Here is a 144,179-nt window from a genome sequence, read left to right as displayed (position 1 = left end):
TTTCTCCACTTTTTCTCCTCTTATGCTCCACTTTTTCTCCACTTTTTCTCCACTTTTTTCTCCACTTTTTCTCCTCTTATGCTCCACTTTTTCTCCACTTTTTCTCCACTTTTTCTCCACTTTTTTCTCCACTTTTTCTCCTCTTATGCTCCACTTTTTCTCCACTTTTTCTCCTCTTAATCTCCACTTTTTCTCCACTTTTTCTCCACTTTTTCTCCACTTTTTCTCCTCTTATGCTCCACTTTTTCTCCACTTTTTTCTCCACTTTTTCTCCTCTTATGCTCCACTTTTTCTCCACTTTTTCTCCACTTTTTCTCCACTTTTTATCCACTTTTTCTCCTCTTATGCTCCACTTTTTCTCCACTTTTTTCTCCACTTTTTCTCCTCTTATGCTCCACTTTTTCTCCATTTTTTCTCCACTTTTTCTCCACTTTTTCTCCTCTTATGCTCCACTTTTTCTCCACTTTTTTTCCACTTTTTCTCCTCTTATGCTCCACTTTTTCTCCACTTTTTCTCCACTTTTTCTCCTCTTATGCTCCACTTTTTCTCCACTTTTTTCTCCACTTTTTCTCCTCTTATGCTCCACTTTTTCTCCACTTTTTCTCCTCTTAATCTCCACTTTTTCTCCACTTTTTCTCTTATGCTCCACTTTTTCTCCACTTTTTCTCCTCTTATGCTCCACTTTTTCTCCACTTTTTCTCCACTTTTTTCTCCACTTTTTCTCCTCTTATGCTCTACTTTTTCTCCACTTTTTCTCCACTTATTCTCCACTTTTTCTCCACTTTTTCTCCTCTTATGCTCCACTTTTTCTCCACTTTTTTCTCCACTTTTTCTCCTCTTATGCTCCACTTTTTCTCCATTTTTTCTCCACTTTTTCTCCACTTTTTCTCCTCTTATGCTCCACTTTTTCTCCACTTTTTCTCCACTTTTTCTCCTCTTATGCTCCACTTTTTCTCCACTTTTTCTCCACTTTTTCTCCTCTTATGCTCCACTTTTTCTCCACTTTTTCTCCTCTTATGCTCCACTTTTTCTCCACTTTCTCTCCACTTTTTCTCCTCTTATGCTCCACTTTTTCTCCACTTTTTCTCCACTTTTTTCTCCACTTTTTCTCCTCTTATGCTCCACTTTTTCTCCACTTTTTCTCCTCTTAATCTCCACTTTTTCTCCACTTTTTCTCCACTTTTTCTCCACTTTTTCTCCTCTTATGCTCCACTTTTTCTCCACTTTTTCTCCTCTTATGCTCCACTTTTTCTCCACTTTCTCTCCACTTTTTCTCCTCTTATGCTCCACTTTTTCTCCACTTTTTCTCCACTTTTTTCTCCACTTTTTCTCCTCTTATGCTCCACTTTTTCTCCACTTTTTCTCCTCTTAATCTCCACTTTTTCTCCACTTTTTCTCCACTTTTTCTCCACTTTTTCTCCTCTTATGCTCCACTTTTTCTCCACTTTTTCTCCTCTTATGCTCCACTTTTTCTCCACTTTCTCTCCACTTTTTCTCCTCTTATGCTCCACTTTTTCTCCACTTTTTCTCCACTTTTTTCTCCACTTTTTCTCCTCTTATGCTCCACTTTTTCTCCACTTTTTCTCCACTTTTTTCTCCACTTTTTCTCCTCTTATGCTCCACTTTTTCTCCACTTTTTCTCCACTTTTTTCTCCACTTTTTCTCCTCTTATGCTCCACTTTTTCTCCACTTTTTCTCCTCTTAATCTCCACTTTTTCTCCACTTTTTCTCCACTTTTTCTCCTCTTATGCTCCACTTTTTCTCCACTTTTTCTCCACTTTTTTCTCCACTTTTTCTCCTCTTATGCTCCACTTTTTCTCCACTTTTTCTCCACTTTTTCTCCACTTTTTCTCCACTTTTTCTCCTCTTATGCTCCATTTTTTCTCCACTTTTTTCTCCACTTTTTCTCCTCTTATGCTCCACTTTTTCTCCATTTTTTCTCCACTTTTTCTCCACTTTTTCTCCTCTTATGCTCCACTTTTTCTCCACTTTTTCTCCACTTTTTCCTCCTCTTATGCTCCACTTTTTCTCCACTTTTTCTCCACTTTTTCTCCTCTTATGCTCCACTTTTTCTCCACTTTTTTCTCCACTTTTTCTCCTCTTATGCTCCACTTTTTCTCCACTTTTTCTCCTCTTAATCTCCACTTTTTCTCCACTTTTTCTCCACTTTTTCTCTTATGCTCCACTTTTTCTCCACTTTTTCTCCTCTTATGCTCCACTTTTTCTCCACTTTTTCTCCACTTTTTTCTCCACTTTTTCTCCTCTTATGCTCTACTTTTTCTCCACTTTTTCTCCACTTTTTCTCCACTTTTTCTCCACTCTTTCTCCTCTTATGCTCCACTTTTTCTCCACTTTTTTCTCCACTTTTTCTCCTCTTATGCTCCACTTTTTCTCCATTTTTTCTCCACTTTTTCTCCACTTTTTCTCCTCTTATGCTCCACTTTTTCTCCACTTTTTCTCCTCTTATGCTCCACTTTTTCTCCACTTTTTCTCCACTTTTTCTCCTCTTATGCTCCACTTTTTCTCCACTTTTTCTCCTCTTATGCTCCACTTTTTCTCCACTTTCTCTCCACTTTTTCTCCTCTTATGCTCCACTTTTTCTCCACTTTTTCTCCACTTTTTTCTCCACTTTTTCTCCTCTTATGCTCCACTTTTTCTCCACTTTTTCTCCACTTTTTTCTCCACTTTTTCTCCTCTTATGCTCCACTTTTTCTCCACTTTTTCTCCACTTTTTCTCCACTTTTTTCTCCACTTTTTCTCCTCTTATGCTCCACTTTTTCTCCACTTTTTCTCCTCTTAATCTCCACTTTTTCTCCACTTTTTCTCCACTTTTTCTCCTCTTATGCTCCACTTTTTCTCCACTTTTTCTCCTCTTATGCTCCACTTTTTCTCCACTTTCTCTCCACTTTTTCTCCTCTTATGCTCCACTTTTTCTCCACTTTTTCTCCACTTTTTTCTCCACTTCTTCTCCTCTTATGCTCCACTTTTTCTCCACTTTCTCTCCACTTTTTCTCCTCTTATGCTCCACTTTTTCTCCATTTTTTCTCCACTTTTTCTCCACTTTTTCTCCTCTTATGCTCCACTTTTTCTCCACTTTTTCTCCACTTTTTCTCCACTTTTTTCTCCACTTTTTCTCCTCTTATGCTCCACTTTTTCTCCACTTTTTCTCCACTTTTTTCTCCACTTTTTCTCCCCTCTGCTCCACTTTTTCTCCACTTTTTCTCCTCTTAATCTCCACTTTTTCTCCACTTTTTCTCCACTTTTTCTCCTCTTATGCTCCACTTTTTCTCCACTTTTTCTCCACTTTTTCTCCTCTTATGCTCCACTTTTTCTCCACTTTTTCTCCACTTTTTTCTCCACTTTTTCTCCTCTTATGCTCCACTTTTTGTCCACTTTTTTCTCCACTTTTTCTCCTCTTATGCTTCACTTTTTCTCCATTTTTTCTCCACTTTTTCTCCACTTTTTCTCCTCTTATACTCCACTTTTTCTCCACTTTTTCTCCTCTTATGCTCCACTTTTTCTCCACTTTTTCTCCTCTTATGCTCCACTTTTTCTCCACTTTCTCTCCACTTTTTCTCCTCTTATGCTCCACTTTTTCTCCACTTTTTCTCCACTTTTTTCTCCACTTTTTCTCCTCTTATGCTCCACTTTTTCTCCACTTTTTCTCCACTTTTTTCTCCACTTTTTCTCCTCTTATGCTCCACTTTTTCTCCACTTTTTCTCCACTTTTTCTCCACTTTTTTCTCCACTTTTTCTCCTCTTATGCTCCACTTTTTCTCCACTTTTTCTCCTCTTAATCTCCACTTTTTCTCCACTTTTTCTCCACTTTTTCTCCTCTTATGCTCCACTTTTTCTCCACTTTTTCTCCACTTTTTCTCCTCTTAATCTCCACTTTTTCTCCACTTTTTCTCCACTTTTTCTCCTCTTATGCTCCACTTTTTCTCCACTTTTTCTCCACTTTTTTCTCCACTTTTTCTCCTCTTATGCTCCACTTTTTCTCCCACTTTTTCTCCACTTTTTCTCCACTTTTTCTCCTCTTATGCTCCACTTTTTCTCCACTTTTTCTCCTCTTAATCTCCACTTTTTCTCCACTTTTTCTCCACTTTTTCTCCACTTTTTCTCCTCTTATGCTCCACTTTTTCTCCACTTTTTCTCCTCTTATGCTCCACTTTTTCTCCACTTTCTCTCCACTTTTTCTCCTCTTATGCTCCACTTTTTCTCCACTTTTTCTCCACTTTTTTCTCCACTTTTTCTCCTCTTATGCTCCACTTTTTCTCCACTTTTTCTCCACTTTTTTCTCCACTTTTTCTCCTCTTATGCTCCACTTTTTCTCCACTTTTTCTCCACTTTTTTCTCCACTTTTTCTCCTCTTATGCTCCACTTTTTCTCCACTTTTTCTCCTCTCTAATCTCCACTTTTTCTCCACTTTTTCTCCACTTTTTCTCCTCTTATGCTCCACTTTTTCTCCACTTTTTCTCCACTTTTTCTCCACTTTTTCTCCTCTTATGCTCCACTTTTTCTCCACTTTTTCTCCACTTTTTCTCCACTTTTTCTCCACTTTTTCTCCTCTTATGCTCCATTTTTTCTCCACTTTTTTCTCCACTTTTTCTCCTCTTATGCTCCACTTTTTCTCCATTTTTTCTCCACTTTTTCTCCACTTTTTCTCCTCTTATGCTCCACTTTTTCTCCACTTTTTCTCCACTTTTTCCTCCTCTTATGCTCCACTTTTTCTCCACTTTTTCTCCACTTTTTCTCCTCTTATGCTCCACTTTTTCTCCACTTTTTTCTCCACTTTTTCTCCTCTTATGCTCCACTTTTTCTCCACTTTTTCTCCTCTTAATCTCCACTTTTTCTCCACTTTTTCTCCACTTTTTCTCTTATGCTCCACTTTTTCTCCACTTTTTCTCCTCTTATGCTCCACTTTTTCTCCACTTTTTCTCCACTTTTTTCTCCACTTTTTCTCCTCTTATGCTCTACTTTTTCTCCACTTTTTCTCCACTTTTTCTCCACTTTTTCTCCACTCTTTCTCCTCTTATGCTCCACTTTTTCTCCACTTTTTTCTCCACTTTTTCTCCTCTTATGCTCCACTTTTTCTCCATTTTTTCTCCACTTTTTCTCCACTTTTTCTCCTCTTATGCTCCACTTTTTCTCCACTTTTTCTCCTCTTATGCTCCACTTTTTCTCCACTTTTTCTCCACTTTTTCTCCTCTTATGCTCCACTTTTTCTCCACTTTTTCTCCTCTTATGCTCCACTTTTTCTCCACTTTCTCTCCACTTTTTCTCCTCTTATGCTCCACTTTTTCTCCACTTTTTCTCCACTTTTTTCTCCACTTTTTCTCCTCTTATGCTCCACTTTTTCTCCACTTTTTCTCCACTTTTTTCTCCACTTTTTCTCCTCTTATGCTCCACTTTTTCTCCACTTTTTCTCCACTTTTTCTCCACTTTTTTCTCCACTTTTTCTCCTCTTATGCTCCACTTTTTCTCCACTTTTTCTCCTCTTAATCTCCACTTTTTCTCCACTTTTTCTCCACTTTTTCTCCTCTTATGCTCCACTTTTTCTCCACTTTTTCTCCTCTTATGCTCCACTTTTTCTCCACTTTCTCTCCACTTTTTCTCCTCTTATGCTCCACTTTTTCTCCACTTTTTCTCCACTTTTTCTCCACTTCTTCTCCTCTTATGCTCCACTTTTTCTCCACTTTTCTCTCCACTTTTTCTCCTCTTATGCTCCACTTTTTCTCCATTTTTTCTCCACTTTTTCTCCACTTTTTCTCCTCTTATGCTCCACTTTTTCTCCACTTTTTCTCCACTTTTTCTCCACTTTTTTCTCCACTTTTTCTCCTCTTATGCTCCACTTTTTCTCCACTTTTTCTCCACTTTTTTCTCCACTTTTTCTCCCTCTGCTCCACTTTTTCTCCACTTTTTCTCCTCTTATCTCCACTTTTCTCCACTTTTTCTCCACTTTTTCTCCTCTTATGCTCCACTTTTTCTCCACTTTTTCTCCACTTTTTCTCCTCTTATGCTCCACTTTTTCTCCACTTTTTCTCCACTTTTTTCTCCACTTTTTCTCCTCTTATGCTCCACTTTTTGTCCACTTTTTTCTCCACTTTTTCTCCTCTTATGCTTCACTTTTTCTCCATTTTTTCTCCACTTTTTCTCCACTTTTTCTCCTCTTATACTCCACTTTTTCTCCACTTTTTCTCCTCTTATGCTCCACTTTTTCTCCACTTTTTCTCCTCTTATGCTCCACTTTTTCTCCACTTTCTCTCCACTTTTTCTCCTCTTATGCTCCACTTTTTCTCCACTTTTTCTCCACTTTTTTCTCCACTTTTTCTCCTCTTATGCTCCACTTTTTCTCCACTTTTTCTCCACTTTTTTCTCCACTTTTTCTCCTCTTGCTCCACTTTTTCTCCACTTTTTCTCCACTTTTTCTCCACTTTTTTCTCCACTTTTTCTCCTCTTATGCTCCACTTTTTCTCCACTTTTTCTCCTCTTAATCTCCACTTTTTCTCCACTTTTTCTCCACTTTTTCTCCTCTTATGCTCCACTTTTTCTCCACTTTTTCTCCACTTTTTCTCCTCTTAATCTCCACTTTTTCTCCACTTTTTCTCCACTTTTTCTCCTCTTATGCTCCACTTTTTCTCCACTTTTTCTCCACTTTTTTCTCCACTTTTTCTCCTCTTATGCTCCACTTTTTCTCCACTTTTTCTCCTCTTATGCTCCACTTTTTCTCCACTTTTTCTCCTCTTATGCTCCACTTTTTCTCCACTTTTTCTCCACTTTTTTCTCCACTTTTTCTCCTCTTATGCTCCACTTTTTCTCCACTTTTTCTCCACTTTTTCTCCACTTTTTCTCCTCTTATGCTCCACTTTTTCTCCACTTTTTTCTCCACTTTTTCTCCTCTTATGCTCCACTTTTTCTCCACTTTTTCTCCACTTTTTTCTCCACTTTTTCTCCTCTTTTGCTCCACTTTTTCTCCACTTTTTCTCCTCTAATCTCCACTTTTTCTCCACTTTTTCTCCACTTTTTCTCCTCTTATGCTCCACTTTTTCTCCACTTTTTCTCCTCTTATGCTCCACTTTTTTCTCCACTTTTCTCTCCACTTTTTCTCCTCTTATGCTCCACTTTTTCTCCACTTTTTCTCCACTTTTTTCTCCACTTTTTCTCCTCTTATGCTCCACTTTTTCTCCACTTTTTCTCCACTTTTTCTCCACTTTTTCTCCTCTTATGCTCCACTTTTTCTCCACTTTTTTCTCCACTTTTTCTCCTCTTATGCTCCACTTTTTCTCCACTTTTTCTCCTCTTAATCTCCACTTTTTCTCCACTTTTTCTCCACTTTTTCTCCTCTTATGCTCCACTTTTTCTCCACTTTTTCTCCACTTTTTCTCCTCTTATGCTCCACTTTTTCTCCACTTTTTCTCCACTTTTTTCTCCACTTTTTCCTCCTCTTATGCTCCACTTTTTCTCCACTTTTTTCTCCACTTTTTCTCCTCTTATGCTCCACTTTTTCTCCATTTTTTCTCCACTTTTTCTCCACTTTTTCTCCTCTTATGCTCCACTTTTTCTCCACTTTTTCTCCTCATGCTCCACTTTTTCTCCACTTTCTCTCCACTTTTTCTCCTCTTATGCTCCACTTTTTCTCCACTTTTTCTCCACTTTTTTCTCCACTTTTTCTCCTCTTATGCTCCACTTTTTCTCCACTTTTTCTCCACTTTTTTCTCCACTTTTTCTCCTCTTATGCTCCACTTTTTCTCCACTTTTTCTCCACTTTTTCTCCACTTTTTTTCTCCACTTTTTCTCCTCTTATGCTCCACTTTTTCTCCACTTTTTCTCCACTTTTTCTCCTCTTATGCTCCACTTTTTCTCCACTTTTTCTCCACTTTTTTCTCCACTTTTTCTCCTCTTATGCTCCACTTTTTCTCCACTTTTTCTCCACTTTTTCTCCACTTTTTCTCCTCTTATGCTCCACTTTTTCTCCACTTTTTTCTCCACTTTTTCTCCTCTTATGCTCCACTTTTTCTCCATTTTTTCTCCACTTTTTCTCCACTTTTTCTCCTCTTATGCTCCACTTTTTCTCCACTTTTTCTCCACTTTTTCTCCTCTTATGCTCCACTTTTTCTCCACTTTTTCTCCTCTTATGCTCCACTTTTTTCCACTTTCTCTCCACTTTTTCTCCTCTTATGCTCCACTTTTTCTCCACTTTTTCTCCACTTTTTTCTCCACTTTTTCTCCTCTTATGCTCCACTTTTTCTCCACTTTTTCTCCACTTTTTTCTCCACTTTTTCTCCTCTTATGCTCCACTTTTTCTCCACTTTTTTCTCCACTTTTTCTCCTCTTATGCTCCACTTTTTCTCCACTTTTTCTCCTCTTAATCTCCACTTTTTCTCCACTTTTTCTCCACTTTTTCTCCTCTTATGCTCCACTTTTTCTCCACTTTTTCTCCACTTTTTCTCCTCTTATGCTCCACTTTTTCTCCACTTTTTCTCCACTTTTTTCTCCATTTTTCCTCCTCTTATGCTCCACTTTTTCTCCACTTTTTTCTCCACTTTTTCTCCTCTTATGCTCCACTTTTTCTCCATTTTTTCTCCACTTTTTCTCCACTTTTTCTCCTCTTATGCTCCACTTTTTCTCCACTTTTTCTCCTCTTATGCTCCACTTTTTCTCCACTTTCTCTCCACTTTTTCTCCTCTTATGCTCCACTTTTTCTCCACTTTTTCTCCACTTTTTTCTCCACTTTTTCTCCTCTTATGCTCCACTTTTTCTCCACTTTTTCTCCACTTTTTTCTCCACTTTTTCTCCTCTTATGCTCCACTTTTTCTCCACTTTTTCTCCACTTTTTCTCCACTTTTTTTCTCCACTTTTTCTCCTCTTATGCTCCACTTTTTCTCCACTTTTTCTCCACTTTTTCTCCTCTTATGCTCCACTTTTTCTCCACTTTTTCTCCACTTTTTTCTCCACTTTTTCTCCTCTTATGCTCCACTTTTTCTCCACTTTTTCTCCACTTTTTCTCCACTTTTTCTCCTCTTATGCTCCACTTTTTCTCCACTTTTTTCTCCACTTTTTCTCCTCTTATGCTCCACTTTTTCTCCATTTTTTCTCCACTTTTTCTCCACTTTTTCTCCTCTTATGCTCCACTTTTTCTCCACTTTTTCTCCTCTTATGCTCCACTTTTTCTCCACTTTTTCTCCTCTTATGCTCCACTTTTTCTCCACTTTTTCTCCTCTTATGCTCCACTTTTTCTCCACTTTCTCTCCACTTTTTCTCCTCTTATGCTCCACTTTTTCTCCACTTTTTCTCCACTTTTTTCTCCACTTTTTCTCCTCTTATGCTCCACTTTTTCTCCACTTTTTCTCCACTTTTTTCTCCACTTTTTCTCCTCTTATGCTCCACTTTTTCTCCACTTTTTCTCCACTTTTTCTCCACTTTTTTCTCCACTTTTTCTCCTCTTATGCTCCACTTTTTCTCCACTTTTTCTCCTCTTAATCTCCACTTTTTCTCCACTTTTTCTCCACTTTTTCTCCACTTTTTCTCCTCTTTTTCTCCACTTTTTCTCCTCTTATGCTCCACTTTTTCTCCACTTTTTCTCCTCTTATGCTCCACTTTTTCTCCACTTTCTCTCCACTTTTTCTCCTCTTATGCTCCACTTTTTCTCCACTTTTTCTCCACTGTTTTCTCCACTTTTTCTCCTCTTATGCTCCACTTTTTCTCCACTTTTTCTCCACTTTTTTCTCCACTTTTTCTCCTCTTATGCTCCACTTTTTCTCCACTTTTTCTCCACTTTTTTCTCCACTTTTTCTCCTCTTATGCTCCACTTTTTCTCCACTTTCTCTCCTCTTAATCTCCACTTTTTCTCCACTTTTTCTCCACTTTTTCTCCACTTTTTCTCCACTTTTTCTCCTCTTATGCTCCACTTTTTCTCCACTTTTTCGCCACTTTTTCTCCTCTTATGCTCCACTTTTTCTCCACTTTTTCTCCACTTTTTTCTCCACTTTTTCTCCTCTTATGCTCCACTTTTTCTCCACTTTTTCTCCACTTTTTCTCCACTTTTTCTCCACTTTTTCTCCTCTTATGCTCCACTTTTTCTCCACTTTTTTCTCCACTTTTTCTCCTCTTATGCTCCACTTTTTCTCCATTTTTTCTCCACTTTTTCTCCACTTTTTCTCCTCTTATGCTCCACTTTTTCTCCACTTTTTTTCCACTTTTTCTCCTCTTATGCTCCACTTTTTCTCCACTTTTTCTCCTCTTATGCTCCACTTTTTCTCCACTTTTTTCTCCACTTTTTCTCCTCTTATGCTCCACTTTTTCTCCACTTTTTCTCCTCTTAATCTCCACTTTTTCTCCACTTTTTCTCCACTTTTTCTCTTATGCTCCACTTTTTCTCCACTTTTTCTCCTCTTATGCTCCACTTTTTCTCCACTTTTTCTCCACTTTTTTCTCCACTTTTTCTCCTCTTATGCTCTACTTTTTCTCCACTTTTTCTCCACTTTTTCTCCACTTTTTCTCCTCTTATGCTCCACTTTTTCTCCACTTTTTTCTCCACTTTTTCTCCTCTTATGCTCCACTTTTTCTCCATTTTTTCTCCACTTTTTCTCCACTTTTTCTCCTCTTATGCTCCACTTTTTCTCCACTTTTTCTCCACTTTTTCTCCTCTTATGCTCCACTTTTTCTCCACTTTTTTCTCCACTTTTTCTCCTCTTATGCTCCACTTTTTCTCCACTTTTTCTCCTCTTAATCTCCACTTTTTCTCCACTTTTTCTCCACTTTTTCTCCTCTTATGCTCCACTTTTTCTCCACTTTTTCTCCACTTTTTCTCCTCTTATGCTCCACTTTTTCTCCACTTTTTCTCCACTTTTTTCTCCATTTTTCCTCCTCTTATGCTCCACTTTTTCTCCACTTTTTTCTCCACTTTTTCTCCTCTTATGCTCCACTTTTTCTCCATTTTTTCTCCACTTTTTCTCCACTTTTTCTCCTCTTATGCTCCACTTTTTCTCCACTTTTTCTCCTCTTATGCTCCACTTTTTCTCCACTTTCTCTCCACTTTTTCTCCTCTTATGCTCCACTTTTTCTCCACTTTTTCTCCACTTTTTTCTCCACTTTTTCTCCTCTTATGCTCCACTTTTTCTCCACTTTTTCTCCACTTTTTTCTCCACTTTTTCTCCTCTTATGCTCCACTTTTTCTCCACTTTTTCTCCACTTTTTCTCCACTTTTTTTCTCCACTTTTTCTCCTCTTATGCTCCACTTTTTCTCCACTTTTTCTCCACTTTTTCTCCTCTTATGCTCCACTTTTTCTCCACTTTTTCTCCACTTTTTTCTCCACTTTTTCTCCTCTTATGCTCCACTTTTTCTCCACTTTTTCTCCACTTTTTCTCCACTTTTTCTCCTCTTATGCTCCACTTTTTCTCCACTTTTTTCTCCACTTTTTCTCCTCTTATGCTCCACTTTTTCTCCATTTTTTCTCCACTTTTTCTCCACTTTTTCTCCTCTTATGCTCCACTTTTTCTCCACTTTTTCTCCTCTTATGCTCCACTTTTTCTCCACTTTTTCTCCTCTTATGCTCCACTTTTTCTCCACTTTTTCTCCTCTTATGCTCCACTTTTTCTCCACTTTCTCTCCACTTTTTCTCCTCTTATGCTCCACTTTTTCTCCACTTTTTCTCCACTTTTTTCTCCACTTTTTCTCCTCTTATGCTCCACTTTTTCTCCACTTTTTCTCCACTTTTTTCTCCACTTTTTCTCCTCTTATGCTCCACTTTTTCTCCACTTTTTCTCCACTTTTTCTCCACTTTTTTCTCCACTTTTTCTCCTCTTATGCTCCACTTTTTCTCCACTTTTTCTCCTCTTAATCTCCACTTTTTCTCCACTTTTTCTCCACTTTTTCTCCTCTTTTTCTCCACTTTTTCTCCTCTTATGCTCCACTTTTTCTCCACTTTTTCTCCTCTTATGCTCCACTTTTTCTCCACTTTCTCTCCACTTTTTCTCCTCTTATGCTCCACTTTTTCTCCACTTTTTCTCCACTGTTTTCTCCACTTTTTCTCCTCTTATGCTCCACTTTTTCTCCACTTTTTCTCCACTTTTTTCTCCACTTTTTCTCCTCTTATGCTCCACTTTTTCTCCACTTTTTCTCCACTTTTTTCTCCACTTTTTCTCCTCTTATGCTCCACTTTTTCTCCACTTTTTCTCCTCTTAATCTCCACTTTTTCTCCACTTTTTCTCCACTTTTTCTCCACTTTTTCTCCACTTTTTCTCCTCTTATGCTCCACTTTTTCTCCACTTTTTCGCCACTTTTTCTCCTCTTATGCTCCACTTTTTCTCCACTTTTTCTCCACTTTTTTCTCCACTTTTTCTCCTCTTATGCTCCACTTTTTCTCCACTTTTTCTCCACTTTTTCTCCACTTTTTCTCCACTTTTTCTCCTCTTATGCTCCACTTTTTCTCCACTTTTTTCTCCACTTTTTCTCCTCTTATGCTCCACTTTTTCTCCATTTTTTCTCCACTTTTTCTCCACTTTTTCTCCTCTTATGCTCCACTTTTTCTCCACTTTTTTTCCACTTTTTCTCCTCTTATGCTCCACTTTTTCTCCACTTTTTCTCCACTTTTTCTCCTCTTATGCTCCACTTTTTCTCCACTTTTTTCTCCACTTTTTCTCCTCTTATGCTCCACTTTTTCTCCACTTTTTCTCCTCTTAATCTCCACTTTTTCTCCACTTTTTCTCCACTTTTTCTCTTATGCTCCACTTTTTCTCCACTTTTTCTCCTCTTATGCTCCACTTTTTCTCCACTTTTTCTCCACTTTTTTCTCCACTTTTTCTCCTCTTATGCTCTACTTTTTCTCCACTTTTTCTCCACTTTTTCTCCACTTTTTCTCCTCTTATGCTCCACTTTTTCTCCACTTTTTTCTCCACTTTTTCTCCTCTTATGCTCCACTTTTTCTCCATTTTTTCTCCACTTTTTCTCCACTTTTTCTCCTCTTATGCTCCACTTTTTCTCCACTTTTTCTCCACTTTTTCTCCTCTTATGCTCCACTTTTTCTCCACTTTTTCTCCACTTTTTCTCCTCTTATGCTCCACTTTTTCTCCACTTTTTCTCCTCTTATGCTCCACTTTTTCTCCACTTTCTCTCCACTTTTTCTCCTCTTATGCTCCACTTTTTCTCCACTTTTTCTCCACTTTTTCTCCACTTTTTCTCCTCTTATGCTCCACTTTTTCTCCACTTTTTCTCCACTTTTTTCTCCACTTTTTCTCCTCTTATGCTCCACTTTTTCTCCACTTTTTCTCCACTTTTTCTCCACTTTTTTCTCCACTTTTTCTCCTCTTATGCTCCACTTTTTCTCCACTTTTTCTCCTCTTAATCTCCACTTTTTCTCCACTTTTTCTCCACTTTTTCTCCACTTTTTCTCCTCTTATGCTCCACTTTTTCTCCACGTTTTCTCCTCTTATGCTCCACTTTTTCTCCACTTTCTCTCCACTTTTTCTCCTCTTATGCTCCACTTTTTCTCCACTTTTTCTCCACTTTTTTCTCCACTTTTTCTCCTCTTATGCTCCACTTTTTCTCCACTTTTTCTCCACTTTTTTCTCCACTTTTTCTCCTCTTATGCTCCACTTTTTCTCCACTTTTTCTCCACTTTTTCTCCACTTTTTTCTCCACTTTTTCTCCTCTTATGCTCCACTTTTTCTCCACTTTTTCTCCTCTTAATCTCCACTTTTTCTCCACTTTTTCTCCACTTTTTCTCCACTTTTTCTCCTCTTATGCTCCACTTTTTCTCCACTTTTTCTCCACTTTTTCTCCTCTTATGCTCCACTTTTTCTCCACTTTTTCTCCACTTTTTCTCCACTTTTTATCCACTTTTTCTCCTCTTATGCTCCACTTTTTCTCCACTTTTTTCTCCACTTTTTCTCCTCTTATGCTCCACTTTTTCTCCATTTTTTCTCCACTTTTTCTCCACTTTTTCTCCTCTTATGCTCCACTTTTTCTCCACTTTTTTCTCCACTTTTTCTCCTCTTATGCTCCACTTTTTCTCCACTTTTTCTCCACTTTTTCTCCTCTTATGCTCCACTTTTTCTCCACTTTTTTCTCCACTTTTTCTCCTCTTATGCTCCACTTTTTCTCCACTTTTTCTCCTCTTAATCTCCACTTTTTCTCCACTTTTTCTCTTATGCTCCACTTTTTCTCCACTTTTTCTCCTCTTATGCTCCACTTTTTCTCCACTTTTTCTCTTATGCTCCACTTTTTCTCCACTTTTTCTCCACTTTTTTCTCCACTTTTTCTCCTCTTATGCTCCACTTTTTCTCCACTTTTTCTCCTCTTATGCTCCACTTTTTCTCCACTTTTTTCTCCTCTTATGCTCCACTTTTTCTCCACTTTTCTCCACTTTTTTCTCCACTTTTTCTCCTCTTATGCTCCACTTTTTCTCCACTTTTTCTCCACTTTTTCTCCACTTTTTCTCCTCTTATGCTCCACTTTTTCTCCACTTTTTTCTCCACTTTTTCTCCTCTTATGCTCCACTTTTTCTCCACTTTTTCTCCACTTTTTTCTCCACTTTTTCTCCTCTTATGCTCCACTTTTTCTCCACTTTTTCTCCTCTTAATCTCCACTTTTTCTCCACTTTTTCTCCACTTTTTCTCCACTTTTTCTCCTCTTATGCTCCACTTTTTCTCCACTTTTTCTCCTCTTATGCTCCACTTTTTTCCACTTTCTCTCCACTTTTTCTCCTCTTATGCTCCACTTTTTCTCCACTTTTTCTCCACTTTTTTCTCCACTTTTTCTCCTCTTATGCTCCACTTTTTCTCCACTTTTTCTCCACTTTTTTCTCCACTTTTTCTCCTCTTATGCTCCACTTTTTCTCCACTTTTTTCTCCACTTTTTCTCCTCTTATGCTCCACTTTTTCTCCACTTTATCTCCTCTTAATCTCCACTTTTTCTCCACTTTTTCTCCACTTTTTCTCCTCTTATGCTCCACTTTTTCTCCACTTTTTCTCCACTTTTTCTCCTCTTATGCTCCACTTTTTCTCCACTTTTTCTCCACTTTTTTCTCCACTTTTCCTCCTCTTATGCTCCACTTTTTCTCCACTTTTTTCTCCACTTTTTCTCCTCTTATGCTTCACTTTTTCTCCATTTTTTCTCCACTTTTTCTCCACTTTTTCTCCTCTTATGCTCCACTTTTTCTCCACTTTTTCTCCTCTTATGCTCCACTTTTTCTCCACTTTCTCTCCACTTTTTCTCCTCTTATGCTCCACTTTTTCTCCACTTTTTCTCCACTTTTTTCTCCACTTTTTCTCCTCTTATGCTCCACTTTTTCTCCACTTTTTCTCCACTTTTTTCTCCACTTTTTCTCCTCTTATGCTCCACTTTTTCTCCACTTTTTCTCCACTTTTTCTCCACTTTTTTTCTCCACTTTTTCTCCTCTTATGCTCCACTTTTTCTCCACTTTTTCCTCCTCTTAATCTCCACTTTTTTCTCCACTTTTTCTCCACTTTTTCTCCTCTTATGCTCCACTTTTTCTCCACTTTTTCTCCACTTTTTCTCCTCTTAATCTCCACTTTTTCTCCACTTTTTCTCCACTTTTTCTCCTCTTATGCTCCACTTTTTCTCCACTTTTTCTCCACTTTTTTCTCCACTTTTTTCTTCTCTTATGCTCCACTTTTTCTCCACTTTTTCTCCACTTTTTCTCCACTTTTTCTCCACTTTTTCTCCTCTTATGCTCCACTTTTTCTCCACTTTTTTCTCCACTTTTTCTCCTCTTATGCTCCACTTTTCTCTTTATTTTTTCTCCACTTTTTTCTCCACTTTTTTCTCCTCTTATGCTCCACTTTTTCTCCACTTTTTCTCCACTTTTTCTCCTCTTATGCTCCACTTTTTCTCCACTTTTTCTCCTCTTATGCTCCACTTTTTTCTCCACTTTTTCTCCTCTTATGCTCCACTTTTTCTCCACTTTCTCTCCACTTTTTCTCCTCTTATGCTCCACTTTTTCTCCACTTTTTCTCCACTTTTTTCTCCACTTTTTCTCCTCTTATGCTCCACTCTTTTCTCCACTTTTTCTCCACTTTTTTCTCCACTTTTTCTCCTCTTATGCTCCACTTTTTCTCCACTTTTTCTCCGACTTTTTCTCCACTTTTTTCTCCACTTTTTCTCCTCTTATGCTCCACTTTTTCTCCACTTTTTCTCTCTTAATCTCCACTTTTTCTCCACTTTTTCTCCACTTTTTCTCCACTTTTTCTCCTCTTTTTCTCCACTTTTTCTCCTCTTATGCTCCACTTTTTCTCCACTTTTTCTCCTCTTATGCTCCACTTTTTCTCCACTTTCTCTCCACTTTTTCTCCTCTTTTGCTCCACTTTTTCCCCACTTTTTCTCCACTGTTTTCTCCACTTTTTCTCCTCTTATGCTCCACTTTTTCTCCACTTTTTCTCCACTTTTTTCTCCACTTTTTCTCCTCTTATGCTCCACTTTTTCTCCACTTTTTCTCCACTTTTTCTCCACTTTTTCTCCTCTTATGCTCCACTTTTTCTCCACTTTTTCTCCTCTTAATCTCCACTTTTTCTCCACTTTTTCTCCACTTTTTCTCCACTTTTTCTCCTCTTATGCTCCACTTTTTCTCCACTTTTTCTCCACTTTTTCTCCTCTTATGCTCCACTTTTTCTCCACTTTTTCTCCACTTTTTTTCTCCACTTTTTTCTCCTCTTATGCTCCACTTTTTCTCCACTTTTTCTCCACTTTTTCTCCACTTTTTCTCCACTTTTTCTCCTCTTATGCTCCACTTTTTCTCCACTTTTTCTCCACTTTTTCTCCTCTTATGCTCCACTTTTTCTCCATTTTTTCTCCACTTTTTCTCCACTTTTTCTCCTCTTATGCTCCACTTTTTCTCCACTTTTTTTCCACTTTTTCTCCTCTTATGCTACACTTTTTCTCCACTTTTCTCCACTTTTTCTCCTCTTATGCTCCACTTTTTCTCCACTTTTTTCTCCACTTTTTCTCCTCTATGCTCCACTTTTTCTCCTCTTAATCTCCACTTTTTCTCCACTTTTTCTCCACTTTTTCTCTCTTATTCTCCACTTTTTCTCCACTTTTTCTCCTCTTATGCTCCACTTTTTCTCCACTTTTTTCTCCACTTTTTTCTCCACTTTTTCTCCTCTTATGCTCTACTTTTTTCTCCACTTTTTCTCCACTTTTTCTCCACTTTTTCTCCTCTTATGCTCCACTTTTTCTCCACTTTTTTCTCCACTTTTTCTCCTCTTATGCTCCACTTTTTCTCCACTTTTTTCTCCACTTTTTCTCCACTTTTTCTCCTCTATGCTCCACAATTTTCCCCCACTTTTTCTCCACTTTTTCTCCTCTTATGCTCCACTTTTTCTCCACTTTTTCTCCACTTTTTCTCCTCTTATGCTCCACTTTTTCTCCACTTTTTCTCCTCTTAATCTCCACTTTTTCTCCACTTTTTCTCCACTTTTTCTCTTATGCTCCACTTTTCTCCACTTTTTCTCCTCTTATGCTCCACTTTTTCTCCACTTTTTCTCCACTTTTTTCTCCACTTTTTCTCCTCTTATGCTCTACTTTTTCTCCACTTTTTTCTCCACTTTTTCTCCACTTTTTCTCCTCTTATGCTCCACTTTTTCTCCACTTTTTTCTCCACTTTTTCTCCTCTTATGCTCTCACTTTTTCTCCATTTTTTCTCCACTTTTTCTCCACTTTTTCTCCTCTTATGCTCCACTTTTCTCCACTTTTTCTCCACTTTTTCTCCTCTTATGCTCCACTTTTTCTCCACTTTTTCTCCACTTTTTCTCCTCTTATGCTCCACTTTTTCTCCACTTTTTCTCCTCTTAGCTCCACTTTTCTCCACTTTCTCTCCACTTTTTCTCCTCTTATGCTCCCACTTTTTTCTTCTCAACTTTTTTCTCCTCTTATGCTCCACTTTTTCTCCACTTTCTCTCCACTTTTTCTCCTCTTATGCTCCACTTTTTCTCCACTTTTTCTCCACTTTTTCTCCACTTTTTCTCCTCTTATGCTCCACTTTTTCTCCACTTTTTCTCCACTTTTTCTCCACTTTTTCTCCTCTTATGCTCCACTTTTTCTCCACTTTTTCTCCACTTTTTCTCCACTTTTTTCTCCACTTTTTCTCCTCTTATGCTCCACTTTTTCTCCACTTTTTCTCCTCTTAATCTCCACTTTTTCTCCACTTTTTCTCCACTTTTTCTCCACTTTTTCTCCTCTTATGCTCCACTTTTTTCTCCACTTTTTCTCCTCTTATGCTCCACTTTTTCTCCACTTTCTCTCCACTTTTTCTCCACTTATGCTCCACTTTTTCTCCACTTTTTCTCCACTTTTTTCTCCACTTTTTCTCCTCTTAATGCTCACTTTTTCTCCACTTTTTCTCCACTTTTTTCTCCACTTTTTCTCCTCTTATGCTCCACTTTTTCTCCACTTTTTCTCCACTTTTTCTCCACTTTTTTCTCCACTTTTTCTCCTCTTATGCTCCCACTTTTTCTCCACTTTTTCTCCTCTTAATCTCCACTTTTTCTCCACTTTTTCTCCACTTTTTCTCCACTTTTTCTCCTCTTATGCTCCACTTTTTCTCCACTTTTTTCTCCACTTTTTCTCCTCTTATGCTCCACTTTTTCTCCACTTTTTCTCCACTTTTTATCCACTTTTTCTCCTCTTATGCTCCACTTTTTCTCCACTTTTTTCTCCACTTTTTCTTTTCTTATGCTCCACTTTTTCTCCATTTTTTCTCCACTTTTTCTCCACTTTTTCTCCTCTTATGCTCCACTTTTTCTCCACTTTTTTTCCACTTTTTCTCCTCTTATGCTCCACTTTTTCTCCACTTTTTCTCCTCTTATGCTCCACTTTTTCTCCACTTTTTTCTCCACTTTTTCTCCTCTTATGCTCCACTTTTTCTCCACTTTTTCTCCTCTTAATCTCCACTTTTTCTCCACTTTTTCTCCCTTATGCTCCACTTTTTCTCCACTTTTTCTCCTCTTATGCTCCACTTTTTCTCACTTTTCTCTCCACTTTTTCTCCACTTTTTTCTCCACTTTTTCTCCTCTTATGCTCTACTTTTTCTCCACTTTTTCTCCATTTTTTCTCCACTTTTTCTCCACTTTTTCTCCTCTTATGCTCCACTTTTTCTCCACTTTTTCTCCACTTTTTCTCCTCTTATGCTCCACTTTTTCTCCACTTTTTCTCCACTTTTTCTCCTCTTATGCTCCACTTTTTCTCCACTTTTTCTCCTCTTATGCTCCACTTTTTCTCCACTTTCTCTCCACTTTTTCTCCTCTTATGCTCCACTTTTTCTCCACTTTTTCTCCACTTTTTTCTCCACTTTTTCTCCTCTTATGCTCCACTTTTTCTCCACTTTTTCTCCACTTTTTTCTCCACTTTTTCTCCTCTTATGCTCCACTTTTTCTCCACTTTTTCTCCACTTTTTCTCCACTTTTTTCTCCACTTTTTCTCCTCTTATGCTCCACTTTTTCTCCACTTTTTCTCCTCTTAATCTCCACTTTTTCTCCACTTTTTCTCCACTTTTTCTCCACTTTTTCTCCTCTTATGCTCCACTTTTTCTCCACTTTTTCTCCTCTTATGCTCCACTTTTTCTCCACTTTCTCTCCACTTTTTCTCCTCTTATGCTCCACTTTTTCTCCACTTTTTCTCCACTTTTTTCTCCACTTTTTCTCCTCTTATGCTCCACTTTTTCTCCACTTTTTCTCCTCTTAATCTCCACTTTTTCTCCACTTTTTCTCCACTTTTTCTCCACTTTTTCTCCTCTTATGCTCCACTTTTTCTCCACTTTTTCTCCTCTTATGCTCCACTTTTTCTCCACTTTCTCTCCACTTTTTCTCCTCTTATGCTCCACTTTTTCTCCACTTTTTCTCCACTTTTTTCTCCACTTTTTCTCCTCTTATGCTCCACTTTTTCTCCACTTTTTCTCCACTTTTTTCTCCACTTTTTCTCCTCTTATGCTCCACTTTTTCTCCACTTTTTCTCCACTTTTTTATCCACTTTTTCTCCTCTTATGCTCCACTTTTTCTCCACTTTTTCTCCTCTTAATCTCCACTTTTTCTCCACTTTTTCTCCACTTTTTCTCCTCTTATGCTCCACTTTTTCTCCACTTTTTCTCCACTTTTTCTCCTCTTATGCTCCACTTTTTCTCCACTTTTTCTCCACTTTTTTCTCCACTTTTTCTCCTCTTATGCTCCACTTTTTCTCCACTTTTTCTCCACTTTTTTCTCCACTTTTTCTCCTCTTATGCTCCACTTTTTCTCCACTTTTTCTCCACTTTTTCTCCACTTTTTCTCCACTTTTTCTCCTCTTATGCTCCATTTTTTCTCCACTTTTTTCTCCACTTTTTCTCCTCTTATGCTCCACTTTTTCTCCATTTTTTCTCCACTTTTTCTCCACTTTTTCTCCTCTTATGCTCCACTTTTTCTCCACTTTTTCTCCACTTTTTCCTCCTCTTATGCTCCACTTTTTCTCCACTTTTTCTCCACTTTTTCTCCTCTTATGCTCCACTTTTTCTCCACTTTTTTCTCCACTTTTTCTCCTCTTATGCTCCACTTTTTCTCCACTTTTTCTCCTCTTATTCTCCACTTTTTCTCCACTTTTTCTCCACTTTTTCCCTATGCTCCACTTTTTCTCCACTTTTTCTCCTCTTATGCTCCACTTTTTCTCCACTTTTTCTCCACTTTTTTCCTCCACTTTTTCTCCTCTTATGCTCTACTTTTTCTCCACTTTTTCTCCACTTTTTCTCCACTTTTTCTCCACTCTTTCTCCTCTTATGCTCCTTCCCACTTTTTCTCCACTTTTCTTTCTCCACTTTTTCTCCTCTTATGCTCCACTTTTTCTCCATTTCTTTCTCCACTTTTTCTCCACTTTTTCTCCTCTTATGCTCCACTTTTTCTCCACTTTTTCTCCTCTTATGCTCCACTTTTTCTCCACTTTTTCTCCACTTTTTCTCCTCTTATGCTCCACTTTTTCTCCACTTTTTCTCCTCTTATGCTCCACTTTTTCTCCACTTTCTCTCACTTTTTCTCCTCTTATGCTCCACTTTTTCTCCACTTTTTCTCCACTTTTTTCTCCACTTTTTCTCCTCTTATGCTCCACTTTTTCTCCACTTTTTCTCCACTTTTTTCTCCACTTTTTCTCCTCTTATGCTCCACTTTTTCTCCACTTTTTCTCCACTTTTTCTCCACTTTTTTCTCCACTTTTTCTCCTCTTATGCTCCACTTTTTCTCCACTTTTTCTCCTCTTATCTCCACTTTTTCTTCACTTTTTCTCCACTTTTTCTCCACTTTTTCTCCTCTTATGCTCCACTTTTTCTCCACTTTTTCTCCTCTTATGCTCCACTTTTTCTCCACTTTCTCTCCACTTTTTCTCCTCTTATGCTCCACTTTTTCTCCACTTTTTCTCCACTTTTTTCTCCACTTTTTCTCCTCTTATGCTCCACTTTTTCTCCACTTTCTCTCACTTTTTCTCCTCTTATGCTCCACTTTTTCTCCATTTTTTCTCCACTTTTTCTCCACTGTTTCTCCTCTTATGCTCCACTTTTTCTCCACTTTTTCTCCACTTTTTCTCCTCTTATGCTCCACTTTTTCTCCACTTTTTCTCCACTTTTTCTCCTCTTATGCTCCACTTTTTCTCCACTTTTTCTCCTCTTATGCTCCACTTTTTCTCCACTTTCTCTCCACTTTTTCTCCTCTTATGCTCCACTTTTTCTCCACTTTTTCTCCACTTTTTTCTCCACTTTTTCTCCTCTTATGCTCCACTTTTTCTCCACTTTTTTCTCCACTTTTTCTCCTCTTATGCTCCACTTTTTCTCCACTTTTTCTCCACTTTTTCTCCACTTTTTTCTCCACTTTTTCTCCTCTTATGCTCCACTTTTTCTCCACTTTTTCTCCTCTTAATCTCCACTTTTTCTCCACTTTTTCTCCACTTTTTCTCCACTTTTTCTCCACTTTTTCTCCTCTTATGCTCCACTTTTTCTCCACTTTTTCTCCACTTTTTCTCCTCTTATGCTCCACTTTTTCTCCACTTTTTTCTCCACTTTTTCTCCTCTTATGCTCCACTTTTTCTCCACTTTTTCTCCTCTTAATCTCCACTTTTTCTCCACTTTTTCTCCACTTTTTCCCTTATGCTCCACTTTTTCTCCACTTTTTCTCCTCTTATGCTCCACTTTTTCTCCACTTTTTCTCCACTTTTTTCTCCACTTTTTCTCCTCTTATGCTCTACTTTTTCTCCACTTTTTCTCCACTTTTTCTCCACTTTTTCTCCACTCTTTCTCCTCTTATGCTCCACTTTTTCTCCACTTTTTTCTCCACTTTTTCTCCTCTTATGCTCCACTTTTTCTCCATTTTTTCTCCACTTTTTCTCCACTTTTTCTCCTCTTATGCTCCACTTTTTCTCCACTTTTTCTCCTCTTATGCTCCACTTTTTCTCCACTTTTTCTCCACTTTTTCTCCTCTTATGCTCCACTTTTTCTCCACTTTTTCTCCTCTTATGCTCCACTTTTTCTCCACTTTCTCTCCACTTTTTCTCCTCTTATGCTCCACTTTTTCTCCACTTTTTCTCCACTTTTTTCTCCACTTTTTCTCCTCTTATGCTCCACTTTTTCTCCACTTTTTCTCCACTTTTTTCTCCACTTTTTCTCCTCTTATGCTCCACTTTTTCTCCACTTTTTCTCCACTTTTTCTCCACTTTTTTCTCCACTTTTTCTCCTCTTATGCTCCACTTTTTCTCCACTTTTTCTCCTCTTAATCTCCACTTTTTCTTCACTTTTTCTCCACTTTTTCTCCACTTTTTCTCCTCTTATGCTCCACTTTTTCTCCACTTTTTCTCCTCTTATGCTCCACTTTTTCTCCACTTTCTCTCCACTTTTTCTCCTCTTATGCTCCACTTTTTCTCCACTTTTTCTCCACTTTTTTCTCCACTTTTTCTCCTCTTATGCTCCACTTTTTCTCCACTTTCTCTCCACTTTTTCTCCTCTTATGCTCCACTTTTTCTCCATTTTTTCTCCACTTTTTCTCCACTTTTTCTCCTCTTATGCTCCACTTTTTCTCCACTTTTTCTCCACTTTTTCTCCTCTTATGCTCCACTTTTTCTCCACTTTTTCTCCACTTTTTCTCCTCTTATGCTCCACTTTTTCTCCACTTTTTCTCCTCTTATGCTCCACTTTTTCTCCACTTTCTCTCCACTTTTTCTCCTCTTATGCTCCACTTTTTCTCCACTTTTTCTCCACTTTTTTCTCCACTTTTTCTCCTCTTATGCTCCACTTTTTCTCCACTTTTTTCTCCACTTTTTCTCCTCTTATGCTCCACTTTTTCTCCACTTTTTCTCCACTTTTTCTCCACTTTTTCTCCACTTTTTCTCCTCTTATGCTCCACTTTTTCTCCACTTTTTCTCCTCTTAATCTCCACTTTTTCTCCACTTTTTCTCCACTTTTTCTCCACTTTTTCTCCACTTTTTCTCCTCTTATGCTCCACTTTTTCTCCACTTTTTCTCCACTTTTTCTCCTCTTATGCTCCACTTTTTCTCCACTTTTTCTCCACTTTTTTCTCCACTTTTTCTCCTCTTATGCTCCACTTTTTCTCCACTTTTTCTCCACTTTTTCTCCACTTTTTCTACTCTTATGCTCCACTTTTTCTCCACTTTTTTCTCCACTTTTTCTCCTCTTATGCTCCACTTTTTCTCCACTTTTTCTCCACTTTTTCTCCACTTTTTCTCCTCTTATGCTCCACTTTTTCTCCACTTTTTCCTCCACTTTTTCTCCACTTTTTCTCCACTTTTTCTCCACTTTTTCTCCACTTTTTCTCCACTTTTTCTCCACTTTTTCTCCTCTTATGCTCCACTTTTTCTCCACTTTTTCTCCACTTTTTCTCCACTTTTTCTCCACTTTTTCTCCTCTTATGCTCCACTTTTTCTCCACTTTTTTCTCCACTTTTTCTCCTCTTATGCTCCACTTTTTCTCCATTTTTTCTCCACTTTTTCTCCACTTTTTCTCCTCTTATGCTCCACTTTTTCTCCACTTTTTCCTCCACTTTTTCTCCACTTTTTTCTCCACTTTTTCTCCACTTTTTCTCCACTTTTTCTCCACTTTTTCTCCACTTTTTCTCCTCTTATGCTCCACTTTTTCTCCACTTTTTCTCCTCTTATGCTCCACTTTTTCTCCACTTTTTCTCCACTTTTTCTCCTCTTATGCTCCACTTTTTCTCCACTTTTTTCTCCACTTTTTCTCCTCTTATGCTCCACTTTTTCTCCACTTTTTCTCCACTTTTTCTCCTCTTATGCTCCACTTTTTCTCCACTTTTTCTCCACTTTTTCTCCTCTTATGCTCCACTTTTTCTCCACTTTTTCTCCTCTTATGCTCCACTTTTTCTCCACTTTCTCTCCACTTTTTCTCCTCTTATGCTCCACTTTTTCTCCACTTTTTCTCCACTTTTTTCTCCACTTTTCTCCTCTTATGCTCCACTTTTTCTCCACTTTTTCTCCACTTTTTTCTCCACTTTTTCTCCTCTTATGCTCCACTTTTTCTCCACTTTTTCTCCACTTTTTCTCCACTTTTTTCTCCACTTTTTCTCCTCTTATGCTCCACTTTTTCTCCACTTTTTCTCCTCTTAATCTCCACTTTTTCTCCACTTTTTCTCCACTTTTTCTCCACTTTTTCTCCTCTTATGCTCCACTTTTTCTCCACTTTTTCTCCTCTTATGCTCAACTTTTTCTCCACTTTCTCTCCACTTTTTCTCCTCTTATGCTCCACTTTTTGTCCACTTTTTCTCCACTTTTTTTCTCCACTTTTTCTCCTCTTATGCTCCACTTTTTCTCCACTTTTTCTCCTCTTATGCTCCACTTTTTCTCCATTTTTTCTCCACTTTTTCTCCACTTTTTCTCCTCTTATGCTCCACTTTTTCTCCACTTTTTCTCCACTTTTTCTCCTCTTATGCTCCACTTTTTCTCCACTTTTTCTCCACTTTTTCTCCTCTATGCTCCACTTTTTCTCCACTTTTTCTCCTCTTATGCTCCACTTTTTCTCCACTTTCTCTCCACTTTTTCTCCTCTTATGCTCCACTTTTTGTCCACTTTTTCTCCACTTTTTTCTCCACTTTTTCTCCTCTTATGCTCCAATTTTTCTCCACTTTTTCTCCACTTTTTTCTCCACTTTTTCTCCTCTTATGCTCCACTTTTTCTCCACTTTTTCTCCACTTTTTCTCCACTTTTTTCTCCACTTTTTCTCCTCTTATGCTCCACTTTTTCTCCACTTTTTCTCCTCTTAATCTCGACTTTTTCTCCACTTTTTCTCCACTTTTTCTCCACTTTTTCTCATCTTATGCTCCACTTTTTCTCCACTTTTTCTCCACTTTTTCTCCTCTTATGCTCCACTTTTTCTCCACTTTTTCTCCACTTTTTTCTCCACTTTTTCTCCTCTTATGCTCCACTTTTTCTCCACTTTTTCTCCACTTTTTCTCCACTTTTTCTCCTCTTATGCTCCACTTTTTCTCCACTTTTTTCTCCACTTTTTCTCCTCTTATGCTCCACTTTTTCTCCATTTTTTCTCCACTTTTTCTCCACTTTTTCTCCTCTTATGCTCCACTTTTTCTCCACTTTTTCTCCACTTTTTCTCCACTTTTTTCTCCACTTTTTCTCCTCTTATGCTCCACTTTTTCTCCACTTTTTCTCCTCTTAATCTCCACTTTTTCTCCACTTTTTCTCCACTTTTTCTCCACTTTTTCTCCTCTTATGCTCCACTTTTTCTCCACTTTTTCTCCTCTTATGCTCCACTTTTTCTCCACTTTCTCTCCACTTTTTCTCCTCTTATGCTCCACTTTTTCTCCACTTTTTCTCCACTTTTTTCTCCACTTTTTCTCCTCTTATGCTCCACTTTTTCTCCACTTTTTCTCCACTTTTTCTCCTCTTATGCTCCACTTTTTCTCCACTTTTTCTCCACTTTTTCTCCACTTTTTTCTCCACTTTTTCTCCTCTTATGCTCCACTTTTTCTCCACTTTTTCTCCTCTTAATCTCCACTTTTTCTCCACTTTTTCTCCACTTTTTCTCCACTTTTTCTCCTCTTATGCTCCACTTTTTCTCCACTTTTTCTCCTCTTATGCTCCACTTTTTCTCCACTTTTTCTCCTCTTATGCTCCACTTTTTCTCCACTTTTTCTCCACTTTTTTCTCCACTTTTTCTCCTCTTATGCTCCACTTTTTCTCCACTTTTTCTCCACTTTTTTCTCCACTTTTTCTCCTCTTATGCTCCACTTTTTCTCCACTTTTTCTCCACTTTTTTCTCCACTTTTTCTCCTCTTATGCTCCACTTTTTCTCCACTTTTTCTCCTCTTAATCTCCACTTTTTCTCCACTTTTTCTCCACTTTTTCTCCTCTTATGCTCCACTTTTTCTCCACTTTTTCTCCTCTTATGCTCCACTTTTTCTCCACTTTTTCTCCACTTTTTTCTCCACTTTTTCTCCTCTTATGCTCCACTTTTTCTCCACTTTTTCTCCACTTTTTCTCCACTTTTTCTCCACTTTTTCTCCTCTTATGCTCCACTTTTTCTCCACTTTTTTCTCCACTTTTTCTCCTCTTATGCTCCACTTTTTCTAAATTTTTTCTCCACTTTTTCTCCACTTTTTCTCCTCTTATGCTCCACTTTTTCTCCACTTTTTCTCCACTTTTTCTCCTCTTATGCTCCACTTTTTCAACACTTTTTCTCCACTTTTTCTCCTCTTATGCTCCACTTTTTCTCCACTTTTTTCTCTACTTTTTCTCCTCTTATGCTACACTTTTTCTCCACTTTTTCTCCTCTTAATCTCCACTTTTTCTCCACTTTTTCTCCACTTTTTCTCCTCTTATGCTCCACTTTTTCTCCACTTTTTCTCCTCTTATGCTCCACTTTTTCTCCACTTTTTCTCCACTTTTTTCTCCACTTTTTCTCCTCTTATGCTCTACTTTTTCTCCACTTTTTCTCCACTTTTTCTCCACTTTTTCTCCTCTTATGCTCCACTTTTTCTCCACTTTTTTCTCCACTTTTTCTCCTCTTATGCTCCACTTTTTCTCCATTTTTTCTCCACTTTTTCTCCACTTTTTCTCCTCTTATGCTCCACTTTTTCTCCACTTTTTCTCCACTTTTTCTCCTCTTATGCTCCACTTTTTCTCCACTTTTTCTCCACTTTTTCTCCTCTTATGCTCCACTTTTTCTCCACTTTTTCTCCTCTTATGCTCCACTTTTTCTCCACTTTCTCTCCACTTTTTCTCCTCTTATGCTCCACTTTTTCTCCACTTTTTCTCCACTTTTTTCTCCACTTTTTCTCCTCTTATGCTCCACTTTTTCTATACTTTTTCTCCACTTTTTTCTCCACTTTTTCTCCTCTTATGCTCCACTTTTTCTCCACTTTTTCTCCACTTTTTCTCCACTTTTTTCTCCACTTTTTCTCCTCTTATGCTCCACTTTTTCTCCACTTTTTCTCCTCTTAATCTCCACTTTTTCTCCACTTTTTCTCCTCTTATGCTCCACTTTTTCTCCACTTTTTCTCCACTTTTTCTCCTCTTATGCTCCACTTTTTCTCCACTTTCTCTCCACTTTTTCTCCTCTTATGCTCCACTTTTTCTCCACTTTTTCTCCACTTTTTTCTCCACTTTTTCTCCTCTTATGCTCCAATTTTTCTCCACTTTTTCTCCACTTTTTTCTCCACTTTTTCTCCTCTTATGCTCCACTTTTTCTCCACTTTTTCTCCACTTTTTCTCCACTTTTTTCTCCACTTTTTCTCCTCTTATGCTCCACTTTTTCTCCACTTTTTCTCCTCTTAATCTCGACTTTTTCTCCACTTTTTCTCCACTTTTTCTCCTCTTATGCTCCACTTTTTCTCCACTTTTTCTCCACTTTTTCTCCTCTTATGCTCCACTTTTTCTCCACTTTTTCTCCACTTTTTTCTCCACTTTTTCTCCTCTTATGCTCCACTTTTTCTCCACTTTTTCTACACTTTTTCTCCACTTTTTCTCCACTTTTTCTCCTCTTATGCTCCATATTTTCTCCACTTTTTTCTCCACTTTTTCTCCTCTTATGCTCCACTTTTTCTCCATTTTTTCTCCACTTTTTCTCCACTTTTTCTCCTCTTATGCTCCACTTTTTCTCCACTTTTTCTCCACTTTTTCTCCACTTTTTTCTCCACTTTTTCTCCTCTTATGCTCCACTTTTTCTCCACTTTTTCTCCTCTTAATCTCCACTTTTTCTCCACTTTTTCTCCACTTTTTCTCCACTTTTTCTCCTCTTATGCTCCACTTTTTCTCCACTTTTTCTCCTCTTATGCTCCACTTTTTCTCCACTTTCTCTCCACTTTTTCTCCTCTTATGCTCCACTTTTTCTCCACTTTTTCTCCACTTTTTTCTCCACTTTTTCTCCTCTTATGCTCCACTTTTTCTCCACTTTTTCTCCACTTTTTTCTCCACTTTTTCTCCTCTTATGCTCCACTTTTTCTCCACTTTTTCTCCACTTTTTCTCCACTTTTTTCTCCACTTTTTCTCCTCTTATGCTCCACTTTTTCTCCACTTTTTCTCCTCTTAATCTCCACTTTTTCTCCACTTTTTCTCCACTTTTTCTCCACTTTTTCTCCTCTTATGCTCCACTTTTTCTCCACTTTTTCTCCTCTTATGCTCCACTTTTTCTCCACTTTTTCTCCTCTTATGCTCCACTTTTTCTCCACTTTTTCTCCACTTTTTTCTCCACTTTTTCTCCTCTTATGCTCCACTTTTTCCCCACTTTTTCTCCACTTTTTTCTCCACTTTTTCTCCTCTTATGCTCCACTTTTTCTCCACTTTTTCTCCACTTTTTTCTCCACTTTTTCTCCTCTTATGCTCCACTTTTTCTCCACTTTTTCTCCTCTTAATCTCCACTTTTTCTCCACTTTTTCTCCACTTTTTCTCCTCTTATGCTCCACTTTTTCTCCACTTTTTCTCCACTTTTTCTCCTCTTATGCTCCACTTTTTCTCCACTTTTTCTCCACTTTTTTCTCCACTTTTTCTCCTCTTATGCTCCACTTTTTCTCCACTTTTTCTCCACTTTTTCTCCACTTTTTCTCCACTTTTTCTCCTCTTATGCTCCACTTTTTCTCCACTTTTTTCTCCACTTTTTCTCCTCTTATGCTCCACTTTTTCTAAATTTTTTCTCCACTTTTTCTCCACTTTTTCTCCTCTTATGCTCCACTTTTTCTCCACTTTTTCTCCACTTTTTCTCCTCTTATGCTCCACTTTTTCAACACTTTTTCTCCACTTTTTCTCCTCTTATGCTCCACTTTTTCTCCACTTTTTTCTCCACTTTTTCTCCTCTTATGCTCCACTTTTTCTCCACTTTTTCTCCTCTTAATCTCCACTTTTTCTCCACTTTTTCTCCACTTTTTCTCCACTTTTTCTCCTCTTATGCTCCACTTTTTCTCCACTTTTTCTCCTCTTATGCTCCACTTTTTCTCCACTTTTTCTCCTCTTATGCTCCACTTTTTCTCCACTTTTTCTCCACTTTTTCTCCACTTTTTCTCCTCTTATGCTCCACTTTTTCTCCACTTTTTCTCCACTTTTTTCTCCACTTTTTCTCCTCTTATGCTCCACTTTTTCTCCACTTTTTCTCCACTTTTTTCTCCACTTTTTCTCCTCTTATGCTCCACTTTTTCTCCACTTTTTCTCCTCTTAATCTCCACTTTTTCTCCACTTTTTCTCCACTTTTTCTCCTCTTATGCTCCACTTTTTCTCCACTTTTTCTCCACTTTTTCTCCTCTTATGCTCCACTTTTTCTCCACTTTTTCTCCACTTTTTTCTCCACTTTTTCTCCTCTTATGCTCCACTTTTTCTCCACTTTTTCTCCACTTTTTCTCCACTTTTTCTCCACTTTTTCTCCTCTTATGCTCCACTTTTTCTCCACTTTTTTCTCCACTTTTTCTCCTCTTATGCTCCACTTTTTCTAAATTTTTTCTCCACTTTTTCTCCACTTTTTCTCCTCTTATGCTCCACTTTTTCTCCACTTTTTCTCCACTTTTTCTCCTCTTATGCTCCACTTTTTCAACACTTTTTCTCCACTTTTTCTCCTCTTATGCTCCACTTTTTCTCCACTTTTTTCTCCACTTTTTCTCCTCTTATGCTCCACTTTTTCTCCACTTTTTCTCCTCTTAATCTCCACTTTTTCTCCACTTTTTCTCCACTTTTTCTCCTCTTATGCTCCACTTTTTCTCCACTTTTTCTCCACTTTTTCTCCTCTTATGCTCCACTTTTTCTCCACTTTTTCTCCACTTTTTTCTCCACTTTTTCTCCTCTTATGCTCTACTTTTTCTCCACTTTTTCTCCACTTTTTCTCCACTTTTTCTCCTCTTATGCTCCACTTTTTCTCCACTTTTTTCTCCACTTTTTCTCCTCTTATGCTCCACTTTTTCTCCATTTTTTCTCCACTTTTTCTCCACTTTTTCTCCTCTTATGCTCCACTTTTTCTCCACTTTTTCTCCACTTTTTCTCCTCTTATGCTCCACTTTTTCTCCACTTTTTCTCCACTTTTTCTCCTCTTATGCTCCACTTTTTCTCCACTTTTTCTCCTCTTATGCTCCACTTTTTCTCCACTTTCTCTCCACTTTTTCTCCTCTTATGCTCCACTTTTTCTCCACTTTTTCTCCACTTTTTTCTCCACTTTTTCTCCTCTTATGCTCCACTTTTTCTATACTTTTTCTCCACTTTTTTCTCCACTTTTTCGCCTCTTATGCTCCACTTTTTCTCCACTTTTTCTCCACTTTTTTCTCCACTTTTTCTCCTCTTATGCTCCACTTTTTCTCCACTTTTTCTCCTCTTAATCTCCACTTTTTCTCCACTTTTTCTCCACTTTTTCTCCACTTTTTCTCCTCTTATGCTCCACTTTTTCTCCACTTTTTCTCCTCTTATGCTCCACTTTTTCTCCACTTTCTCTCCACTTTTTCTCCTCTTATGCTCCACTTTTTATCCACTTTTTCTCCACTTTTTTCTCCACTTTTTCTCCTCTTATGCTCCACTTTTTCTCCACTTTCTCTCCACTTTTTCTCCTCTTATGCTCCACTTTTTCTCCATTTTTTTTCCACTTTTTCTCCACTTTTTCTCCTCTTATGCTCCACTTTTTCTCCACTTTTTCTCCACTTTTTCTCCTCTTATGCTCCACTTTTTCTCCACTTTTTCTCCACTTTTTCTCCTCTTATGCTCCACTTTTTCTCCACTTTTTTCTCCACTTTTTCTCCTCTTATGCTCCACTTTTTCTCCACTTTTTCTCCTCTTAATCTCCACTTTTTCTCCACTTTTTCTCCACTTTTTCTCCTCTTATGCTCCACTTTTTCTCCACTTTTTCTCCACTTTTTCTCCTCTTATGCTCCACTTTTTCTCCACTTTTTCTCCACTTTTTTCTCCACTTTTTCTCCTCTTATGCTCTACTTTTTCTCCACTTTTTCTCCACTTTTTCTCCACTTTTTCTCCTCTTATGCTCCACTTTTTCTCCACTTTTTTCTCCACTTTTTCTCCTCTTATGCTCCACTTTTTCTCCATTTTTTCTCCATTTTTTCTCCACTTTTTCTCCACTTTTTCTCCTCTTATGCTCCACTTTTTCTCCTCTTATGCTCCACTTTTTCTCCACTTTTTCTCCACTTTTTCTCCTCTTATGCTCCACTTTTTCTCCACTTTTTTCTCCACTTTTTCTCCTCTTATGCTCCACTTTTTCTCCACTTTTTCTCCTCTTAATCTCCACTTTTTCTCCACTTTTTCTCCACTTTTTCTCCTCTTATGCTCCACTTTTTCTCCACTTTTTCTCCACTTTTTCTCCTCTTATGCTCCACTTTTTCTCCACTTTTTCTCCACTTTTTTCTCCACTTTTTCTCCTCTTATGCTCTACTTTTTCTCAACTTTTTCTCCACTTTTTCTCCTCTTATGCTCCACTTTTTCTCCACTTTTTTCTCCACTTTTTCTCCTCTTATGCTCCACTTTTTCTCCATTTTTTCTCCACTTTTTCTCCACTTTTTCTTCTCTTATGCTCCACTTTTTCTCCACTTTTTCTCCACTTTTTCTCCTCTTATGCTCCACTTTTTCTCCACTTTTTCTCCACTTTTTCTCCTCTTATGCTCCACTTTTTCTCCACTTTTTCTCCTCTTATGCTCCACTTTTTCTCCACTTTCTCTCCACTTTTTCTCCTCTTATGCTCCACTTTTTCTCCACTTTTTTCTCCACTTTTTCTCCTCTTATGCTCCACTTTTTCTCCATTTTTTCTCCACTTTTTCTCCACTTTTTCTCCTCTTATGCTCCACTTTTTCTCCACTTTTTCTCCACTTTTTCTCCTCTTATGCTCCACTTTTTCTCCACTTTTTCTCCACTTTTTCTCCTCTTATGCTCCACTTTTTCTCCACTTTTTCTCCTCTTATGCTCCACTTTTTCTCCACTTTCTCTCCACTTTTTCTCCTCTTATGTTCCACTTTTTCTCCACTTTTTCTCCACTTTTTTCTCCACTTTTTCTCCTCTTATGCTCCACTTTTTCTATACTTTTTCTCCACTTTTTTCTCCACTTTTTCGCCTCTTATGCTCCACTTTTTCTCCACTTTTTCTCCACTTTTTTCTCCACTTTTTCTCCTCTTATGCTCCACTTTTTCTCCACTTTTTCTCCTCTTAATCTCCACTTTTTCTCCACTTTTTCTCCACTTTTTCTCCACTTTTTCTCCTCTTATGCTCCACTTTTTCTCCACTTTTTCTCCTCTTATGCTCCACTTTTTCTCCACTTTCTCTCCACTTTTTCTCCTCTTATGCTCCACTTTTTATCCACTTTTTCTCCACTTTTTTCTCCACTTTTTCTCCTCTTATGCTCCACTTTTTCTCCACTTTCTCTCCACTTTTTCTCCTCTTATGCTCCACTTTTTCTCCATTTTTTTTCCACTTTTTCTCCACTTTTTCTCCTCTTATGCTCCACTTTTTCTCCACTTTTTCTCCACTTTTTCTCCTCTTATGCTCCACTTTTTCTCCACTTTTTCTCCACTTTTTCTCCTCTTATGCTCCACTTTTTCTCCACTTTTTTCTCCACTTTTTCTCCTCTTATGCTCCACTTTTTCTCCACTTTTTCTCCTCTTAATCTCCACTTTTTCTCCACTTTTTCTCCACTTTTTCTCCTCTTATGCTCCACTTTTTCTCCACTTTTTCTCCACTTTTTCTCCTCTTATGCTCCACTTTTTCTCCACTTTTTCTCCACTTTTTTCTCCACTTTTTCTCCTCTTATGCTCTACTTTTTCTCCACTTTTTCTCCACTTTTTCTCCACTTTTTCTCCTCTTATGCTCCACTTTTTCTCCACTTTTTTCTCCACTTTTTCTCCTCTTATGCTCCACTTTTTCTCCATTTTTTCTCCATTTTTTCTCCACTTTTTCTCCACTTTTTCTCCTCTTATGCTCCACTTTTTCTCCTCTTATGCTCCACTTTTTCTCCACTTTTTCTCCACTTTTTCTCCTCTTATGCTCCACTTTTTCTCCACTTTTTTCTCCACTTTTTCTCCTCTTATGCTCCACTTTTTCTCCACTTTTTCTCCTCTTAATCTCCACTTTTTCTCCACTTTTTCTCCACTTTTTCTCCTCTTATGCTCCACTTTTTCTCCACTTTTTCTCCACTTTTTCTCCTCTTATGCTCCACTTTTTCTCCACTTTTTCTCCACTTTTTTCTCCACTTTTTCTCCTCTTATGCTCTACTTTTTCTCAACTTTTTCTCCACTTTTTCTCCTCTTATGCTCCACTTTTTCTCCACTTTTTTCTCCACTTTTTCTCCTCTTATGCTCCACTTTTTCTCCATTTTTTCTCCACTTTTTCTCCACTTTTTCTTCTCTTATGCTCCACTTTTTCTCCACTTTTTCTCCACTTTTTCTCCTCTTATGCTCCACTTTTTCTCCACTTTTTCTCCACTTTTTCTCCTCTTATGCTCCACTTTTTCTCCACTTTTTCTCCTCTTATGCTCCACTTTTTCTCCACTTTCTCTCCACTTTTTCTCCTCTTATGCTCCACTTTTTCTCCACTTTTTTCTCCACTTTTCTCCTCTTATGCTCCACTTTTTCTCCACTTTTTCTCCACTTTTTTCTCCACTTTTTCTCCACTTTTTCTCCACTTTTTCTCCACTTTTTTCTCCACTTTTTCTCCTCTTATGCTCCACTTTTTCTCCACTTTTTCTCCTCTTAATCTCCACTTTTTCTCCACTTTTTCTCCACTTTTTCTCCACTTTTTCTCCTCTTATGCTCCACTTTTTCTCCACTTTTTCTCCTCTTATGCTCCACTTTTTCTCCACTTTCTCTCCACTTTTTCTCCTCTTATGCTCCACTTTTTGTCCACTTTTTCTCCACTTTTTTCTCCACTTTTTCTCCTCTTATGCTCCACTTTTTCTCCACTTTTGCTCCACTTTTTCTCCACTTTTTTCTCCACTTTTTCTCCTCTTATGCTCCACTTTTTCTCCATTTTTTCTCCACTTTTTCTCCACTTTTTCTCCTCTTATGCTCCACTTTTTCGCCACTTTTTCCTCCACTTTTTCTCCACTTTTTTCTCCACTTTTTCTCCACTTTTTCTCCACTTTTTCTCCACTTTTTCTCCTCTTATGCTCCACTTTTTCTCCACTTTTTCTCCACTTTTTCTCCACTTTTTCTCCACTTTTTCTCCTCTTATGCTCCACTTTTTCTCCACTTTTTTCTCCACTTTTTCTCCTCTTATGCTCCACTTTTTCTCCATTTTTTCTCCACTTTTTCTCCACTTTTTCTCCTCTTATGCTCCTCTTTTTCTCCACTTTTTCTCCTCTTATGCTCCACTTTTTCTCCACTTTTTCTCCACTTTTTCTCCTCTTATGCTCCACTTTTTCTCCACTTTTTTCTCCACTTTTTCTCCTCTTATGCTCCACTTTTTCTCCACTTTTTCTCCTCTTAATCTCCACTTTTTCTCCACTTTTTCTCCTCTTATGCTCCACTTTTTCTCCACTTTTTCTCCACTTTTTCTCCTCTTATGCTCTACTTTTTCTCCACTTTTTCTCCACTTTTTGTCCACTTTTTCTCCTCTTATGCTCCACTTTTTCTCCACTTTTTTCTCCACTTTTTCTCCTCTTATGCTCCACTTTTTCTCCATTTTTTCTCCACTTTTTCTCCACTTTTTCTCCTCTTATGCTCCACTTTTTCTCCACTTTTTCTCCACTTTTTCTCCTCTTATGCTCCACTTTTTCTCCACTTTTTCTCCTCTTATGCTCCACTTTTTCTCCACTTTCTCTCCACTTTTTCTCCTCTTATGCTCCACTTTTTCTCCATTTTTTCTCCACTTTTTCTCCACTTTTTCTCCTCTTATGCTCCACTTTTTCTCCACTTTTTCTCCACTTTTTCTCCACTTTTTTCTCCACTTTTTCTCCACTTTTTCTCCACTTTTTCTCCACTTTTTCTCCTCTTATGCTCCACTTTTTCTCCACTTTTTCTCCACTTTTTCTCCGTTCTTTTTCTATGGTCGGTCTACCCATTAGCTCTGCCATGCATAGTGTACCTCTACACCTACTGCACATGTTACTTTATGATTGACATCTCTTTCGTACCAGAGCTGTCTAAGTCTTCTCTGACCCCATATTTGTCATTACTATATTGTCCTTGTACTGTATTATGACATTTGTATCATGTGTTTCATTTCTTGCTGTGTTGCAATTTTTTTGCTGCATCCCAATTGTACCTCTACATTGTTCGAGTTTATGTTATTGTTCTCTCACTCTTATGTGATACTGATTATTGTCATTTTTCATGATTACATGCAGATAAGTCCAATCTGACGAAGGCTCAGGACGAAACGTCATTTGTAACTTGTTTTGGACAAAAACATATATGCTTATGAAAAAAAAAAATTTCTTAATACGGACCAATAAAGAGTGATTTTGCATTACTATCCATTGTGACTTACTGACTTAGTCTGGGAGATTTAGAGTGCCGAGGTTACTCACTAATTTTATCTATTATTACCTCTGAGCACCTATATACCAGTGAGCAGAGTTTCCTCTACAGTAGTTCTCCTTATTAGGCATGCCCTTACCTCATGAGCAGGGCATTGCAGCTTTGGTAGCAACCATTACGACATGGACTCTGCTGCTGTGGACCCGGGGAGAGTGAGTGCAGATTCATTGCACCCACACTCCTCACATGAAGGGTCCGCACTCCTAGAAAATGGTGGATACGTTCCCTGAGTGTCTCCCCCCCATATTCTAGACGGTCCAGAGTCGTCGTGGGACCCCTTTATTTTTTTTCTTACAATAAATTGGTGAAAGAGGAAATGTTTTGGGGACTGTTTTTTCAAATAAATTTCTTTTGTCGATTTTTTTTTGTTAGTACTGACAGTTTATGATGTTGGGTATCTAATAGACGCCATGACATCACAAACTGCTGGGCTTGATCTCAGGTGACTTTACAGCTAGTATCAACCCGATTTATTACCCCGTTTGCCACTGCACCAGGGCACGGGATGAGCTGGGGTGAAGCGCCAGGATTGGCGCATCTAGTGGATGCGCCACGTCTGGGGTGTCTGCGGCCTGCTATTTTTAGGCTGTGAAGGCCCAATAACTATGGACCTTCCCACCCTGAGAATACCAGACCACAGCTGTCCGCTTTACCTTGGCTGGTGATCCAATTTGGGGGGGACCCTACTTTTATTGTGTAATTATTAATATTTATAAAATAATTATAAAAAAGAGCCTGAGGGGACCTCCACATTGGATCCCCAACCACGGTAAAGCTGCCAGCTGTGGTTTTCAGGCTACAGCCGTCTGCTTTACCCTAGCTGGCTATCAAAAATGGGGGGACCCAACGTAATTTTTTTTTTTTAACTATTTTTTAAATAGAAAAAATTAATGGGCTTCCCTGTATTTTGATTGCCAACCAAGGTAACGGCAGGCAGATGGGGGTGGCAACCCATAGCTGTCTGCTTTATCTGCTGAGAATCAAAAATACCGCGGAGCGCTACGTCATTTTTTTAAAGATTTATTTTAACAGCACTGTGATGTCCAGCAATCAAAATACAGGGAAGCCCATTTTATTTTTAGTTATTTAAATAAATAATTAAAAAAAATATATATGGGCTCCCGCTGCATTTTTTGTATTGCTAGCTAAGGGTAATCCAAGCAGCTACTGGCTGCTAACCCCCACTGATTGGTATTACCTTCACTGGCAATGGAAAATCCAGGGAAGCATTTTTTATTTTTTTTGCCAAAAAACTACAAAAAAAGGACGTGAGCTTTGCCATATTTTTGTATGCTAGCCAGGTATAGCAGGCAGGTGCTGGAAGAGTTGGATACAGCGCCAGAAGATGGCGCTTCTATGAAAATGCCATTTTCTGAGGTGGCTGCAGACTGCAATTCGCAGCAGTGGGGCCCAGAAAGCTCAGGCCAACCGGTGGTGCGGATTCCAATCCCCAGCTGCCTAGTTGTACCTGGCTGGACACAAAAATGGGGCAAAGCCTACGTCATTTGTTTTCTAATTATTTCATGAAATTCATGAAATAATAAAAAAAGGGCTTCCCTTTATTTTTGGTTCCCAGCCGGGTACAAATAGGCAACTGGGGGTTGGGGGCAGCCGTACCTGCCTGCTGTACCTGGCTAGCATACAAAAATATGGCGAAGCCCACATAATTTTTTCAGGGGGCAAAAAACTTCTGCATACAGTCCTGGATGGAGTATGCTGAGCCTTGTAGTTCTGCAGCTGCTGTCTGTCTGTATGGAGAAGAGCAGACAGCAGCTGCAGAACTACAAGGCTCAGCATACTCCATCCAGGACTGTATGCAGAAGTTTTTTGCCCACCAAAAAAATGACGTGGGCTTCGCCATATTTTTGTATGCTAGCCAGGTACAGCTGGCAGCCACGGGCTGCCTCCAACCCCCAGTTGCCTATTTGTACCCGGCTGGGAACCAAAAATATAGGGAAGCCCGTTTTTTTTAATTATTTCACTTATTTCATGAAATAATTAAAAAACAAATGACGTGGGCTTCGCCCTATTTTTGTGTCCAGCCGGGTACAACTAGGCAGCTGGGGATTGGAATCCGCAGCACAGGTTAGCCCGAGGTTTGTGGGCGCCTCTGCTGCGGATTTCAGTCCGCAGCCGTCCCAGAAAATGGCGCTCTCATAGAAGCGCCATCATCTGGCGCTGTATCCAACTCTTCCAACAGCCCTGGAGCCGGGTGGCTTGTTGGGTAATCATGAGTTAATACTGGCTTTGTTTTACCAGCCAGTATTAAGCCAGAGATTCTTAATGTCAGGCACGTTTGACCCGGCCATTAAGAATCTCCAATAAAGGGTTAAAAAAAAGACACCACACAGAGAAAAAATACTTTAATAGAAATAAATACACAGACACATTAGAGACTCCATCTTTATTACCCCCTGTCAGCCCTCCACGATCCTGCTCTTCTGTCTTCTTTCTTTCTAGTGTAGTAGTAGTGACGATTGTAGTGAGGATGAGGTGCACCAGCTCATCACTTGGGGCTGGGGAACCTCCATCCTCACTTCAATGCTCACTACAATCGGGAAGCAGCGTGCAGCCTTCACTCCGTGAGTGATCACTGCTGGCTGTCAGCGGTAACAGCGGTAACGCTGACAGACGCGTTACCATAGCCACGGTGCTCCCGGAGCCGCGGTTAGCGGTGGCTTCACCGCTAACTGCGTTGCTATGGCAACGGTGATCTCCGTTAATGACCAGCTGTGTCAGCCGGTCCTTAACGGAACGGGGAGTCGACCGTGTGCTAGAGCATGTCGCCGGTACACGGCGATACACATATGTGCACCGTGTACCGGAGAGATGCACTCGCAGGTCCTACATGACGTGTCATAGTCATGTGACCAGTCTGTAGCCAATGAGATAATAGCCACGTGACTGGTCACATGGCTATTTTGACGTCATGATAGGTCCTGCATCACTGCTGGCAGTGCTGGTCACCGGGAGGATTCAGCGATCATCGGATGGAATAGCGGCAGGAGACAGAGTGCAGAAGGGATCGCGAGGACCGGTAAGTGTTATGGCAATGTTTATTAACTGTTTGTGTACATTTATAATGCATTTTTATGTGTTTGTGATTGCCTCCCATTATAGCCTATACGTTCGAGTTCGGTTCGTCGAACGTTCGACAAGCCGAACTCGAACGGGACCCCCGTTCGGCGAACCGCCTCGAGCCGAACCGGGACCAGTTCGCTCATCTCTAGTAACGACCCTCTCAAACTGATTACAAAGTTTGAGACTATTTGCTTCCAGGCAAAGACCCCCCCTTTCTTACTCATGGCATTTTGCTCACCCAGAGTACTCCAAAGAAAAGAGCTTTTGTGACCAGTTGGGAAAGAGTATCGGGCTCTACATTACCAGAACAGCAAACCAACCACATTTATAACTTTTCTGAAGGCCCCTCACATTGCATCAAAGTGTAGGAAAATTCATATTAAGGGGTCACGCACTGGTACACCACTCCAACTCAATCACACCAAAGGTATTCGAATGCATCATCTCAGTTATGGAAATGTGAAACAGAAGTGGAGACTTACCTCAACATTTAGAGGAGCTGTCTCAAACTTCGCCCCTTTTGGGATGAAATCTCGTCACTCATATCTAAACACCTGAAAAAACTTTACTTAATTTTCCTGTCAAACCTGTTAACAAACCCTTATTCAAACTTGCTTCATTTATCATAGCAGTGGGCAAACTGTTGATTCCATCAATCTGGCTCTCATCCACTGTAATCTCTGAGAAGCAAATCTTACTAAAAATGATCAATTATATCCTATTGAGTAATTGGCTGCTCTCGCTCATCACAATCTAGCCTCTTTCCGAGAGGTTTGGAAACCTTAAGTGGCATACAGATCATCCCACGACTACATCTCACATATGTCAACCGCGCCAGAGCAAGGATCCCACTCGTCTGTACCTCAGTAATCATGTCATTCCCTGGGCAAGCTTCTTGTCGGACTTCCTTCTTAGGATATTGGTCAATAGCCTTCTGAGTTGCACCCCGTCCACTTCCTTTCCTTCCCCACCCTTCTATGTTTTATGAATGTCTGAACTCTGTTTCCTAGTTAATGTTTTAAGTTGTTTTTGTTCTCTATTTACTATTTGAATGCACTTGTTTAATTGGACTTTTTTGAGCCCTAATCTCAGTTATGCAACCGCATCGATGCACCTAGGCTCCTTGCCTGATGGGAATTTTTTACAGCTCAGTTTCCCTGAACTACCCATCTAAATTATGTTTTGTGCGTTAAATGCCTGTATATATTATGTACCCCTTTGTTCTTCTTCTTGTAAAAATGTGTATGTAAGTTGTGCGTCGTACTCTTTAAATAAAACATTGAAAAGAAAAGAATTAAAAATAAATCCTGAAAGTTATGACTTAATCCAAAGACTAATGTCCCATGATATCCATCAATTCCTATGAAACCTCCTTCTGAGAACGTTCTCAGAACAAGGCTCCATAGGTTACTGCAATCCGGAATTTCTCATGAGCGATGACATCACTGTTAAATTGGTGAACTAACAATAATGTCACCACTTTTGAGAAATTCCAGGCTGCCACTGGTCGACAGTAACCTAAGGATCCTCATTCTCAGAATATTCTCAGAACAAGGTTCTATAGGAATTGATGGATGTTGTGGAACATTAAGGAATTTCTCACTTCTGACAAATGTTTTTGAGTAGCCAAGCATTAGTATCTGTCACCCATAACCTTCAGATTCAGATTTGTTCTATACTCCTTGCCACACAGAACAGTGCAACAAAGAAAATAATTTCTCCCCAGGAACCTGCAAAGACTCATCTCTACTGAAAGTACAAAACTGAGGGTGAAAACTATATGCACCAAAAAAATTGACTTACCAGTTTACTCATTACGACAATTGTTCAATGCAAACGTTGCCAGAGGTCATTAAGATGACTAATCTTTCTGCTACCCAGACACAAAACATCTAACGCACTTTAAACTTTGATTTAAGAACTCAGTCTGGCTGTTCCATTGAGGATGAAAAGCAGAGTAAAAGGTTAAATGTACCCCCAGACTAGAAGGTTTTCCAAAATTTCAATGCAAACTGGGCCTATCAATCCTACACCATATTGGAAGGAACCTCATGAAGCTTCATGAAGTTAAGTTTTTGCATTAGGGAGCGCAGGTAAGGCAATGAAGTGTTCCAGCTTGCTAAACCTATCCACCACCATTAAAATCACAATTTTTCCAGCGGACAGTGGAAGGTCGATATTGAAATCCATGGATAAATGTGCCCATATTCTATCAGGTATAGCCAAAGGTAGGAGAGATCCAAGTGGGTGAGTATGTAAAGTGAATGTGCACAAACATTACAGGTAAACACAAAGTCAAACACATCCTGATGCCACCTTGGCCACAAAAAATTATAAAAAAGGAGGTCTAAGGTTACTTTACTACCTGGGTATTCTGCTAAAACAAAATTATGATGTTCTCCTAAGAATTGAGTCACAAATTCAGTTGAACAAAAAAATTCCCTGAAGGAAAAGCAGCAGGGGCATACCCCTGAGCCATCAATTCCTCACCCTCAATGTCTGAGCTCCCAGTGGAAATGACCACTTCCACTTGTAGACTATGAACAATATTCTCAGGACTACCTACCACAGGGAAACTCTGGGACAAAGCATAAGCTTTGATGTTCTTAACCCCAATTAAAAACTGAATCTCCTGTCTGACAAATACACTCGTCAAGCTTAGCATACAGTTTATTAGTGCCTAATATCTGTAATTCCTTCCTGATATGTTTCTGATCTGTCTTAACCCTCCGTCACATACAATAGGCCTGACAGGCACATCTCTTTTACTTTCATTTCTCCTTCCTCACCAGATTGTGAGGAAATCCCCTCCCTCCAGGTAGTCTCCTGTCTCTAGCAGCTCTGTGAAACCTCATACCACAGTTGGATTGCAGAGCTTCAGGAGGACAGATATAACTGCGCTAATCTCTCAGGCTCATTGTATGTGAACACGTCACACTCAATAAGGTTGGTATTTTATGTTTTTATTCACCCCATGCTCTGCAAGTATAATTTTTCTGGGGAAACTTCAGGATCCAATTCTGATTGAATATGTGTTTAATAGTACTTAAGGTACCTTAAAATTAAGTTTGTTTCCATAAATTTTCTTTGTAGAGTTTTTTGACAGAGTCGAACTGGGGACTATTGGGCGGGAGTTTTGAAATGTTTGTATTTCAGAGTTATTAGTTTTATGTTATGTAAATGGTTTTTTTTTGCACCTGATTATGTGTAGTCTCTTTTATTACATCCCTATGATGGTCACTGATCACTTTTAGAGCACTGAAATTGCAAACATTAGATATTATAGGTATTTTTCTAGCCTGCGCCTGACAGTCACATTGTATGTGAACTCGTTAGAGCCGATATTGTATGTGACGGAGGGTTAAAATTGGGCGGGTAAAATAAAATATTGCGTTATACAACCACAAACCTGCGCACCCGATGATGTAAACTATAATTGACAAATTGGCTGGCACATTAGTCAGACCAAAAGGCATAACAAGATTTTCATTATGCCCTTCTGGAGTATTAAAAGCCATTTTCCACTCATCCCTCTCTCTGATTCTAAGCAATCTTATTAAACAAATCAGGAATCAGCAGGAGGGGATAAGGGTAATCCAATTCAACTCACAGAAATCTAAGCAGATGCAGATCCCCATCTTTTTTTTTTGCTGCCATGGGAGAAAAACAGAATATATTGTATTACTTAGGCTATGTGCACACGTTGCGTTTTGAACTGCAGCGTTTCAGTGCCAAATTGCATTCATTCTGCTTTCCCAGCAAAGTCTATGAGAAGTCCAAAAATTCAATACGCACGCTGCGTTTTTAAACACAGCGTTTTGGATGCCACAAATCGCTGTGGAAAAAAAAGCAGCATGTCACTTCTTTTGTGCATTGTAGATGCGTTCTCCACCCATTGAAATCAATGATGTGAGTCAAAACGCAATCAAATGCACTTGGACTGCATTTTTGTTGTGTTCCGCATGCTTTTTTGACAAGCAAAACGCAGGTCTTCTGTCTCTCTCTTTGGATGTCGGTCAATCTCTGTCTGTGGATGTCGGTCAATCTCCCTCTGTCTGTTGGTTGGCCTCTTTCTCTGTCAGTTGGTCGCTCTGTCTGTCTCTCTCTGTCTCTGTCAGTCTCTCTCTCTCTGTCTGTCCCTCTCTCTGTCCGTCGGTCAATCTCTCCCCCTTTCTTATACTCACCAATCCCCGATCACCAGCGCGGCGCTGCACAGCTGTCACAAGCTCCGGCGGCTTTTCCTCTTTTGAAAATGCTGGTTGCTCATTATTCAATCTCGTATTCCCTGCTTTCTCCACCCACCAACGCCTATGATTGGTTGCAGTCAGACATGCCACCACACTGAGTAACAGCTGTCTCACTGCAACCAATCACAGCCGCCGGTGGGCGGGTCTATATCGTGCAGTAAAATAAATAAATAAATAATTTAAAAAAACGACGTGCGTTCCCCCCCAATTTTCTAATACCAGCCAGGGTAAAGCCACATGGCTGAAGGCTGGTATTCTCAGGATGGGGAGCTCCACGTTATTGGGAGCCCCCCAGCCTAACAATATCAGCCAGCAGCCACCCGGAATTGCCGCATCCATTAGTTGCGACAGCCCTGGGACTCTACCCAGCTCCTTCCGAATTGCCCTGGTGCGGTGGCAATTGAGGTAATAAGGAGTTAATGGCAGCAGTCCATAGCTGCCACTAAGTCCTAGGTTAATCATGGCAGGCGTCTCCCCAAGATACCTTCAATGATTAACCTGTAAGTTAAAGAAAATAAACACATACACCCGGAAAAATCATTTATTTGGAATAAAAGACAAAAAAAATCACCCTCTTTCACCACTTTATTAACCCCCAAATACCCATTCAGGTCAGACATAATCCACACGACATCCCACGACGCTCTCAGCTCTGCTACATGAAGTTAACAGGAGCGGTCACAGACCACACCACTCTCTGTCAGCTCCACGCAGCAACTGAAGTGAGCCGCACGATCAGCGATGACGTCAGTCAGGTTACCCATGGCCACCGCTGGATCCTCCAACTGTGACAACAAGTCGCACGAGTGACTGAAATGAGCTACGCGATCAGTGATAATGTCACAGGTCAGTTGTGGTCTTGGGTGGAGGACTCTAGCTTGCCGCGGGTAGCCTGAGTGCTCACTTCAGTCACTTAGGGGATTAGCGGTCACCGGTGAGTCCTTCACGGGTGACCGCTAATCAGGACGCGACACACAGACAGAGCCGCGGTATGACAATGAAGTCTGGTGAAGTTCATCCAAGTTTATTCTCATCGCACGACTCTGTCTGCTGCCAGTGGGCATGTAACAGAGCTCAATTGCCGTGATACTGCACTGCAAAAAATGCATCCAAAATGCATGCAAAACATGCAAAATGCATGCGTTTTGGATGCATTTTTTTTTACAAACACAGTGTTTACAGTTTTGACGGTGAGTTCTTTTCTGCACTGCACAGAACGCAACATGTGCACATACCCTTAGCAAGACTCTCTGGGATATAATCTTTTATAGATTGCCTTTCACAGCCCGAGAGATTGTATAACCTGGTCTTGGGTAGGTTTGCTTTCTGGAGAAAATTAACTGGGCAATGATACACACAGTGAGGAGGAAGTTCCTGAAAATTCAAACATCCTTAAAATCCTTAAGAGAAGAGAAGATTTTGGAAGAGATGGTACAGATAATAGTATTCAGGTAATTATTCTTAAAGGAATCGCAGCACCTATTTATCTGGACCGTCAGTCAATAACAGGATTATGCACAAGCAACAAAGAAAAACCCAATATAAAAAGGGTGGGAACATCTTCAAGGACATTGCAGGAAGAGCTCCTTGTGAATAGCCCTTAAACGAATATTTATGTTATGCACAACTTGTGTAAGGGTATGTGCGCACGTTGCGTTCTGTGCAGTGTGGAAAAGAACGCACCCTCTGGCAGAGTGAACAACTGTAAACAATGCATTTTGGCAAAAAAAAACCTCATGGAAAACGCATGCGTTTTCCATGCATTCTCTTAAGGTGCGTTTTTGAATACTTTTGTCAGTGTTAATAAAGCTTGTTGAACACAGACCTTGGGAGAAAAAAAAATAAACTTGTGATGTCATTTCCTTCTTCTCCACATTCTCCACATTCTCTATTGTAGAAACAGAGTGATCTTGGCTGTAATAAAAAATGCCGCACCCCACAGGAAAGGTACACCTACGTAGGGGCACAACGAAGTCGACTGCTGATTATTCTGCTGTTATTACTTCATCCTTGTAGACACCAGGTAATTTTTTCCAAAAATGTTATAATTAGTGATGAGCGAGTACTAAAAAGCTCGGGTGCTCGAGGCTCGGGCCGAGCATCCCAAGATACTCGTGTACTCGGCCCGAGCACCGAGCCCAATGTTATCTTATGGGAGACCCGAGTATTTTTGTGAAATGACCACCGGCAGCATGTAGAAACCATAAAACTGTAAATTAAAAAAAAAAACATGCGTGTGTGTGTAAGCGTGCATATATATATATACACGCGGAGTGGAGTGCGGGAGGGGCCGTAGCCGAGCGGGGAAGTGTCGGGCTAAAGGCACGGTCATTCTGTGAGGGCCGGCCAATCACTGCAATTCCACAAGTAACAGGGCTGTGGCATTGCGGTCTGCCAGCCAATCCCTGCATGAGGGCTGGCTCTCAAAAGAGCGCCAACATGAAGACCACGAGTACAGCACGAGTATCGTGAAATTACTCGGTACCCGCCGAGTAGCCCGAGTACAGTGATACTCGTGCGAGTACCGAGTAGTAACAAGCATACTCGCTCATCACTAGTTATAATGTTTCTGTTTTCTGTGTCGTGCTCAATTAACCAATACAATATGTTGTAGGCAATGACAAAAAATATGTGGTCTTGTTATGGCACGTGAGGAGAAGGGCCCTTTCACCTTACTGTACAGCAATTTAAGGCGGTAAGCAAAAGCTAGTCTCTTTTTAGTTTTCTACATATGTATATGTCTCTGTAAAACCATATTTCTATACGTATCGCTAAAGGCTATTTTCCCTTTTTTGTTTATTTTTTTAATTTTGCTAATAACGTATCTGTTGACATATACAATCTGTATCTTAATTTTATGTAAATTAACCATTGTCAACTATATGTTTTATGCATTAATATATACGTACTTCAAATCATGAGAGGATTATCTACTCAGTGATCTCTGTAATCTCTGCTTCCAGTTGTTACTGCCTATGTTTATTTTAATTTTAATTTTTTTTAAAAGGTATCCAGACAAATTCATATCTTTCTGTCGGCTACCAATCCAAGCTTTTGATCATCTACTATCAATTGTCAAAAGTGACCTAACATACAAGGACACTGGGATGCGAAAGTCTATCTCTGCTGAGGAAAGGCTGCTCATCACCTTGGGGTAAGTTGTAATGTAATATATAAAAAACACTGTTTTTTGGTGTGTTTGTGTGTCTGCTATAGGAATCCGCATCCTCGCATGTTGAATCACGACATTTTGGCCAGACTCCCCACGTGACACAGGGAATTTCGTAGACTATGTTTTGATGGGAAATGTCAACGTCGCACTTAAATTAAATTCCAAAAAACCTGCCTCCATTAAAGTCAATATAACTGTTACACAATGCAGCCTGACCTTGGGGAGAATGCACAGCCAACACCTTTGAATGTAATGTTTTCGTGTCACATTGCAGCCAGGAAAAAAAAGACAAAGACAGACACACAGACAAAGAGATAGAGAGACACAGACAGATAGAGATGGAGACATCCAAAGTGTGGGAGTGAAACAAAAAGAAATGTCACGTGCAATGCCGTGTTCTCAACCTACTTGACATGTATAAACAAAATGGTTGATTTCAATTGCAATGTATGTAAATTTTGAAAAATGTCAAAAACTTTGTGAATACTGTAACTAATCCACTGTGTTTTTTATTTCAATATTTTTTCTTTTCTTTTACAGATTTCTGGCCACTCGAGAGAGTTTTGCATCCCTGCATCTGCAATTTTGGGTTGGTAAATCTACCATTTCCGAAATTGTAAGGTGCACATGCAACATGATCTGGCAGACATTGCAAACCATAGTGATGCCTTCCGCAACCGAGGAGACTTGGCTGCAGGTTGCAGCAGGCTTTCAGACTGTGGCCAACTTACCCAACTGCATAGGTGCCATTGATGACAAACATATTAGGGTTCAGAAGCCACCATGATCAGGATCAAATTTTTTTAATTACAAAAAATATTTTTCTGTGGTTCTCATGGCGGTGGCCGATGCCCATTACAACTTTGTGGCCATTGATGTTGGTGCTTATGGCAGTACGGGGGATTCTCGGGTGTTGAGAACATCACAGATTGGTCTGCAAATTCTTGAAGATTGCAGAACTCTCCCAGCCCCACAACCTTTGCAGGGCTCCACAGATCAAGTCCCCTCTGTGATGGTATCGGATGAGGCCTTCCCTTTACTAAAAAACCTGCTGCGCCCATATCCATGGAGGGGACTGAATGACCAGCGGAGGATTTTTTAACTCTCGGCTGAATCGTGCACGTAGATATGTGGAGTGCACCTTTGGAATCATGAGTAGTCAGTGGAGGATCTTTCACACAGCCATCCAGTTAAAACCAAACACGTTTGATGCTGTCATAAAAGCGTGCTGTGCTCTCCACAATTTTGGTCGTCAGTACACCACTGACATACTTGAAGAAGCACAGGCGCAAAGCTTTATGCCAGTATTAACCATTTCTGCTCGGCCAAGTAACTCTGGTGTCGGTGTTGTGTAGCAGGATCAGCAGAGAAGACAGGAACCCGTTTGAAAGGCAAGATGTTACAAGAATTTTGCAACAGTCAATTGAATTGGACACATTGGCCGCCCAACTTTGTGCCTACAGTACGGCATGTTCGTGTTCTTTCAAATAAAAATGTTTTGTTTTAAAGAATGATGCTATTTTTATGTAAAAACTTGAATTTTGTAAAAAACTACAATTTAAAACACACACACAAAGAAAATATTGTGTATAACAATTTATTTAATAAAATGTTTATAACTAAACAAATATGACTTTTTATTTAACATTGTAAGAAACAGAAAAATTTAAACATGAAAAAAATCTTGAGAATAGTACCCGCCCATGGCTTCCAAACCTTGAAATGGCCCTGACATTTGATGGACACTTTGGTCTACGGGTGTTTGGCTGACCTCCTGCCTCACTTGCTGGTGAAAATATGCGTTGGCAGGTCATAACACATGTGCAGCAGGATACTCTGGGTAGGGGGTTGGACGGCTTACATGTGGGCCAGCTGATGGTTGAGGTAAGGTGCCAGTTGGTGGTGTTGGCTGTCGTTTGAGGTTAAACATTTTTTCCATATTACAGACTATTTAACCTCCAGTAGGGAAGGGTCCATCTTCTTCAAAACCAGCCAGTAAACCACAAAAGGCCGTTATGCAGGCTGATTGTTTTGGTTTGTTATTTAGTAGCTGCAAACGATTTGCAATGCTCGACCCAAATGTGTCAAACTGATCCTCCTCAGAGGAATTTTTCAGTAATTGTAAGGTTTGGTTGGTTAAGGGGTCACTATTCTTTGTGTCACCCAGTGTTGTGGGGGTTTATTGGGTTTTTTTTCCGCTCGCTGGAACTCTCGGCGCACGGCAGAGACAGAACTGGCTGCAGCCGCTGAAAACCCGCTTGGGGTGGGACTGAAAGGGTATTCACTTCTTACCACCAACAAGTCTTCAGAGGCCTGGCAAGCCTGTTCAGACAACAGATCTTCACTGTCCATTGAGCGCTCCACTGCAGGCCCCTCTGGACGAGTGCTATTTTCTTCTGTCCTGTGAATACACAACAAAATGAATGTAATCATGAATTTAACAAATTGCTTGTTTGTGACTAATGTTTTTTTAACTTACAGATTTAAAGCTTTTCTGCTTCACAGAAATTGCTACTCCTCCTTATATGTGATTCGCTTATTTGATGGAGAAGCGCCACTTCGGTTGGATTCTGTTTGACATTTGTAGAACCGGTCCTTCGCTGATTTCCAACACTTGCGGACGTCTTTTTCTTTAAAAAAAAAAGAAATACATACAACACCTTTGTCAAAATATTTTTTCCCATGGTAGGAAGCATCATTGCACATTACCAATTTGAATCTGAAGACTGACATCAGCCTCATGCCACTGTGGGTAAAGCTCCCGACAGATAGAGATCCAGCTGTTTTCCCTTTTCTGTTTTTTGGGTGTACTCTGGTGAGGCCATATCCCACAAGCAAGGTATAGACTCCACTTAAAAAAATGAAAATAGGGACGGACATGATTCTAAATCATAAAAACCACGTGCTGAAAAATCATATTAAAAAAAACTAAGGGAAAACAATTAAAAGGATGGATAAATAGAAAGAAATGCATAGAAAGATGGATAAATAGAAAGAAAAGCATAGAAGGATGGATACATAGAAAGAAAAGCATAGAAGGATGGATAAACAGAAAGAAAAGCATAGAAGGATGGATAAATAGAAAGAAAAGCATATAAGGATGGATAAATAGATAGAAAGAAAAGAAAAACATAGAAGCATGGATAAATAGAAAGAAAAGAAAAGCATAAAAGGATGGATAAATACAGTCATATGAAAAAGTTTGGGCACCCCTATTAATGTTAACCTTTTTTATTTATAACATTTTGGGTTTTTGCAACAGCTATTTCAGTTTCATTTATCTAATAACTGATGGACTCAGTAATATTTCTGGATTGAAATGAGGTTTATTCTACTAACAGAAAATGTGCAATCCGCATTTAAACAAAATTTGACAGGTGCAAAAGTATGGGCACCTCAACATAAAAGGGACATTAATATTTTGTAGATCCTCCTTTTACAAAAATCACAGCCTCTAGTCGCTTCCTGTAGCTTTTAATGAGTTCCTGGATCCTGGATGAAGGTATATTTGACCATTCCTATTAACAAAACAATTCCAGTTCAGTTAAGTTTGATGGTCGCCGAGCATGGACAGCACGCTTCAAATCATCCCACAGATGTTCAATGATATTCAGGTCTGGGGACTGGGATGGCCATTCCAGAACATTGTAATTGTTCCTCTGCATTAATGCCTGAGTAGATTTGGAGCAGTATTTTGGATCATTGTCTTGCTGAAATATCCATCCCCTGCGTAACTTCAACTTCGTCACTAATTCTTGCACATTATTGTCAAGAATCTGCTGATACTGAGTTGAATCCATGCGACCCTAAACTTTAACAAGATTCCCGGTGCCGGCATTGGCCACACAGCCCCAAAGCATGATGGAACCTCCACCAAATTTTACTGTGGGTAGCAAGTGCTTTTCTTGGAATGCCGTGTTTTTTTGCCTCCATGCATAACGCCTCTTTGTATGACCAAACAACTCAATCTTTGTTTCATCAGTCCACAGGATCTTCTTCCAAAATGTAACTGGCTTGTCCAAATGTGCTTTTGCATACCTCAGACGACTCTGTTTGTGGCATGCTTGCAGAAACGGTTCATTCGCATCACTCTCCCATACAGCTTCTCCTTCTGCAACGTGCGCTGTATTGTTGACCGATGCACATTGACACCATCTGCAGCAAGATGATGCTGCAGGTCTTTGGAGGTGGTCTGTGGATTGTCTTTGACTGTTCTTACCATTCTTCTTCTCTGCCTTTCTGATATTTTTCTTGGCCTGCCACTTCTGGGCTTAACAAGAACTGTACCTGTGTTCTTCCATTTCCTTACTATGTTCCTCACAGTAGAAACTGACAGTTTAAATCTCTGAGACAACTTTTTGTATCCTTCCCCTGAACAACTATGTTGAATAATCTTGTTTTCAGATCATTTGAGAGTTGTTTTGAGGAGCCCATGATGCCACTCTTCATAGGAGATTCAAATAGGTGAACTACTTGCAAGTGGCCACCTTAAATACCTTTTCTCATGATTGGATACACCTGCCTATGAAGTTCAAAGCTCAATGAGGTTACAAAACCAATTTAGTGCTTCAGTAAGTCAGTAAAAAGTAGTTAGGAGTGTTCAAATCAAGAAATTGATAAGGGTGCCCATACTTTTGAACCGGTCAAATTTTGTTTAAATGCGGATTGCACATTTTCTGTTAGTACAATAAACCTCATTTCAATCCAGAAATATTACGCAGTCCATCAGTTATTAGATAGATTAAACTGAAATAGCTGTTATTTATGTTGTTAAACCCAAATTGTTATAAAGAAAAAAGGTTAACATTAATAGGGGTGCCAAAACTTTTTCATATGACTGTAGATGAAAAGAAAAGAAAAGCATAGAAGGAAGGATAAATAGATAGAAAGAAAAGAAAAGCATAGAAGGATGGATAAATAGATAGAAAAGAAAAGCATGGAAGGATGGATAAATAGATAGAAAGAAAAGAAAAGCATAGAAGGATGGATAAATACAAAGATGGAAAGAATAAATAGATAAGATAACTCCATGTTTTAATTATTTCATAGCACATGGCATGGCTGAAAATCAAAATGTGGCGGAGCCCCACGCCATTTTCCCCAAAAAATTGGGAAAAATATGTTTTAAAAAAATTAAACCCACTATATTAACCAGACTAATGAGCTTTGGTACATCGATCTTTAATCGGTTTTACCACTCCATGGCACTGAGAAGATTTCTCGCGAATGGCACTGAGAAGATTCCTCACGACCACACCAAAACTGCTCAAAAATCCTCTCTCTCCCAAAAAAAAAGAATTTCCTGAACTTTGCCAGGAAGTGAGGTCAACAGGAAACCTCTTGACCTCACTTCCAGGTCAAAATGCATGCGTTCTGTATGCCAAAAAAGCATGCGGAATGCAACAAAAATGCAGCCAAGTGCATTTTGGTTGCATTTTGATCCACATCATTGATTTCAATGGGTGGAGAATGCAGCTACAATGCACGAAAGAAGTGACATGCTGCTTTTTTTTTCTGCAGCGATTTGTGGTATCCAAAACACTGCATTTATAAACGCAGCGTGAGCACTGAATTTTCGGCTTTCTCATAGACTTTGCTGGGGCAGCTGAATGCATGCAGTTTGGCACTGAAATGCTGCAGTTCAAGACGCAGCATTAACGCAGGAGAAAACGCAACATGCGCACATAGCCTAAAACTCCCCTGACAAAGGGGCAGAGAAAAAAGTTAATATGGAAATGGACTTTGCCAGCATCCTACAGGAAAGACCATGGGTCCGAGCAAACCGATAATCTACCATATTAGCTCCTGTCTTACTATTCAAAAGGACAGAAATGTTCTCAGTTTTCCTACCAAAGACCTCTTCTGCATGTAAGACAAACTGAGGTACACATGCAAAAAGAAATGTATACACCCAGGTTGTAATCCTCCACACAACCTGAGGGCAGATATTTTCCACTGGCTTTTCCTGCTTGGGCCAGAAGGACAAGCCCCAATAAAGTTACTGAGTTTACCACAAAAGAAACACCCCCATGCCTTATGGTGGACTACCTGAGAATTAGACTGAGAAGACACCCTCCCTAACCACATGGGTTTATCAGTGCATACGAGCGGGACTTAACCACTGAGAAGTATCAATGCAAACGGAGTCAACACAGGTCTATCCCTGAGGCGTCTGTCAATCTGTATGGCAAGGGCAATAGTGGTCTGTAAAGATGCAGAGCATCTTTTAACCTTTCTGACTGATCCTGGCAAAAAGGACTTATTAGAGCACGGTCATTGCAGGCTGTGTCTGTAGCCCACCTACAGAACTCTGAACAAAAGTCCTGAGCGGTCCAGTCTTACTGGTGGAGTTTTCGTAGTTTTGACTCAGCAAGAGAGACATGATCAAGATGATCATAGACAAGACTCAGAGCCACAAAAAAAACCCATCTACCCACTCGAGTGACTGTGAGTTCTTAGGAAGAAGAAAAAGCCTAGGATTGAGGATCACATTGCAGGAGAGAGATAATAATCCATACCTGCTGTTTTTCCACCCAGAAGAACAAGAACTAAGGTTTAAATAAAGTGTGCATGCTTCACGGAAAACCACAAATGTATTAAGTTCCTCGGCAAACATATCTTGGGAGAGCCAATGATCCGTTTTACCCTGGTAAGCTGCTGAGAAAAACAGAACTGAGGATTACTGTTGCTGATGCAAAAACTCATACCGCAGATCTGTTAGATCTAGAGACAAAGTATGCAACTGATCAGCAAGACTGACAACAAGATTAATGTAAAAATCCTGAAAATATGTGGGTCGGCTATAACATTACCCCAAAGTGAGGATCACTTGACATGTGGTACAAGAAGATGGGTAAACCAGGGAAGATGTAAAGGAAGGACCTGATGATAGGTAGAGGGAAGAGGGTTCCCAACCTGAACTAACCGGTGGCTGATCTGAACACCTTAATGTCCCTAGACGGGTCTTTACCACCATGCACGACGACGTGTTCAGGCCCTACCTAACCCTGGACAAGCTCTACCTAGTTCACAGGCCAGTAAGGCATACATTTTACAACTAGTATAAAGAGAACATGAGGAAGGTAAACAGATACAACATAGCACTCCAATTCTTCTCAAGAAAGAGACTCCTCTGTACATGCTGGAAAGAACACCACTGCTTTCTCTAAAGAGAGCACCTTCACAGGTCAGCATAGAATAAATTATAACCGACATAGGGAGAAGTGAGGCATGCTTGCATATAGTGGAAGGGAGTGACTGCAGCTGAGATTACAACTACCTGTTTAATCACAGCAGGTTAGAAAGGAACCTTAACTCCTTCAGTACTGGATCAAATTAAATAAGCTCCAACTCAGGATAAACAACTGGCATGTAGAGATGGGCAAACCCGAACTGTAAATTTTAGAACACAATCCCGAACATGAGGTTTTCTGGGAAGCTCGTGTTACAGTTCGGGTCCAGTTCGAGTCCAGGGGCTGTAAAAAAAACCTCACATTATTAAAAACATTAAGATCATATTTACAAGTCCCGCGATGCATCCTGCAGACTCTGTTTCCTGGCCGCTTCTGCTTCCGCGTCTGATCATTGCTGTGCCCCCGGTAATTACCACTTATCCACTTATCATAGCCATGTGACCAGTCTTGTGTGAATGTTGTACAGACATTGACTTGCAGACTTGTCAAATGGCTATGACGTCATTGAAGGTCCCATTAACTGAACTTTGACTGTGCCAGTGTCCCATCGGCATCACCCGGTACAGCCGCACACTATTCCGACAGGAGCGGTATCCTGCATGTATTTCCATGCAGCTGAGCCGCTCATGTCTGGAGAGTGTCATTCCGTGCCAGGTGATGCACGTGTCATACGCAAGTGGAACTCAAGCCTCAATGTCTGCCTTCTTCTCACTCTGTATAAATGCTTGTCTGTGCAGTGATGAAACAGAGCTGCTCTACCTGTGGACTATGTCGGGCTAAGGATTTTTTTCATAATAAAGATGGAGTGTCTCAATGTTTTATTTATAATAAAAAAAAAAATGTTTTACTGTTTACTAGAAATTCCTGGTGGCCATGTCTAATATGGCGTGACACCATGAATTTCGGGCTTAGTAGCAGCTGAGAATACAAAGCTAGTATTAACCCCTTTAATACCCAGCATGCCACAGCCATCAGGACTGCTGGACGACCAGGTAGAGCGCTTGTAAATGGCGCTAAAAAACAATGCGCCATATTCAGGGGTGACTGCAGGCTGCGGTTTTAGCATGGGGGCCGAGAACGCTTGGGCCTTACCTTGTTGAGAATCTTAGCCCCAAGTTGCTTGGTTTTACCTGACTGGTAATCAAAATACGGCAGGAGCCCACACATTTTTTTTAATTATATTTTAAATAATTAAAAAAATAAACAAATAATGGGCTTCCCTATATTTTGATTGCCAGCCAAGGTGAAGTCAGGCAGATGAGGGTGGCAGCCCGTAGCCGTCCGCTTTATCTGCACTGAGAATCAAAAATACTGCAGAGTGCTCTGACCACTGCAAAATTGTCAGTTTTTCTGATTTTTTTTTCTTTATGGGTATATTTTTGAGTAAAATGTAAATTATTGTTTTATTCTACAATTTACTATTTTCAGAAAATAAATACAAAAATTATTGCTTGGAAATTCGGAGACATGTTGTCAGTAGATTATAGAATGAAAGGACAATTTACAGTTTACTCAAAAATATACCTATAAAGTGAAAAATCAGAAAAACTGACAATTTTGCAATGGTCAGAGCGAGAAGCAGAGAGAGCATTGTCAGCTCTGCTACATTGCTCTGTACAGAGTGAAAAGCAGGCTGACAGTGAGGGTATGATTCCACTTGCATCTCGTATTGCAGTAGCCCGCACAGCCTGACACTCTCAAGACAGGAGCACCTCAGCTGCATGGAAATACATGCAGCCAACCCGCTCCTGTCCGGTGATTGTGCGCCTTGCCTGGTGATGCATTAGAAAAAGAAAGGATGGCACAAATTAATTTTCACCATATTAAATACAAAAATCTTTTATTGTACACATAAGGACAACAGTGACACATATTAAAACATTTAAAAAATGAGCGAAAATATTTGTTCACATGACAACAATTAGTTCCTCCACTTGCATCAAGGAAAGTAATACAATGATTAGATCACAATATTATAGTCATGATGAAAATGTAAATAGAAAAAAAGAGCTCAAAACTGTATCACCTAATGAAAATGAGTCACACATATGTGAATTTAGCTAAAAAGGGTGTGCGATAGCAACTGCAAGGCAACTATGAGAAAAAAAGAAAGAATATATATATATATATATATATATATATATATATATATATAGTGGCTGCACATGCAATATATCTGAGGTATAACCATACAAGATATCATGAGGAAATTGTGGAATACAAAAGACCCCTATGGCATTTATAGCGTGTTGTATAAGAAATATATATGAAACGCTAGTTAAGGTGTCAAACAAGCATGTTATTAAATAACACCTATAAAGCATCTGACGCTCTCAGGACACGAGCACCTTAGCTGCATGGAAATACATGCAGCCAACCCACTCCTGTCGGGAGATTGTGCGCCGTGCCTGGTGATGCAATGCAACACTTGCACAGTGACAGTCAAGGTTCAGTTAACAGGACCTTCAATGACGTCAGCCATGTGACCAGTCTGTAAGTTAAGGTCAGTACAACATTCACACCGGACTGGTCATATTGCTATTATGTCATGGAAGGTCCTTTAGTCAGTAGAGCCTACCTGGGGGGCACAGCAATGATCGGAGCAAAAGCAGAAGCAGCCGTGAGACAGAGACTGCAGGATGCGTCGAGGGACCTGTAAGTATAATGACAATGTTTTTATTATTAACTATATTCTTTATTTTACAGCCCACCCGCCCCATCCCATAACTGTAAAGCCCGAGTTTAGTGTTCGGACGCAAGTTCGCGTTATCTCAGAACCCGAACTCAATCTTTACAAAATGTTCGGGCAAGGCTCCCGATCCCGAACAGTGGGGGGGTTTGCCCATCACTACTGGCAGGCACTAAAGAGGATCTGTGATCAACTAAACACTGTGACCTTCTGATCACAGATTACCTTGAGGTGACATCAGGCCATAACACACTCTTGATAATTTTACAATGGGGTCACTTTTGTTTTTTTTTCTGCTCTTCTGGCACTTTAGTTGCTTCGCAAATGTTGCCCGCAAGCTAATCAAGCAAAATCTGTGCTCCAAAAGCCAAATAGCACTTCTTACTTCTCAGTCTTGTTGTGTGGCCATGCAGTAGTTTCTGAAGTTATTTGGGGATAACTACATTCTAGAGGTATTGCACAATATATCGTTGGGTTCAGTTTCACCTTTTAACCCTTGTGTAACTGACAAGTTTGCAGCTAATCAAAAATTATTTTTTTACCAGTAAAATGCTATATTTCCTCATCCTGATTTTACAAAATTCTGTGAGGCACCTGTGGGTTCAAAATACTCACTTTACCCTTAGATAAATTCCCTAAACAGTGACGCTCCCAATAAGGGTTCGCTTTTGTGGGTTTCTGCTGATCTGGCACCTCGGGGGCTCGGCTAAAGGAGCCCACAATCTACCACGCAATCTGCATTCTAAAAGCCAAGTACCACTCCTTCCCATCTGATTCCTGACTTGTGCTCAAACAATAGTGTACACCCACATATGGGGTACGGCCACATTCAGTAAAAACCACAAAACAAATTGTTCTGTGGAATTTCTCCTATACCCCATGTCATTTATAAGTTTGGTGCTAAAACAGTACTTTCATGGGATAAAAATATTTTTTTGTGTTCACATCTAAATGTTATGTAGTTTTGTAAATCACCTCTTGGTTAAAAATCTCAGTACGATACTAGATGAATTCCTTGAGGGTCTAGTTTCCAAAATGGGGTCACTTTTGGGGGTTTCTGTTGTTATGGCATGTTAGTATTTCTGCAAATGTAACATGGCATCTGCAATCCATTCCAGACAAATTTACACTTCAAAAATCAAATAGCCCGACTTCCCTTCCGAGCCCTGACATGTGCCCAAACAACAGTTTTTGACCATACAAGGGGTATCATCACATTCGGGAGAAATTGCATAACAAATTATTAGGTCATTTTTCTTCTGCTGTCCATTGTGAAAATTACAAATTTGGGGCAAAAGCAACATTTTCATTAAAAAATGTGGTATTTCAGTACAAGAACTTCATTTTATCAAATTCTGTGTAGTACTTGTGGGTTTAAAATGAACTTTGTGACTACATTTGGGGTATGACCTAGCTCATAAGAAAGTGAGTAACAAACTGTGGGGTAAACTTTTTGGTGTTACCTCTTACAAAATTGTGGGGCTAAAGCAAAGTTTTGTGAAAAATATGAAAGTTTTTAATATAACAGCCTAATTTTATCAAAATCTATGTAGTACTTGTAGGTTAAATATTCTTACTATACCCCTGGATAATATCCTTGAGGAGTATAGTTTTAAAAATAGGGTCACTTGTGGAGGGTTTCTGCTATTTAGGCACCTTAGGGGCTCTGCAAATGTGACATAGTGCCCCCAATCTATTTCAGAAAAATTTGTGTATGAAAATTCAAATGGTTCTTCATATCTTCTGACTCCTCTTTTTTGTCCAAACAGAGGTTTCTGATGGTGTATCAGCAAGCTCAGGAGAAACTGGGTATCAAATTGTGTGGTCAATATTATTATGCTATCCCTTGTAAAAGTTAAAAAATTGGACCTAAAGCAACATTTTAGAGGTGAAAATATTTTTTTTTTCTTCTTCCATTTTGCATTTATTCCTGTGTAGCATCTGAAGAGTTAAACAAATTTCCTGTAGACAGTTTTCAAGTTTTTGAGGCATTATTAAAATGGTATAACTTTTGGGGAGTTTCCAATATATACAATAGGCCTCTCAAATTTCATTTATATCTGAATAGGGCCCTAAAGAAACAAATTTTGGAAATTTCTTGAAATAATGAGAATTTTCTCTTACATTTTTAACCCTTCTAATATCCTAAAAAAATAAAATGACATTTGAAAAATGATGCAGTTGTAAAGTACAAATATGGGAAATGTTATGTAATAATTATCTTGGGAGACATAAGGGTATAAAAATTAAGTTGGAAAATTGCAAAATGTTTTAAATATTAATGCAAAAAATATTTACCACTAACATAAAGAACAATATGTAAGGAAAAAACAATCTTCTAAGGATTGGTATTTGTTGAAGCACTCCAGAGTTACATAAAGTGCTCTTGGTCAGATTTCCAAATTTTATCTTGGTCATTCAGTTAAAATTGTCTTGGTCACAAAGGGGTTAAATCACATTAGATTAACAATCATTTTAATAATGTTCCTGTGTCTATATAGTTCAGATACACACTTGGGTAATGGTGCTTCCACTATTCATTTTATTGCCTTTCTTAATTTTATCGAAGGTCCATCAAATGAAATTTATACTTGATGCACAGTAGCAAAAATCTCACATAGCAACCCATGGTCAAGTGAATTAATGAAGTGGGATTGAGCTATTGAACTTGTGTGCCCACACATTCAGTCAATGCTCTGAGAAAGAATGAAAAGTACACTTGAGGAACAATTAAACTTATATAACAGTGATACTTAAAAATAACTATATTTTCAACCAAATTTTCATAATTCAATAGTGCAGTCGATTATAAGAGACTTTGTAATATACCTTGCCAGGGAAATCAGCTTAATTTCCCTTTCATCAGAAACGATTTACCCTCCACCTCTACTCCTGAATTTATCATTCACTTTTATAGAGGGGGAGGCATGAGAAGGAGAGAGAAGTAAGGAAGTGAATAGGAAAAAGCAGACAGAAAAACATCTTGCAGAGTTCTCTAAGGCCCGTTTCACACGTCAGTGAAAAACACTGACGTTCTTCGCTGACGTGTAAAACACGCACAAGTCCCTCCGTGTTCCATGATTCACGGCACACGTGGGTTGTCCATGTGCAATCCGTGATCCGTGATCCCGTGATTGCATATGGACATTACTCACCTGCCTTCACTGCTGCTGTCCATGGTGCTGAAGTCTCTGGCTCTGCAGCACCCACCGCTCTCAGCAGCTACATCCTGGTTCCTGCTCTCATGAATATTCATGAGTCAGGCAGGAGCTGCCGAAAGCAGAGGCTGCACAGCGAATCGCAGGCAAGGTAAGTTGAAAATTTTTAATATTTAATATGTCCGTGATTTTCTTGTACGTGTTTCACTGATCACACACGGATCACACCATAGTGTGGTCCGTGGGTCATCAGTGATGCCAGACAAAAACTGACATGTCTCCGTGCAGAATCACGGCCAAGGGTGCACGCTGCATGGAGACACGTTCAGTGAAAAATCACTGATGTGTGCGCAGACCCATTGATTATAATGGGTCTGCGTATATCAGTGATTCTGGTACGTAGAAAAAAAAGCACAAACATACCAGAATCACTGACGTGTGAAGGGGGCGTAAGGCTGTGTGTGCCTGTTGCCGAATTTCATGCATTTACGCTGCGTATTGCACTGCAGCGTAAATGCATGCATCCTGTGTCCCTAGCACAATCTATGAAGATTGTGCATAATCCATGTGCCCGTTGCGTTTGAGAGCGTAGCAATTTGGGTGCCAAAATTTTGTTCCAAATCACTGCGTTCTAAAAAGCAACATGTCAATTATTCTGTGCACTTGGATGCAGCTCCTGCTCTGTCTATGGGAGAGGCTGCATCCAGAGCGCATGAAATGGGATTTTTTTTCTGCAGAAACACTGCATCCATTATGCAGTGTTTCTGCAGCGATTTGAAGAGCACATGCACTGCCAAATCCCTGCAGAAATTTCTGCAAGGACACGACGCAATGTGCGCACATAGCCTAATGCTATGTGCCCACACTGCATTTATTATGCTTATTTATGCGTTTTGTGGTGTAGATTGTGCCAGCAAAGTCAATGAGAATTCTGAAGTGCTGTTCACATATTGCCTAATTTTCCCTTTCAGATTTGTTGCAGAAAATCTGTAGCACATCAATTCTTCACCATTTTTACCAGCATTTCTCTATTCCAAATGCATGAAAAATACATGGACAAAATACATACAAAACACTAATAAAACATTTCAAAAATGCACCAAAATGTAGGCAAAAATGCATGTTTTTATGTCAGGAGACACAGATTTGGTACAGAATTTACTGCAACCAAATACTTAGGGTGCGAAAAATGTTTTACCTCCCATCAGCGCTTGATCTGATCAGTAGTTTAGCTCTTCTGCATAATCTCAGTCATGTTACTGCAGCTTTTGTCTTTTTACTCTGGTCTCGACATTAGAAAAAATAAAATAAGCAAGGTTTATAATTAGGAGGTTTGACTTCTAGCAGCTCATCATACATACTACAATTTCCTAATGAAAACAACAAAAAATATCCATATAAAGGTTATATTCTGTTTCATGTGCAGGATTATACCTCAATAGCAATGAAACTAATGCTAAGGCCTCTGCCACACTCACATGAAAATCACGCACGTGCCGAGAGACACGTATTTCCCCTGCGTGTTGTGTGCAGGTAAGTACGTGTCTCTGGTATGTGCAGGCCACGTGTGTTCTACGTGTGCTATCCGCGATAGCACACGTAGAACCGGTAATTTACATACTCACGTGGTCCTTCCTGCTGTCTGCGCTGCTGTCCGTGGTGCTGATCCTCGATCTCCAGCCCTCCCGTCTCCCCTCTGCTGCTGCTGCCAGGCAGTGAAGTGAGTATTAAATGAGAATAATGAGCGGCGGTTGGCAGCAAGAGGCAGCAGCGGCAGAGACAGGAGGGCTGGAGAAGGTGAGTTAATGTTTTTTTTTTTTTTTCACTGACACGTGTGTTTTCTCCGGCGCGTGTCACATGGGACCGCATCCACACTACATCCGTGTGGTACGGGTGCGGGCCTTGTGACACCCGTGCTGCCGGAGAAAACACTGACATGTCAGCGTTAATAAAAACGCCCACACATACAAGCGCACACGGACACACGTTCCGTGTGGTTTTACGTGTGTGTGCCTGCTACAATAGGGTAGCATTGCTTAACGTGTCTCCATGCCGCCGGTACGTGTAAAAAATGACAACCACGTGCCGGCGGCACAGATGTGTGTCGCAGGCCTCAGGCTGTGTCCGCACTTTGCGTGTTCACCTGCGTTTCAGCTGCTTTTCCGCAGCGTTTTGAACTGCAGCATTTTCATGCCAAAAGGCATGCGTTTTGATTTTCAAGCAAAGTCTATGGAAAATGGTGATTTCTTGTGCGCATTTTGCAGTTCAAAACACTGTGTTTAATTTGCATAATTTTGGGCAAAAACTCTGCGTTCAAAGAAGCAGCATGCCAATTGTTTTTGCCATTTGGGCTGCGGTTTGCTAACATTGAAGTCAATGAGAAGTTGCAAAAAGCAAGCAACATCAAAATTCCAGCGTTTCACATGCTTTTTAGCTACAGAAAACTGGACTACCAAAACGCATGCGTTTATGACATCAAAATAATGGAATGATATGTTCCTTTACACACACACATAGTCTGACAATTAAATTAATGAAAAATTTTAATTTATTGATATTTAAGCCATATATAGTATAAAACCGCTATAATTATATTAAATATAACTTTTTTTCGTTATGATTTAATAAATTATATTTGTTTTATTTTTTTCCCTTTTTTCATAGTGTTTGTATGTTAAAACTTTATTTAGTAGTGTCTTTGTAATCAAAACGCATCTGACTTTAAGCAATGGAAAAGCATGTAAAAAGCGCTAAGAACGCTGCTAAAACGCGTATTTATCGCGTTTTGATGGTCAAAAGCAACTTTGGCAAAATCAATTTCTGCCAGAGGATGCATTTAGAACTGCAACTACATCGACGCAAAGTGCGAACATAGTCTTAGAGAAAGATAAAGAACACGACCTAGAGAATAAAGAAGTGAACGCAAAAGAAATAAAAAGTATACAGTTAGTTATAATATTAACAGCAAATTAAAATCAATTCCAACATACTAAGAAATTGTCTTAAATTATGGCACATATCTATGCCAGCTCATAGTTTGAGTAGATTAAGGGTTCGTGCACACTTTGCATAATTGCATACATTTACGCTGCGTATTGCACTGCAGCGTAAATGCATGCGTCCTGTGTTCACTACACAATATATATAGATTCTGCATGATACGTGCGCACGTTGCTTTTATGAACGCAGCGATTTGGGTGCTAACATTTTTACCCAAATCCGTGCATTTATAAAATGAGCATGTCAATGAATTTGTGCGCTGTGGATGCAGCTCCCACTCTGTCTATGGTGGGGGCAGCATCCATAGCGCATGAAATCGGCTTTTTTTGTACAGAAAAACTGCATCTATTACGCAGTGTTTCTGCAGCGATTTGAAGCGCACATGTGCTATCAAATCACTGCAGAATATTCAGCAGATACGTGCGCATGAGCCCTAACTCTTCTACTGCACAGACAGCCTGAAGAGTCAAGGCTTGCTTCAAAAATGTATTATATTTTATTCCAATGTGCCTTAAATTAAAAACAGTGTATAAAGCACTAGTAAAAGTACGTCCCCCTATTTTTGTTCATTAGAATATTCTCAGAAGTAAAAGTGAGTCCCATGGACAAGTTTGGCTCTGTTTGTAAATAAAATTCTCTTTTCTTATCTCCTAGAATCCTTTGGCCCTAGAAACCTGATCTTATGTTACTACGACATAAAAATGATGAACCACAGACATTATGACATAAAATAAAGGTATAAATTGTGGCTCGATGTCCTTGTCATTTCCTACATTTATATCAGCATTCTGCTTTAGAAATCACTGCAGCTGTAATCTAGTTCCCACCGTGGTTTCTCACTGAAATAACCTCAAAAGCATTAAGAGAGCAGTTAAAAAAGGCTAAGAATAATGACCGTTACATGCAGAGTAATGACATTTTATTAAACAGGTAGAAATAAGAACCATGCAGGGTTATTTTTTTACAGTTTTTAGAACATTTGTACTTTACTATTCATTTAAAGATTACAATGCTTTTAGCTGGCTGCGGTGTGTAAAATCTACAAAATACTTTCCCAGGTTTAAGCTGATTAGAGACTTAATTCTCTATTGTTATACTTTATATTTGCAAAAATGGTTTAAAATTAGAGGTTTCATGAAAAGGTTATAAATAAAATTATCAACACTGATTTAAGTTTTCAAAACTAAGGAAAAGTTAAAAAGCTACATTTGTATAATTTATGTTTTCTCCCATTCAAAATCACTTTGGGCAAACGACGCACTATGCTTAAGTGCGCTACACCATTGTCGGAGCTAAAAATGTAGCATTTTATGTTTTGTAAATATATCACAGAATGTTTTGTTCTTAAAAGACATGAGAAAAGGAGTTTGCAAAGGCCTTATGTGCAGCTTGTGAAGAAAAATAGCCCGGAGACCAAAGAGAATTTCTTTTTTGTGCTCATAAACGTGCAAGAAAGAAAATGTCTCATCTGCGGTTCTTGATAATTTCCTGGATTGGCTTGAAGATTGTGTGCAGCAGACTATTTCCTCTGTATGAAAATTTTCCAGAGAAACCTTTATCAAGTTTAGAAAAGGTTTTTTTGTTTTTTACAGAACTATAAGGATAAGGATTACAAATTATTATGTCTCTGCCTATGTCAATAAAATGTAAACCTACATTACATCCTTAAAACATGTAAAAAAAAAGATGGTAACAGCTTCTGGTAATGTGTTTAAAATATTTATTTCAGGCATAGATACTCATACATATTATTCTACAGGATAATACAATGCTGGTGCTATAGTTTGTTGTCCCTGAAGAATTCTTTCCTGGCTTTAAAATTGTGGAAATATCTTAAAGATGCATTGCATAAACTAACTCTTCAAGCAGGCAATATATATGCAAATTTTCTACTGTTCCCAGATTTTTTTATTCTATGTTCTACAAAAAAAAATAGAAAAATATATAACATTCCAAAAAATATAGCTGTTAACCCCCTTTAACGGATTATCACTGAAATCATACACATACACAGTGTTGGACTGGCTACCGGAGGAACCGCCAGTAATACCAGTCCTGGCTGCGATTACCTGGATTGAACTCCGGAACTCTCACCTGAACTCTGGAGTTCAGCCGGACCTGTCAGCAGCTGTGACATGAACTGAACCACAATTGCCATGAAATCAGTCGGCGCTCATGGTTCAGACCTGCAAACCCTGAGTTCAGTCCAGCCTGCACTCCGGTGTTCAGGTGAGAGCTCCGGAGTTCAATCCACGTAACCGCAGCCAGGACTGGTATTACTTGTTGTTCCTCTGGTAGCCAGTCCGATTCTGCACATACACATATTCCATAAATACTGTTCACTAGTGATAAGCGGGCCTGTAGATGTTTGAGTTCACCGGGCTCGATCGGACTTTACTTCACACCCTTCCCAATATTGGACATGCCCCACATGTCCTGATTGGCAATGCATTCCCAATTTTCATGACTGCAGTGATGATGATTGCTTAAAAGTGCCTGCTGTTTCTCACAGAAGGGCACCTGGCTTCATCATTGCGAGGGGTTTTACTGACCCGCAACAATGATGATCGTTGTGATTTGCTGTACAATTGTTTCAACCAATGACAACAATTTCAATGTTTCAGGCAATGAAACCTTAAAGACCAGCTATGATCAGTGCTATAACAGCACCGATCGTAAAGTGGAGCCTGACAACAGCCCAAGCACTGATTTGAGAAATGTGAAGATGACGCCCAATCATTGAGCAGAGACTCTACTTGACCTCACAGTGACCACTTTGATCTCTCTCATTCCTGCTTGGAGACATTAGGAGAGTAGGAGAGTAGTCACTGTGTTGTTCTGCTGACAGATCTGCTAAGATTTGTGGTGCCACATGCTATGTTAGCCAGTGTTATCACTACCTGTGCTGCTGCTGACTAAAAACTTAAAGAAGATCTTTTCCTGACTCCTTTTTCTTAGCTCCAATCTCTCTCTCCTCCTATTCCATTTTTCCCCCCTTTCCCCACTCTCTCTTACCCCTTCCTTAATACCCCTTTGGCCTCAAAGCACTGATCAGTACTTGATCGCTTGTCTTTTGGCAGGTTTTTTTTCCACCCCTCCATACGTACGTCGTGCACTGATCAGTGACACACATGACTGATCAGCATCCGTGTTTGCTTTTGGCCATGACTTTTTTTTCTTATTAATTCTTCTTTCCCTCTTTTGCACCATATCCGAGTGTACATCCTGCAGACATTGACCCACTGTTCAGTAACGTATATCATTATTCAGCATCCATGCTCATTTTTGTTCAGTACTGTTTTTTCCTGTCAGTTTTCCTCTCTTCTTTTGCACTATACTTGTGTATGTGTGTGTGTGTGTGGGTAGGGGGGGGGGTCTTTCTTGTTTCCTGCTCCATTATGGTTATTTCCACTGTATCCATGCGATCTGCTCCTGATGCTGTTTTTCCTATCTAATCTGGACAGTGTTGGTATTTATTGACCTTATACATGTTTACTAGGTGCAATATGTTTGTATTGGTTTGACATATGCATTTCTATTAGAGATGAGCGAACCGGTCCCGGTTCGGCTCGAGGCCGGTTCGCCGAACGGGGGTCCCGTTCGAGTTTGGTTCGTCGAACGTTCGACGAACCGAACTCGAACGTATAGGCTATAATGGGAGGCAATCACAAACACATAAAAATGCATTATAAATGTACACAAAGAGTTAATAAACATTGCCATAACACTTACCGGTCCTCGCGATCCCTTCTGCACTCTGTCTCCTGCCGCTATTCCATCCGATGATCGCTGAATCCTCCCGGTGACCTGCACTGCCAGCAGAGAAGCAGGACCTATCGTGACGTCAAAATAGCCATGTGACCAGTCACGTGGCTATTATCTCATTGGCTACAGACTGGTCACATGACTATGACACGTCATGTAGGACCTGCGAGTGCATCTCTCCGGTACACGGTGCACATATGTGTATCGCCGTGTACCGGCGACATGCTCTAGCACACGGTCGACTCCCCGTTCCGTTAGGGACCGGCTGACACAGCCGGTCATTAACGGAGATCACCGTTGCCATAGCAATGCAGTTAGCGGTGACGTCACCGCTAACCGCGGCTCCGGGAGCACCGTTGCTATGGTAACGCGTCTGTCAGCGTTACCGCTAGCAGCCAGCAGTGATCACTCACGGAGTGAAGGCTGCACGCTGCTTCCCGATTGTAGTGAGCATTGTAGTTAGGATGGAGGTTCCCCAGCCCCAAGTGATGCCCCTCACTACAATCGTCACTACTACTACACTAGAAAGAAAGAAGACAGAAGAGCAGGATCGTGGAGGGCTGACAGGGGTAATAAAGATGGAGTCTCTAATGTGTCTGTGTATTTATTTCTATTAAAGTATTTTTTCTCTGTGTGGTGTCTTTTTTTAACCCTTTATTGGAGATTCTTAATGGCCGGGTCAAACGTGCCTGACATTAAGAATCTCTGGCTTAATACTGGCTGGTAAAACAAAGCCAGTATTAACTCATGATTACCCAACAAGCCACCCGGCTCCAGGGCTGTTGGAAGAGTTGGATACAGCGCCAGATGATGGCGCTTCTATGAGAGCGCCATTTTCTGGGACGGCTGCGGACTGAAATCCGCAGCAGAGGCGCCCACAAACCTCGGGCTAACCTGTGCTGCGGATTCCAATCCCCAGCTGCCTAGTTGTACCCGGCTGGACACAAAAATAGGGCGAAGCCCACGTCATTTGTTTTTTAATTATTTCATGAAATAAGTGAAATAATTAAAAAAAACGGGCTTCCCTATATTTTTGGTTCCCAGCCGGGTACAAATAGGCAACTGGGGGTTGGAGGCAGCCCGTGGCTGCCAGCTGTACCTGGCTAGCATACAAAAATATGGCGAAGCCCACGTCATTTTTTTGGTGGGCAAAAAACTTCTGCATACAGTCCTGGATGGAGTATGCTGAGCCTTGTAGTTCTGCAGCTGCTGTCTGCTCTTCTCCATACAGACAGACAGCAGCTGCAGAACTACAAGGCTCAGCATACTCCATCCAGGACTGTATGCAGAAGTTTTTTGCCCCCTGAAAAAATTATGTGGCTTCGCCATATTTTTGTATGCTAGCCAGGTACAGCAGGCAGGTACGGCTGCCCCCAACCCCCAGTTGCCTATTTGTACCCGGCTGGGAACCAAAAATAAAGGGAAGCCCTTTTTTTATTATTTCATGAATTTCATGAAATAATTAGAAAACAAATGACGTAGGCTTTGCCCCATTTTTGTGTCCAGCCAGGTACAACTAGGCAGCTGGGATTGGAATCCGCACCACCGGTTGGCCTGAGCTTTCTGGGCCCCACTGCTGCGAATTGCAGTCTGCAGCCACCTCAGAAAATGGCATTTTCATAGAAGCGCCATCTTCTGGCGCTGTATCCAACTCTTCCAGCACCTGCCTGCTATACCTGGCTAGCATACAAAAATATGGCGAAGCTCACGTCCTTTTTTTGTAGCTTTTTGGCAAAAAAAAAAAAAAATGCTTCCCTGGATTTTCCATTGCCAGTGAAGGTAACACCAAGCAGTGGGGGTTAGCAGCCAGTAGCTGCTTGGATTACCCTTAGCTAGCAATACAAAAAATGCAGTGGGAGCTAACATATATTTTTTTTAATTATTTATTTAAATAACTAAAAATAAAATGGGCTTCCCTGTATTTTGATTGCTGGACATCACAGTGCTGTAAAAATAAATCTTTAAAAAAATGACGTAGCGCTCCGCGGTATTTTTGATTCTCAGCGCAGATAAAGCAGACAGCTATGGGTTGCCACCCCCATCTGCCTGCCGTTACCTTGGTTGGCAATCAAAATACAGGGAAGCCCATTAATTTTTTCTATTTAAAAAATAGTTAAAAAAAAAAAATTACGTTGGGTCCCCCCATTTTTGATAGCCAGCTAGGGTAAAGCAGACGGCTGTAGCCTGAAAACCACAGCTGGCAGCTTTACCGTGGTTGGGGATCCAATGTGGAGGTCCCCTCAGGCTCTTTTTTATAATTATTTTATAAATATTAATAATTACACAATAAAAGTAGGGGACCCCCCAAATTGGATCACCAGCCAAGGTAAAGCGGACAGCTGTGGTCTGGTATTCTCAGGGTGGGAAGGTCCATAGTTATTGGGCCTTCACAGCCTAAAAATAGCAGGCCGCAGGCACCTCAGACGTGGCGCATCCACTAGATGCGCCAATCCTGGCGCTTCACCCCAGCTCATCCCGTGCCCTGGTGCAGTGGCAAACGGGGTAATAAATCGGGTTGATACTAGCTGTAAAGTCACCTGAGATCAAGCCCAGCAGTTTGTGATGTCATGGCGTCTATTAGATACCCAACATCATAAACTGTCAGTACTAACAAAAACAAAAAATCGACAAAAGAAATTTATTTGAAAAAACAGTCCCCAAAACATTTCCTCTTTCACCAATTTATTGTAAGAAAAAAAATAAAGGGGTCCCACGACGACTCTGGACCGTCTAGAATATGGGGGGGAGACACTCAGGGAACGTATCCCCCATTTTCTAGGAGTGCGGACCCTTCATGTGAGGAGTGTGGGTGCAATGAATCTGCACTCACTCTCCCCGGGTCCACAGCAGCAGAGTCCGTCGTAATGGTTGCTACCAAAGCTGCAATGCCCTGCTCATGAGGTAAGGGCATGCCTAATCAGGAGAACTACTGTAGAGGAAGCTCTGCTCACTGGTATATAGGTGCTCAGAGGTAATAATAGATAAAATTAGTGAGTAACCTCGGCACTCTATATCTCCCAGACTAAGTCAGTAAGTCACAACGGATAGTAATGCAAAATCACTCTTTATTGGTCCGTATTAAGAAATTTTTTTTTTCATAAGCATATATGTTTTTGTCCAAAACAAGTTACAAATGACGTTTCGGCCTGAGCCTTCGTCAGATTGGACTTATCTGCATGTAATCATGAAAAATGACAATAATCAGTATCACATAAGAGTGAGAGAACAATAACATAAACTCGAACAATGTAGAGGTACAATTGGGATGCAGCAAAAAAATTGCAACACAGCAAGAAATGAAACACATGATACAAATGTCATAATACAGTACAAGGACAATATAGTAATGACAAATATGGGGTCAGAGTAGACTTAGACAGCTCTGGTACGAAAGAGATGTCAATCATAAAGTAACATGTGCAGTAGGTGTAGAGCTACACTATGCATGGCAGAGCTAATGGGTAGACCGACCATAGAAAAAGTAGAGAAAAAGTGGAGAAAAAGTGGAGAATAAGTGGAACATAAGAGGAGAAAAAGTGGAGAAAAAGTGGAGAAAAAAGTGGAGAAAAAGTGGAGAAAAAGTGGAGAAAAAGTGGAGAAAAAGTGGAGAAAAAGTGGAGATTAAGAGGAGAAAAAGTGGAGAAAAAAGTGGAGAAAAAGTGGAGAAAAAGTGGAGCATAAGTGGAGAAAAAGTGGAGAAAAAGTGGAGAAAAAGTGGAGCATAAGAGGAGAAAAAGTGGAGAAAAAAGTGGAGAAAACGTGGAGAAAACGTGGAGAAAAAGTGGAGAAAAAGTGGAGAAAAAGTGGAGCATAAGAGGAGAAAAAGTGGAGAAAAAGTGGAGAAAAAAGTGGAGAAAAAGTGGAGAAAAAGTGGAGTAAAAGTGGAGAAAAAGTGGAGATTAAGAGGAGAAAAAGTGGAGAAAAAGTGGAGAAAAAGTGGAGCATAAGAGGAGAAAAAGTGGAGAAAAAAGTGGAGAAAACGTGGAGAAAACGTGGAGAAAAAGTGGAGAAAAAGTGGAGAAAAAGTGGAGCATAAGAGGAGAAAAAGTGGAGAAAAAAGTGGAGAAAACGTGGAGAAAAAGTGGAGAAAAAGTGGAGAAAAAGTGGAGCATAAGAGGAGAAAAAGTGGAGATTAAGAGGAGAAAAAGTGGAGAAAAAGTGGAGAAAAAGTGGAGAAAAAGTGGAGCATAAGAGGAGAAAAAGTGGAGATTAAGAGGAGAAAAAGTGGAGAAAAAGTGGAGAAAAAGTGGAGAAAAAGTGGAGAAAAAGTGGAGCATAAGAGGAGAAAAAGTGGAGAAAAAAGTGGAGAAAAAGTGGAGAAAAAGTGGAGAAAAAGTGGAGATTAAGAGGAGAAAAAGTGGAGCATAAGAGGAGAAAAAGTGGAGAAAAAAGTGGAGAAAAAGTGGAGAAAGTGGAGAAAAAAATGGAGAAAAAGTGGAGAAAAAGTGGAGAAAAAGTGGAGAATAAGAGGAGAAAAAGTGGAGAAAAAGTGGAGAAAAAGTGGAGAATAAGAGGAGAAAAAGTGGAGAATAAGTGGAGAAAAAAATGGAGAAAAAGTGGAGAAAAAGTGGAGAGAAAGTGGAGAAAAAAATGGAGAAAAAGTGGAACACCCTTTGGTACCTTTCATGTGGCACTAAGGGGTGCTTAGCTTTGTATTTAGCCAAAAAAATGAAAAAAAAATGACATAGGGTTCCCCCTAGTTTTGTAGCCAGCTAGGGTAAAGCAGACGGCTGCAGCCTGCAGACCACAGCTGGCAACCTCACCTTGGCTGGTAATCCAAAACTGAGGGCACCCCACGCTGTTATTTTAAATTAAATAAATAATTAAAAAAAAAAACACGTAGGGGTCCCCCAAAATTGGATCACCAGCCAAGGTAAAGCAGACAGCTGGGGCCTGATATTCTCAGACTAGGGAGGTCCATGGTTATTGGAATCTCCCCAGCCTAAAAATAGCAGGCCGCAGCCGCCCCAGAAGTGGCGCATCCATTAGATGCGCCAATCCTGGTGCTTCGCCCCAGCTCATCCCGCGCCCTGGTGCGGTGGTAAACGGGGTAATATTTGGGGTTAATACCAGATGTGTAATGTCACCTGGCATCAAGCCCTGGGGTTGGTGAGGTCAGGCGTCTATCAGATACCCGACATCACCAACCCAGTCAGTAATAAAAAAAAAATAGACGACAAACACATTTTTATTTGAAAAAACACTGTTGTGGATGTGTGTGTGTGTGTGTGTTTGTGTATGTGTATGTATGTGTACATGCCGCGGGCAGGAGGGGGTGGAGCGAGCTGAGCGGGAAAGTGTGGGCTTCCTGCACATAACTAAGATAAACATCGGGTTACTAACCAAAGCGCTTTGCTTGGATACCCGATGTTTATCTTGGTTACCAGCTTGTGGCAGGCTGCCAGCGATGGCTCCTGCTCACTGTAGCTGTAAAAAGCCCTGCTTTTTGCTGCTAGAACCGTTCTCGAACGTATCTAGAACTATCGAGCTTTTAGCAAAAAGCTCGAGTTCTAGTTCGATCTCGAACAGCCCAAAAATCACTCGAGCCTAGAACTGGAGAACCACGAACCACGAACCGCGCTCAACTCTAATTTCTATCTGCTATATACAGTTAGGTCCAGAAATATTTGGACAGTGACACAATTTTCGCGAGTTGGGCTCTGCATGCCACCACATTGGATTTGAAATGAAACCTCTACAACAGAATTCAAGTGCAGATTGTAACGTTTAATTTGAAGGTTTGAACAAAAATATCTCATAGAAATTGTAGGAATTGTACACATTTCTTTACAAACACTCCACATTTTAGGAGGTCAAAAGTAATTGGACAAATAAACCAAACCCAAACAAAATATTTTTATTTTCAATATTTTGTTGCGAATCCTTTGGAGGCAATCACTGCCTTAAGTCTGGAACCCATGGACATCACCAAACGCTGGGTTTCCTCCTTCTTAATGCTTTGCCAGGCCTTTACAGCCGCAGCCTTCAGGTCTTGCTTGTTTGTGGATTTTTTCCTTTTTTTCAGCCTCAGGATGTTCTGCTTCACCTCAATTGAGAGTTCCTTAGACCGCATGTTGTCTGGTCACAGCAACAGCTTCCAAATGCAAAACCACACACCTGTAATCAACCCAGACCTTTTAACTACTTCATTGATTACAGGTTAACGAGGGAGACGCCTTCAGAGTTAATTGCAGCCCTTAGAGTCCCTTGTCCAATTACTTTTGGTCCCTTGAAAAAGAGGAGGCTATGCATTACAGAGCTATGATTCCTAAACCCTTTCTCTGGTTTGGATGTGAAAACTCTCATATTGCAGCTGGGAGTGTGCACTTTCAGCCCATATTATATATATAATTGTATTTCTGAACATGTTTTTGTAAACAGCTAAAATAACAAAACTTGTGTCACTGTCCAAATATTTCTGGACCTAACTGTATTATGTGTTGAGCTGCTATTTATATATTTTTTTTTATTTATTGTGCATTTCCCATGTGTAGTATTTTCTAGTGAGGGGGGGATTTTTTGGGGAGTTTTGCCTTATCTTATGCAATCCCCATTCTTGATTGTATGTTTATTGTGTGTTTTTAAATGTTTTTAACATGTTTCCTTGGTGTTTTTTATGTCAATAAAATTGATTATTATTTTTTGCAATATTTTCAATATTTTCTGGTGATCCAATTTATCACACACCACCTTTCCTTCTTTTTGCTTGCCTTGATCATATTGGTGTGTGTTTTTGGATTGATCCCATCTCATAGCCGTGGTGCCCTCATAAACCCTTTTTGATACACGTATATGTATCTTGCAGCCATCGAGCCACTGATCAGTGATGTAAATCAGTGTCTATGCTCAATTTTGTCCAGAATTTTATTTTTTACTGTTAAGTCCCTCCCCCGTTTGCACTATATATGCACATGAGTCCTGCAGCCACTATTTTGACACCTCATAGGCTCTGCAAATGCATCATTATTTCCCAGACTATTGCATCAAAGTCTATGCTTCAAAACATCACTCCTTCCATTTGGAGCTAGGCAGTTGTCAAAACAGTAGTTTTGCATGACCTATGGAGCATCTGTGTACTCGGGAGATATTGCCCAATTCTTGGGGTCCATTTTCTCTTGCTACCTGTTTAAAAATTAAATATTTTGGACTCAAACAACATTTTTGTGGGAAAAATCAATTTGCTTCATTTTCACAGTTCAATGTTGTAAAATTCAGTAAAGCACATGGGAATTCAAATTGTATTGTGCAATTTCTCTGTTAAATTTGTGAAAATGAAAAAATGTGGAGCAAAAAACATTTTTGTGCAAAAAAATGTGATTTTTTTTTTTATTTTTCCGCCTCAATGTTCTAAAAATCTGTGAAGCACTTGGAGGATCAAGGTCCTCACCACACATCTAGATAAATTCCATGAGGGGTCTAGTTTCCAAAATGGAGTCAATTGTAGGGGTTTCCACTGTTTAGGCACATCAGGGGCTCTCCAAACGTGACATGGTGTCCAAACGTGACATGGTGTCCGTTAATGATTCCAGCCAATTTAGCGTTTGAAAAACCAAATATCCTTTTTTCTATTCCGAGTCATCCCATGAAACCAAACAGTCGTTTTAAATCACATATAGGGTATCAGTGTATTCAGGAAAAACTGCACAACAAATTGTAAGGTTCAATTTCTTCTAGTACATTTGTAAAAATTAACAGAATTAGAGATAAAATAACATTTTTTGTGGGAAAAATTTGATTTTTTTATTTTCACATCTCAATGTTCTAAAAACCAGTGAAGCACCCTAGCATCCTCTAATGATTGCAGCCAGTTTTGAATTTAAAAAGTCAAATGGCGCTCCTTCTCTTCCGAGCCCTGCAGTGTACACAAACAGTAATTTTCCACCAAATTTGGGGTATCATTCTGTTCAGGTTAAACTGCATAACAAATTGTGAAAATGCAAAATTTGGGGCTAAAGTAACATTTTTGAGAAAAAAGTTAACATTTTCATTGTTTCTTTCCACATTGCTTTAGTTGCTGTGAAGCACCTTAAGGGTTAATAAACTTCTTGGATGTGTTTTTTTTCCAGCAGATTGAGGGGTGTAGTATTTAGAATTGTGTCACTTTGGGATATTTACTGTCACATAGGCACTTCAAATGTGATGTGATTCCTAAAAAATACTTTTGTAAATTTTGTTGGAAAATGGGAAATTGCTGATAAGCTTGTAACCCTTCCAAAACTGGGTAACTTCAAAACAGGCTTGTTGGTGTCTACAGTGAAACACAAAAGCAGAAGAAATGACCAATAATTGTATGAGGTTAACACTCAAAATCCAAAATGAACCCCTGCATGGAACAGACCTAATATATACAAATATAATAATAAATGCAAGATTTTTATTGAAAAGTTGACAGTTTTTATTAAAAAAAAATGCAGAATATGGCAGCAACCACAGATAAATATAACACAAAAGGTAATATAATCACTTGTACTGTGTGGGGAAAAAGAAAAATTGTCTGTCTTTGTACTAGTTCTATCCACTGTAGGATAGTGAAGAATGTTAGGTATGAAGTAAGTACGTTATGTATATATGGTCTACAAACATTTCCAATACATATGAATGTGTGTGCATACAACAAAAGGTCATTTCTGTAAATCTGGCACTGTGTGAGTGGATGAAAAGTGTCCCATGCTAGATTATACAGTGTCTAGTGCATAATAAATTGCTTTTCAAGAGCTAAGGTGCGGCTGATCAGATTGTGCAAGTATAAAGCAACAGTGCTGTGGGTGTAATGATCATCCAAAGATCCTGTGCAAGCCATGCTGCTCACACAATGTGCTAAAATGTCCTGTATATAAAAAAAGTTATTTGAATATAAACAATTTGCAATTCTTATATCTATAGTAAGAGTGACCATACATCCAATATTGTGACAACCATTATGATATCCTGTGCCATAATATTATGCATAATATAAATAGAATGGCCTTTACTACAATTATTAAACATAAAGTGACAGTGCTATAGGTAGAACAGTTATGTGCAGAGCAACAATACAATCATAGGAAAGTCCAATTTCATAAAACTCTGCAACATATGTATTGTTTACAGCAAAAGACAAGAAAACAATGGCACTCTCCTGATAAAAGTCTTCGTTATTTTATCCAAACATAAAAATGCAGGGAAAATGTGGGAGATGTCTAGGGATGGCGGCAACCATTTTACGCACAAGAGCGCCTTGTTGGGATCCAACAAAGCGTCATTGTGCGTGAAACGGTCGCCGTCATCCTTAGATGTCTTCCGCATCCCCCCCCTGAATTTTTATGTCTGGATAAAATAAAGAATTATTTTGTGGGTGCCACCGTTTTCTTGTCGTTTGCTGTGGATTTTGATATGTACACTTTTTCAACGGGTCAAGCACCACCTAAAGTGGATTAGCAGTCTGGTCAGATAGTTTCTGTGCCAGGTGAATTTAAGGTTAAGTGAAGCAAGGTGTGTTTGCTTCTGGTGCAGGACAACGTTCTCCTTTTCTGGATTTTGCATATGTATTGTTTACTGCAAAGGGCAGATTAAGGGCTCATCCAGAACGCACAAATAATTGACATGCTCATTTTATGAACGCATAGATTTGGGTCAAAATTTTCCAAATCACTGCGTTCAAAAAAGCATTGTGCGCACGTCTCATGCACAATCTTCATAGATTGTGCTGGGGACGCAGGACGCACGCTTTTAGGCTGCAGTGCAATACGCAGTGTAAATGCATGCAATTACACAACGTGCGCATGAGCCCTAAGGCATACAAGATACAACAATAGCCACAGCTAAAATAACAGAAACATAAATTACCATGGACATGCAGTAAGACCAAGTGGTTGTCCCCTGACTCACGTTTTGCTTTCCTTCCTCAAAACTGGAAGAAAGAGAGACAATTTTTCTTTTTTTTTTTCCTCCACTCAATTTAAGTGATTATTTTAACTTTTTTGTTATATCTATCTGTGGTTGCTACTATAGTCTCCTTGTTTTATTCAGTGTTGTTTATCCTTGCTTTAAATCATTTGTTTAATAAAACGGATATTTTTTCAAGAAAAGTCTTGTATTTATTATAATAGTTGCATATGTGAGGTCTGTTCTCTGCGCTGATTAATTTTGCTTTTTTTGCTTCTATAGGGAGTATACAACTGAGAAGAAAGGGGTTCATACTTATGATTAAGGCTTCATTTAGAATTAGGGCTGCTTCTCACTTGCGAGTTTCTCGCAGTAGAGCAATGCGAGAAAAACTCGCATTGAAATCGGACACATGTTAGTCAATGATTCAGCTCTCATCTGCGATTTTTTTCTCAGTCCAAATCGGACCGAGAAAAAAATCGCAGCATGCTGCTTTTTTGCGAGTTTCTCGCACCATTTGTCCCAATGATTTCCTATGGAAGGGGATTAAAAGTAGCATCACACACGCGCACAACCGTTCACATTTGCGAGTGTGGCAGTAACTTTGCTCATTAAATAATCAACAGATGAATGTGACAGCACATTCCCATAGGGTAATTAAATGACACGTGTAATAGCTTTTATCTAATTAAGATGTTGCATGAAACTAGCATCGCAAACGAGACACACACGCGAGCAAAAAGCATCGCACTTGCATTGCACTCGCACCTAACGTGAACTAAAATCAGCCGAGTATTTTTCAGCCCAGTCGGTCCGATTTTACTCGCATAGATGTGTTTCCAGCCTTAGAGATGAGCTGATCAATCTGCGGAGGAGAGAGATTGGGTTGAATTAACTGGTTTCATGCAAATTAAAAAAAATTAGAGATTTGATTTCGGGTTCACAGAAAAAAAATAGGGAGTGGGCTGATGTCGTTTTGCAATGCCTTTCTACAATGCTCTGCACTTATGTTATACCTTGTAAAGGGGTAGTAATTAGTAGAGATGAGCAAACATTTGGAAGTTCAGTTCGCAGGGCACATTCGAACCTTGGATAAGATTTGGTTTGTGACTAGTGATGAGCGAGTACTAAAAAGCTCGGGTGCTCGAAGCTCGGGCCGAGCCTCCCAAGATACTCGTGTACTCGGCCCGAGCAACGAGCCCAATGTTATCCTATGGGAGACCCGAGTATTTTTGTGAAATGACCTCCCGGCAGCATGGAGAAACCCTAAAAATGTCACAAAAGTCTCAGAAGAGTGCTCAAATGACATGGCAACAGCATGGGGAAGACCCCTTGAAGCATTTATCACTCAAAAGTCACAGCTGTGAACAATTTTGTCCGCGTTTTACGCCATTTTTACGGACTCACCAGAAAACCTTCCAAAATGACCCCAAAATGATTTTTCATGGCGGAAATGTTAAGGGCACATACCCAATAGTGAGATAGAGCTGGTGTATGTTACTTTTTGAGATCAATACATGAAAGATTTTACGTGAAAACATTGTGTGGCACTCCGATGTCCCTGAGAAGAGACGTACATGAAGGCCTCTTGAGTCTAATGTGCCCATTTTGAGGAAGTGAGTCTTTGTAGTATTTTCCTTTGCCAGGGCAGTCCTAAATTGTGAGGTTCACCAATGCCCCTGCATACAGACGTGCATGAGGGCCTCAAAACATTAAGTGTCCATTGTCAGGAAGTGGGTGTATTATAGTATAGCCCTTAGGCAGGGCAGCCAAAAATTGGGAGGCTCCACATTGTCCCTGGGTAGAGACGTGCATGATGGCCTTTAAACCTGAAGTGCCCATTGTAAGGAAGTGGGTCTATTTCAGTATAGCCCTTTGCCAGGGCAGCCAAAAATTGGGAGGCTCCACATTGTCCCTGGGTAGAGACGTGCATGAGGGCCTCAAAACATTAAGTGTCCATTGTCAGGAAGTGGGTGTATTATAGTATAGCCCTTAGGCAGGGCAGCCAAAAATTGGGAGGCTCCACATTGTCCCTGGGTAGAGACGTGCATGATGGCCTTTAAACCTGAAGTGCCCATTGTAAGGAAGTGGGTCTATTTCAGTATAGCCCTTTGCCAGGGCAGCCAAAAATTGGGAGGCTCCACATTGTCCCTGGGTAGAGACGTGCATGATGGCCTTTAAACCTGAAGTGCCCATTGTAACGAAGTGGGTCTATTTCAGTATAGCCCTTTGCCAGGGCAGCCAAAAATTGGGAGGCTCCACATTGTCCCTGGGTAGAGACGTGCATGAGGGCCTCAAAACATTAAGTGTCCATTTTAAGGAAGTGGGTGTATTTCAGTATAACCCTTAGGCAGGGCAGCCAAAAATTGGGAGGCTCCACATTGTCCCTGGGTAGAGACGTGCATGATGGCCTTTAAACCTGAAGTGCCCATTGTAAGGAAGTGGGTCTATTTCAGTATAGCCCTTTGCCAGGGCAGCCAAAAATTGGGAGGCTCCACATTGTCCCTGGGTAGAGACGTGCATGAGGGCCTCAAAACATTAAGTGTCCATTGTCAGGAAGTGGGTGTATTATAGTATAGCCCTTAGGCAGGGCAGCCAAAAATTGGGAGGCTCCACATTGTCCCTGGATAGAGACGTGCATGATGGCCTTTAAACCTGAAGTGCCCATTGTAAGGAAGTGGGTCTATTTCAGTATAGCCCTTTGCCAGGGCAGCCAAAAATTGGGAGGCTCCACATTGTCCCTGGGTAGAGACGTGCATGAGGGCCTCAAAACATTAAGTGTCCATTGTCAGGAAGTGGGTGTATTATAGTATAGCCCTTAGGCAGGGCAGCCAAAAATTGGGAGGCTCCACATTGTCCCTGGGTAGAGACGTGCATGATGGCCTTTAAACCTGAAGTGCCCATTGTAAGGAAGTGGGTCTATTTCAGTATAGCCCTTTGCCAGGGCAGCCAAAAATTGGGAGGCTCCACATTGTCCCTGGGTAGAGACGTGCATGAGGGCCTCAAAACATTAAGTGTCCATTTTAAGGAAGTGGGTGTATTATAGTATAGCCCTTAGGCAGGGCAGCCAAAAATTGGGAGGCTACACGTTGTCCCTGGGTAGAGACGTGCATGAGGGCCTCAAAACATTAAGTGTCCATTTTAAGGAAGTGGGTGTATTTCAGTATAGCCCTTAGGCAGGGCAGCCAAAAATTGGGAGGCTACACGTTGTCCCTGGGTAGAGACGTGCATGAGGGCCTCAAAACATTGTTCCCATTGCAAAGGAGCGGGTCTCCTGTCGTTGTAATGTCCATTCTGCAAAGAATGGGCGAAAAAATTTACCACTGGGGGTATACCTGAAACAAAGACCTAACTATTGTAACGGTCATCATGATGGCGCATGAGGAGAAGGAGGAGCAGTCCAGCGATTATCCAAAGTCGAGAAGTGTACCCATGGGTGAGTGGAGGTACATGGCAAACTTTAAATTCCGCTCTCATTTGCTGGTGGTGTGGTGAAGTCTGGCCCAATCCAACCCTTGTTCATCTTTATCAGAGTCAGCCTGTCAGCATTTTCAGTTGACAGGCGGGTGCGTTTATCTGTAATGATTCCACCTGCGGCACTAAAAACACGCTCTGACAAAACGCTAGCAGCAGGGCAGGCCAGGACTTCCAAGGCGTAGAGAGCCAATTCATGCCACGTGTCCAGCTTGGATACCCAATAATTGTAAGGCACAGAGGAATGTCGGAGTACAGTTGTTCGATCTGCAAGGTACTCCTTCAGCATCTGGGCAAACTTAGGATTTCTTGTGGCACTACCCCGCACCTCAGGGGCTGTGGTACGTGAGGGGCTGAGAAAACTGTCCCACATCTTAAAGACTGTTCCCCTACCTCTGGCGGATTGGACTTGTGCCTCTCTCGGCTGTACGCCTCGGTTGTCCACTGATTCCTGACCTATGCCGCTAGCGTTTTGTGAGGGGAATGCTTTGCCTACTTCCGTGAGTATGGCCTTCCGAAACTGCTGCATTTTGGTTGACCTCTCCTCCACGGGAATAAGAGACAAAAAGTTCTCCTTGTAGCGTGGGTCTAACAGTGTTACCAACCAGTAATGATTGTCGGCCAAGATGTTCTTAACGCGAGGGTCACGAGACAGGCAGCTTACCATAAAGTCAGCCATGTGCGCCAGACTCTTAACAGCCAGGACTTCAGTAGCCTGACCAACAAGATGACTGAACATGCTGTCCTCCTCCTCCTCCTCCTCCTCCTCCTCCTCCTCCTCATCTACCCTGTCCTCTGGCCAGCCACGCTGAATCGAGGATATGACTGGTGTGCATGTCATATCCTCAATTTGGCCGGAGAGTTGCTCCATGTCTTCATCCTCCTCCTCGTCATAGTCCTCCACTGCACGTTGTGATGAGACGAGGCTGGGCTGTGTGTTATCACCCACACCCACTACTGTTTCTTGCTGCAACTCATCGCGCTCCGCCTGCAATGCATCATGTTTGTTTTTCAGCAGGGACCGTTTTAGAAGGCAGAGTAGCGGTATGGTGACGCTAATAATGGCGTCATCACCACTCACCATCTTGGTGGAGTCCTCAAAGTTTTGGAGGATGGTACATAGGTCTGACATCCATCTCCACTCCTCAGGTGTTATGCGTGGAGTTTGACCCATTTCCCGACGGCTTAGGTGATGCAGGTACTCAACAACTGCCCTCTTCTGCTCACATATCCTGACCAACATGTGCAGAGTTGAATTCCAACGCGTGGGGACATCACACACCAGTCTGTGAGCCGGAAGATGCAAACGGCGCTGAAAGCCGGCAAGGCCGGCTGAAGCAGTAGGTGACTTTCGAAAATGTGCAGACAGGCGGCGAACTTTTACCAGCAGATCAGACAGCTCTGGGTATGACTTTATAAACCGCTGAACCACGAGGTTGAGCACATGGGCCACGCATGGAACATGTGTCAGCTGGCCTCGCCTCAAAGCCGCCACCAGGTTCCGGCCATTGTCACAAACGACCTTTCCTGGCTTTAGGTTCAGAGGTGTGAGCCAGTGATCTGCCTGCTGTTTCAGAGCTGTCCACAGCTCTTCTGCATTGTGGGGTTTGTCACCTATGCAGATTAGCTTCAGCACAGCCTGTTGCCGCTTCGCCGAGGCAGTGCTGCAGTGCTTCCAGCTTGTGACTGGTGTGGAGGGCACAGTGGATGAGGATGCGCAGGAGGAGGAGGAGGCTGAAGAGCATGACATTCCGGAGCTGTAGAGTGTGGGTGAAACACTGACTGAGGTAGGGCCTGCAAACCTTGGTGTGGGAAGGACGTGTTGCGTCCCTCGCTCAGACTGGGTCCCAGCTTCCACAATATTAACCCAGTGTGCCGTCAACGAGATGTAGCGGCCTTGCCCACAAGCACTTGTCCACGTGTCTGTGGTTAGGTGGACCTTGGGTGAAACAGCGTTGTTCAGGGCACGTGTGATGTTTTGTGACACGTGGTTATGCAACGCGGGGACGGCACACCGGGAGAAATAGTGGCGGCTGGGGACCGAGTAACGTGGGACAGCTGCCGCCATCAGGTCACGGAATGCTTCTGTCTCCACCAGCCTAAAAGGCAACATTTCCAGCGCAAGCAGTCGCGAAATGTTAGCATTTAGAACTGTGGCATGTGGGGTGTTGGCAGTGTATTTGCGCCTGCGTTCAAAGGTTTGCTGAATGGATAACTGAACGCTGCGCTGGGACAAGGACGTGCTTGATGATGGTGTTCTTTCTGCGTAGGCAACTGTAGGTGCAGGAGTGGAGGAGGCTTGTTCGCAGGCAGCATGGACAGAGGATTGGCTCGCATGCACAACCAGCGAAGACGTAGCAGTGACATCAGCAAGCACTGCTCCTCGACTCTGTTGTACTTCCCACAAAGTCGGGTGCTTGGCTGACATGTGCCTGATCATGCTGGTGGTGGTCAGGCTGCTAGTTTTGGTACCCCTGCTGATGCTGGCACGGCAGGTGTTGCAAATGGCCTTTTTTGAATCATCTGGATCCAACTTAAAAAACTGCCAGACTCGTGAAGACCTAACATTTGGACAGGCACCTTGTGTCGTCGTGTTGTTCCGGGGAACGGTTGCCTGACTTCTGCCTGGGGCCACCACCCTGCTTCTTACTGCCTGTTGTGATGCTACGCCTCCCTCCCCCTGTGCACTGCTGTCCTCGCTCTGCATATCCTCCTGCCAGGTTGGGTCAGTTACTGGATCATCCACCACGTCGTCTTCCTCTTCCGCACCCTGCTCCTCCTCCTGACTTGCTGACAATTGTGTCTCATCATCGTCCACCACTTGTTGAGACACGTTGCCAACTTCGTGAGAACGTGGCTGCTCAAATATTTGGCCATCTGTACAGACGATCTCCTCATGACCCACTTCAATATGAGCTGGCGAGAGGCCAGAATGTGTGAATGGAAACGTGAACAGCTCTTCCGAGTGTCCAAGTGTGGGATCATTAATGTCCGAGGAGGACGTGTACTCAGCCTGGTGGTAGGAAGGAGGATCAGGTTCAGAAATGTGCGGTGCAGTATCACGGCTACTGACACTTGACCGTGTGGAAGACAGAGTGTTTGTGGTGGTGCCAATCTGACTGGAAGCATTATCCGCTATCCAACTAACAACCTGTTGACACTGGTCTTGGTTCAAGAGCGGTGTACTGCTGCGGTCCCCAAGAATTTGGGACAGGACGTGCGAGCGACTAGATGTGGCCCTTTGTTGTGGCGAAATTAGAGCTTGCCCACGACCTCGGCCTCTGCCTGCACCACCATCACGTCCACTTCCTTGTTCCTTGCCAATGCCCTTGCGCATTTTGCAATGCTGTGCACTGCTGACGTGTATATTCACTACTTGTGCGTTATATCAAAGTTTCTGGAAATTGCACACAAGTGCACCTGTACGCTGCCACCGACAGGCACACACGTGCGGTTTTAAAAACCAAGCACGGACGCAATAATAACCTAACACAGGTTTTAGGAGCAAAAATTAAGAACTCTGACACTATCAGCCACTGCTGACTGACGTGTATTATACACTACACTTGTGCGTTATATAATAGTTTGGTAAACGCACACCAGTGCACCTGTACGCTGCCACCAACAGGCACACACGTGCGGTTTTAAAAACCAAGCACGGACGCAATAATAACCTAACACAGGTTTTAGGAGCAAAAATTAAGAACTCTGACACTATCAGCCACTGCTGACTGACGTGTATTATACACTACACTTGTGCGTTATATAATAGTTTGGTAAACGCACACCAGTGCACCTGTACGCTGCCACCAACAGGCACACACGTGCGGTTTTAAAAACCAAGCACGGACGCAATAATAACCTAACACAGGTTTTAGGAGCAAAAATTAAGAACTCTGACACTATCAGCCACTGCTGACTGACGTGTATTATACACTACACTTGTGCGTTATATAATAGTTTGGTAAACGCACACCAGTGCACCTGTACGCTGCCACCAACAGGCACACACGTGCGGTTTTAAAAACCAAGCACGGACGCAATAATAACCTAACACAGGTTTTAGGAGCAAAAATTAAGAACTCTGACACTATCAGCCACTGCTGACTGACGTGTATTATACACTACACTTGTGCGTTATATAATAGTTTGGTAAACGCACACCAGTGCACCTGTACGCTGCCACCAACAGGCACACACGTGCGGTTTTAAAAACCAAGCACGGACGCAATAATAACCTAACACAGGTTTTAGGAGCAAAAATTAAGAACTCTGACACTATCAGCCACTGCTGACTGACGTGTATTATACACTACACTTGTGCGTTATATAATAGTTTGGTAAACGCACACCAGTGCACCTGTACGCTGCCACCAACAGGCACACACGTGCGGTTTTAAAAACCAAGCACGGACGCAATAATAACCTAACACAGGTTTTAGGAGCAAAAATTAAGAACTCTGACACTATCAGCCACTGCTGACTGACGTGTATTATACACTACACTTGTGCGTTATATAATAGTTTGGTAAACGCACACCAGTGCACCTGTACGCTGCCACCAACAGGCACACACGTGCGGTTTTAAAAACCAAGCACGGACGCAATAATAACCTAACACAGGTTTTAGGAGCAAAAATTAAGAACTCTGACACTATCAGCCACTGCTGACTGACGTGTATTATACACTACACTTGTGCGTTATATAATAGTTTGGTAAACGCACACCAGTGCACCTGTACGCTGCCACCAACAGGCACACACGTGCGGTTTTAAAAACCAAGCACGGACGCAATAATAACCTAACACAGGTTTTAGGAGCAAAAATTAAGAACTCTGACACTATCAGCCACTGCTGACTGACGTGTATTATACACTACACTTGTGCGTTATATAATAGTTTGGTAAACGCACACCAGTGCACCTGTACGCTGCCACCAACAGGCACACACGTGCGGTTTTAAAAACCAAGCACGGACGCAATAATAACCTAACACAGGTTTTAGGAGCAAAAATTAAGAACTCTGACACTATCAGCCACTGCTGACTGACGTGTATTATACACTACACTTGTGCGTTATATAATAGTTTGGTAAACGCACACCAGTGCACCTGTACGCTGCCACCAACAGGCACACACGTGCGGTTTTAAAAACCAAGCACGGACGCAATAATAACCTAACACAGGTTTTAGGAGCAAAAATTAAGAACTCTGACACTATCAGCCACTGCTGACTGACGTGTATTATACACTACACTTGTGCGTTATATAATAGTTTGGTAAACGCACACCAGTGCACCTGTACGCTGCCACCAACAGGCACACACGTGCGGTTTTAAAAACCAAGCACGGACGCAATAATAACCTAACACAGGTTTTAGGAGCAAAAATTAAGAACTCTGACACTATCAGCCACTGCTGACTGACGTGTATTATACACTACACTTGTGCGTTATATAATAGTTTGGTAAACGCACACCAGTGCACCTGTACGCTGCCACCAACAGGCACACACGTGCGGTTTTAAAAACCAAGCACGGACGCAATAATAACCTAACACAGGTTTTAGGAGCAAAAATTAAGAACTCTGACACTATCAGCCACTGCTGACTGACGTGTATTATACACTACACTTGTGCGTTATATAATAGTTTGGTAAACGCACACCAGTGCACCTGTACGCTGCCACCAACAGGCACACACGTGCGGTTTTAAAAACCAAGCACGGACGCAATAATAACCTAACACAGGTTTTAGGAGCAAAAATTAAGAACTCTGACACTATCAGCCACTGCTGACTGACGTGTATTATACACTACACTTGTGCGTTATATAATAGTTTGGTAAACGCACACCAGTGCACCTGTACGCTGCCACCAACAGGCACACACGTGCGGTTTTAAAAACCAAGCACGGACGCAATAATAACCTAACACAGGTTTTAGGAGCAAAAATTAAGAACTCTGACACTATCAGCCACTGCTGACTGACGTGTATTATACACTACACTTGTGCGTTATATAATAGTTTGGTAAACGCACACCAGTGCACCTGTACGCTGCCACCAACAGGCACACACGTGCGGTTTTAAAAACCAAGCACGGACGCAATAATAACCTAACACAGGTTTTAGGAGCAAAAATTAAGAACTCTGACACTATCAGCCACTGCTGACTGACGTGTATTATACACTACACTTGTGCGTTATATAATAGTTTGGTAAACGCACACCAGTGCACCTGTACGCTGCCACCAACAGGCACACACGTGCGGTTTTAAAAACCAAGCACGGACGCAATAATAACCTAACACAGGTTTTAGGAGCAAAAATTAAGAACTCTGACACTATCAGCCACTGCTGACTGACGTGTATTATACACTACACTTGTGCGTTATATAATAGTTTGGTAAACGCACACCAGTGCACCTGTACGCTGCCACCAACAGGCACACACGTGCGGTTTTAAAAACCAAGCACGGACGCAATAATAACCTAACACAGGTTTTAGGAGCAAAAATTAAGAACTCTGACACTATCAGCCACTGCTGACTGACGTGTATTATACACTACACTTGTGCGTTATATAATAGTTTGGTAAACGCACACCAGTGCACCTGTACGCTGCCACCAACAGGCACACACGTGCGGTTTTAAAAACCAAGCACGGACGCAATAATAACCTAACACAGGTTTTAGGAGCAAAAATTAAGAACTCTGACACTATCAGCCACTGCTGACTGACGTGTATTATACACTACACTTGTGCGTTATATAATAGTTTGGTAAACGCACACCAGTGCACCTGTACGCTGCCACCAACAGGCACACACGTGCGGTTTTAAAAACCAAGCACGGACGCAATAATAACCTAACACAGGTTTTAGGAGCAAAAATTAAGAACTCTGACACTATCAGCCACTGCTGACTGACGTGTATTATACACTACACTTGTGCGTTATATAATAGTTTGGTAAACGCACACCAGTGCACCTGTACGCTGCCACCAACAGGCACACACGTGCGGTTTTAAAAACCAAGCACGGACGCAATAATAACCTAACACAGGTTTTAGGAGCAAAAATTAAGAACTCTGACACTATCAGCCACTGCTGACTGACGTGTATTATACACTACACTTGTGCGTTATATAATAGTTTGGTAAACGCACACCAGTGCACCTGTACGCTGCCACCAACAGGCACACACGTGCGGTTTTAAAAACCAAGCACGGACGCAATAATAACCTAACACAGGTTTTAGGAGCAAAAATTAAGAACTCTGACACTATCAGCCACTGCTGACTGACGTGTATTATACACTACACTTGTGCGTTATATAATAGTTTGGTAAACGCACACCAGTGCACCTGTACGCTGCCACCAACAGGCACACACGTGCGGTTTTAAAAACCAAGCACGGACGCAATAATAACCTAACACAGGTTTTAGGAGCAAAAATTAAGAACTCTGACACTATCAGCCACTGCTGACTGACGTGTATTATACACTACACTTGTGCGTTATATAATAGTTTGGTAAACGCACACCAGTGCACCTGTACGCTGCCACCAACAGGCACACACGTGCGGTTTTAAAAACCAAGCACGGACGCAATAATAACCTAACACAGGTTTTAGGAGCAAAAATTAAGAACTCTGACACTATCAGCCACTGCTGACTGACGTGTATTATACACTACACTTGTGCGTTATATAATAGTTTGGTAAACGCACACCAGTGCACCTGTACGCTGCCACCAACAGGCACACACGTGCGGTTTTAAAAACCAAGCACGGACGCAATAATAACCTAACACAGGTTTTAGGAGCAAAAATTAAGAACTCTGACACTATCAGCCACTGCTGACTGACGTGTATTATACACTACACTTGTGCGTTATATAATAGTTTGGTAAACGCACACCAGTGCACCTGTACGCTGCCACCAACAGGCACACACGTGCGGTTTTAAAAACCAAGCACGGACGCAATAATAACCTAACACAGGTTTTAGGAGCAAAAATTAAGAACTCTGACACTATCAGCCACTGCTGACTGACGTGTATTATACACTACACTTGTGCGTTATATAATAGTTTGGTAAACGCACACCAGTGCACCTGTACGCTGCCACCAACAGGCACACACGTGCGGTTTTAAAAACCAAGCACGGACGCAATAATAACCTAACACAGGTTTTAGGAGCAAAAATTAAGAACTCTGACACTATCAGCCACTGCTGACTGACGTGTATTATACACTACACTTGTGCGTTATATAATAGTTTGGTAAACGCACACCAGTGCACCTGTACGCTGCCACCAACAGGCACACACGTGCGGTTTTAAAAACCAAGCACGGACGCAATAATAACCTACTAACAGGTTTTTTTGGGGAGCGACAATTACAGTACAGACAAGTCAGACACTATCTGGACTGTTTTACACTGTGTACACCAGCCCCAGATATGAAGGCTGGTATACGGTCACCACTACCCTGCCTGCCTGCCTGCCTGTATACTGCTACAATAGTCCTGACAAGGACTCTTTTGGTCACTAGCCTGTATTCAGACCTGGCTATACCCTGCCTGTATATAGCAACAATAGTCCTGAGAAGGACTCTGCTACTGTACTCCGACCTGGCTATACCCTGCCTGCCTGTATACAACTAGAATAGTCCTGAGAAGGACTTTTGGTCACACTGTTTGCAGCCCTGCAACTGAAAAAGCTATAAAGGGCCGCAAAGCTTTCCCTGAATCAGCGACACTCTCCCTACACTCACTGTCAGAATAGCTGTGAGCAGAGCACAGCGCGCCGGCCGATATAAAGGCTCGGTGACGCTGTGCAGGCCGGCCAATCACTGCAATTCCACAACTAACAGGGCTGTGGCATTGCAGTGGTCTGCCAGCCAATCCCTGCATGAGGGCTGGCTCTCAAAAGAGCGCCAACATGCAGAAATGAAGACCACGAGTAAAGCACGAGTATCGCGAGATTACTCGGTCCCCGCCGAGCAGCCCGAGTACAGTGATACTCGTGCGAGTACCGAGTAGTGACAAGCATGCTCGCTCATCACTATTTGTGACCTTAACTTCAACCAAACCTCAATGGAAGTCAGTTATTTGGGGCAGTTTGTGCCTTTGCCCACATGCAGCCAGCCATAAGCAGAACACTGCCATGGACGGGTGGGGTTTTTCAAATGTTTTTTGTGTGTGCACATTACATCAGATCCCACTGATTTTAACCCCAGTGCGAGCTGTTTAAACACAGCACGCGGCTCGCACAGAGCTGTGCATCAATCATACCCAAGCACAGTGTTCCTCACTTGAGTGGTTTGCACTTGTAACTCACTCGAACTTCGAACCTGAATTTTCTTTTTTTGGAAGTCAGTTTCTGAACCTGGACCTCGAACCTTGAACCTCACGTTCATTCATCTCTAGTTATTAGCTTGTCCATCGAAGATGGGCGGTTTCCAGGGAAATAGAGTTTGAATGACTTAGACGTTTTCAATTTCCGGTCAGTCAATGAGTAAGGAACTAAGTATAGACACAAGACACTCCCAAAATTCTTGATGCTGTGATGTTATTTAACAGTGGATGTGCATAAATAATGTTTTCGGTCACAGAAGACCTTCTTCAGTTGCACATGGGGAGACTGGATGCAGCGGTGGATACCGCGCTGTGACACGAGTATCATCCAGTCTCTCCCTTGATTGTAAAGTCTATGCTCTTAGGCAGGCTTTGCACGTTGCGAAATTGCAAGCCGATGCTGCGATGTCGCACGCGATAGTCCCCGCCCCCGTCGCAGCAGCGATATCTTGTGATTCCTGGCGTAGTGAACATTATCGCTACGCCAGCTTCACATGCACTCACCTGTCCTGCGACGTCGCTCTGGCCGGCGTCCTGCCTCCTTCCTAAGGGGGCGGGTCGTACAACGTCAGAGCGACGTCACACGGCAGGCAGCCAATCAAAGCGGAGGGGCGGAGATGAGCAGGATGTAAACATCCCGCCCACCTTCTTCCTTCCGTATAGCCGCCGGCGGCAGGTAAGGTGATGTTCCTCGCTCCTGCGGCTTCATACACAGCGATGTGTGCTGCTGCAGGAACGAGGAACAACATCGTACCTGTCGCGGCAGCGTAATTTTGAAAAAGTCGGAGCCTACATCGATGATACGATAACGACACTTTTGCGCTCGTTAATCGTATCATCTAGGATTTACACACTATGAAGTCGAAAGCGACGCTGGATGTGCGTCACTTTCGATTTGACCCCACCGACATCGCACGTGCGATGTTGCAACGTGCAAAGCCGCCCTTACAGTCAGCGAATGTCTCTCTTTTGTCTCTCTCCCTCTCTCTGTCTCTCTTTTTTAGAATGTAAGGTATTATGATCTGCAGGGTGTTATCTCTTCTCTACCTCATGAGTATTTTCTGAGCATCTACGGGCTTTCCAGTAGTGAGATTTTATCAAATTTATTTGCCGCAAATCTAATTTTTAGGGAAAATTCAGCAAATTAAGTGAATTGAATTCTCAAAAGATCAGCTCATCTCTACTTAAATTCTTACTCCTCTTTGTTGTTCTCTTTCTCCAAGCATTATTTACAGTATATTGCCTTTGCCAAGGGATAAATCATAATCATTCTTGTTTTAAAATAGGTAAAAATGAATAAGCTAGACCACAAATTGTACTATGATATCTGGTGCTCCATACAGCAGTGCCAGCTATACTGTCCTGATCATGGCCCTGATCATTCCAAACATAGTTAAACTGAGTAGCAAATTTAATAAAACCCTTACAATGCAGATATAGATTACTGACTCTTTTTCATGTTTTCCATTGTCTATGTGCATTACATTACAGCAATAGTAATTTTTCAACCTGCCTTCCCTAACAGTCCGATCCATTTATTGTAAATTGTATGCATTAAACACACTATTACCAAGGACTTGAATATGGTTTTGTTAAATCAGAAAATAATTTATATTTTTCATTTTCAATGAAAGTTCTTTGTGTGTTACAAACTTTTCTTATTACCCTCGCAACTGAGGGCAAGCTAAGAGCCATTACCAGAGCTTATGCAATGTGTGTTTATAAATGATACCACCACATCCTTTTCCACATTCTATTATTGTTAAAGAATTATATCTGGATGAATTGAAATAAGCAAAGAATTACTTTTCAGAAGAGGATACTTGCAGTATCATGTTTACCAGCTTATTTGTGAAGCAAACACACCTTTCAGATAATGATGTCCTTGCAATTTAGCTCAATAGAATCTGACAGAAATAACTGTTTAGCTTTTAAAAATAGATACATATGTTCTAAAACTAATTTAATCTGAAAAATGAGATATATTAATTCCACTTGTATACATTTATACTTTTATATACATTTAGCAAAGTAAAGTATATTTATTAAAAATATTTTAAATCATATTCATCTGTCTCATTAGACTAATGATCAGTATTAAAATTGTTTATTTGATATTTTTGTATAATTTTATATGTTCTCAAGTATCTCCATCTTAGATATTAATGTTATATTTATAGAATATGTAATAAATGTCTTAAAAGATAGTGATGAGCGAGCACTGAAATGTTTGAGTGCTCGCTGCCATGGAAGTCAATGAGAAACTCAAGAATTTTTCCTGAAAGTCCTCCTAGGAGGTCTGAGGGGGTAGAAAAATTGCTAAAATGGATGGCAACAATGTACAAATGAAATGGGAGCATCATGGGTAGAGATGAGCCACCCCCCTAGTGTTCGAGTTCGGTTCGTCGAACGGCGGGTGTGTTCAACGAACGTTCGACGAACACCTTCGAACCCCATTAAAAACAATGGCAGGCAAACACAAACACATACAAACACATTATACATATACACATACAGTTAATAATAAACATTGCTATTATACTTACAGGTCCCACGACGCGTCCTGCAGACTCTGTCTCCCGCCGCTTCTACTTCCGATCAGCGCTGTGTCCTCACGGTAACCAGCACTGATGATAGGACCTTTCCGTGATGTCATAGCATGTGACCAGTCACGTGTGTATTATCTCATTGGCTACAGAATGGTCACATGGCTATGGCGTCATGCTAGGTCCAGTCAGTGCATGTTGCCAATATGTAGGGCTCACGCGAGCATTTCCGTACTTAGTATACTCGGTGAGTACCGGTGAGATACTCGGCACATGCTTGGCTCCCCGTTCCTGCATGTCGGCCCTCTTTACAGAGTAAGCCCACATGCAGGGACTGGAAGACACAGCCAGTGAATAGCAGTGCCGGGAATCAGGTGATCGGAGATCACCATTGCTATAGTAACCCACCTGTCAGGTTACTATTGCTATGGTGGCAGCGGTGACGTCACCGCTTACCAACCCGCAGCCTCTGCTCACTCATTGAGTGATTAGACTGCACGGGGGATGAAGAGCATCTTCCTCCCCTTTGCTGTCTGATATAGCAGAGCTGCATTAGTTGAAGGAAAAGAAGACAGAAGACCAGGATTGTGGAGGGGTGAGAGGGAGTAATAAACATGGAGTCTCTAAGTGTCTCTCATTGGCTACAGACTGGTCACATGGCTAGACGTCATGCTAGGTCCTGTCAGTGCATCTCTCCGGTACACGGTGCTCGTTTGAGCATGTCCCTGTACTAGCAAGATGCTCTGGCACATGGTCGGCTTCCCCGTTCCTGCATGGGGCGCTCTTTACAGAGTCAGCCCACATGCAGGGAGTAGATGCCACAGCCGGTGAATAGCGGTACCAGGAATCACGTGATCGGAGCACCGTTGCTATGGTAACCCGCCTGTCAGCAGTGACATCACCGCTTACAGCCCGCAGCCTCTACTCACTCACTGAGTGATTAGACTGCACCTGGAGCAGCAGCCTCTTCCTCCCATGCAGTGTTGTCTGATGTAGCAGAGCTGCATGGGTTGAAGGAGAAAGAAGACAGAAGACCAGGATCGTGGAGGGGTGACAGGGAGTAATAAACATGGAGTCTCTAAGTGTGTCTGTGTATTTATTTCTATTAAAGTATTTTTTCTCTGTGTGGTGTCATTTTTTTAACCCTTTATTGGAGATTCTTAATGGCCGGGTCAAACTTGCCTGACATTAATAATCTATGGCTTAATATTAGCTAGTAAAACAAAGCTAGTATTAACCCCTTACTACTCAGCGAGCCACCCGGCATCAGGGGTGCTGGAAGAGTTGGATACAGCGCCAGATGATGGCGCTTATATGAAAGCGCCGTTTTCTGGGGCGGCTGCAGACTGCAATTCACAGCGGAGGGGCCCAGAAAGCTTGGGCCAACCTGTGCTGTAGATTCCAATCCCCAGCTGCCTAGTTGTACCTGACTGGACACAAAAATGGGGCGAAGCCCATGTCATTTGTTTTTTTTAATTATTTCATAAAATTCGTGCAATAATAAAAAAAAGGGTTTCCTTATATTTTTGGTTCCTAGCCGGGTACAAATAGGCAGCCTGGCGTTACCTTGGCTGGCAATCAAAATACAGGGAAGCCCATTATTTTTTTTATTTAATAAAAATAGTTAAAAAAAAATGCATGGGCTCCCGCCGTATTTTGATCGCCAGTCAGGTAAAGCCAACTTAAGCAAGCATTGTTGACCTTAGGGAGATCAACATATCCACTGCGGAGACACCATCACGTGTTTCTCAACGCAGTGATTCTAGAGCATTGCCCCCTGGGAAGTATGCAAATAAGAAAGCCGCGGAGACACCATCACGTGTTTCTCAACGCTGCCAGGAAACTAGCCAGGTCTTTCACCGGGAAGGAACAACCATGGGAAGGGCAGTCTCCAGTCAAGGAGACCACCTATACCAAACATGGTATCCATCCACAGACAGCCGTTTCGGGGTATTTGCCCCTCATCAGTGTGGAGTAGGAATCTGGCTAGTGGGGGCAATGCCTAGTAAAAGACTACTTAAGCAAGCATTGTTGACCTTAGGGAGATCAACATATCCACTGCGGAGACACCATCACGTGTTTCTTAACGCAGTGATTCTAGAGCATTGCCCCTGGGAAGTATGCAAATAAGAAAGCCGCGGAGACACCATCACGTGTTTCTCAACACTGCCAGGAAACTAGCCAGGTCTTTCACCGGGAAGGAACAACCATGGGAAGGGCAGTCTCCAGTCAAGGGGACCACCTATACCAAACATGGTATCCATCCACAGACAGCCGTTTCGGGGTATTTGCCCCTCATCAGTGTGGAGTAGGAATCTGGCTAGTGGGGGCAATGCCTAGTAAAAGACTACTTAAGCAAGCATTGTTGACCTTAGGGAGATCAACATATCCACTGCGGAGACACCATCACGTGTTTCTCAACGCAGTGATTCTAGAGCATTGCCCCCTGGGAAGTATGCAAATAAGAAAGCCGCGGAGACACCATCACGTGTTTCTCAACGCTGCCAGGAAACTAGCCAGGTCTTTCACCGGGAAGGAACAACCACGGGAAGGGCAGTCTCCAGTCAAGGAGACCACCTATACCAAACATGGTATCCATCCACAGACAGCCGTTTCGAAGATGGTGACTCGTGACCAAACCTACCGCTGGTCCCTGGGGTTCTTCACCATCATAGATAGGTTTTGCACCTATGCGCCGAGCCAGATACCTTACCCTAGATATCTCAAGTGTTGGGCCCTAAATAGGGAAAATCGGGGATGAGCTCTTCATCAACCCCACTAAACACTATAGAAGACACAAGGAGGACACACAGGGGAAAGTGCATCAACTACTTATCCACACATAACTCAGGTAGAAGTTCAGTAAGGTTGTAGCAATGATATCACAGATGAGTACAAGCCTCCTGCTTGCAACAAGAGCTAAATGAACTGAATGATATCACCAGCATAAGTCCAGGGAAGATGAGAGTATTTAAGTACAAGGGGAATACTGATAATCATCAGCTGCAAGGAAACAGCGCTCTCCTACAGCGCTCCCTTGGGTCCTAAAGGGGAGTAGATGAAAATCCAGCAGGAAAGCTACCAAGTACAATCAATATTAACAGCAAAAACAGCAGAAAGTCATGGAGTATTTTGCACGGCCAAATGCTGTGACCTTCTATTGCCTGAAACAACATGACTGTCTGTCACCCGTGACACACCCATGACAAACCCATGACAGCTAGACTGGGTAATATCAGCCTGTCTACTTTCTTTCTCCATCTCCACATGGTCAGCTTGCAAAGCTTGATCTTTAATTATGAGCAGCAAGCATTTCAGTAGACACAGAAGCTGGATGGTTACGCTGATTATGGTGTAATCACAGCTCACCATATTGTTTAATTCCACAAAGTTTTGGAGAACTGCACAGATGTCAGACATCCACAGTGACTCATTGTTTTTTATGTGCTGTGGCAGTGCTGTAATACTTCTTGCTTGTGACAGATATGTACGACAATTTGGAAATAGAGGATAAGGAGGAGGGTATGCAAGAACTGGTGTAGGAGGTTTAACCAGGTGGAAACCCTGAAGGAACTAGGGCCCACAATTCTTGGCATCGGTAGCAAGTGTGCCATCCTAGGCGTCTGACTCGGTCCCGGCCTCCACAAGGTTCAACCAATGTGCCATGAGGGAAATGTAGCGCCCCTAGCCACAAGCACTTGTCCACATGTCGGTGGTTAAATGGACCTTCCCAGTAGCTGCATTGGTTAGGGCATCTGTGCTTTTATTGGACACGAGATTGTGTAAAGTGGGGGTGGCAAATAGTGGCACCTTGAGACCAAGTACCAAGAAATGGTGCTTACATGAGACTGTGAATATTCACAAGCCTAAATAGCAACATTTCCAAGGCAAGCAGTATGGAATTGTGCCCCTTTAGTGCTTGGGTCTGTGGGTGGGTGGCTGAGTATTTTCACTTGCATTCCAAGGCCTAAAGTAGAGACAGCTGAATTCTGCATTCTGACAAGGAAGTAGATGTGGTTGCTGACGGTGGTTGTGAATGTGCACCAATAGGTGCAGGGTGGAAGACATCCATGCCAGAGTCCTGACCAGCACGTAGCACATGGAAAGAGGCAGACACTGACTGTGGATCCAGGCATTAGGCAGATATAGTCAGGTGCTTGGATTACATGTGCCTGAGCATTCTAGTGGTGGTCAGAATTCTCTGACCTTGGTACATCACCTTTATTGTCATCCGCACTTGCTGTAAAAATGCGGCAGACTTGGGAACACTTAACCCTTGGCCTCAGATCTGACAACATGTGTTGCTCTGGTAACAGTTGTGCACCTTCTCTTCTTGGCCACCCTAATGTCTCTTCCTGACTGCTGTGGTGGTATATATTGGGTCAGTCACTTCATTGTCCATCACCTTGTCTTCCACTTCCGCACTCTAGTTCTCCTTCTGACGTGTTGACTTAACAACATGACTTGTTGGCAAGTGTAAATAAATCGTTTGCAGCACCTCAGGTTAAATCCTATATCCAGGATAAGGTATGCAAGTCAAATCCAAGGGATCCTCTTGGTTATCATGTCACAGAAGAAAAGCAGACAGCATCCCGGGGGTTTTTCCATTTTTTCTTTAATCCACCAAGTCAGGCAACGTTTCAACCTACAAGCATATTGACATTGTAACTCCATGCTTTATATTTAGTCTATAGATACCATTGTTATGCGTCCCATTCATGGCCACCGGTTCCCTTATTACCATACACACTTTTACACGTGATCAGGCCTTTATGCCCAATGATATGGCCTCATGCAGCGCGCGTCATCTTACTGCGTGTTATGATGGGCGGGATTTCCGGGGGTTGTTCCTGCTCGTGACGTCCTATGCCCTCTTCAGCCTAGGGCTGTGTTTGAGCGCGTGGTCGCCATGGTTACACGACCGTGGCGTCACAGGCTCATTCTCAGTCTGGCTGGGGGGCGGGACGTCCGGAGCGTCGGAACTTCCTGGATTTTTGTGTATAACACCGCTCGTTCACTTTTTTAGCCGTGGACACTTAAACACTTTGAGCAACATTATCTGCATTTGGCACCTATTCGGGGCCTCACGTTTTGGGTTATAATTATAGAAATCATAAAGATCACATGATCTTCTGGCAGATTGTTTACCCTCTTTAGCCATATAGAAGAGCTGTGCCATTAATGGACGCCCACTATGAGCTACTAGCCTATCAGGTCATTGATGGGCTGTCCAATTAGTTCCACCATATACTTCCTGTCCAGTGACTCAACACCTGATAGCAATAACAATCAACCACTAGGCTATTTATACCCACCAGGTTTACATTGCCAGTAGGGTTTCCTCCTTGAAGAAGCAATAATACCTCTGCGAAACACACGTTGGTGGTGATCCCTCTTTTCTTTGGGTATGTGCATTATGTGATTGTTACTCCATATCTGTTGCCAGTGGCTATTTTTATTTGTGGGCATTGTTTTGTAACAAGTTGAAAATGAAAATGTACATAAGATAAACTTGCATGTTTGTTAATGTATATAGATATTTATGCTATAACTTAAATGGCCACTAGGTGTCACTAGAGGGCAGGCACACTGCTAGACAGTAAGGGGTTACATTAGGTTTCCCTGGTAACGGAGACACAGAGAGACGGTTGAAAATTTCAGTCAGGATCTGAGGGACTGTGCAAGAGAAAGACGGATGTCATTTTTCCGTGTTCGGATTTGTAGGATTGCCTGTTTTTTTTTCTTCCTTTTGTGGACTGCTTACTCATTTTTTTCTTGGAGCTCCTACTGACCCTGACGAGGGGAATTCATCTGAGTGAATTTTTCTCCAGAAACTGTTTGGATAAAATCATCTAAGAGTGAATCAGAAGCAGTCCTGAGAGGACGGACGCCATCTTGAGTGAAGGACTTTAGTGAGTAACAATTGACCTGAGACCGATCGGTGTATAATAGTCAGTCAGGGACAGATAGATAGGATAAAGAAGAAGGAGGATTATTCTACAGATTATTTACTGAGAAGGAGCTGTGTTACTTGTTTATCTTGAGGCGTTTGCTCTGAACCGGAAGTTATTGGAGGTTAAGCTGTGTTGTGCTGATAATAAGACTATTCTGCCTGTGCTTCCTCACACTGTCTGGGGCAGTGAGGTACAGAATATTGAATAGAGGTACATGTACATATATTTGCTTGTTTCTGACTGTATCTGGGAAGGTGGCCGGGTACCCTGATTGCATTGTAAACATAAGGGGAGGTGGTTGTAAGACTATACCTTTGGAGGGATCAAGTGCCATTGTCTGTAATAGTGCACCCGAGTAAGCCCCATTAATAGATAAGAGTGGGAGCGGTATAGTGGGGGGAAATATAGTCCACTTCATCCCTACAGACAGACACTTGAAGTCCTCCAAGTTGCATAAACTGTCATTGTTTATTCCGGGCTGTTGTGGCCCATACGTTGTAAGAGAACTGTTTTTTTTATATAAAGAAAATTGTTATTTACCATCTTTGTGTCCCTGGGTTTTCCATAGTGCCATCGTATCTTAATAGTCATAACGACTGGCATTCAGTCGTTACAGTTTTACCATACTTTCCATGTTATTGGGATTATTTATCTTCATGCATTTGCACTTTATGTCCTCTGATCCCATGCCTTTCAAGGCTTTTCGGCATGCATACTATATGTCTGGGGCCAGTAATCATAAGTATTTTTTGGTACCTTATGGCTTTTGGTTATGGTGTTTTACATGTAATTCCATACACTCCAGTCGTGGCTGGTCCCTTCACGGCACTACCAATATTTTGTATGATGTTATTGAGACATTTATAATAGAGTACTGGCAGTGTCTATCCGCCCCGGTGTGTTGGTTATTTACCCTTCACTTGTATGTTTTCACCTCTCCCACGATTATAGTGTGACATCATAACCTGTACCCTTTCCTCTCCCACGGCTATTTTCTGTTTAATGTTGTTTGGAGGTATTATTGTGCAATCCAAACAACCCCTGTTTTAATCTTTTACCTCTTCCACGGCTACTTGGGATTGTGAATACTGGGTATTGGCCATTTGTTACCCAAATGTGCTGATTATACCATCCAATTAATCCCTTTTCAAACATTCTACCTCTCCCATGGCTATTTGGGATTGTGAACATTGGGTTTCATTGCCATACTGTATTATTTTGGCCTTCCCAATACAATATTGTTCACTCTTTCCATGGTCACTGGCATTTAACATGCACTGTGTCATCCTCTGTTACACTCTATGCCCCCCTTGATTTAGTGGTAGTTGTTTTTAATCTATTGCTGTTTTGCGTGTGTCTTTTTCTAATAAACAATTTGTTTGCATATACACTCGACTGTTCTCCTTCTTTGCATTCTATTGCGAGTGATGCACATGCGCCGCTAGTACATAAGTGCTGGTGGCGCATTTACCATATGGCTCATGTTTCGAGAAATTTTCTTTTTTAACAAGCATATACAGCAATACTCCCACACCCCAGTTTAAATACAACATGTCAATAACATGTTGGCAAGTGTTTCTCATTATCATCCACATCTTGAGACAGTAATTGCCATTCCCCACCGTCATCTTCTTGTGACTGTTGCTGCTCAAATATTTGGACATCACCACACTCGATCTCTTCTTGTACCTCTTTGAACTTGAGAGGCCAGAAGAAGCAATAAATGGAAAGGTAAAGAGCTCCCTGGAGTGTTCAAGTGTGCGATCTCTTGTCTGCTGGGACCCCTATGGTGGGAGGAAGGAATATCAGGGTGACAATTATCGTATTTTTCGCTTTATAAGACGCACCGGATTATAAGACGCACCCCAAACTTAGACATAAAAAGAAGGTAAAAAAAAAGAAAAATAGGGTCCGTCTTATAATCCGGTGTTCTCTTACCGGAGGGGGGCAGCAGTGGTGGTGAAGCGGGGTCACAGGAGGCAGCGGATTTGCTGGCAGGCACGGCGGGTCAGTGGCAGCGGGGTCCGGGGTGGCAGGTGGCGTCCGGGGTGGCAAGAGCCTTGGGATCCGTGGTGGCAGGAGCCGCGGGGCCCGTGGTGGCGGCAGCAGCAGCGGCGACGGCGGGTGAGTCATGCAGCAGGCCGCTGCAGTGAGTGTCCCAGTGTCCGCGGTCCCGGTTCAAATAATGGCGCCTGCGCAGATGGAGCTCTCATCCAAGGGCTCCATCTGCGCATTCGCCCGCTGCCATCATTTGAAACTGGGACCGCGGACAAACTGGGTAAGTTGCTGCAAAGCCGCCCGCCCCACACGCACAGAGTGGCAGCCAGCAGGCTGCCCGCCCACCCTGCGTGCAAGCGGCCAGGTACCTGTGCTTGCGTGCGGGCGGCTGCTGCCCGCACACAGCCGCTGACCGCCGCCCGCACACAGCCGCCGCCCGCCGCCCGCACACAGCCGCCAACCGCCGCCCGCACACAGCTGCCGCCCGCCGCCCGCACACAGCCGCCGCCCGCACACAGCCGCCGACCGCCGCCCACACACAGCACCCGGCCGCCGCCCGCACACAGCACCCGGCCGCCGCTCGCACACAGCACCCGGCCGCCGGCCGCAGCCCGCATACAGCACCCGACTGCCGCCCGCACACAGCCATGGGTACCCAGCTGCCACCGCACGCAAGCACAGGTACCCGGCCGCTTGCACGCAGCCACAGGCACCCGGCCGCCCGATCACCGCACAGACCGGACCCCCAGGTACCGCTATATTCGCTTTATAAGACGCACCCCCCATTTTCCTCTCAAATTTTTGGGAGGAAAAGTGCGTCTAATAAAGCGAAAATACGTATGTAGTCCAGGCACTTGGTAAGTGAAATGTGGCCATGTGGGAGACAGAGTGGTACTGGGAAACAGAGTGGAAGCATTGTCTGCCATGCAACCAAGCACCTGTTCGCACTCTTATGGCTTCAACAGTGGTGCACCACGTCCCCCTGCAAAGTGGGACATAAACCTAGGTGTAGCTGATGAATGAGTGTGTTTGTTGTTCTTCTGCAGCAGGAAGAGGTTGCCCTGGCATACAGCCTCTGCATGAACCACCATCAGTGGAACGCTCACTTCCCTGTATCTTTCCTCACACCTTTTAAATTAGGTATACAGCTAAGAGCAGTGTTAGAGAAGAGAATAATTTGAATTAGGGTTCGGTTCCACTTGCACCTTGCATGGGCAAGTGCAATCCGATAAAACATTGGATTGCTCTCACTCTAGTGCAAAACTGTGGGGCAGTGTCCATCTGCGATTTATTTCTCATGCCATTGCAGCACATGGAATGAATCGCATTGTGCTGCGTTTGGCAGCGATTCTCGGCTCACGCACCCCCATACAAGCCAATGAGAGAGTGTGAAACATTACACTGCAATTGAATGTAATCTGAGTGCAGTGAGATATACACAGAGAAAGGAAGCGGAGGAGATGGGAAGAAAGTGTTCCCTCCCTCTTCTCTACACAGATCACAACACAGTTGCATGACCCTCGACTGGCGCTCGCAGCAGAGTCATTAGCATATTGCTTCTGATACTCTTGCATCGGAAGCTATGAGCTCAAGTTAAACCGTACTATTATCCTTGAAAAAGACTTTTGCATTAACATAGTAGCAGCAAGGAATGTAAGGCATTATTAACTGCCTATATTCCTATAATACACTATCCCCTCTTCAACAGCCAGCCCTACACTAATTACAGCTAAGAGCGGTATTTTTAGAGAATAGAAAATATTTGAATTAGCTCTTGAAAAGGACTTTTGGGTTAACCTAGCAGCAGCAAGGAATGTAAGGCAATAATCCCTTCCTAGATGCCTCTAAAAAAATATTTAAAAGAACTGAGAGTCCTCAGTGGTTGATACCTTTTAATTGCTAAGTGAAAACATGGTAGTAACTTTTCAGTTAGCCATTAAAAGGTATCAACCACTGAGGACTCTCAGTTTTTTTTTAAATGTTTTTTTTCTATCTACTGGCTAACATGGTACAAAGATATATTTTGCCTATGTATATAGATGCCTCTAATACATTATCCTATCTCCAGCAGCTCTCCATATGCTAATTGCAGCTAAGAGTGGTATTATTAGAGAATATAATTATTTGAATTAGCTTTGAAAAGGATTTTTTGGTTAATGTAGCAACAGAAAGGAATATATGGCAATAATCACTGCCTAAATGCCTCTAATACACTATCCCTTTTTCAGCAGCTTTCCATACCTAATTGCAGCTAAAGGCAGGATTAAAAGAGAATTTAATAATCTGAATTAGCCCTAAAAGGACTTTTGTCTTAACGTAGCCGCAGCAAAAAATGTAAGACAATAATCACTCTAATACACTATCAATTTTCCAGGAGCTCTCACTACATTATTTCTGGGGTACAGTTCCACGAGCATGGTGTCATCGGGTTTTATATGACCCCATGATGAAATGTGGCAGGCCAGCCACAGTAATGCCAGTAAGTAGCCAACATGGGTACAGTATTACCGTGATTGGCAGGCAATCTCAGTATGTTTAGTGGCTGAAAAAGGGCTTTGAAACATCCGGGGGAGGGAATCGAGCATGGCGCTCGAGCACCTCCGATACTCAGCCAAGTGTCGAGTATGCCGAGCACCCTGATGCTCGATCAAGTAACGAGCAGACTTGAACACACTTGCTCATCACTACTTATAGATTAAGCTCCACCTCTGGCACCTGCACTACTTGCTTGAAAATGAGCCCCATAAAGTCCCCTCCATATGATGGTTACAATCAACCTCTGAATAAAAGGTATTCTAAAGTTGTCTCTTGAACAGTGCATAGCTATGCTGACTCTCCTTACTTTTGAATGCTTAGGTGGGTGGTGAGTGGCATTTCTGTTGAGTAGATAAATTCTGCTAACGAAGTATTCTGATTTTAAAATACTATCACTATATTTACAAACAGAGATAACAGTGCATTTGAAAGAACATAAGGCTAGTGGTGAACTAGCACGAAAATGATTCAGTGCTCGTTACCCAAATCGAGCAGGTCAGATGCTCAGATGTGCTCGATTTGAGTAACTAGTATAATTAAAATCAATGGGGAACTTGAGCATTTTTCCAGAAGAACTCCCATCTGGATGGCTGGAAAATTGCTGAAATGGATGGAACAGTTCTCAAATGGAACAGCAACAAAATGGGGAAGATGCCTGAACACATTTCCGACTCCCAAATCCCTTCTGTGAACAAAATAAATAAATAATTTAAAAAAATTATGTGGGGTACCCCCATTTTTAAAACCAGCCAAGGTAAAGCAGATGGCTGGAGGCTAATATTAGGCTGAGAAGGTGCATGGTTATTTGGCTCTTCCCTGCCTAAAAATAACAACCCACAGCCACCTCAGAATTGATGCATCACATTATATGTGCCGATTTTAGCGCTTTACCCGGCTTTACCCAATTGCCCTGGTTTGGTGGCAATTGGGGTAATATTTTTTGGGGTTGATGTCAGCTGGTTAATGTCAGATGGCATCAAGCTCAGGGGTCATGCAGCCTCAGAACAAGGCTCTGTAGGTTGTGCTACAGAATTAGTGAACGTCGTGGGAATGCCATGGACTCCGTCTGAGCTCTGAGGATTTTTAAAAAAAATTAATTGGTAATCGAGGCACAGTCTCTTGTCAAGAACCCCCTGAATCCAATTCCGCAGGCAGATCCCTTTTTCCTAGTGTATGATGTAGAATTGCCACTATTGATTGTGAGTTTCCTGCACCCTCTTCCTCCCAATTCTTAAGGTGCTGCATCTGCTCTGCCAGATAGTAAAGAAACTGGTCCAGAACTGCCAATCCCCCTCTCATTTTAGGCTTCTGCAGTGTCTGTAACTTTATACGTGCTACTCCCCTTGTCCAAATTAATTCTCTGAAGGAACTATTAATTTTATAAAAGATACGTTGGGGCAGCCACATAGGTGCATTATGTAACAGGTATAGTGCCTGTGGCATAAGAATCATTTTCACTTAGATGGCCCTACCAATCACCGAAAGTGGAAGTTTGCAACAGGCTTTGATTTTCTGCTGAAACCTTTACCAAAGAGGTGGGATATTTAGTTTTTTATAGTCTGTCACTTTCTCACTAATTCAAATCCCTAAATACTTAAATGAGGAAGTTAGCTTCAGCTGCCCTACCAGACCCTGAGAAGCAGGAGGGGCCCCAATATCATCAGAGATGATTTATCCCAATGAATTGTTAATCTTGACAGTGTGCTAAAATGATCAATGACAGATATTATTCCTTTTAGGAAGTTCGGCAAATCATTTAAGAGCAACTGCATATTATCTGTGTATAGCATGACCTTCTCTTTCAAATTACCATGGGAAAAACCTTTCACGCCTCCCGATGCTCTCAATGCTGCAGCCAGGGGTTTAATAGCAATATCAAAAAGTACCGGGGACAGCAGGCCCCCCTGCCTGGCCCCTCTGGCCAGTGATAACTCCTCTGATAGCAGACCATTGACCGTTACTCTGGCCTTTGGCACTGCATACAACAATTTCACCCAAGAAATTATTTTTTTGCCAAAGCCCATACTAGCTAGTACCACCCATTTACCTCTTTATCAAGAAGTCTTCATTGTGTCCCATAATATAGCCACAGAAAATGACCCCTTACTGTGAAGAAAGAATTCCTCAAGTAATTTGGGGACCTTGCTGCCCTTAGGAAATATTGTGAGGCAAAATGGATTAAATCTCCAGGGGATAGGGACACCTCCCTCCCTTGCTCCCAGCTGTATTACTAGTCGAAGTGGGGAATGATCTGATATGTTACGTGGCAAAAATTCTACCAGGCTTACTGTCCTCACCATCTGCACATTCGTAAGAGCTAGATCATTCATTGATAATGAGCCAAAAAGAGATAGAAAAGCAAGAATAGATCTTTACACCTGGGTTACGGATTCTCCATAGGTCCATCAATTCAAATTCAAATACGAGTCACCCAAACGGAGTCATTCCCCATCTTTCTCTCCCTTCTGTCTCAGCCTATCCAATTCCTCATTGATCGTATTGTTAAAATCCCCACGGATCAAAAGTGGTAATAGGGATGCCTGCACGGCAAATTGAAGAGCTTCCTGCAGATCCCCTTCCCCAAGTATGGAGGAATAATATAGGCTGCCACCATATTATATTTGCGTGTCACCCCAGTAGCAGTCGAACTGATCAGATACGGGGTTGCTGTGGCTCGAGGATCTCCGGACCCGGGGGCTTGCGGCCACTTCAAATGTAAGGGGATATTTACAGTTGATGAAAGTTCGTGACGCCACCTGTGGGTTGCGGTAAAGGGGAGTACCGCCGCTGCCGATGGGAGTACCGGGGCAGATGGTGTGGGGCAGCCAGGTGTGAGACCTCCGCAGGTAGGGAAGGCCCCAGATAGTGGATATTTAGCTGGCACTTGGGATTTCAGTGGGTTGTGTATTTTTTGAGAACCCTATTCTCCGCGTTGTGCTGATGCCTCCAATCTCTGAGCTCTTGGGGAAAGTTCAAAAAGAGACTATCCTCCAAAGGTTAATTACCAAGGCGCTTGAAGCTCTTCCCTGATCTAGGGTCCTGTAACCCGCCGTGCATGGTACCGGTAAGGTTGCTGGGTTTTCTTGAGCCAACAGTCCTCCTAGATTGCGTCTGTTACACTCCTGTCTAGTGTTCCTAATACCGGTCCCCGACTCCTGTGGTCCCGGACCACCGTTTGCCACCCAACCTGTCGCCTGCCTGGGAGCTCCAACTACCCTGCTTCTCACTCTCTTAGGGCTACAACTGAACACTCCTTGTCTCTCCTCCCACCAGTCTACCTGGCCCCTAGGTGGGCGGCCGTGCTCCAACTTGACCAACCCACTGGTGTGTCTGTCCAGCCCCGGTGTGAGGTGTGGTTGGGATTTGTAGTGCGGATGTCAGTGACACTGTTGATGGGAACCTGGAACCACAGGGGTAGGTCCTGCACCCTGGGGTACAGGATGCAGTTTCCTGTAGCACCCTGATGTAGTCAGGGGCGCTACATATGCAGTCCCTGATAACTGCTAAAAGACAGATACACCTCCCTTCTTCATCTATCTTGACTGACAGACAAACAAAAGGTATGTTTTGGTGTATTAGCAAGCTGACCCCTCAGGCATAGTTTGAACAAGAGGCGTAGACTCTATGACCAATCCACCCCACTTTCAACAAATGGGTTCTGTCCTTAGTCAGGTGAGTTTCCTGCAGAGACACTATTAAAGATGGGAAGGATTTTGCATAGTACAGCACTGCCCTACATTTCACACCATCAATAATCCCTCTAACGTTCCAAGTCAGCATCGTCACCTGTTCCGCCATCATGTTGCATTAGACAAGTTAGGTATAAGTCGAATATTTCCACACACACTAATATAGGTTCTGAGCCACAGATCTAGCCTTATTTTCTTAAGTCGGAAAGTTCACCTTTCCCCTCCCCCCTCCCCCTCTCAACAACTTAACAAACATACCCACCAGTTAGTTGACAACAGGGTCTATCAAACACACTCCTCACCAGTAGGAGTCCAGACCAAGAATTACTGCCAAAACTTAACTACTCCTACTTCATGGGGAACGTTTGCTAATCAAGTACCGTTTTTCATTTAAGGCAAGCTCCTCCAACCGTTGTACATAAGCATGCATTATCGTCATAGTATTATGACACCCCCACCTGCCTCAACATACCATATTAAATCACATCCCTATTATAGCACAGTACCATAGGTATAGGGATAAAGTAAAGAAAGAAGAGAAAAAAAAAGGGGGGGTGGGAGAGGTGCAACATCAGGTAAGCGTAAGTTCCAGGAAAACAAGCCAGATAACCCATAAGCCAGATAACCCGTGAACCAGAAGTAGTCCCGGGGGACACAATTTAACATAATAATGCAGGATATCCAGTCCTTCATATCCAGTTACTACACAGGTTCAAACACCCCAACCGAGGGAGGCAGTTCACGTCACCTCTCCCCACCAAGTACTTGTCTCAGTTCACAGGAGCACAGATGGGTGACTTTTCCCATAAACTGGGAAACAGATTAAGCAAAATAAAAGAAAGAAAAAACACAGGGAAAAACCCCAGAAAAGGGTGGAATTAAGAACCAGTCTGCTTCAATCAATGTGGGAACTCCTTTGCCCCTTTAAGTCCCAAATGGTTTTCTCGTTCTTGTCCAGCCATTCGAGTGCATCCGTCGGAAACTCATAGAAATGTGTAGAGTTCATAGCCACCAGTCGAAGTCATGCCGGGTAAAGCATGGAATAGGGTACATCCAGCTGACACAGTCTGCGCTTAATGTCCAGGAACTGCACCCATTTTTTTTTTGGACCTGTGCCGAAAAATCTGGGAAGAGCGACACTTTCTGGTTTCCATAGATAAGTTCGATGTATTTCTTGCTGCTCTTAAAATTACGTTTTGGTAATCTTGTAGTGCAGGATTTTCATGAGCACCATATGTGGTGGGCTTCACGAGGGTCGGGGCCTGGTAGGGACCCTGTGAGCTCGCTAAATAGCAAATAACGCTGTCAGCGTATCCTTTCCAAATTCTTTATAATTCAGTCCTCAAAATATTCAGCAGGCTTTGTTCCCTCCACATTCTCCGGCACCCCACTATATGGATATTATTTCTGCGCAAACGGTTCTCTAGATCATCCTGTTGTGCGCAAATGACGTCCATGATTCTGCCATGCACCTGAACATCCTTTGTCATGGGCCACAACACATCGTCTATTTCACTCACTCTTTCCTCAAGGGCTGTGGTTCTTTATATAAATGAATAAATATTGTTGTTATTATTATTATTATTATTATTATTATTATATTTCATCTAGCTGTTTGATATCTTGTCTCACACTAGCCAGATCCTGTTTAATACAACCCATTTGATACATGAGATTGTTAACGGAAATATTACAAACTCCAATGGCCACCATGACATCAGCAACAGTAGTTTCTCTATGGGCGAATTCCTATCCCTAGGGCCCCTGAGAAAAGGATGCCGACTGCAGGGGTATCTGCAAAGATCCATCTGCTAAGGGTGAAAAAGATAGCGAAGATAGGTCTTAGTGATGAGCGAGTACTAAAAAGCTCGGGTGCTCGAGGCTCGGGCCGAGCATCCCAAGATACTCGTGTACTCTGCCCGAGCACCGAGCCCAATGTTATCCTATGGGAGACCCGAGTATTTTTATGAAATGACCCCCGGCAGCATGTAGAAACCCTAAAAATGTCACAAAAGTCTCAGAAGAGTGCTCAAATGACATGGCAACAGCATGGGGAAGACCCCTTGAAGCATTTATCACTCAAAAGTCACAGCTGTGAACAATTTTGTCCGCGTTGTACGCCATTTTTACGGACTCACCAGAAAACCTTCAAAATGACACCAAAATGAATTTTCATGGCGGAAATGTTAAGGGCACATACCCAATAGTGAGATAGAGCTGGTGTATGTTACTTTTTGAGATTAATACATGAAAGATTTTACATAAAACATTGTGTGGCACTCCGATGTCCCTGAGAAGAGACGTACATGAATGCCTCTTGAGTCTAATGTGCCCATTTTGAGGAAGTGAGTCTTTGTAGTATTTTCCTTTGCCAGGGCAGTCCAAAATTGTGAGGTTCACCAATGCCCCTGCATACAGACGTGCATGAGGGCCTGTAAACCTGAAGTGACCATTGTAAGGAAGTGGGTCCATTGTAGTATAGCCCTTTGGCAGGGCAGCCAAAAATTGGGAGGCTCCACATTGTCCCTGGATAGAGACGTGCATGAGGGCCTGTAAACCTGAAGTGCCCATTGTAAGGAAGTGGGTCTATTGTAGTATAGCCCTTTGGCAGGGCAGCCAAAAATTGGGAGGCTCCACGTTGTCCCTGGATAGAGACGTGCATGAGGGCCTGTAAACCTGAAGTGCCCATTGTAAGGAAGTGGGTCTATTGTAGTATAGCCCTTTGGCAGGGCAGCCAAAAATTGGGAGGCTCCACGTTGTCCCTGGATAGAGACGTGCATGAGGGCCTGTAAACCTGAAGTGCCCATTGTAAGGAAGTGGGTCTATTGTAGTATAGCCCTTAGGCAGGGCAGCCAAAAATTGGGAGGCTCCACATTGTCACTGGATAGAGACGTGCATGAGGGCATGTAAACCTGAAGTGTCCATTGTCAGGAAGTGGGTCTATTGTAGTATAGCCCTTAGGCAGGGCAGCCAAAAATTGGGAGGCTCCACATTGTCCCTGGATAGAGACGTGCATGAGGGCCTGTAAACCTGAAGTGCCCATTGTAAGGAAGTGGGTCTATTGTAGTATAGCCCTTTGGCAGGGCAGCCAAAAATTGGGAGGCTCCACGTTGTCCCTGGATAGAGACGTGCATGAGGGCCTGTAAACCTGAAGTGCCCATTGTAAGGAAGTGGGTCTATTGTAGTATAGCCCTTAGGCAGGGCAGCCAAAAATTGGGAGGCTCCACATTGTGCCTGGATAGAGACATGCATGAGGGCCTGTAAACCTGAAGTGTCCATTGTCAGGAAGTGGGTCTATTGTAGTATAGCCCTTAGGCAGGGCAGCCAAAAATTGGGAGGCTCCACATTGTCCCTGGATAGAGACATGCATGAGGGCCTGTAAACCTGAAGTGTCCATTGTCAGGAAGTGGGTCTATTGTAGTATAGCCCTTAGGCAGGGCAGCCAAAAATTGGGAGGCTCCACATTGTCCCTGGATAGAGACGTGTATGAGGGCCTGTAAACCTGAAGTGCCCATTGTCAGGAAGTGGGTGTATTGTAGTATAGCCCTTTGGCAGGGCAGCGAAAAATTGGGAGGCTCCACGTTGTCCCTGGATAGAGACGTGCATGAGGGCCTGTAAACCTGAAGTGCCCATTGTAAGGAAGTGGGTCTATTGTAGTATAGCCCTTTGGCAGGGCAGCCAAAAATTGAGAGGCTCCACGTTGTCCCTGGATAGAGACGTGCATGAGGGCCTGTAAACCTGAAGTGCCCATTGTAAGGAACTGGGTCTATTGTAGTATAGCCCTTAGGCAGGGCAGCCAAAAATTGGGAGGCTCCACATTGTCCCTGGATAGAGACGTGCATGAGGGCCTCAAAACATTGTTCCCATTGCAAAGGAGCGGGTCTCCTGTCGTTGTATTGTCCATTCTGAAAGAATGGGCGAAAAAATTTACCACTGGGGGTATACCTGAAACAAAGGCCTAACTATTGTAACGGTCATCATGGTGGCGCATGAGGAGAAGGAGGAGCAGTCCAGCGATTATCCAAAGTCGAGAAGTGTGTACCCATGGGTGAGTGGAGGTACATGGCAAATTCCCGTTACAAACTTTAAATTCCGCTCTCATTTGCTGGTGGTGTGGTGAAGTCTGGCCCAATCCAACCCTTGTTCATCTTGATCAGAGTCAGCATTTTCAGTTGACAGGCGGGTGCGTTTATCTGTAATGATTCCACCTGCGGCACTAAAAACACGCTCTGACAAAACGCTAGCGGCAGGGCAGGCCAGGACTTCCAAGGCGTAGAGAGCCAATTCATGCCACGTGTCCACCTTGGATACCCAATAATTGTAAGGCACAGAGGAATGTCGGAGTACAGTTGTTCGATCTGCAAGGTACTCCTTGAGCATCTGGGCAAACTTAGGATTTCTTGTGGCACTACCCCACACCTCAGGGGCTGTGGTACGTGAGGGGCTGAGAAAACTGTCCCACATCTTAAAGACTGTTCCCCTACCTCTGGCGGATTGGACTTGTGCCTCTCTCGGCTGTACGCCTTGGTTGTCCACTGATTCCTGACCTATGCCGCTAGCGTTTTGTGAGGGGAATGCTTTGCCTACTTCCGTGACTATGACCTTCCGGAACTGCTGCATTTTGGCTGACCTCTCTGCCTCGGGAATAAGAGACATAAAGTTCTCCTTGTAGCGTGGGTCTAACAGTGTTACCAACCAGTAATGATTGTCGGCCAAGATGTTCTTAACGCGAGGGTCACGAGACAGGCAGCTTACCATAAAGTCAGCCATGTGCGCCAGACTCTTAACAGCCAGTACTTCAGTATCCTGACCAACACGATGACTGAACATGCTGTCCTCCTCCTCCTCCTCCTCCTCATCTACCCTGTCCTCTGGCCAGCCACGCTGAACCGAGGATATGACTGGTGTGATTGTCATATCCTCAATTTGGCCGGAGAGTTGCTCCATGTCTTCATCCTCCTCCTCGTCATAGTCCTCCACTGCACGTTGTGATGAGACGAGGCTGGGCTGTGTGTTATCACCCACACCCACGACTGTTTCTTGCTCCAACTCATCGCGCTCCGCCTGCAATGCATCATGTTTGTTTTTGAGCAGAGACCGTTTTAGAAGGCAGAGAAGCGGTATGGTGACGCTAATAATGGCGTCATCACCACTCACCATCTTGGTGGAGTCCTCAAAGTTTTGGAGGATGGTACATAGGTCGGACATCCATCTCCACTCCTCAGGTGTTATGTGTGGAGTTTGACCCATTTCCCGACGGCTTAGGTGATGCAGGTACTCAACAACTGCCCTCTTCTGCTCACATATCCTGACCAACATGTGCAGAGTTGAATTCCAACGCGTGGGGACATCACACACCAGTCTGTGAGCCGGAAGATGCAAACGGCGCTAAAAGCCGGCAAGGCCGGCTGAAGCAGTAGGTGACTTTCGAAAATGTGCAGACAGGCGGCGAACTTTTACCAGCAGATCAGACAGCTCTGGGTATGACTTTAGAAACCGCTGAACCACGAGGTTGAGCACATGGGCCACGCATGGAACATGTGTCAGCTGGCCTCGCCTCAAAGCCGCCACCAGGTTCCGGCCATTGTCACACACGACCTTTCCTGGCTTTAGATTCAGAGGTGTGAGCCAGTTATCTGCCTGCTGTTTCAGAGCTGTCCACACCTCTTCTGCATTGTGGGGTTTGTCACCTATGCAGATTAGCTTCAGCACAGCCTGTTGCCGCTTCGCCGAGGCAGTGCTGCAGTGCTTCCAGCTTGGGACTGGTTTGGAGGGTAAAGTGGATGAGGATGCGCAGGAGGAGGAGGCTGAAGAGCATGACATTCCGGAGCTGTAGAGTGTGGGTGAAACCCTGACTGAGGTAGGGCCTGCAAACCTTGGTGTGGGAAGGACGTGTTCCGTCTCTCGCTCAGACTGGGTCCCAGCTTCCACAATATTAACCCAGTGTGCCGTCAACGAGATGTAGCGGCCTTGCCCACAAGCACTTGTCCACGTGTCTGTGGTTAGGTGGACTTTGGGTGAAACAGCGTTGTTCAGGGCACGTGTGATGTTTTGTGACACGTGGTTATGCAACGCGGGGACGGCACACCGGGAAAAATAGTGGCGGCTGGGGACCGAGTAACGTGGGACAGCTGCCGCCATCAGGTCGCGGAATGCTTCTGTCTCCACCAGCCTAAAAGGCAACATTTCCAGCGCAAGCAGTCGCGAAATGTTAGCATTTAGAACTCTGGCATGTGGGGCGTTGGCAGTGTATTTGCGCCTGCGTTCAAAGGTTTGCTGAATGGATAACTGAACGCTGCGCTGGGACAAGGACGTGCTTGATGATGGTGTTATTTCTGCGTAGGCAACTGCAGGTGCAGGACCGGAGGAGGCTTGTTCGCAGGCAGCATGGACAGGGGATTGGCTCGCATGCACAACAAGCAAAGATGTAGCAGTGACATCAGCAAGCACTGCTCTTTGACTCTGTTGTACTTCCCACAAAGTCGGGTGCTTGGCTAACGTGTGCCTGATCATGCTGGTGGTGGTCAGGCTGCTAGTTTTGGTACCCCTGCTGATGCTGGCACGGCAGGTGTTGCAAATGGCCTTTTTAGAATCATCTGGAGCCAACTTAAAAAACTGCCAGACTCGGGAAGACCTAACATTTGTACAGGCACCTTGTGTCGTGTTGTTGTTCCGGGGAATGGTTGCCTGACTTCTGCCTGGAGCCGCCACCCTGCTTCTTACTGCCTGTTGCGATGCTACGCCTCCCTCCCCCTGTGCACTGCTGTCCTCGCTCTGCATATCCTCCTGCCAGGTTGGGTCAGTTACTGGATCATCCACCACGTCGTCTTCCTCTTCCGCACCATGCTCCTCCTCCTGACTTCCTGATAATTGTGTCTCATCATCGTCCACCCCTTGTTGAGACACGATGCCAACTTCGTGAGAACGTGGCTGCTCAAATATTTGGGCATCTGTACATACGATCTCCTCATGACCCACTTCAACATGAGCTGGCGAGAGGCCAGAATGTGCGAATGGAAACGTGAACAGCTCTTCCGAGTGTCCAAGTGTGGGATCAGTAATGTCCGAGGACGTATACTCAGCCTTGTGGTAGGAAGGAGGATCAGGTTCTGAAATGTGCGGTGCAGTATCACGGCTACTGACACTTGACCGTGTGGAAGACAGAGTGTTTGTGGTGGTGCCAATCTGACTGGAAGCATTATCTGCTATCCAACGAACAACCTGTTGACACTGGTCTTGGTTCAAGAGCGGTGTACTGCTGCGGTCCCCAAGAATTTGGGACAGGACTAGAGATGAGCGAACCGGTCCCGGTTCGGCTCGAGGCCGGTTCGCCGAACGGAGGTCCCGTTCGAGTTCGGCTCGTCGAACGTTCGACGAACCGAACTCGAACTGCATAGGAAACAATGGCAGGCAATCACAAACACAGAAAAACACCTAGAAAACACCCTAGGTGTCCAAAAGGTGACAAACAACTCACAACACAACACAAACACATGGGGAAGTGACAAGGACATATACTTATGCAAAAACAAAAGAGCTGGACAAGGAAAAAGAGGAGGAGACACAGATATAGGCATGGCACGCCCTTCTAAAGTCATGTAAAACACCGCAAGGTGACTCCAAGCGGAGTCTCCCTTTTTTCCAAAAATTGGGCCCCACACACACCCACCCATTCAGTGGCAGCACTTGTGCCCTAGTTGTACACTTCACAGCTAGATTTGCATCAAGCACATTCAAAAATACGCCATAATTAACCGTCCCCAGGATGACACCAGGGTAGGTAGCAAAGTCTTTCCTGATCCCAGCTCTGTTCATCTTGGCTTCTTTTAAAAACACAGCAAGCAAGGGTTACTCCAAGCGGAGTCTTCCTTTTTTCCAAAAATTGGGCCACACAGACACCCACCCCATCAGTGGCAGCACTTGGGCCCTAGTTGCAAACAGGATGTTTTGATTTGCATCAAGCACATTCAAAAATACGCCATAATTAACCGTCCCCAGCATGACACCGGGGTAGGTAGATAAAGTCTTTGCTGAACCATGACTTGTTCATCTTGGCTTCTTTTAAAAACAATGTAAGCAAGGGTTACTCCAAGCGGAGTCTCCCTTTTTTTCCAAAAATTGTGCCCCACACACACCCACCCATTCAGTGGCAGCACTTGTGCCCTAGTTGTACACTTCACAGCTAGATTTGCATCAAGCACATTCAAAAATACGCCATAATTAACCGTCCCCAGGATGACACCAGGGTAGGTAGCAAAGTCTTTCCTGATCCCAGCTCTGTTCATCTTGGCTTCTTTTAAAAACACAGCAAGTAAGGGTTACTCCAAGCGGAGTCTCCCTTTTTTCCAAAAATTGGGCCACACAGACACCCACCCCATCAGTGGCAGCACTTGGGCCCTAGTTGCAAACAGGATGTTTAGATTTGCATCAAGCACATTCAAAAATACGCCATAATTAACCGTCCCCAGCATGACACCGGGGTAGGTAGATAAAGTCTTTGCTGAACCATGACTTGTTCATCTTGGCTTCTTTTAAAAACTATGTAAGCAAGGGTTACTCCAAGCGGAGTCTCCCTTTTTTTCCAAAACTTGTGCCCCACACACACCCACCCATTCAGTGGCAGCACTTGTGCCCTAGTTGTACACTTCACAGCTAGATTTGCATCAAGCACATTCAAAAATACGCCATAATTAACCGTCCCCAGGATGACACCAGGGTAGGTAGCAAAGTCTTTCCTGATCCCAGCTCTGTTCATCTTGGCTTCTTTTAAAAACACAGCAAGCAAGGGTTACTCCAAGCGGAGTCTCCCTTTTTTCCAAAAATTGGGCCACACAGACACCCATCCCATCAGTGGCAGCACTTGGGCCCTAGTTGCAAACAGGATGTTTAGATTTGCATCAAGCACATTCAAAAATACGCCATAATTAACCGTCCCCAGCATGACACCGGGGTAGGTAGATAAAGTCTTTGCTGAACCATGACTTGTTCATCTTGGCTTCTTTTAAAAACAATGTAAGCAAGGGTTACTCCAAGCGGAGTCTCCCTTTTTTTCCAAAAATTGTGCCCCACACACACCCACCCATTCAGTGGCAGCACTTGTGCCCTAGTTGTACACTTCACAGCTAGATTTGCATCAAGCACATTCAAAAATACGCCATAATTAACCGTCCCCAGGATGACACCAGGGTAGGTAGCAAAGTCTTTCCTGATCCCAGCTCTGTTCATCTTGGCTTCTTTTAAAAACACAGCAAGCAAGGGTTACTCCAAGCGGAGTCTCCCTTTTTTCCAAAAATTGGGCCACACAGACACCCACCCCATCAGTGGCAGCACTTGGGCCCTAGTTGCAAACAGGATGTTTTGATTTGCATCAAGCACATTCAAAAATACGCCATAATTAACCGTCCCCAGCATGACACCGGGGTAGGTAGATAAAGTCTTTGCTGAACCATGACTTGTTCATCTTGGCTTCTTTTAAAAACAATGTAAGCAAGGGTTACTCCAAGCGGAGTCTCCCTTTTTTTCCAAAAATTGTGCCCCACACACACCCACCCATTCAGTGGCAGCACTTGTGCCCTAGTTGTACACTTCACAGCTAGATTTGCATCAAGCACATTCAAAAATACGCCATAATTAACCGTCCCCAGGATGACACCAGGGTAGGTAGCAAAGTCTTTCCTGATCCCAGCTCTGTTCATCTTGGCTTCTTTTAAAAACACAGCAAGTAAGGGTTACTCCAAGCGGAGTCTCCCTTTTTTCCAAAAATTGGGCCACACAGACACCCACCCCATCAGTGGCAGCACTTGGGCCCTAGTTGCAAACAGGATGTTTAGATTTGCATCAAGCACATTCAAAAATACGCCATAATTAACCGTCCCCAGCATGACACCGGGGTAGGTAGATAAAGTCTTTGCTGAACCATGACTTGTTCATCTTGGCTTCTTTTAAAAACTATGTAAGCAAGGGTTACTCCAAGCGGAGTCTGCCTTTTTTTCCAAAAATTGTGCCCCACACACACCCACCCATTCAGTGGCAGCACTTGTGCCCTAGTTGTACACTTAACAGCTAGATTTGCATCAAGCACATTCAAAAATACGCCATAATTAACCGTCCCCAGGATGACACCAGGGTAGGTAGCAAAGTCTTTCCTGATCCCAGCTCTGTTCATCTTGGCTTCTTTTAAAAACACAGCAAGCAAGGGTTACTCCAAGCGGAGTCTCCCTTTTTTTCCAAAAATTGTGCCCCACACACCCACCCATTCAGTGGCAGCACTTGTGCCCTAGTTGTACACTTCACAGCTAGATTTGCATCAAGCACATTCAAAAATACGCCATAATTAACCGTCCCCAGTATGACACCAGGGTAGGTAGCAAAGTCTTTCCTGATCCCAGCTCTGTTCATCTTGGCTTCTTTTAAAAACACAGCAAGCAAGGGTTACTCCAAGCGGAGTCTCCCTTTTTTTCCAAAAATTGTGCCCCACACACACCCACCCATTCAGTGGCAGCACTTGTGCCCTAGTTGTACACTTCACAGCTAGATTTGCATCAAGCACATTCCAAATCCACAAGCATTTACTCTCCCCAGGATGACACAGGGGTTGTAAATTCCTTCTGGATCCATGACTTGTTCATTTTGATGAACGTAAGTTTGTCCACATTGTCACTGGACAGACGCGTGCGCTTATCTGTCAGCACACACCCAGCAGCACTGAAGACACGTTCAGAGACAACGCTGGACACGACAAAATCTCCAAGGCGTAAGTTGAGAGCTCTGGCCATTTTTCGAGGTTTGAAGCCCAAAAGGAGCAAGGCTCCATTTGCAAAGTCATGGCATCGATGTTCATTTGGAGATACTCCTGTATCATCCTCTCCAGCCGTTGACTATGTGTCAGACTTGTTGTCTCTGGTGGCCTTGCAAAGGAGGGTCTAAAAAAATTATGAAAAGATTCCATAAAATTGCTGTTACCAGCACCAGATACGGTCCTACTGGTACGGGTAGACTGGTGAAGATGACGAGACCGTCCCATGTTTGTCAAGTTACAACTGGGAGATTCACTCCCTGCACCTGCACGGTTGTTTGGTGGAAAAGCGGATCTAAGATCGAGTAACAGCTTCTGCTGATACTCTTGCAATTATGTCACAAAATTTGGACTTGTACCGGGGATCTAATAGTGTGGCAAGCCAGTAGTCATCATCACTTCTAATTTTGACAATACGAGGGTCATGTTGGAGGTAGTGCAACAAGAAGGCACTCATGTGTCTTGCGCAGCCATGCGGACCAAGTCCACGCTGTGTTTGTGGCATAGAGGTGCTAACCGATCTTTCTTCCTCTGACATCTCCCCCCAACCTCTTTCAACTGAAATTTGACCAAGGTCTCCCTCATCTGCTGAGTCTTCCATGTCCATGGACAGTTCGTCCTCCATTTCTTCATGTCCTCCTGCACCTTCCTCAACATCTCGCCTGCTACCATGCGCCCTTGTTGATCCCTGTCCCCTATGCTGCCATGCCTGGCGCCTTGGTGATGATGAACGTCTGGACCTTGGTGATGTTGTTGTGTCTTGCGCATATGAATCCTCCTGTAGTTCATCCCCCTCCTGTTGTCCCACCCCCTGACTCCGAATAGTGTTTAGCGTGTGTTCCAGCATGTAAATGACTGGAATCGTCATGCTGATAATGGCATTGTCAGCGCTAAACATATTCGTCGCCATGTCGAAACTGTGCAGAAGGGTGCATAGGTCCTTGATCTGAGACCACTCCATCAGGGTGATCTGCCCCACCTCTGCATCTCGTTGGCCCAGGCTATACGTCATGACGTATTGCACCAGGGCACGGCGGTGCTGCCACAGTCGCTGTAACATGTGGAGAGTTGAATTCCAGCGTGTCGCCACATCGCATTTCAGTCGATGAACCGGCATGCCGAAAGACTTCTGGAGCGATACAAGTCGCTCAGCTGCGGCGCTTGAACGGCGGAAGTGAGCAGACAGTTTTCGTGCCCTGTTCAGAAGGCCATCTAGGCCGGGATACTGTGTTAAAAATTGCTGCACGACAAGGTTCAACACGTGAGCCATACAAGGTACGTGTGTCACCTTGCCCAGGCGAAGGGCCGCACCCAGGTTTGCAGCATTGTCGCACACGGCCTTACCAGGCTGCAGGTTGAGTGGAGACAACCATTTATTAAACTCGGACCGCAGAGCTGACCACAACTCCTCAGCTGTGTGACTCTTATTCCCAAGACATGTCAAGCTAAAGACCGCCTGATGCCGTTGCGCTCTGCTGCCAGCATAGTAATGAGGGGTGCGTGATTCCTTCTGCGCAGTGAGAACGCTGGTGGCCTGACCAGGCAGGCTTGGGGCGGAGGTGGAGGACCCAGATGAGGTGGAGGATGCAGAAGCAGTGGCGGAACTTGGACAGACAGAGGATTGACACACAAGTCGTGGGGACGGCAAGACTTGTGCAGCAGACCCTTCACCATCTATCACCATAGTTACCCAGTGCCCAGTGAGCGACATGTAACGTCCCTGTCCATGCTTACTGGTCCAAGTATCGGTGGTGAAATGCACCCGTTCACACACAGAGTTTCTCAATGAAGCGGTGATGTTGTGTGCGACATGCTGGTGTAGCGCGGGCACACCTTTCTTAGAAAAGTAGTGGCGACTAGGCATCTGGTACTGGGGCACAGCGACAGACATAAGGTCTCTAAAATCCTGTGTGTCCACTAGGCGGAAAGGCAGCATTTCTGTAGCCAACAGCTTACAGAGGGATAGCGTCAACCTCTTAGCTTTGTCATGGGTCGCAGGAAATGGCCTTTTATTTGTCCACATCTGAGGGACAGAGATCTGGTTGCTGTGTGTAGACGGTGTTGAGTAGGGTGTCCCTGGAAAAATGCAGGTTTGTGAGGAAAGTGCAGGCGGAGACATGATGTTGCCTTCATCCAAAGTTGGTGCTATCGATGTCTGAGAGAGCTGTACACACTCACTTGTTTCCCCTTCCAAAACAACTGACGACCTACCAAGCAAACTGCCTGTTGCGGTTACAGTGGTGGAAGTTGTGGGTGGAAAAACAGGTGTGACAGCTGTCCCCACAGTCCTAGAAGATGAACAGCGCGCGGATGCACTGGAAGGGGCAGGCGGTGGATGGTTCGCTCCGCTAGGCCGCATTGCAGCACGGTGAGCTTCCCACCGGGACCTATGATATTTATTCATGTGACGATTCATGGAAGAAGTTGTCAAACTGCTGAGGTTTTGACCTCTACTAAGACAATCATAACAAAGTTTACAGATCACATAATTTGGGCGATCTTTTTCTATGTCAAAAAAGGACCAGGCTAGGCAAGGCTTAGAGGCCATGCGACCTGTTGATCCACCCCGAATAATGCTCAGAGGCAGAGTGGTGGCTGAGGATGCAGTTGTAGACGTGCTACCAGTGCTCCGACTCTGTCCAGGAAGGCGCAAGGTAACTTCGTCGTCGGTTGCATCCTCCTCCACCGCCTCTGTTGACCTCCTCGAGTGCCTGACTGGGGGTTGACAGTAGGTGGGATCTAGAACTTCATCATCAATTGTTGTGTTTGCACTCCCCTCCCCCTGAGACCGAGCCTCTTCTTGCCCTGACCGAATATTTAAGTTGTCATCACAATCAGGTATCTGCATCTCATCTTCATCAGTATGTTCCTCATTGTCTATAACCACAGGTGTTACAGTTTGTGACAAAGGGTCAACATTATGCTCAGAAACTTGGTCTTCATGGCCTGAATCAGAGTCACAAAGGTTCTGGGCATCACTGCAGACCATTTCCTGTACTCACTGTAGCTTGGGAGCAGACCTCTGATTCCCAGGCTATAGTGTGACTGAACAGCTCTGCAGACTCAGCCATCTCAGTTCCACCATACTGTGCAGGGCTGATGGAGACTTCAGAGCTGGGAGAAAGCAAGTTTGATTGGGATGACAACTCAGAGAACTGGTGTTTTTTGGATGCGGTACTTGAAGTGGCTGAGAGGGCACTTGTTGGACCACTTGAGATCCATTCAAGCATTTTCCTTTTTTGCCCATCATCTACCTTTGTTCCTGTTGTTCGTGTCCGTAAAAAAGGGAGCACATCGGATTGTCCACGGTAAGTAGTAGACATCTTACTTTTGCTGGTAGATGGTCTATCTTCAGCAGATGATAATGGAGCTTTGCCACCTTCCCCACGGACAAAACCTTTTTTGCCTTTTCCACCACGCCTCTTCCCCTTTCCACCAGCATCTGTCATTTTGCCACTCATGTTGATTGCGACAAGATTGTGGACTGAAAATGTGGTAGTAAAAATTGAGAGGTGGTGTAGATTGCAGTGGTGGTCTAGCTTTATTAACAGCAGAATAATAAAGAATAAATATCCCTGACAATGCAACTACGGCCCTTAAACTGGCAGCAAAAATTGCTAGTAGAATGGGTTAGTTATAATGAGTTGGAGTGTGCAATGCAGGCAGAGGTGCTGCAAATGTCTTTGCACTAGTGTGACTATAGCAATGTCCAATAGCCACGTTTAGGATGCCACTAGGTACACTGAGTGTTTGCTAGTATAATGGCTTAGTTATAATGAGTTGGAGTGTGCAATGCAGGCAGACGCGCTCTGCAAATGTCTTTGCACTAGTGTGACTATAGCAAAGTCCAATAGCCACGTATAGGATGCCACTAGGTACACTGAGTGTTTGCTAGTATAATGTCTTAGTTATAATGAGTTGGAGTGTGCAATGCAGGCAGACGCGCTCTGCAAATGTCTTTGCACTAGTGTGACTATAGCAAAGTCCAATAGCCACGTATAGGATGCCACTAGGTACACTGAGTGTTTGCTAGTATAATGGCTTAGTTATAATGAGTTGGCGTGTGCAATGCAGGCAGACGCGCTCTGCAAATGTCTTTGCACTAGTGTGACTATAGCAAAGTCCAATAGCCACGTATAGGATGCCACTAGGTACACTGAGTGTTTGCTAGTATAATGGCTTAGTTATAATGAGTTGGAGTGTGCAATGCAGGCAGACGCGCTCTGCAAATGTCTTTGCACTAGTGTGACTATAGCAAAGTCCAATAGCCACGTATAGGATGCCACTAGGTACACTGAGTGTTTGCTAGTATAATGGCTTAGTTATAATGAGTTGGAGTGTGCAATGCAGGCAGACGCGCTCTGCAAATGTCTTTGCACTAGTGTGACTATAGCAAAGTCCAATAGCCACGTATAGGATGCCACTAGGTACACTGAGTGTTTGCTAGTATAATGGCTTAGTTATAATGAGTTGGAGTGTGCAATGCAGGCAGACGCGCTCTGCAAATGTCTTTGCACTAGTGTGACTATAGCAAAGTCCAATAGCCACGTATAGGATGCCACTAGGTACACTGAGTGTTTGCTTGTATAATGGCTTAGTTATAATGAGTTGGAGTGTGCAATGCAGGCAGACGCGCTCTGCAAATGTCTTTGCACTAGTGTGACTATAGCAAAGTCCAATAGCCACGTATAGGATGCCACTAGGTACACAAAGTGTTTGCTAGTATAATGGCTTAGTTATAATGAGTTGGAGTGTGCAATGCAGGCAGACGCGCTCTGCAAATGTCTTTGCACTAGTGTGACTATAGCAAAGTCCAATAGCCACGTATAGGATGCCACTAGGTACACTGAGTGTTTGCTAGTATAATGGCTTAGTTATAATGAGTTTGAGTGTGCAATGCAGGCAGACGCGCTCTGCAAATGTCTTTGTACTAGTGTGACTATAGCAAAGTCCAATAGCCACGTATAGGATGCCACTAGGTACACTAAGTGTTTGCTAGTATAATGGCTTAGTTATAATGAGTTGGAGTGTGCAATGCAGGCAGACGCGCTCTGCAAATGTCTTTGCACTAGTGTGACTATAGCAAAGTCCAATAGCCACGTATAGGATGCCACTAGGTACCCTGAGTGTTTGCTAGTATAATGGCTTAGTTATAATGAGTTGGAGTGTGCAATGCAGGCAGACGCGCTCTGCAAATGTCTTTGCACTAGTGTGACTATAGCAAAGTCCAATAGCCACGTATAGGATGCCACTAGGTACACTGAGTGTTTGCTAGTATAATGGCTTAGTTATAATGAGTTGGAGTGTGCAATGCATGCAGACGCGCTCTGCAAATGTCTTTGCACTAGTGTGACTATAGCAAAGTCCAATAGCCACGTATAGGATGCCACTAGGTACACTGAGTGTTTGCTAGTATAATGGCTTAGTTATAATGAGTTGGAGTGTGCAATGCAGGCAGACGCGCTCTGCAAATGTCTTTGCACTAGTGTGACTATAGCAAAGTCCAATAGCCACGTATAGGATGCCACTAGGTACACTGAGTGTTTGCTAGTATAATGGCTTAGTTATAATGAGTTGGAGTGTGCAATGCAGGCAGACGCGCTCTGCAAATGTCTTTGCACTAGTGTGACTATAGCAAAGTCCAATAGCCACGTATAGGATGCCACTAGGTACACTGAGTGTTTGCTAGTATAATGGCTTAGTTATAATGAGTTTGAGTGTGCAATGCAGGCAGACGCGCTCTGCAAATGTCTTTGTACTAGTGTGACTATAGCAAAGTCCAATAGCCACGTATAGGATGCCACTAGGTACACTAAGTGTTTGCTAGTATAATGGCTTAGTTATAATGAGTTGGAGTGTGCAATGCAGGCAGACGCGCTCTGCAAATGTCTTTGCACTAGTGTGACTATAGCAAAGTCCAATAGCCACGTATAGGATGCCACTAGGTACCCTGAGTGTTTGCTAGTATAATGGCTTAGTTATAATGAGTTGGAGTGTGCAATGCAGGCAGACGCACTCTGCAAATGTCTTTGCACTAGTGTGACTATAGCAAAGTCCAATAGCCACGTATAGGATGCCACTAGGTACACTGAGTGTTTGCTAGTATAATGGCTTAGTTATAATGAGTTGGAGTGTGCAATGCAGGCAGACGCGCTCTGCAAATGTCTTTGTACTAGTGTGACTATAGCAAAGTCCAATAGCCACGTATAGGATGCCACTAGGTACACTGAGTGTTTGCTAGTATAATGGCTTAGTTATAATGAGTTGGAGTGTGCAATGCAGGCAGACGCGCTCTGCAAATGTCTTTGCACTAGTGTGACTATAGCAAAGTCCAATAGCCACGTATAGGATGCCACTAGGTACACTGAGTGTTTGCTAGTATAATGGCTTAGTTATAATGAGTTGGAGTATGCAATGCAGGCAGACGCGCTCTGCAAATGTCTTTGCACTAGTGTGACTATAGCAAAGTCCAATAGCCACGTATAGGATGCCACTAGGTACACTGAGTGTTTGCTAGTATAATGGCTTAGTTATAATGAGTTGGAGTGTGCAATGCAGGCAGACGCGCTCTGCAAAGGTCTTTGCACTAGTGTGACTATAGCAAAGTCCAATAGCCACGTATAGGATGCCACTAGGTACACTGAGTGTTTGCTAGTATAATGGCTTAGTTATAATGAGTTGGAGTGTGCAATGCAGGCAGACGCGCTCTGCAAATGTCTTTGCACTAGTGTGACTATAGCAAAGTCCAATAGCCACGTATAGGATGCCACTAGGTACACTGAGTGTTTGCTAGTATAATGGCTTAGTTATAATGAGTTGGAGTGTGCAATGCAGGCAGACGCGCTCTGCAAATGTCTTTGCACTAGTGTGACTATAGCAAAGTCCAATAGCAACGTATAAGATGCCACTAGGTACACTGAGTGTTTGCTAGTATAATGGCTTAGTTATAATGAGTTGGAGTGTGCAATGCAGGCAGACGCGCTCTGCAAATGTCTTTGCACTAGTGTGACTATAGCAAAGTCCAATAGCCACGTATAGGATGCCACTAGGTACACTGAGTGTTTGCTAGTATAATGGCTTAGTTATAATGAGTTGGAGTGTGCAATGCAGGCAGACGCGCTCTGCAAATGTCTTTGCACTAGTGTGACTATAGCAAAGTCCAAAAGCCACGTATAGGATGCCACTAGGTACACTGAGTGTTTGCTAGTATAATGGCTTAGTTATAATGAGTTGGAGTGTGCAATGCAGGCAGACGCGCTCTGCAAATGTCTTTGCACTAGTGTGACTATAGCAAAGTCCAATAGCCACGTATAGGATGCCACTAGGTACACTGAGTGTTTGCTAGTATAATGGCTTAGTTATAATGAGTTGGAGTGTGCAATGCAGGCAGACGCGCTCTGCAAATGTCTTTGCACTAGTGGGACTATAGCAAAGTCCAATAGCCACGTATAGGATGCCACTAGGTACACTGAGTGTTTGCTAGTATAATGGCTTAGTTATAATGAGTTGGAGTGTGCAATGCAGGCAGACGCGCTCTGCAAATGTCTTTGCACTAGTGTGACTATAGCAAAGTCCAATAGCCACGTATAGGATGCCACTAGGTACACTGAGTATTTGCTAGTATAATGGCTTAGTTATAATGAGTTGGAGTGTGCAATGCAGGCAGACGCGCTCTGCAAATGTCTTTGCACTAGTGTGACTATAGCAAAGTCCAATAGCCACGTTTAGGATGCCACTAGGTACACTGAGTGTTTGCTAGTATAATGGCTTAGTTATAATGAGTTGGAGTGTGCAATGCAGGCAGAGGTGCTGCAAATGTCTTTGCACTAGTGGGACTATAGCAAAGTCCAATAGCCACGTTTAGGATGCCACTAGGTACACTGAGTGTTTGCTAGTATAATGGCTTAGTTATAATGAGTTGGAGTGTGCAGAGGACAGGAGGGTACAGTGCCAGGATTGTGGGGTCTGGGTAGAGGAATGGAAGCCTGCCTTTCTATTCCCTCCTAATAGGGAAATGCAGGGAGGAAATCCCTGACCTTGGCTACACAGACGCTGTCGCTGTTTTCAGGACCTGTCACCTTAACTCTGACCCTGCCGGTTTGAGCCCTTAAAAGGACTGCTAGAAAGTGCTCTCCCTAAGCTGTCCAGCGCTGTGTATGGAGCGCATACAGCTGTATCAGCGATAGGACAAAGGACGGAGCTGCGACTGTGATGTCTGACACCAAAGACGCAGAAGAGATAATGGCGTCCTGGAGGAAAATGTCCGGTTTTATAATGCAGGGACATGTGACATGGACATCCTATCACACATGCCGTTGCTTCTCTGGCTAAAAGTCCACTTAGCTGTGTGTGTGTCTGGGATTGGCTGACATGCTGGCCCACCCCACTACACGCGCGCGCTTAGGGAAGGAAGACAAGGAAAAAAAAAAAAAAATGGCGATCGCCATTATAGAAACAGCAGTGATCTGAAGGCGCTGTTCACGCACACTATACACTGAAATGTCATAATAGTGTGATTCACAGAGTGACTTACACTATTACAGCAGAAACCAAGCTAGGATTTAGCTGGTTCTTTGCTGCTAGAACCGTTCTCGAACGTTTCTAGAACTATCGAGCTTTTGCAAAAAGCTCGAGTTCTAGTTCGATCTAGAACAGGGCCCAAAATCACTCGAGCCTCGAACTGGAGAACCTCGAACCACGAACCGCGCTCAACTCTAGACAGGACGTGCGAGTGACTAGATGTGGCCCTTTGTTGTGACGAAATTAGAGCTTTCCCACGACCTCGGCCTCTGCCTGCACCACCATCACGTCCACTTCCTTGTTCGTTGCCAACGCCCTTGCGCATTTTGCAATGCTGTGCTGACGTGTATTCACTAGACTTGTGCGTTATATCCAAGTTTGTGCAAAACGCACACAAGTGCACCTGTACGCTGCCACCAAAAGGCACACACGTGCAGTTTTTAAATGCAAGCACGGACGCACTAAGAACCTAACAGGTTTTTAGGAGCGACAATTACTGAGAAGTCTGACACTATCAGACACTGCTGACTGACGTGTATTATACACTAGACTTGTGCGTTATATAATAGTTTGTGCAAAACGTGCACCTGTGCGCTGCCACCGACAGGCACACACGTGCGGTTTTTAAATGCAAGCATGGACGCACTAAGAACCTAACAGGTTTTTAGGAGCGACAATTACTGAGAAGTCTGACACTATCAGACACTGCTGACTGACGTGTATTATACACTAGACTTGTGCGTTATATAATAGTTTGTGCAAAACGTGCACCTGTACGCTGCCACCGACAGGCACACACGTGCGGTTTTTAATTGCAAGCACGGACGCACTAAGAACCTAACAGGTTTTTAGGAGCGACAATTACTGAGAAGTCTGACACTATCTGGACTGTTTTAGACTGTGTACACCAGCCCCAGATATGATGAAGGCTGGTATACGGTCACCACTAGGAATGGCTATATACCCTGCCTGCCTGCCTGTATACTGCTACAATAGTCCTGACAAGGACTCTTCTGGTCACTAGCCTGTATTCCGACCTGGCTATACCCTGCTTGTATACAGCAACAATAGTCCTGAGAAGGACTCTGCTACTGTACTCCGACCTGGCTATACCCTGCCTGCCTGTATACAACTATAATAGTCCTGAGAAGGACTTCTGGTCACACTGTTTGCAGCCCTGCTACGGAAATAGCTATAAAGGGCCGCAAACCTTTCCCTGAAGCAGCAACACTCCCCCTGCACTGACTGTCTGGATGGCTGTGTGCAGAGCACAGCGCGCCCGCCGGTATAAAGGCTCAGTCACGCTGTGCAGGCCGGCCAATCACTGCAATTCCACAACTAACAGGGCTGTGGCATTGCAGTGGTCTGCCAGCCAATCCCTGCATGAGGGCTGGCTCTCAAAAGAGCGCCAACATGCAGGGATGAAGACCACGAGTACAGCACGAGTATCGCGAGATTACTCGGTCCCCGCCAAGTAGCCCGAGTACAGTGATACTCGTGCGAGTACCGAGTAGTAACAAGCATACTCGTTCATCACTAATAGGTCTCCCTCACTTTCCTCAACCCGATCCCATGGGTCTTTCAGCTTTTGAGCATCCTTCTTCAACTGCTGTTGTTTAGCTTGCAACGACCCTGTTTCTTTCTGGGCACCCATTTGCATCTATGGAGAATTATGGAAAGCAAACTGAGCCAAATGGACTGCAGCCTCTATCTGTTGTGCTACAGATCTGCCTCCTTTTCCACTATAGCACATTCAGCACCATCTTTAGTGACCTTCAATGTGCTTTGGGGGTTTCATCTTTCCCTCCTCCACTTACCCCTATGGCCTGGGGTTAATGTCAGAAACCCCTCTTGCAGCCAGTCACTCACCACCGCTAGCTCCGGGATACAGCTGCTTCAGATACACTGGATTTTTCAATTAGGATGTGCTGAGATCGCCCAGCATGCATCTTCCTAGCTCCAAGTCATAGCCAATTTTGCCAAATGCTGCTGTTAATTACTGACAGCAGCATTTAAACAATGCAATCTGGCCTGAAAGTTCTTTTGGGTGCAAATTGGAATAAGTGATGTGATCTAATGGGTTGCTATTAAAGTTGAAGGCCTGTTGATTGCCTACATGCCTGTCATATGTTCTTGCCTGTGGTTGAGAATCATAGGACACTGTAATTTTTACTTTATACAACAATAGCATGGAAACAATCAAATAATAGCAGGTTCAAGTTCCCAAAGTGGACTAATTAATAACCCCTTTACGACAGCCTTACAGATTAAAAACGGTGGCAAGAAAGAGCACTTATTCTGATCCACCATATTAAAACGGCAGCAAGAAAAAAGTGAATAGTGCCTCCAAGTGTCAGAAAATCTGCTGCGTTTCAGCTACCGGGGTAGTTGAGATTTTGGATAACACAATTTGGGTCGTTTTTCCGGTCCCCAGTCATGTGATTGTTATTATACACCATATAACCATTATGACGTTACAGTAAATGGCAGTACCGTTAAAAAATTATTTATCTCCCTCCTGGCATGATCAAACATGGGAGATGGGATATGGAGATACATGTCCTCTCCTGGTTCCCTCTGGTCCCCTAGTGTGGCCAAAGAGCTATCCAGTCCTTTCTCCCTCCCGATAATCTAAAATAGCAGCTGCACAAGTGATGTGCACGCTGTATTCATCCTCCTCTACTTTCTGTCAAATCTGACATGTCAGATGAGACAGAAGCGTCCTCCCCAATTCCAGCCAGGTCACTCCCTGTCTCCCCCATTTCCCTCGGTACCTCCTGCATCACCTATCCCCAACAGTCCCCCTCCTCCTTCTCAAAAGATGGTGGCCACAAGCGCAGAGAGCGGCAATGAGGTTACTGCAGTTCACACTGCCATGGTGTGGAGTCGGGAAGTGTGGTTGAAGTATTCTCACAGAGGCTACTACACCCACACTCCTCACATGGAGTGCCTGCACTGCCATAAAATGGGGGGTACATTCGCTGAGCATGCTCCCCATATTTTGGAAGGTCCAGAGTCATCATGGGACCTCCAAAATGGATTAAGGCAAACCAGATTTTTCTTTCTTTTCAATAAATTGGTGAAAGAGGAAATGTGTTGGGGAGTGTTTTTTCAAATAATTTTTATTTGCCTTTATTTTTTGTTACTGACAGTTAGTAATGTTGAGTATCTGATAGAAGCTGCAACACTAATAACCGGCTTGATGCCAGGTGACTAGTGATGAGTGGACTCGCAGCTATTCGGGACCGACTTCTAATATCCGGTTCCGGGCTGGAATCCGGTCCCCATATAAGCCTATGGGGACAAGAATCCGGTGATTAAAAGTAGTGGTAAAAGGGATAGGGGAAGGCTCCGGCATGGCTATACGCTGCTCGCAAGCCTCTCATTCGCTTACTGGGCTGCTAATCAATGCTCATCCATAAGCACTTCTTTCCACACCCACCGGTGCCTGTGATTGGTTGCAGTCAGACCCTGAGTGGCAGCTGATTGCAACCAATCTCAGGCGTCTGGATGACCAGTGGATGGGGAAAGCAGTGCAACTTTTTGCGGGTCAGTATCGTGGTGGTAGATGCCAGAATGTGCGGACTCCTTCCCGGTATGACGTAAAATGTCATGTGATAGGGGTGTGTGTTTAAAATTCAGCCCGATGTTCTTCCAGATGGAATAAACTTTCTTTTGCTAAGCCCACGTGGGCATGGAGTTGTTTATTATAGAAGCAGGGGTCTGGAGGTAATACCACTAGATGGAGGGGTGCACAGGAGGAAACATCGCCAAACCTACTAACCAAGCCAGTCACACCCACTAATTTGGAAGGAGCCTGTACATTCTAGTTCTCTCATGGGACATTACCATATATATATATATATATATATATATATATATATATATATATATCCCTTACTGGACCATGCTGTTGTTTCTCCCACCCTGTTTGTCCTATAAAATAGGTAAAGTGAATAGAGATGGAGGGATAGTGGGTGAACCAATGAAAATTAGGGTGTCTCACCTCTGCTGGCAGGCAGGACTGAACTTTTAGGGCTGATCTGGGATTAGACTAGGGCTCATATCCCCTTGCATCCTGTTCTCATTTTTTATCTTTTCATTATTTTTTGAATTATTGTATTTTTTCTATCACATGTACGACTGGGTCTGTGGTGTGTTTTTAATGTATTTTAAAAAATATATATTTTAATGGGAATGATATGTTGTACGCTTTTGATCTGTTCACATATGTAATCAATGATAATAAGTCCTCAGTGAAAGATGAAGGCACTGTTGGATAGCGGGTCACAGCCATGTCCCGCAGTCCGACAGTCCTGCAGGACTTTCACTGAGAGCAGCGGGGAAGCCCGCAGTGTTACATCAGGTAACCTGACTGCCGGACTGTCATACTGCAGAGTGGGAACCTGGATGTGACCTCCGGTGAACTGAGTGATGTCACCTACTTACAGCCAGGTCCCCTTTAGCTGTCAGTGATTCCCAGAGCAGATATGTTTTCCCTCTTCTGCCTCTGGATGTAGCAGAGGTCAGAATTGTTGTGGAACTTCATATGGATTACATCAGACCTGCAATGGTGTTTGGTGAGTTAACAAAAGGGTGAAACCATTCCATCTAAATGAGAACTCAGATATTGCAAGACTTCCCTTCTTTACTTTGTACTGTGCCTCAAAAGTAGGTTTAAACCACATATGGGGTATTGGCGTACTCAGGACATATTGCAAAACAAATTGCATGGTCCATCATCTATTGATACCCTAGCCAAAATGAAAAAATTGAGGTCAAAGCCACATTTTTGTGGTAAAAAATGCATATTTTAATTTTCATGGCTCAACATTATAAAATTCTGTAAAGCACCTGGGGCTTCAAAGTGCTCACTATTCATCTAGATAAATTCCTTGAGGGGTCCAGCTTCCAAGGTAGGGTCACTTGTGTAGGAGTTCGAATGTTTAGGCATCTCAGGGGCTTTGTCAATGTGACTTGGCACCCGTAAACTATTGCAACTAAGCCTGAACTGAAATATTTGGTCAACAAAAATCTAGATAAATTCCATTAAGCGTTCAGTTTACAAAATGAGGTCACTTGTGGGAAAGATTCACTCTTTAGGCACATCAAGGGCTCTCTAAATGCAATATGAATCCAGCTAATTTTGCAATCAAAAAGTCAAATGTTGCTTCGTCCCTTCCAAACCCTGCCGTGCGCACAAACAGTAAATTTCCACCCCATATTGAATATCGGCATACTCAGGAGAAATTGCACAACAAATTGGAGGGGTCATTTTGGGGGTCATTTTTATGGCTTAACATTATAAAATTCTGTGAAGCATCTAGGGGTTCAAAGTGCTCAACAGACATAAGCATTCAAAAAGTGGTCACCGACTAATAGTACTGCTGGTAACTAAACTCAACATTGCAATTTTTGACATAACTAACAAGACAAGTATATTGTTCCAATTAAAAAAATATTTTTATTAAATAGAAATGATTTGCTTAAAAGACAAATCACTACTACATATAAACAAATATATCAAATAGTTGCTGACAACAAATAGCAAGGAACACACACCACCGAAAATATTATATTTGTAAGTGCATGAAATCTATACAAATTAATAAGGTGAATATCCCTTTAAAATGAAAGTGTGACAGTGCAAATGATGCTGGTAATGATATCACCCTAACTAGGAATACTGACTAGTCTCAATATCACAGACTGCTAATAATTACATAGTATTATTCATAGGTTAATGCCATAAGGTTATTAGAAACCTTATTATTATTACATTATTGTTATTAGAAAGTATTAACTAACAGTAATATAACCAAAGTCAGGTTAAGTATTGTACTGACAGTTAAACACTTACATGTTCTGATGTGGTGGTGCCCCCCGCAGCCTCAATGCATATTTCAAAAATTACTACTTCATCAGGAGGCTCCGGTGTAAAGAGAAATTGCTGAAATACTTTGAACTCTTCTAAATTCCTAATCAAAAAAAGATGTTTCAAAACTTGATGAGGAAATGACGTGTGAAATGTTATTTTTTAACTATTTTGTGTGACAATACTTTCTGGTTTATGGGCACAAAATTCAAAGTTTGAAAAATGTAAAAATTTCAACATTTTCGCTACACTTCTAATATTTTCAAAAATAAATGGAAAAATTATCATTTTAAGTTCACCACTACCATGAAGTACCATATGCCATAAAAAAAAGGCCTAGAATAACTGGGATCCGTTGAAGCATTCCAGAGCAATAATCTGTCAAAGTGAGATGGTCAGAATTGAAAAAATTGCTCGGTCATGAAGGTGAAAACCAGGCTTGGGGGTGAAGGGGTTAAAACAGAAGTAAGTAATATGGCCTCTTAACAACTGTCGAGTCTTAGGCTCTGTGCGCACATTGCTTTTTTTTCCTGCGTTTTGGCTGCTTATAAAACTGCAGCGTGTCGTTGTCAAAATGCATGCATTGTGCTTCCTCAGCAAAGTCTATGAGAAGTCGGCAAATTCCATGCGCACGTTGCTTTGTTAAACGCAGCATTTTGGATGCCAAATATTTGACAAAATCGATGCATTTAAAAAATAACTTTTTGTCAATTCTTTTGTGCGTTTTGGTTGCATTTTCCACCCATTGAAATCAATGAGGTGTGTCAAAACGCAACCAAAATATTTATCTGTGCGCTTGCACTGCATTTATGTTGCATTCTGCATGCTTTTTTGACAAACAAAAGTTAAAGTTCAGTCAGATAGGTAGGAAGCGAACCAGAAAAGAGCATACTTAAGGACAGTGCAGTGGAGCATAATGAGTAGGAGTAGGTGATCCACTGTGTCCAGCACTGCATAGAGAACCATACAATTAAGTGTTGGCTTTCAGCACTTAAGTTGAGTATGTGTGACCAGTCTAAGGGCAGAGTCACACTTGCATATCACTTTTGAAGCGAGAGTATCGAATGCGATGTGCTAATGATGTTCGACTCAGGCTCTGCTGCAAGCGGGAGCCGAGTATCAAGCGACTGTGGCCCGTTCCTGAGATCGGATGACAGCTGCATACGAGCGGGAGGGATTAATCTCCCTATCTTATCCATTGTCGGCCTGTGCGTATATCTCACTGCACTTGGATGACATCCGAGTGCTTTCTGATGTTTGTTTCACACCCATAGACTTGGGTGCGAGTGACACGGCTCTCACAGACAATCACAGCATGCTGCAATTTTTTTCCTCAGTCCAATTAGGGCTGAGGAAAATCTTGCAGATGTGAACTGCAGCATTGTCCTATATGGGGCCGAGTGCAATGTGAGATTTTCTCACATTGAACTCGTGCGAGTCATACGCCAGTGTGACTCTGCCCTTAAGGATGCTTTACACGTTGTGACATCGCTAGCGATTGCTAGCGATGTCGAGCGCGATAGCACCTGCTCCCGTCATTCGTGGAACATTTGGTGCTCGCTGCTGTAGCGAACATTATCGCTACGGCAGCGTCACACAAACATACCTTGTCAGTGATGTTGCTGTGACCGCTTAACAATCCCTCCCTCAAGGGGGAGGTGCGTTTGGCTTCATAGCAACATCACTGCGGCGTCACTAAGCGGCCGGCCAATAGAAGCGGAGGGGCAGAGATGAGCGGGACGTAACACCCCCCCACCTCCTTCCTTCCGCATTGCCGGTGGACGCAGGTAAGGAGATGTTCGTCGTTCCTGCTGTGTCACATATAGCGATGTGTGCTGCCGTAGGAACGATGAACAACATCGTACCTGTGGCAGCTGCGATATTAAGGAAAGGAGCAACGTGTCAACGATCACCGTTTTTGAACGATTTTGCGATCGTTGATCTTTGCTCCTTGGTGTCACATGCTGCGATGTCGCTACTGGTGCCGGATGTGCGTCACTAATGACGTGACCACGACGATATATCAGTAGCAATGTCACAGCACGTAAAGCACCCTTGTCTCTTAGCTAGAATGTAATTTCACCCTCTGCTCTGTATTACACATCTTAGTCCTATGGAAATTCAGTGCATGATCACCTTCATTTTAATTCCTAAAACCAGTAATAAAATTAGAATTCTAATAGATAATGCCGTTTTTTTTCCCTTCATTTTTAATGTACAATGGCATTGTTACAGACATTTAATTTTTACATTAAATCTCAGAAACATGTGAAATCTTATTGATAAAGTCATTTTACCATCTGCTTATTTAATTATTTTTTCAGTTGTTCTCTTTCCTTAAATGAGCTCAGTGAGTGTAAAATTAACTCACTCCCTTTCCTTCCATCTGCTTTCTTTTTGAACTGAAAAGTGTAAAAACGGCACAGAAAGTGACTTGCTGTAGATTAAACATAATAGGTCACATTACACCCACTGCTGCCATCCTAACAAATGGTGCTCTTCTGCAAGTGCCATCAGTCAGTTGTGCAAAGGCTCAGAAGAAAAATAGAATGAAATGGTGAGAGCACAGTGGGAAAGTTTTAAAATACGCCATACCGATTTCATTTGTTAAAGTTGCCTATAGAAAAATGAGTAATTGGGAAACTTCTTCCAAACTATATTCAAAAGAAGCTTTTAATGTGCAATAGAAAATGCAATTAGTAGGGCTGACATTTGGAGAAGGCGAGTAGGGCAATTGCACTTATCAATCACTGCTCATAACTGTTTTCTTTCAAGACCATTTTCTTTCCATTTTTTACATTTTCCTCCAATGACTTCTTTTTTAGAACAGAAATAACATAACTTCTGTCTTTTAACACTTAAGTTATGTATATATATATATATATATATATATATATATATATATATATACACATATATATATGTATATATATATATATATATATATACATACATATATATATATATACACAGTGTATATATATATATATATATATATATATATATATATATATATATATATATATTGCAATGTGACTTCCATAGTCAACAACAATGTTATTGCTTCTGAGAAGCTCTGACATCAATTTTGAACCAGAGACATTTATCCATTAGTGTATTGGCTTTTTGCCCTATGGTTTGAAAAATCCAGTTTATTTGCTATATAAATTTGATTCTGGAGAAAATGCTTTTCAAAATTATTTCATGATGGGCTCGCACATTAGACAGTAAGATTTTTTTATTTTATCAAACTTTAATATTATAAGCAGAGGTCACCTACTTTTTTCATTGACTTGCGATAGTGAACATGTTGCAAATTGGTCTTACTTAATTGGCATATAATTGTCTTTATTTCATTAGTGTGTAGTCAAGTCTTATGAATTTTTTAACTCAACCACTTCACGACATTTGACATACCTGTACATCAGGGTCAGATATTGGTTCCTGAATGATGACATTTACTTACGTCATAGAAATTTTGCGGGGCACAGGGGCTGTGCCTACCTGATTGCCAGAGAGAGCTCGGTGTAAGTTATAGCCGAGCTCATAGCTATATAAACCCCTAAGTGCTGTGATCAATAGTAATTGCAGCATTTAGGAGGCAAAAAGAGGGAGTGCAGTCTCTCTCCTATTCGAACGGGACCCCCACAATGTGATCACAGGCCCCGATCGCTGCCATGACAACCTGAGGTCATCATGATGATGTCATCATGACCTAATGGGTTAGCTGGCAACTTCTTACACCATGCCAGGAGCAGGGTCTAAAAAGCTTATGTCATTGCAGCACTGACAGGTATGTAATGTATTGTAGTGCTGGTGCATTTAAATACATTATACCAGTGATCAGAGTAAAAATAAGTTAATGTCTTACAGTCAGGGCCAGAAATATTTGGACAGTGACACAAGTTTTGTTATTTTAGCTGTTTACAAAAACATGTTCAGAAATACAATTATATATACAATATGGGCTGAAAGTGCACACTCCCAGCTGCAATATGAGAGTTTTCACATCCAAATCGGAGAAAGGGTTTAGGAATCATAGCTCTGTAATGCATAGCCTCCTTTTTTTCAAGGGACCAAAAGTAATTGGACAAGGGACTCTAAGGGCTGCAATTAACTCTGAAGGCGTCTCCCTCGTTAACCTGTAATCAATGAAGTAGTTAAAAGGTCTGGGGTTGATTACAGGTGTGTGGTTTTGCATTTGGAAGCTGTTGCTGTGACCAGACAACATGCGGTCTAAGGAACTCTCAATTGAGGTGAAGCAGAACATCCTGAGGCTGAAAAAAAAGAAAAAATCCATCAGAGAGATAGCAGACATGCTTGGAGTAGCAAAATCAACAGTCGGGTACATTCTGAGAAAAAAGGAATTGACTGGTGAGCTTGGGAACTCAAAAAGGCCTGGGCGTCCACGGATGACAACAGTGGTGGATGATCGCCGCATACTTTCTTTGGTGAAGAAGAACCCTTTCACAACATCAACTGAAGTCCAGAACACTCTCAGTGAAGTATGTGTATCTGTCTCTAAGTCAACAGTAAAGAGAAGACTCCATGAAAGTAAATACAAAGGGTACACATCTAGATGCAAACCATTCATTAATTCCAAAAATAGACAGGCCAGAGTCAAATTTGCTGAAAAACACCTCATGAAGCCAGCTCAGTTCTGGAAAAGTATTCTATGGACAGATGAGACAAAGATCAACCTGTACCAGAATTATGGGAAGAAAAAAGTTTGGAGAAGAAAGGGAACGGCACATGATCCAAGGCACACCACATCCTCTGTAAAACATGGTTGAGGCAACGTGACGGCATGGGTATGCATGGCTTTCAATGGCACTGGGTCACTTGTGTTTATTGATGACATAACAGCAGACAAGAGTAGCCGGATGAATTCTGAAGTGTACCGGGATATACTTTCAGCCCAGATTTAGCCAAATGCCGCAAAGTTGATCGGACGGCGCTTCATAGTACAGATGGACAATGACCCCAAACATACAGCCAAAGCTACCCAGGAGTTCATGAGTGCAAAAAAGTGGAACATTCTGCAATGGCCAAGTCAATCACCAGATTTTAACCCAATTGAGCATGCATTTCACTTGCTCAAATCCAGACTTAAGATGGAAAGACCCACAAACAAGCAAGACCTGAAGGCTGCGGCTGTAAAGGCCTGGCAAAGCATTAAGAAGGAAGAAACCCAGTGTTTGGTGATGTCCATGGGTTCCAGACTTAAGGCAGTGATTGCCTCCAAAGGATTCGCAACAAAATATTTTGTTTGGGTTTGGTTTATTTGTCCAATTACTTTTGACCTCCTAAAATGTGGAGTGTTTGTAAAGAAATGTGTACAATTCCTACAATTTCTATCAAATATTTTTGTTCAAACCTTCAAATTAAACGTTACAATCTGCACTTGAATTCTGTTGTAGAGGTTTCATTTCAAATCCAATGTGGTGGCATGCAGAGCCCAACTCGCGAAAATTGTGTCACTGTCCAAATATTTCTGGACCTAACTGTATATAATGATTAAGTAAACATGTTAAGCAAATTGTAGAAATATTTTTAAAACATCTGAAAAAAAGGACAAAAAAGAAACCCCCAATCCCCTCAAGATATATATATATATATATATATATATATATATACGCATTGAGTAAAATCACCTTTATTCAATCTCTCCTGGATTTATGTCCTATCTTCAGCAGTGCAGTGAGGGTATGTGCACACGTTGCTTTTTTTCCGCGCGGAAAAAAACGCACCCTCTGGCAGAGGGGAGAATTGTAAACAATGCTTTTTGAGAAACAACGCGTCGAAAACGCATGCGTTTTTCATGCGTTTTTCATGCGTTTTTCATGCGTTTTCCATGCGTTTTTTTAGGTGCGTTTTTTAAGACTTGGGTACCTATACGTCAGAAAACCCCCACAAGTGACCCCATTTTGGAATCTGCACCCCTCAAGGATTTTATTCAGGAGTATATTAATCATTTTGAATCCACAGCTACTTCCACCAAAATGTAGCTGTAGCAACAATATTCTCACTGTTGGACTATGTGGCCATGATCCAGCGACACGGCGTCTAGTACACAGTGTCAGCCTTCCTGCAGAGATGTGAGCGTTTCCCACGGGAGAACGCAGCTGGCCATGCCCACGATTTGGGTTCAGGCTGCTGTGGAGCTCTATGCTACTTGCAGAGAACACTCATCTACGCAGCATAAATTGACATGCTGAGGCTCGGGAAGCTGCTTCACAGGTCGGTTTATGCTGCAGAGAAAAGAAGCACAGTGGGCATGAGATTTCTAAAAATCCTTCCACTGTGCTTCTACTGCACAACGCAGCGTCATGGACGCAGGGAAAACACTCTGCGCCCAAAACGCTGCAAACCCCAATTGTGGGCATCCAGCCTAAAAAGCGTCAATGTAGGTCAAATATATATACAACGTCCCACCCCCCCTGTATATTCTAAGCTGGTACCTTTAGTACCTTTCATGTGGCACTAAAGGGTGCCTAGCCTAGTTTTTATCACAAAAACAAAAAAAAAAAAAATGGCGTGGGGTCCCCCCTATTTTTGATAGCCAGTCAGGGTAAAGCAGACAGCTGTAGCCTGCAAACCACAGCTGGCAGCTTCATTTTGTCTGGTGATCAATTTGGAGGGCTCCCCAGGTTTTTTTTTTATTTATAAATAAAAATAATAAAAAAAAATAACATGGGGTCCCCCCAAATTAGATCACCAGCCAAGGTGAAGCTGACAGCTGAGGTCTGGTATTCTCAGGGTGGGAAGAGCCATGGTTATTGGACTCTTCCCAGCCTAAAAATAGCAGGCCACAGCCGCCCCAGAAGTGGCGCATCCATTAGATGCGCCAATCCTGGCGCTTCGCCCCAACTGATCCAGCGCCCTGGTGCGTTGGCAAACGGGGTAATAAATGGGGTTGATACCAGATGTGTAATGTCACCTGGCATCAAGCCCAGCAATTAGTGATGTCACGGCGTCTATCAGACACCCGACATAACTAATTGACAGTAAACAAAAGCAAAAAAACACAACAAAAAAATTTTTATTACAAAAAACACTCCCCAAATCATTCCCTTGTTCTCCAATTTAATCAAAAAAATTGAAAAAAATGGGTCCGCAGAAATCCATATGGACGTCCCACGTCGGCTCTGGACCTTCTAGAATATGGGGGCACGTTCAGGGAACGTATCCCCCATTTTCTAGGAGGGCAGACCCTCCATTTGAGGAGAGTGGGTGCAAAAATCTGCACCCACTCTCCCTGGGTCACAGCTGCAGAGTGCGAGCAGCCAGCACAGCTCACACTGAACACAGTGCTGGCTGTCAGCTGCTCTGCTCATGTGACCGGCCAGCGTGCACTGTGAAGGAGGAGGGGGTCGCGGGGGATCAGCGCTGCGACCGGACAGGTATGTATGACACCGGGGGGAATTGGGGTGAACGGGCAGGGCCTGGGTGCATTTTTCTGTCGCATGTCTCAAGGCACATGCGACAGATAACATAGGAGCATGGCGGCCGGTGCGCTACTGTGCGCGCGGCCATGTTGGATTTTGTTGGGTCGGGGCGGGCACTTTGGCGACACCGGGGGCTTTCCTGAACTTTGCCAGGAAGTGAGGTCAACAGGAAACCTCTTGACCTCACTTCCAGGTAAATGCCTGCGTTCTGGCGTGCCGACAAAGCCCGCGGACCGCAACAAAAAAGAAGGTCCATGCGGTGTAGCTGCGTTCTGACCCCACATCATTGATTTCAATGGGGGAGAGAACGCAGCCACAACGCACAAAAGAAGTGACATGCTGCTTTTCTTTCCGCACCGATTTTTGGCATCAAAAACGTTACGTTTAGAAACGCAGTGTGTGCACTGATTTTTCAGCTTTCCCATACACTTTGCTGGGAAAGCTGAACGCATGCAATTTGCCACTGAAACGCTGCGGTTCAAAACGCAGCGTTTCCGCGGTAAAAAACGCAACTTGTGCACACAGCCTAACAGTTCCACATCTACTTTGTTCCTGATTTGCTTTGGCTTTTTAAGCTTGTGGATTCTGCAGCAGCTGATTACATGCTTTGAATCTGGTTGTGTGACACACAACCCCATAAGGTGAGCACATTCCCTTATTACTCTTATATGTAAGTTGGGTAAAACCCTATTGCACTTTTTCCCTTTAGCTTTTTTTTAAAAAAATGGAGATAATAAGAGATTCATGTGTATATAAAACCATATCTTTAATGGAAAATAATTTTCATTAAAAAAATTGAAAAAAAGAGAAAGTACTTCCAAGAGGGACAACAATTCTACCTGGTTTGATGTAAAAATAGGCAAACACACTAATTTATTAGGCAGCACATTAACCATAGAGTTGTTAACTAGTACCACTACACAAAGATTTACAATGAATGGGCAAACAAATATTCAAGAATGACAATAATCAATGTGCAAGTGCATCTCAATTAACTGTATTAACTGGATCTCTCAAATAATTATGTAACTATTAAGTACAATACAATATAAATTATATGACTGATAAGACGTAATACTGATGTCTCCCCCTGAAATTTTGTGACTAATAAATACACTTAAGGGTGCTTTACACACTGCAACATCGCTAGCGATAGTTAGCGATGTCGTGCGCGATAGCACTCGCCCCCGTCATTCGTGCGACATTTAGTGATCGCTGCCATAGCGAACATTATCGCTACAGCATAGTCGCATGCACATAACTTTTCAGCAACGTCGCTGTGACCGCCGAACAACCCCTCCTTCAAGGGGAGGTGCATTCGGTGTCATAGCGACGTCACTGCGGCATCCCTAAGTGGTCGCCCAATAGCAGAGGAGGGGCAGAGATGAGCGGCCGGAACATCCCGCCCACCTCCTTCCTTCCTCATTGCCGGTGGACGCAGAAGATATTCATCATTATTGCGGCGTCACACATAGCGTTGTGTGACGTCGGAGGAACGACGAACAACCAGCGGCATGCACCACCAACGATATTTTGAAAAGGAGCGACGTGTCAACGATCAACGATTTTTGACGTTTTTGCGATCGTTGATCGTCGCTCCTTGGTGTCACACACTGGGATGTCGCTAACGGCACCGGATGTGCGTCACTAACGACGTGACCCCAATGATATATCGTTAGCGATGTCGCAGCGTGTAATGCACCCTATACAGTATATCTAATCTTAGGCAAATATTAAACATTGATCAGTAAAAGGTGGATGAGTGACAGGTATAGGCGTTGTATTTTGAGACTCCTGCCACTACAGGCAACACACAACAAGGAGACCCAAGTTGGAGTCTCTACATTTTAAAAAATTAGCAGCAGACACCAGGAAAAATGGCATAAATTGCCCTAGATTACAAATAGCATAATGGCGCAGCATGCATGCATGGGACAGAGCCAGGCCCAGCAGTTCTACCTTAAATATTGATCAGTAAGAGGTGGGAGGAAGTGAGAGGTATAGGCCTGTTGATCTGAGACCCCTGGCACGCATGGGAAAGGGTCTGGTGCAGGGCCTGGCTCAGGATTTTTAAGCATTAACCATTAGGAGTTACATGAGTGAGATGTCTATGCATGCTGCTCTGAGAGCCCTGGAAAATTAAGGCAACACACAACAGACCCAACTTGGAGTCTCCACATTTCATAAAAATCGGGGCAGACAACAATACAATGGCATTAATTGCCGAAGACCACAAACAGTATAATGAGGCAGCAAACAGGCGTGGGACAGGGACAGGGCATAACCCAGCATTTCTAAGTAAACATTGATCTTTAAGAGGTGCATGAGTGAGATTTGTAGGCATGGTGCTCTGAGAGCCCTGCCAAATAAATACAACACAAAAAAAGGAGACCCAAGTTGGAGTCTCCACTAGAGATGAGCAAACCGGTCCCGGTTCGGCTCGAGGTCGGTTCGCCGAACGGAGCTCAAGTTCGAGTTCGGCTCGTCGAACGTTCGACGAACCGAACTGGAACCAATAGGCTAGAATTGTAGGCAATCACAAACACATAAAAATGCATTATAAATGTACACAAACAGTTAATAAACATTGCCATAACACTTACCGGTCCTCGCGATCCCTTCTGCACTCTGTCTCCTGCCGCTATTCCATTCGATGATCGCTGAATCCTCCCGGTGACAGCACTGCCAGCAGAGATGCAGGACCTATCGTGACGTCAAAATAGCCATGTGACCAGTCACGTGGCTATTATCTCATTGGCTACAGACTGGTCACATGACTATGACACGTCATGTAGGACCTGTGAGTGCATCTCTCCGGTACACGGTGCACATATGTGTATCGCCATGTACCGGCGACATGCTCTAGCACACGGTCGACTCCCCGTTCCGTTAGGGACCGGCTGACACAGCCGGTCATTAACGGAGATCACCGTTGCCATAGCAACGCAGTTAGCGGTGACGTCACCGCTAACCGCGGCTACGAGAGCACCGTTGCTATGGTAACGTGTCTGTCAGCGTTACCGCTGTTACCGCTGACAGCCAGCACTGATCACTCACGGAGTGAAGGCTGCACGATTGTAGTGAGCATTGTAGTGAGGATGAGGTTCCCCAGCCCCAAGTGATGGGCTGGTGCACTTCATCCTCACTACAATCGTCACTACTACTACACTAGAAAGAAAGAAGACAGAAGAGCAGGATCGTGGAGGGCTGACAGGGGGTAATAAAGATGGAGTCTCTAATGTGTCTGTGTATTTATTTCTATTAAAATATTTTTTTTCTGTGTGGTGTTTTTTTTTAACCCTTTATTGGAGATTCTTAATGGCCGGGTCAAACGTGCCTGACATTAAGAATCTCTGGCTTAATACTGGCTAGTAAAACAAAGCCAGTATTAACTCATGATTACCCAACAAGCCACCCTGCTACAGGGCTGTTGGAAGAGTTGGATACAGCGCCAGATGATGGCGCTTCTATGAGAGCGCCATTTTCTGGGACGGCTGTGGACTGAAATCCGCAGCAGAGGCGCACAGAAACCTCGGGCTAACCTGTGCTGCGGATTCCAATCCCCAGCTGCCTAGTTGTACCCGGCTGGACACAAAAATGGGGCGAAGCCCACGTCATTTGTTTTTTAATTATTTCATGAAATAAGTGAAATAATTAAAAAAAACGGGCTTCCCTATATTTTTGGTTCCCAGCCGGGTACAAATAGGCAACTGGGGGTTGGAGGCAGCCCGTGGCTGCCTGCTGTACCTGGCTAGCATACAAAAATATGGCGAAGCCCACGTCATTTTTTTGGTGGGCAAAAAAATTCTGCATACAGTCCTGAATGGAGTATGCTGAGCCTTGTAGTTCTGCAGCTGCTGTCTGCTCTTCTCCATACAGACAGACAGCAGCTGCAGAACTACAAGGCTCAGCATACTCCATCCAGGACTAGGTAGAAAGAGGTTTTTTGCCCAGCTCACCTGTGTGATGGAATCCAGTGATCCTGGGCTGTGCACGGAGAAGAGGTTTGGAGAGCCAGTCCATGTGCATTGAAATTGGTTGAAGGATTTCACCAGCACAAAACTCCAGGCATTTTGTTCTTTAAAATAAAAATTCCTTTATTTTCTTATCATTAAAAAGTCCATGCTATGGTGGTCAAGCCCATGTCAGAGAGGACGCGTTTCGAACATCCAGTTCTTATTCAGTCTCTAAACCATCTAGTCACAGAACTGTTTAAAAAGGGCTGAACCCAGACATGTGATCAAATGCAAGGAGAGAGCAAGACAATTACAAAAACATTAACCCCTTGAGTTATATCACTCCATATAATGCTTATAACACTTATATATATACAAAGTTTTTTTAGCCAGATTAATATGCAAACATCAATTCATTTCTTTTATTTAAACCTTTCGGAAATCTTGTGCCCATTAAAAACATCCATTTTATTTCTCTCTGAAAGAGGATATCTTTCAAATTTCCACCTCTTCTAGGTAGTTGAATTTTTTCAATGGCATTAACTTTCATGCCTGTTAAGTTACCTGCATGTGCGTCACGGAAATGTTGAGACGCTCCTGATAATTTTCTGGTGGTGGCATTATTAACATCATAAATGTGTTCAGATATCCTCTTTCTGAGAGAACGACAAGTGCTGCCTATATATTGTAACTGGCAAATAGTACACGATATTAAATAAACCACATGGTCTGAACTGCAGTTTATGAGTGACATTATTTTATACGTTTTTTTATCTGTAAATGAAGAAAATTCCTTCACATTTGACATATAACCGCATAGTCCACACGATCTGTGGCCACATTTGAAAGAGCCTGTGCTGGGTAACCAATTGCCAGTGTTTTTTTCTTTTTTAGTGGAACCGCACCTATTCATATGATCACTAGGTGATAACATGGATCCCAATGTAATGTTCCTTTTTGAAACAAATTTAACTCCATTTTTTAAGATTTTGTGTAATGTGTCATCTGTAGATAAAATGGGTAAATATTTTTTAATAATTTTAATTACATCATAATAATTCTTACTGTATGTTGTTGAAAAAACAACTGACAATTCTTTCTGGGGATTATCTCTGGTTTTATTCATGTCCAAATATTGTGACCTACTCACTTTGATTGCCTTGGTTTTGGCTTTCTGGAGATTTGTCATTTTATACCCTCTTGCCAAAAACCTTTTTTGGGGGAAATTGGTTTTTATGTGACTTGGGTAAGGCATGTAATAATGGTGTTAAACAATAAGATGGATTAAGATAATCTCTCAATTTTTCATCAATTAAACCCAAATGTAAGCCTTCTTCTAGAATTTTTTCCAAGGATTTTTTTATATATCCTCTGCAGATATAAAAAAATCCTTGGAAAAAATTCTAGAAGAAGGCTTACATTTGGGTTTAATTGATGAAAAATTGAGAGATTATCTTAATCCATCTTATTGTTTAACACCATTATTACATGCCTTACCCAAGTCACATAAAAACCAATTTCCCCCAAAAATGAGACCGATTGTCTCAGGTATAGATTCTTATACTGAACATCTAGCAGAGTGGTTGGATAACCACCTTCAATTTCTTCCTAAAATGTCTCCTGGCTATGTCCTGGATAGCAAACATGTGTTGAATATTATTTCTCAGATGAAATGGCAAGATAATTTTAGTTGGTTAACTTGTGATGTGCAATCACTGTATACATCCATTCCAGATTCTCTTGCCATTTTAGCGTTGAAAGATTTGCTCAAAAAATATTCTGACTACTCACTTGAATTACAGGACTATTTGATTGACGTAACTGAGTTTTTACTCAAAAACAACTATTTTACCTTTTTAAATAAAGGATATATTCAGTTACAGGGATGTTCAATGGGCGCACGGTTTTCCCCCTCTCTGGCA

This window comes from Anomaloglossus baeobatrachus, chromosome 2 (genome assembly GCF_048569485.1).
Source record: "Anomaloglossus baeobatrachus isolate aAnoBae1 chromosome 2, aAnoBae1.hap1, whole genome shotgun sequence".
NCBI lineage: Eukaryota > Metazoa > Chordata > Amphibia > Anura > Aromobatidae > Anomaloglossus > Anomaloglossus baeobatrachus.
Note: the sequence above shows the minus strand (reverse complement) of the source record.